The following is a 127928-nucleotide window of genomic DNA, read 5'->3' on the forward strand; positions in this document are numbered from 1 at the left end:
GCGTGACAAGCGAGTATTCGAATATGCGGGCTGTTGGAGTGGCCGAAATCGAATAGTGCCATGGGTCTTAGCTTGTAGGGCACACACGTGGGCAGATATGAATGAATGTCACCGGCATACTTCAGAGCATGCGCTCGCGAACGCCCATGACGCCCCACATAAAGCCAATAAATCAATATCTGACTCGACTCAACGTCGTTGTGTAGAGAGCGCCTGCGAGGCTTGCTCTGTTACTGGGTCGTCTGTAAACGATTCTGCCAAACCTGATTAAAAGTCCTCAGTGGTATCTGCCCTTCCTCTGAGTTGTGGAAGATGCTACTGTATGCTTCCCTTACCCCGTATCAAGTCCTGCTGGTCTTCGTTCTCTCTCTCTCTTTTCCATCATTTTATCCCTCATTCCCCTTCACCCAGTGCAGGTTAGCAAACCGGACGTCTGGTTGACCTTCACTCCTTTTCTTTTCCGCTTGCCCCCCCCCCCCCCCTCTCTCTCTCTGCTGGTCTAGAGGGCTGGTCGGGCAAACCACCTAATGGCTTCCTGAAATAATACTTGACGAAAGCCAGCAAAAGAACGGGACACCGAGAAAAGGCAGACACACACACCGCTGGATTTCGTCAAGTTCGTTCTTTTGCTGGCTTTCGTCAAGTATCATGAACCAACTGGCCCAGATCTCAACTCTTCCTGAAATGAAGAGCCACCCCATGTGCTAGATCGCTCAATAAATATGTTATGCTGTCTTTACAGCTTGCCGCTGTCATCATTTCTTATTGTTTCTTGTTTCTCGTTGTCGTCGCATGTATGACAGCTTGGTTGTGACGACGATGACATAAGAACGGCTGTGGTGCTGCGTTACTTTTCCCGCACATTTACCCAACAGGGGTCAGCAGATACGCTCCTCGGTCGATGGAACTCAAGGACGTGTGGACGCCTGCTCCGCACGGCGGTTCAAATTTCCTTATTCCTCTCTCACCTTCTATTCTTTTATCCCCCTACTATCTTCCCTGTGGCGCGGAGCTGTGATCTCTATGGCCGCAGAGACAGCGCCACCTTTCCCTTTTTCTATCGTTTCCCTTTCCGGCCATTGTCCTTAATATAGGGCTCAGCAAGCAAAACGAAACGGCGCATGCGCATTGGGATTCGACGATGAGCGTGCCGCAACCGTCAGCTCCCATACTAGGCGGAGAAATGTTATGCAGGACCACCAGCAACCATATAGAAGCCTGTAGACATTATCATAAACTGGCCATCGGTCGAATTATAAATTGAGAAGTGGATGACAATGGCTCAGGGTCCCAATGGTTCAGCGTCCCAAGCAGCGTCCTAATGATGATGGTCACAATCATGACGATGATGATGATCAGTTATCCATGGCGAGTATAACTAAGGGAGACAGTCCAAGAATTGGGCGGCAGGATGTATATACAAGGACACTAAGTTTTCGGACGTATACTCAAGAGTCCATGAAACATGAAAAAGGAAGTCAGTATTAGGTGCCTGGGCTCAGTTATTTTATTTTGGTGTACCCGAATTTTCTCCCAATCTCACTGAACGGGAGAGTCGGCGGGAGAGATATTGGCTAAAGAGGAGAGCATCGCATTCCACAGAGCTCAGGACAGTACATACACCCACGGCATCCTCTTAAATCACATCTACCCGACGCTTTACGCCTACAACTGCCCAATCTGAGACGTACCACACACACTGGCGCACCTACTATATATACTCGAGTGCCCGTGGCGCCAGGAGGACGCCACCAGCAAGTCCGCAATGACCGCAGACGTCAGCCTTCTCGCCGAGACGTGGGAGGCGAGACTCTCCATCCGGGACCTGGACGACTAACGACGGCTCCTCAGCAGAGCCCGGGAAGTGATTGCAGCCAGAGGGCTCCTGGAATAGGGGAACCCTACCACCTAGAGTGACCCTGAGCTTGCACGCTCGGAACACTGTCTCGGAAATAAACGTTCATTTAATTCATTCATGCACAAAGCAGGTGCGCTAATAGTTATCTCAAGTTCTCCATCTACATACGCATATACTACGATTTTTTTTTTTTGATGCTCCCTATTATTTACAAGCTCCCATCACCGGCATAACGATAGAGTTGCGTTATCGTGTGTCAAAGAAGACCCGCTACTACACACGTGGATTCGCCATATCAAGCACTTACAATAATTTCTCTACTGTGACTTTCTCGTAAAGGCTCATGCGCCAGTCATGTCTCAGAGACGAAGACGACGACGAAGCAAAGAGCGCATCGTCTCGGCGGCGGTCGGTGCATCACCGGCAGCGCGAGGCGGCTGCAGCGCAGCGTTGATCGAGAACGCCGTGACCGGCGAAGCGCCCTCCGCGCCGCGACCACATCGGCACACCGAACAACGCGTCGTCATCACCACGTGACCAAAATTGCGCACGGGCTCACCTACCGGCAGGGACCACCACAGCCAGCCAGCTCGGAGCACAGAGCCTTCAGGTATGCTCTCGTGAGCACGACTGCAGCTGCACTGTCCTTCACGCACGACGGTGCACGGACAAGCACTTTCCAGAAACTTGTCGCGAAGACGCAGTGGCGTAACTTGTACGGAGTCTGCGTTCGTGTTAGATCGTGCTCTACCTGTAGGAGTGTCTGCCTCGGTGGTACAATGGTTACGGTGCTCGGCTGCTGGCCCGAAGGCCGCAGGTTATAGCATGGCCGCAGCGGTCGCATTTCGATGGAGGCAAAATGCTAGAGGCCAGTGTACTGTGCGATGTCAGTGTATGTTAAAGAACGTCAGATATTCGATATCTCCGTAGCCCTCCACTATGGCGTGCCTCATAATCATATCGTGGTTCGGTACGCAGAACCTCAGATATCATTGCCTGTAAGTGTGGAGGCCGCGGGGAAAAAAATGGCTGCTATCTTGTCGTAGGACTTTCCGCTCATTTTTGTCTTGAGACTGCACGTCAGCCATCGTTTGCTTCCAATTGAGAGCCAAAACCACGATGACAAAAATATAGTAATCATGCACCGTCATCGGTCGACTTATTTTTGTACAAAGTGTCAAACAAGGGTTCGAAGGCCGAACATTCGTGGAAGCAGCAACAGCAAAGAAAACCCCTGTCCTTGCCAAAACCCAGAAGTCATTGGAATTATTGGAACACACATGCGTACAGAAAGCTTTCTTAAATGCACTATCTGTCAGTTATAGAGAACAGAATGTGTTACGGTGGGTATGCATATGGCAGAAGGAAACGTTTATTAAGGCGAAAGCCCTGGGCGCCTCATCAAAAGCTAAAGAAGACTTCGGCGTAGGCGTAAACACGAGTGATGCAAAAAGTCATCGTCGTGTGGTGACGTAACCCTATGACGTCACAGGTCGCCAAAGTGTGTGACGTCATCACACGACGTCGTCGCTTGGTCAAAGGTGTGCCGATCCCGGAGGCACTGCAAAACCACGTGAGACGCAGAAAGCTTGCATGCCTCCGATCTCGGCGGCAGTGCAAAACCACGCTAGGTGCAGAAAAGTTTCGGGTGCCTTATCAATACAATCCACTGAGTAGAAATAGATGACTTTCGCTTTGAAAAGCAGAAGAGGATCATGTGACTTTTTCTGAACGGGTGTTCTCATGCTAACCTGGCAGGTTCGAGTTACCAATGTGGAGTCTTTCTAGTACGACGTCCCTGTATGCGTGTTATGCAGGACTGCCTCCCGTAGTCCTAGTCCGATGCCGGTTCGCACGAGCGACAGTCGAAGCAACGCGGGGGTCATGTACTTTTGGTGGTAGAGCGCCCTGACCGCCTATCACGATGGTGACCAACAGACGCCACCCGGAGGTCGTCTCCGAATCCTTCAGACCGTCGCTCGAGAGCTCGGACCCCGAGAGGTGGGCTTCCCCTGGATACTTACCCTTTCTACGCACTTTGCCTTCCTGAGTGTAGAAAATTCCAAAAGAGTGTAGACGCATTTAAAGTAACCATAAGTACCAAATGAATGCAAGCAAAGCTGTTAACGGAATTTATAATGACGGTTATTCATTTATTTATTTATTTATTTATTTATTTATTTATTTATTTACAGAACTCAGAGGGAAATTACATTACAGAGGGGAGGGGCTACATAGGGAAAGATAACGCACGAAATTTACGGAAAAGGCACGCTTTAAATAAAAATAGTTATATTAGCTTAGTCATTACATTTCACGGTACACGAGTGGTGCTTGTACTGAGAGGGTCACATAATGAATTTCTAGGGAAGTCTAATCTTTAGGCCTCTTCAAGGTCTAAAGGTGAGACTCTTCCATAGAAACTTCTACACTAATAAAAAGCATCACACGTGAAACACTTTTCCTACTGAAGAGAATGAACATTGTCGCACTGATCCATTGTAATAAACGCAGAGGAAGGGTGCAAGTCCAGCGTTCGTTCTATCCTGTGGAGGAATATTTTGTAGCGTTAGCTACACTGGCCTAGCCGAGCCAGTTTCGCGTGGCTCCTCAAGAGCCGTGCTGCGCCTGTCACACAGCTGGCGCATCGGAGCTGGCACCTCCCGCGCACACCGCCTCTGCCGCGCGCGACTCGCTGCCGCCGGTCTGCGCTTTCCAGAGGAGTGACGCCGTAGCCGTGGCAGACGTATTGGAGCCGGCGCGCGCGCAGCTATTCGCCTTCGCTGTGCAGTCGCCGTCTAACACTGCGCTGGAGCCACTTGATAGCGCCTCTGACTGGCGTTTGTTTAGCCGTGGAGAAGGAGTGCGCATATGCTGCTCAACGGCGCAAAATAGCGGAGCAGCTTAACTAATCGGATCCCGAAGTAGTTGCCTGGCAAAATAAATATACATGTGCTACATATGTATACCATGTGTGTGTCTTTGGAGCAGAAGTAAGCATGATAATCAATCTATTCTTAGACAATCAGGAAAGCTAAGAACAATCAGCTGAACCTTTGCTAACGCTACGCTATCGTGGCATAGCCCAGCTAAGCCACTGCAACATTTTTTCTCTGGCTTCCTGTTAATTCGCAAGCGTGGACCAATACGTTCACCAAGTAGCCCATAAGGATTAGTGTTAGACATGTTGCTGTCAAACGAGCATCTCGTTATATACTGTTCACGATTATAAATCATGATATGACATCACTTCAGAAAACTTACACACAGATTAACCCTATAAAAAGAAGCAGGTACACTCCTATGTGTGAACACAAAGAAATCTATCGAAAGTACACCGTCGCACTAAATGACAAGTGAGCTTGATGACCACTGAGTCAGTGTACAGTTGCTACGATTGGACACCGATATCTCAAAAGCCCTGAATTGAGAGTAGCCTCTTTTGAAAAGAAGATACGATATCGTAAAGAAAACCAGTAATAACTGCGATATTTTTAAAGTATGATTTATGTAACTCGAGGCGCTCTACGCATTTGCTTGCAAAGTACGCATCATCCACTTCCCTTAAGAGTGCTGTGGACGACATAAACGGTGTCAGCTGCCGGCTCCCGCGCTGTTTCTCTTCATTCATTAATTCGTTCATTCAGTAAATTAACCTCTGAATAAGTTACTGTAGCATAAAGTTTTCATATTTCGTTTTTGTTGTATTGACGTGTGAAATTGGAGGATTACTTCACGTAATAAAGGTTGCGTAAACTTTGATGTCGTCAAGGGGTTCGATGTTTGAAAAATCCTTGGACACGGGTTTCGCTGAAGCCGACGTTTTGACAAGTGGTCTTGTCTTCTTCAAGGTAGCAGCAGCTGCAGCCTAGACGAAGAAAAGTCCGCTTGCCGAAACGTTGGCTCCAGCGACACCTTGCGTTCAAGGAGTTTTCATCGCCTCAAGCTTCCATCTTACCCTGAACCTCGGCCTTACTTGGAGTTAGAGGATTGTGATTTCCGTGCTCTACACAATCTGCATTCTAAGAGACGATCCGTCGTGACGTTCTGCGCATGCGCATTGTTTTGGTCCTGTGCAGCAGCGAAGCCTCGACGAACGAGGAGCGAAAGACTCCGTCGGCGTCCTTCATCGGCGGCCTCCTGGTCTGCGTCGTTCTGCTCATCATCCTCGTCCTCGCCTACAGACACGTCACCAAGAAACGTACGTGTCGTTGCCCGCCGACAAGCTTTGGGCGTATACGATCGCGCAGAGGCTGCTAATAATAGCGTGGGAACCACTCAGTAATTGCTCATTTGACAAAGCCGTTGGCGAGAATGCTGCACGGCCGGCAACACTAACAAATGATAAGCAATAAAAAGGAAAACAAAGGAGAGAAGAGGTGGGGGGTGGGAAGGGTTGCAACATGAACGCTTCCTTAACGACCTGCGTTAAATTTTGCTGCTCACGTCACCTTTACGGGCTTGTTCAGCTGTTACATAGGACGAACACGTAAGTGCGTGGCCGTGCTTCTCGCAGCACCAGTGCATCGAGCGCGGCCGCGCATCGAAGCGATGTAGCGTGCATGCAACGACGCTTATAGAGGCGTGGCTTCGTGGCATCCGCTACATTGTTCGGGCGTACCAAGCCGGCAGTTCCGTGTATAGCCGGGGCTTCGCTTTAAGCAGCATATAGTCGTTGCTAGGATGCCAACCTCGCATCTTTGTATACTTATGTATAAGAGGGCTGGCAGTGCTGTTACTTTCAGCCAAATTAAATTGCCCGCCACGTTTTAAATAGTTCCGCAGCTCCAATAGGCACTAGCGCAACATTTCTTCCTCGGTGATTTATGCGGAAAACTCAACGAAATAGCTCGTATACAACATAAGCGCGTTTGCATGTGCCATTGAGTGTGCACTGCGCCAAGGGCAATCACTTCTTTATTTCCTCCCACAACATTCTTTGCCGTCTAGCTCATCAATGCGTATTTATGCGTTTGTAACCCAACGGAGATCTCTGAAACGAACGGTAACAAGTTTTCTGTAGGTATGGCAAGTAGTGAGCTTCCGACCGCATACGGCTATCCCAGCTGCGCAAATCAATCGGAGTGCGCAGGAAAACGTTAAACATGAGCATAGTCGGACATGATTGCTAGCGTTAAGGGGACAGGAACGAGAAAGGGACGCCGGACTAGGCTGGACTTCAACTAAACTTTATTACATTCAACATACAAGCATATCACCTCGTCCCTTTCCCCTTGAACGCTAGTAGTCATATTGTGTCATGTTATGCTCGTTACCAATTAGCCCAACTTTCCGCCTTAACTGTGAAGCATGCGGTCTGGTTCACGCCAGGATTCAGACACTAGCTTCTTTATTTCCGCATTCGCATGTGAAGAAGGAGTACTATAGGCAGAAGCAGTCTAAAAGTTCAAGGGAAGACGAAAGCTTGAAGAGATGAATAATTTGTGAACGCGGGATGTCGCTGGAGCCAATATTTCGACAAGCGGAAAATGTTGGCTTCGGCGACACCCCGTCTTCACGAATTTTTCATCTCTCCAAACTCGAAGAAGGCGATGTCCACTTTTCGAAAGGTCGGCTCCAGCGACATCCCGTATTCACGAATTTATCATGCCTTATAGGCAGAAGGCTTTCACAAAGTTCTCGATGTCCTAGCGAAGGGAAAGCAGTTTCCTTCGGGAAAGTTTACAGGGAAAACAGAGGATACCATACTTACGTCAGGGCTTTTCCAGCGCTAAGCATTATCGTGCCCGTGCAGTAAAGCGTACATGCCGAGCGTTGATCTCAGCCTACATATTCCTCGAACATTTGTCACCGTTAATGTGCGCAGCAAAGCTTAGAATCCTCTGCCGGCTGCCACACCGCGCAGGGGAAAACAATTAGCGGCTTCTTCTCACAGAGACATCGCGCAAAGTTTCCCCACTTTCATTGTGTCGTCTGAGACGCCATATCCAGGCACTTATGCTGGCTATACTTCAGCAAACGTCGACTGTAAAGGCTGCGGAGGGCCTGCGTCACGACAGCGAAACCTGCTGCGTCTGGCATACGCAATTTGGATCCGTCGCGGACAGGCTAGCGCTCTCGGCCAGTTGGCAGGCATAAGTTAAGTATGCCAGGTATGGGCCTCTGAAAGCTGTAGCCAACACATACTCGGCTGCACAACAATTCCCCGCTCGTGCCACTTGGCACGCGAATGGACGTCGTGCAGATGTGATACTTTGTCGCCCTCAACATGGCCTTTGCTAGATAAGCTTCTCAAGGGCCCTGACGTGTCCTGCAGCTTGTAGAGTCACATATTATATACTGAAACGACAAATGGGGACTTAGCTTTATGAGTGACAAATGGAATGTCACGTGTTTTCGTCGCCAATTTCTAAAGCGATGAATCTAATGTTACACAGCTGAAGGAAATGAAACTTGAATATGCGCTGCTGTTGTCAGTGGTTTTTCCCTGCAAACCAGCTGTTCCATTCAGGCTCATAGCGCCGACCTGAGCCGTCCACTACGTCGCACGGTGTTTGATGACGTCATTTTTGTCACAGTACATCGGCCTTGAATTTGGAACACACCTGGCTGAAGTATAAAGCTTCGGTGACGAATGTACCTCAGTGGGGGCGCAACCATATGTAATAAAAATACCGGAGAAAGATCGGTTAACATTAAAAAGATGAAAGCACTGATATCCCCAGTAGAAACAACCATATGATTCCATTAATTACACAGTGTTGTCCACAAAGTAAGTTTCTGTAGTTAACCACTGATGCGTGGCATCCTGTAGCGTCATAGAGAGCTTATTGTCGCCTAGGAATTGTATGGTATAGTTATGAAGTATGTTAACCCCCTTCGCTGAAAGTTTTATTTTGCCGGCGCACAATTACACCAGGCATCTTCGGCATTACACAGGTAGCATCTTCCGAGCACCACAGAAAAAGCGGGACGGTTATTTATTATTATTTTGTAGGATGCCCTAAGCGCTTCTAATTCCGCCGACCATAAACTGGTAAAAGACGCCGCTTTTGGGTTGAGTGCCGCATCTGTGCAAAATGCGCGAAAAAGAGAGAAAAAAGGAAAAGAAACACTTCTAGTTAAAACTTGTTACGACTTCTGGTAAGGCCACACTGGAAAGGCGGATCCAAGGACAGCGTAGCTCCTCGTTGAGCTGAAAAAAATATCAAAAACAAGGAGAAAACAAAATGCGCTTGCGAAAACAGACGCTATGCAGGGGTCCCAAGAACACACAACTGCCCTGAAAGTAAACACTAACTGCACATAAATCTCTCTACCGGCGGCGGCGGCATCGGAGTGGCAAAGACTGACGGTCTAAAAGCATGCGTCTGCGTTCCCTGCCACGCGCGTAATTTACGATATCTGCCCGCTTTCTCGGAAATGACGTCTCGAAAACATATCGACGTTTTGTGTATATACACGACTAAACCGCGAGCTCACGGATGGGCGCACGTCAAATGAACTCGACATTTGCGTGACTTCACGCGTGCTATACGGAACGAAGGCGAAAGAGAAACCACGCATTTTCCTCTGTCGTACTTCAATCCAAAGTGTATAACGACAAATTGGATCGACCGATTCTGAAATTGAGATTGAGTTCCACACGCATGCAGATTTCAGAAATGCGTCCGTCAAAAAGGGTTTCTGGTATACATGCCGAGATGTGGCTTATAAATCTTACGAACACATACAGGAGGCCGAGTGTTAGTTCCTGGTTTGGCGGGTTCACGCGTGCAATGTTTGTAACTCGCCGACGCAAACTGCGAAATGTTCTTGCAAACCTTCGGGCGAAGCTTCAATACTTAAGCTTGGATTAATTTCAAACAGCACTTATTTAAAATAAAGGCCGTGCGACACGGTACTCACAGTAGACATAACCACCATGCCGGAAGGTCTATAATTAGTTAAAACGGGATACTGCAGGCACGTTACAGTCGCATAAAATCGGCGTTTGTATACTCTAGCGCACTAGGAATGTACAACCGTAGATGGTTGAGGCAAGATATTTGACTTGCTTTACGAAATAAATCGCGCGCAATGAGAAATGAAGGAAAATCGCGAAAACCCAAAATTGACATGCCAAAATTCGCGCATTTTCAACACATGGATGTTCCGGCTACATCTCTAGCCATTGAGCAACTTCGACATGAAAGCATATGAAAAATAAATTGCCGGTTTCTCTCGTCTTGCGCAAACTGAGGTAGTTTTTCTCATTACTGCTAATCATTTATTAGCTATCATTAACTACCTAACAAAGATTGCTTTCCTGGTCATGTTTGTTTTCTTGAACACAGTGTTGTAGAGAGTTGAATAAAAAACGCAAAAAAGCGATACATTAATGCTCGCACGCCGGTGCTTGCGGTGCGTACTCAACGTGTTCCGATGCTATTCAAGTTAATAAACTATCTTTACCTGCCCGTCAATGTTCATGGAAGTGAGAAGGCGACGCTGTAATTGTCGCTGCATGCGCGATCGCGCGGGTCGTCACAGCTAATTTAGCGGAGTGTAGGATTAGGCGAGTTGGCGTAGCGTGGTTTTTACGTGAGTTAGTTAGGGACCATCGTGCGTCTTTCATCCGGGTCGCAAAACGGCGCGTACAGTTTTGACACCAAACGTCACTCTAGCTTAGACGTTCGTAAAAATGCCGCTGACGGGAGCGCACTCACTGCCATGTCGCCTCGTTGGTGCCATCACGAGAAGAGCGGAAGTTCGTTCTTTTGTTCGTTCATTAGGGCCAGTGCTGGGATGTTACGCATGTGTGGGCTTTTTCTCTCTCTCTCTCTCTGTGTTGCCGTAGAAAGAGGGGGGGGGGGGGCGGTGCAAGCCGAAGTATAGCTGCGAAATTATGGAGGCAGCCAGGGTATGTCAGTGTTGTGATCGAAAATTGCTGTAATCAAAGGCTTCTGGACTATAGGGAAGTGGGAATCAGCGCACACCTCCCCTTCCCGCCCTCCTTGCGTAACTGATACCGGCACCGGCGCATGTAGGATCACAGGGGTGCTAAGGGTTCTCCATTAGGAGGGGCCAGGTTTCACCACAGCGATTCCCCTTCCCGTTGGTCGAGTCCGAATGAAAACTAGCTCCGCAATGTATGCAGAGATGAAGGTGAAGCGATGACGTGCTTCTTAAAAAAGCATGCCATTGGTCCCCGGCTCTAAAGATGGGAAGTAAACAGATATTTGAATACAACGTTCAGTGTCCGTGGTCGCCATTATCGTCATAAATCGTGCGTAGTCATAACCATGCGCATTAAAATATGGCGTGAAAGGTCTGACTGAGCAAAGGTATAGGGCATAACTGGCTGCCCGCTTTAGATGATTTCGGGAAGTGGCCGCCCCCTCCCCCCTTTCCCCGTGCGCACGCCTATGTAAAGGATAATTTATTCCCACGCACTTTCTTTATGCAATACATGCACATGCGCACACACGAAAGTTCCCGCGAAACGAATCGCCGCGAAAATTTAATAATTGTATTTAACCACTGCCTCGCCATCCTTCATTTCAACGTCATCTTAAACGCGGATGTTCGAGAGATTAAAGAGCGGGGTAATCGAGATTCATCGTATTTTTGTTTTTTGTTTTCTTCAGCGAGTGAAGCCGGAGTACTTCCGCACGATCCGCTCCAAAAGAACCTCGAACAGAAGCCGGAGACCGGTGAGTCGAACATGGCGCGCTCGCAGCCTCTAATTATTAACTCGATTCGAGATTTACCCACCGAACAGGAACGAAGCTCCTAATTATGTTGAGCCGGATTGTGTAGCGTCGCGAACGAAGGAGATTAGGTTATACGCAGTTGTTCGTTGGCGGATTAGTTCTCACACGAAGCCTCGCTTTGTTTCAGAATTAAAGCGATCGTCAGCGAGGGAAGCAGCGTCGACTACAACACCGAGAACCTTCGGCTTCGTATACAACGGTGAGTCACGAAAAAAAAAAAAAACTCCTCGCTTTCTGCGTTTTCGTGCATTTATCGCGTTTGACGGTTCAGTCGGGGCCTCCGAGATGGGCTCCGGCAGCTCGCTGGCCGGAGCCAATCTCGGAAGCCACGGTTCAGTGAACCGAGACACGATGACCGTGCATACGTCACTGCACACTCGCGAACTTTTGCCTCTCTCCGCTCTCTTCTCCTCCAAAGAAAAAAAGAATTTGTCCAAAAATTCGAAAGAGACGGCAGGAGATAAGTACTCTGGGTGCTGCCACCCCTAGATTTCTGAGCCGATAATTGCGAGTAATTAAGCCTTTCTTTAGCAGATAATTACTTTATAATTAATTAGTAGTTGCTACGATTCTTAAGGAGATAATTACACGTAATGGAAGAAAGCGAAGGATACTCAACGATTGTATCGTGCAACCTTTAAATTAGGCAGCGCAAATATTTGTTCGAGAGGAAGCTAGTGGGAATCAGCGATTGCATATGGTGTAATCTTCGTATTAGGCAAGAATTATTCCGTATAGAGGCCGCCATGTTAGCGTTCTGGAAGACAGACTATCAGATACAGAATGTTTCGCCATTACGCAGCTTCGGCTTGCAGTGTTTTCTCGCAATAGGGGCTCTAGTAGTGGTAAGTACACCCTGGGAATATTTTTTTCCAAACTTCGAGCGTCTCTCCACATGCTCTCGGTTGCAGCAATCTAGCGAGGTTTCGTAACACTGCGTCACGTGATAGTTTAGAATCGATCGATAAATGTGTGTTCAGAGCTTTGAGTGGCTGGAGACGCGCATCACCGTAAAAGAACGCTAAAGAGCGGCGTGCGCTAAGTAAGTTCTCGCGAAGTGTTTGCTGAAGATTCGTCTGGCAATAATTTTGTAGAAATGGACTGGTTGTTTACGAAAGAGATGAAGAGAAATGTTAAGATTTCTGTAAGTCGTGTTCGTGGAACCTCATCGTCAGTGTAGAATGACGCTTTTGTGTAGCCAAAATATTTTCGCGCGCAGAGCCCGTTCCTGTTCAGAAGAATGGTAATCAAATCTCTAAGGGCTGATTATTTTTGTCTTTAGACTGCAATGAGACTTTGCGTAAAGTTAAACTACACACCCGCAAAGACTGTGACAATGACGTCATTCTTAAAGAAAGCCTAAATACTCAAAGCTGTGTTTTCCGTTTGAGTCATTCCTGGGCTTGCCTGTAGACACAACCTACCGCGAGGTTAACGTTTCTGTTATTTCAGATATTGTGTAACTATTTTGGTGTCCCTTTAAAGAGAAACTGTACAGAGGAAAAGACCGCGTTCTTCAGGTCGCTGGGAGGTATACAACTTTAAGAGCTTGTATTTAACAGATCTTGACGACACGATAATGTGCGTCGCCATGTTGGGCTGACAAACGAATGTTTTCTCAGTTTTATGTGTCGTGACAGGAAGTAAAAACGAGGTCATAAAACGTCGAATGCATCTTCCCACCCCTTTTCATGCGTGTAAGCTTACCTTATCACTCTTCCTTTAGTTGATACGGATAAGGAGAAAGTTATTAGCCTAAAATGGCTTTGGTAAAATCCGTATAAGGAACATCTGACATAAACATGCCCAATGCGCCATTTAATTTCCTTGGGCGCGCTCACAAGAGGCATCGCGAGGACGACAGGCGTTAAACTTAAGCAGTTAAAATGTTTTCTGAATACGCGGGTAAATCTACCTGTAGTACTGCGTTGATGTTTCTGCGATGGACAAAACACGCATAAGAAAAACTTGAAGATTGTAACTTGACTTGACCCCGGGCCCCGACACAGAGTTAGACACTGAATCGCGGCGCACTTCTAAATGCAGTACGTGTGCGAAAAGCAACGCAGGGTAAATGCGTGCCATTACGAAACACCTAACTTACGCCCGGCTGTCGAAGGGGACGGCAGCCGTAAGTCGTGTACGTGTCACGTCCCTTTCGTGTCAGATCAATATTTTTTACTCACTTTATCGCGCACATATTGCTCGCCTCATTTACGCCAGCGAGCGCACGGTGTCGTTTAGATGTCACGCACTTCGCCGCAAATGCGCTCCACCGGGCTGAGGAGGAATCGCGATCGATGACGGGCCGGGAATGTGCCGTGCTTTTTAACGCAGGAAGCTATCCCGTAACTGTCCAGGTCAACAGCGTAAGTATAGGCGTGGGCAGGGTTCCCTGGTGGAGGGGGGGAGGGGGGTGCCAAGTTTCACCGCAGACTCCCCACCCCCTTCATTGGTCGAGTCCAAAAGAGAAACGAGCTCCGCCATGGATGGAAAAATGAAAATGAAGCGATGACGTGCCTCTCACAACGGCCTGCCATTGGTCCCCGCCTTTCCGGGATAGAGGCGGGAAGTGAACATATCTTCGAATGCAACATCATAGGTTCTTGGTCATCATTATAATCAAATAACATGCGTAGCCGTAACCCTGCGCATTAAAAAAATGACGTGAAAGGTCTGACTGAGTAAAGGGGGGGGGGGGATGCCCCCTTCTCTCTCACCCACGCATATGAGCGTCGGATGTTCCTTTGACACTTAAATCTTCGTTGTTTTGCTGCGTTCGTGGGCTCCGCAGAAGAAAAGTAACGCAGCTTCGTCCAATTTTTTTTCAATTTTATGTTCTCCTGCATTGTATGGTCCTCTTCACTGTGGTGGGCATGTCCCAGCACTACGCGATGTCCGACTGTTGTGAATCTCGCTGTTTCTGTTCGATTAGGGCTTCGCCCTACTGCGTTCTCTAAAATTCCTCGAAATAGGAGCGCTTTGATTGTCTATCGAGGACACGACCACGTCCCAACATTACGCATGGATGACCGGTTGTGACCTTTGTGCATGATTTATTCTGGCGGGGTTTTCTTTCATTCGAAATACTTTACAAAGATGGTCGCTGGACCTCGAAGAATATAACTGCGATGCTTGTTCCAGTGCCGACTGCCAGGCCGGCTCCTCCGGCTCCAGTTCCAACCGACGACCGGCCAGTTTCCGCAAAAGAAACAACGAAAGGTGTGTATATGCGGGGAAATGTCTGTGGGGAGACGAGAAGGCGAGGGGTTAATGATTCAGGTGTTTCCATGGCAACGAACGCGGTTTTCTCTTGAAAACTACGTACACTGCGAAAAATGACCCACGTCTCGTCAGCGCTTCGTGCAAAGAGTCAGATGAGCGTGGCGCTTGTGCGTCTCAGCTTTCACTGTCATTGCTGTTTCGATTGGGAACATTCGGCGTGTAACAGTATAGCACTCCGCAAAGAATTGGGGCGCCTGTGCCGCCTAGTTACTGGGGTCATTGGCTTTTATAGTTGAAGGTGTGTGTGGGTTATAGTATAGGCAGTACCGCGAGAAAGCCGTTGCCGGAAATTTGAAATCGTGACGGTGCAAAAAAAAGAAGGAAAGAAAGAAAAGACATTGAGCAAGGAAAAGAAATGCACGCAGGAATTCGTTATCTGCAGGATAATCTAAGCTACGCCATTTTCATGCTAATTAAAACTCAAAAGTAAAAATAAAATTAAAACTATAACATGGGAGAAACACATTTATATCGGTTTGCCGGCGGTTTTTTGCTGCGATGGTAATATGACTTAGTAATAATTAGTTGAAGGACAAAGAATGAATTATCTTTTATCCCCTTCCTTCTACACACTGTCACCCTCGCCCCCTTCATCGTGTTTCTTCATCGGTCCGAAAAGAAAAGAAAAAATCACAGCATATCCACGGAGTGAATGATGATGAGTGGGCGAAGCTGCGGAGGTTCATCGGTAAACCGTGAATCTTCCGTGAATTCTGCCCAGTACATCATCACCGACGTGAGATCGGGCGCGTTTATACTGAAGGTTCGATGAGTTATGACGACTTGCAGCTCACTTTAATTTTACATGTACGCTGTGAATTTTCATTCTTTAGAAAACCATTGCTTTAGAAAACATCTGGCGTCTTTCGTTAAGTAGCTGGCGTCTTTTCGTTTTGCTTTAGAAACATCTGGCGTTCTTTCGTTTTGCTTTTAGAAAACATCTGGCGTTGGCGTTCTTTCGTTTTGCTTTTAGAAAACATCTGGCGTCTTTCGTTGGTTTATTTCATCAATCAACGGCGTTTTGAACAAAATTTTTATTGTTTAATCACGCACAGGAGAAATCTCACCAGGCACTACCTTGGAGGTAAACAATGGCTGCTAATGGGAATGAGAGACAGAAGAAGTCGGCTTTTAGCTAACACTTACACTTCTACTTCTACTAACGTTTCCTACTGGAACATGCCAATGGCTGCTAATGGTGAGTGAGAGACAGAAGAATTCGGCTTTTAGTTAACGCGCACGCTGCGAATTTTTTATTGTTCAACAACGCACAGGAAAAATCTCCCACCGGCACCACCTTGGAGGTCAAAGCGTAAGACTGGTTACGTGCTACGACTACTACGACTACGAGGGACGAACGTGTGCCGCCTTAAGGAGCTTCGCTCCTAAAAAATGCCTACGCTGCGTCAAATGCTGCCTCCGGTGCCTTATGGCACATGCCCCTGGCTGCCGCTTTTTCTACGAAGAACTTTTTTTTATGATAACGGTGCGCCCATTTTGTCACTTAACCTCCATCCCAGTCATCGACAACCTATTCAATCGACTCTGTGCGCGGAACAGCCTTGGATGTTCCGTTTAACTTATATTTGAGGGCACTAAAAGTGCCGCGCATCAGGCGGCAGTCACGTGGTATTTTTTAACTTTCGTACACTTTAAAGGAAGGCTAGGAAAAAGTGAAAGCGGGCAGTTATCTTAGCAGAAATGGAAAAAATCTGATTGTTTCTCAACAAGCGCTACAACTTTTATATTGAAGGTTTTTCGCTAGAGTTACTATTGAAGAATTTCATTAAGCAATCTATGGTAATTATCGTGCTTGGTGGATTGGAAGAAATATCATGACGTGCTCTATGTGGCTCAGAACAATACTGCGCCAATTCGAGGCGCGTAGCGCCTACGTTTTTTTTATTCCTTAATACTTGGCGCAGGTTAGCTGAAAGGCCATATATATATATGTATATATGTCATGAGAAAGAGATTATTGGTGTTCTGTGCATTTCTTATTCAAGCACCTTCCATGTGTTTTTGCATAAGCTGGCACAAGACACCTGCTCGCTATGATGTACGATTGTGCTCACCTTCCCTTAATCATGTTTTTTTTTTATTCGCACAGGTGGATGGGCATTTCTTGGCAACCTGCTTACGACAGCGAAAATTCCTGGGGATGGTGGCACTCAAAGTTCAAGGCCAAACTCGCGTACGTACAGTTAAGTAAGCTGTCTAGAAATAACTGATGATTAATGAATGTAAACGAATAGCCGCACGATTTTTAAAGGGTACTGATCGCACGCCCTTTTCCAGTTTTAATAAATTAATGACGCGTTTAAGGGCGTATATTTGTTACAATGCGGACATTTAAGTAGAGTGTTTTATCGGAACAGAGTCATTAATCTGTATACCTGAAGTGTCACTTGAGTAATCTCGCTAAGTCGGCGTTAGAAAATGAGGGATATTCTTTTCGGCTGGCCCCACCTCAGCACAGACAATCTCGTTGAATAATAAGGCATATGGCGTCGAGAACGTGATTGCAGGGAGAAAAATGACATAAAAACAGAAAGAACGCCTTTCTTTTTTTTTAAATAGGTAATATAACGTTCTAGCAGGTTTAAGGAATGATTCGCATGCACGACTACAAAATCTTCGACCTCGGCAATCCCATGCTTGTCACAACAGGTACTTTTTTTAACTTTTGAAGGTTGCCTTTAGGCATTATAACTTACATCACTGCACGAAAGGCAACCCATAGATATACGAACAAATTCGTTTCAAGCTTAAAACCACGTAAGGGTCGGTGGAATAATCTTTGGAGCCAACTTTGCAAATCAGGTTGGCGAACTGGAGGATGTCCTCTTGATTTGAGGTAGTGCATACGCGCTTGCTGTAGCCCCGGACACGACAACGTCATGTATGTAAGGATCACTGTAGTGATGCAGTTGTCGCGAAACGGACATTAGGACCCAGATGATGCGCGGTACTGCTGTGGCCAGTGGTACGCCAGTGCCCTCTTGTAAGCTCAGCGTTTCACTGATTGAAACAAGTCATCACGTGGCACAGAATAAAAATTCTCAAGCGTTCGTCCTGTCTTTACGCCCTCTCCTCTCTATCACTGTGTTACCTGTCCTTAATTTGTTATTCGACATGCATCATTAGCAAGTATACTACCGAAACTGCTGATTTTACTTCTCTAACGTGTTCATTTAATTAAAAAAGTCTACGGACAGTCGGGCGTACAACTTGGGGTTAAGTTAAGAAGGCAGAACGAAACTAGCACACACAATACAAGGACAATGGCAAAGGCAACACAGCGCTGAAAGACAAGATATTTTTATTGTGAAGGCTATCATCTATGCACACAGCCTCCTCGTGACAACAGCTTCTCTTGCGCATGTCAGCATCTTAACACCTAAACATTCGCATCTAAAGCCTCATCTGAGGAAGATCAATTTTTCTGGTCGGGGTGGAGGATATGAAGAGATTGAAGTGGCAGACTGATCGACTTATTTATGAAGCTTCTCGGCTTATGTAATTTCTCACACTGATGCATAGATTAAGCTGTCAGTAAGTCAGTTCAACCTCCGTAGCATTAACGCCCCCCCCCCCCCCCCCCCCCGACCGCTCCTCCTATTAAATCTTTCTGAGATCAACAATCCCGAATCAGTACTCTTCTTAAGTTCACACAGCCATTGTGCGCCTTTTTGGTTGCTTATCGGCGTTTGTGTTGCCCTGACTTGTGTCCGTGTTTGCGTGCGTACCGTCTTTTATCATGAACCTCTACCACAGTGGTTCTCAGCAATGGGTGTTTCAGGCCGGTAGAAGTAATGAGGGACCCCTTGCAGTGAGAAAGAGAAAAAGAAAAAAAAAGGGGGGGGGGGGTGAGTGAGTCATAAATTAACACAACATGCAGCGTGAAATAGGTGCCTTTTATTTCTCCCTGACAAAGAATGATCAAACTAAAGTGCCACGCCAATTCGATCACTACTGCTTGTCAATAAGTTGTGCAGTCTGAAGCAACGTTTAACCCGCTTCTAGCTATGTTTGCTCTTCAAATATGCAAGCCTAGAAAAAGTATGCTTGCGGGCGTGTGTCAAAAACTGCAACAAAATCTTTACAGCCATCTCATGCAGAAGGGGAAACATAAGTCAGCTCCGCCGCAAGTCAGTATTGTTATGCGGTGAAGCATATCAAAAATTAGAAGGGGCTGCTGTCACGGAACATAGTGTGCCTCAAAAAAAAAGTTTTTTTTTTCTTTTTTTTTCGAGGATAGCTTTTGCGGACCCCCCTTGTGTCTGCCGGCCCCCATATGAGAACCCCTGCTCTATCAACTAGCTCAACTTTCTGTCATTCGATGCCAAGGTTTTGCACGAACTGCCATGGCACTTGCCGTTGGACTGCAGGTTGCCTCGTGGGCTGGCTACCGTGCGGCGACGGGATGACCTGCGTGCAGAAGGAGAACGTGTGCGACGGCGAGCCGCAGTGCCCGGATGCGTCGGACGAGCGCGACTGCATTCGGCTGGGCTGCCAGAAGGACATGTATGCCTGCTCGGTGGACGGCGTGACGCGCTGCCTCAAGAGATCTCTGGTGTGCGACGGCGTGGCCGACTGCGACGACCACGAGGACGAGATGCACTGCAGTGAGTAGGAAAACACTCTCGCGCCCTGTACGTTGCTTTACTAATTCTTGAGCACGGGCTGTTGCTGAAGCCAACGTTTCGACAAGTGAACTTGTCTTCTTCATGTTGCCTTGAAGAATGCAAGACCGCGCAACGGGTAGCGAATAACTCAATGCAACGGCGCTTTGTGACTCGAGGAAAACTTAACTCCGTATCTGTGTCACAGCCTGGCAAGGCTTACTGGCTCTTGCATGGTGCAAAAACGCTCAGGCCACGCTACAGTGATTGCAATAGATAACCGTAAGTGATTGGAATTGATAACTCTATATTAAAGAACTTCTTTAATAATCCGCAGGTGTTGCTTTTGCACGGCAAGTTCAATTAATCAACTGTATCAATGATAAGGAATGATGTTCTTTTATAAAAGCACCTCGGTTTGGAGTTTATATTCTCCGTATATCGTTAGGAAGCATTGACAGCGTGAATTCGTCGGTACTTCTTTTAATATGCTATCACTCCGAACTTCGAGCCTTTGGGTTAGCTTGTACATGCGACATAATCGCTCTCGAGGAACGCAGTAGCCTCACCCGAATCGTAATGTATGGCGAGCAGGAAATGGAGGATGGTTATTCGTGATAAGTAACATTTAACATGAAATAAAAAAAAAACGCAGATCGAGTTGTAAAATATAGAGGGGCTGCTTTCTTGCGTAGTATACGCGATAGCGGCGAATTTGACAAGGACAAGGCAGCACTTGCCGCCAATGGAAAATGTGGACGCGTTGAAACGTAAGCGTGTTCCTCGATGTTTAAAACTTGCAGATCAGACTGTTCTCAACGCGAGGCCTGGCTTCTTCGATGACAGCCCCTTGGACCTAGGTACGGAATACATTCGTTTGTGCAGCTTCTTTGATTCTATCAGCATATGAATCATAAAAAAATATATAGCAGCTCCAGCCTTTCAATGAGTTTTATACGTAAACGCCGTTTACTTGAATCGAACTTTTTAGTACTTATTTCGAAACCACTGCTGTTGTTCGTAACTCTCGTTATGCCTAATTTCGGGTATGCTTCGGACATCTTTGTTGTTTTGTTGTTCGTAAGATTTCACTGCGCTATATATTGCGCTTAATGAAAAAACTGCGCTAAGATGTGTGCCACATGTGGTCTAAGATGCCATTCCATGACTGCACGTTTCACTTACGTGGGCGTGAAGTGATTTTGCACGACTGAGAGGCATTACGCCCGAATAAACGTGTTTGGCATAGCGTAAGGTATCAACAAAAGCTTCCTCAGATATTATTTTGTCTGTACGGTATTGCGACACAAATACGCAGTTTAAAGGTGCCAAATTATTGAATTGCGAGTTTTCCTAATTCTACGTTGGCTGCGTTTAAAAATCATGTATACATTACTGTGTAAAGTTGTAGTGCACACAATTGCGATGATCTCATTGTGTGGCATTGGGCGCTATTACGCGTAGTTTCTTTGTCTGGGGGTAACAATCTTTTTTTCTGCGCAGACGACAAGAACGACGTTCCAGCCATCAGGGACGTCGGTGGGCGGGGTGACTCCACTCTTCCCCCGCTGAGAAATGGGACAGAGGCTCTGCCTCTGCCCGGTGTCGGCTATCCGGGGAACTCCACGAAAGGTGAGGTTTCAAGGCAGAGTTATTTACCTGGCGTACTGGACTGCTGATGGGTGTGTCATTCTGCCGTTGAACACAAAGTTTTTAATGCGCACGTGCACATACGCTAGCAATCAGTCCGTAGCTCCCAATTACGACGTTCCCCATTGTCAGATTGGGGTAGAAAGCTTATTTACTCCATCTCTTGATAATTGCTGGTCAGTCGCGCGAGCGGTGATGAAACCTTGCTGGTTATACTCGATAGCACGCCAACAATCGTACGTGCGCAATCGCCGTTGTGTCTAATCTCTTAATTACTACGTCTCGGAGAAGCCGCCTTCAAAGTCATGCCATCTGATCGTTTTCCCGAGCCAGTGTTCCGAGCCGTGGTACAAGGGCCCTAGCTGCGACTTAGCGCACGTGCTGCTCCTTGCGCCACCAATGTTTCCTGTAAGATTGAATTCGTTATCTCATTAAGTTAAAGAACACTCGGTCATTGTGTATATTTACAGTGTGTCATTTTCGAGAACATGATGCGATGATGGTTTGTAGTCAGTCAGGGCTCAGTAGTACGTATTCGTAGGTTGCGTTGTCGTTGTCCTCAACGTGTTTTGGGGAAAGCATACCGCGCGTACTTTAGAGCAAGAACAACTTGGCAAACAACTCTATTTCGAAAGAAATTCAGGGACTCACCGTCGTAGCTTAGCGGACAGGGTAGCGCACTGCTAAGCTCGAGGGCATGTGTTCAATTCACGGCCACAGCGGCCGCATTTCGATAGGGGCGAAATTCAAGGACACCCGTGAACTTAGAAGGATAGAAAATTGGGCGAGTTGGATTACGTTCATGGTTAACGGCGCAAAAGGCCACGGACGTAACGTGCCGTGTGGTCTCATCTTTTGCCAGTGTGCTTTTGCCATGTTGCCATGAACTTAAACGGAACTTAAATTTAGGTGCACATTAAACAATCCTTGGCGGCGAACATTACGCGGAATTTCTCGCCACGGCGTGCCTCGTAAACACATCGTGGGTTTTGCACGTAAAACACGACTGCATAAAATTCAGGGCATAAAAAAATTGGATAAATTTTTATCCCCACATGAAGAGAAAAGTTGGATAACTATTTATAATCACGTGTTCTTCATGTGTTTTTGTGCCAATATTGTTTTACCGTTGATGTGCGCTACAATATTATTCAAAAATGTCATACCAAAAAGCCCACATTGCAACACTACGTAAGAGTTAACCGGTGATTGCCGGTGTTTTCTCGCAGAGACTCGTCCCCCGCCACCGGTTCCTGTGGACGGAAAGTGCCGGCCGACCGAGTTCTCATGCTTAGCGACCAAGACCTGCGTGCCGTCTCAGTGGCGCTGCGACGGTACCGCTGACTGCGAGGATGGTTCGGACGAGGTCAACTGCAGTGAGTAGTCATGCGGTTCCTGCTCAGTGTGCGCGCTGCTGCCACCATTCCTCAACCAAGTTAAAATAAAGGCTGTTCGCATGCATGCCAATGCCACGACCGCTACATAAAAAAAAAAGGTGTAGAGGCCGTGCCAGCGGTGTTAAAGTACAGCTGAGCCCCGTTATAATAAACGCTAATGTAACATACCATTGGGTTTAATAGGCACGTACCAGTGTGCGTACATCGTTCAGCACACCTTATGTATGTGTGTGCTTTTGTATGTGTGCGTGTATATATGCAAATTTCGGGCGTAGGCAAATTCCTATAATGTACTTCACTGGTAGCTTCGCGTCGCGCTGTTCCTTTGTATTTATTAAAAAAGTGTATAGAATGCATGTCTGCTCTTAACGCCGACTATTCCATGTCTCACAGTACTATTCACACAACAGTAATCTTCATGCCACCGTTGCTAACTTCTTTTTTATTTGTGTTGTTGAAAACTGCTTATCCTGTCTGTCTCTCAGTAAATCATGGAGTTGTTCATTTACGTGAAAAAGAGTACGGTATAAACGTGGAATAGTGAGGAGCGATACCACAACGCAAACTGAAGCAGGGGCACATTAACGCAGGGGCACTTTAACGTGTGGCAAGCAGGGGTTCTACCATGGAGCCACGCCCGTGCTAGAAATTGCTTAAAAAACACTATATGAATTAATGTAGTGGAAGGAGTCCCTTCAACCATGTAATATTGCGTGGCAGAAGCGTAGAATCACGCCAGGCGTCAAAACATTTGAATTGCGCAACGAGTGGTTGGTTTAAAGGCCCACAACTTACACAGCACACAGACATAATTAGTCATCATCGTTAGCAGCAACAGCATCAACAACGTGTGCAACTGCGCAGGTGCGCGTGTTGGCTTACGGACGCGTAGTAAGTGCATCGCCAACTCACAAAATGAAGAATTATGTCGTCGTGAGCACTTCACAACTTCACTTGGAGTAGGCATTCTATACGATAGTTTGAAAGGTCCAGTTCCTTTCCTTACAGACGTTCCTTTCCTTGCGGCACGCTTTGGGTGTCCAACAAGAGGCGAAGTCGTGCTAGCGATTGAGAAGGCGATGCGAACATGGTCTGATTAAGCTATCACGTTCTACTCTTGAAGGCGGAGCTCAAGCGTCCTCCAACTTTTTAAAACCGTTTTTGCAACTTTGTGGTATTTAGGCGAAATATAAAGTTAGTAAGCTCATGAGAAATAGCTTTTGCCCAGTTCCGAAAACGTCAATAACGTTGGAGCGAAAAAAAGCACAAAGTCGTAGGCGGCTAGATAGATAGATAGATAGATAGATAGATAGATAGATAGATAGATAGATAGATAGATAGATAGATAGATAGATAGATAGATAGATAGATAGATAGATAGATAGATAGATAGATAGATAGATAGATAGATAGATAGATAGATAGATAGATAGATAGATAGATAGATAGATAGATAGATAGATAGATAGATAGATAGATAGATAGATAGATAGATAGATAGATAGATAGATAGATAGATAGATAGATAGATAGATAGATAGATAGATACGCTCAAAGTCGCAGAAGTTCGCTAAGAAATGCTTCGCATTTAATAAACATCGCAGCTTCGCGCGCTATATTTGAGAAATACTGGTGACGCACTTAGCGTAGTTTCAGGTAAATTCATCTAATGAACAAGTCCAACTGAACTAAGAGCTATTGACGGATACGGCGATATTTTGTTCACTCTATGCTTGTTTCGACACTACAGTAAATTCTTTTGAGTTGCGTCTGCTTTTTCCAAGGCTCCCGCAAAAGCCCGTCTCTGGTTATCGCGCTAGTCGGCCAGTGGCCATGCAGCTTAGGTCGGTATTTGAGCGAGAACGCGCTAGATGACGCTAGGAGTCTGCCCACGCCTGTGTTTCGCAATAACCAACAAAAGTCTAGGTTTCGCTCTTCGCGAAGTAAAAAGAAAAGCGTAGCCAGAGCGAGAGACAGAGAAAGCGAGCGTGTTGTTGGTAAGTTATTCTGTATGCAATTACGAGAATTGCACTAAGCTGAGTGGAAGCGTCCACCATACCCAACGTGCCACTGCTGTCTCTCTTATAATTAAGAGTGTATACCTTTTCAAAATTTTAACTTTACTCGACAGCGGCACTAGGAGCCAGAAGCTATATTCCCTTTCGTTCACTGTTTATTTGTTATTTTTTCTCGCAAAAAAAAAAGAAATCGTACACCGCTTCATTAGCGGGGTTAGATAACAACTCTTTGTTTCCATTTTTAAGGTTGCTTGGTTTCATTTTTTTCCCAGAAATTCTCTGCTTCTATGTTCTTATCTATCACGGGCTTTTCCACCTCTTTCGCCCTCTTCTTAGCTGGGGGCGGCGCAGCGCTCTGCTCCTCCAACACTTCTACATTTGGCTTCTGTGGCACTTGCGGTTGGGAAACCAGTGCTGTGTTAGACGACTTAACTGGAGGCTAACTTTGAGGCCAAATCTACCCAGGACGATGAATGGCGTAAGGCCTTCGAGAAACGGATGTTGGGTATGTTCCAAAATCTCACACAGCAGTTGCATCAGCGAGATAACAATCTCACGGAGCGGCTACATCAGCGCGATAATAAACTCACTGAAGAACTTAAAACGGAATTCGCGAAAAGGGACCGTGCGTATGAACAGCTCACCCAACAAGTATTAGGCAGGCCGATGAATAACCTTAATGACAATCATGGCTCACAGATCCAGTAAAACTACCGTTTGGCAATGGAACTGCAGAGGCTTCACGCGCAAGCGTGCGGTCCTGCAGGAATTCCTGAGGAAAGGGGATCGACCGGAGGTAATAGCACTACAGGAATGCGGGAAAAAGGCGACATTGCCGGGCTATAAATCCTACGTAAGCGAAGGCGCAAGCACGCAGGTGGCCACCCTGGTCAGGCGAAATGTTACGGCGGTGCAGCATGACATCGGGAATGCACACGTCGATCACGTTCTCATAGAACTGATACCACGAAAAAAGAAAGACGGTAGCTTGTTCATATTAAATATATACAGCTCTCCCAGACAAAGGCGATGCGACTTTGGGGATCTCTTTGCGACAACGCGACGTAAGACTAGGAACAACCCGTTGCTGATCGTCGGGGACTTTAACGCTCACCACACGGCATGGGGATATAAGCAGGCTTCAATTAAGGGGAGAAAATTGTGGGACGACATACAGACTCATAATCTGGATCTAATAACCGACCCGATGCAGCCCACGAGGAAGGGAAATAGTGTCGCGGTTGACACATCTCCCGACCTCACTTTGACGGGTAGCGGCACTAGTGCCACATGGTGCAACACGAACGAGGACCTAGGCAGCGACCACAAGATCATAGAAGTGGTGGTAGAGGGAGGCCCGGCAACACCTCGGAAACAGAGGGTAGAGGCCGTAAATTGGGACTCTTTCAGGGACCTTAGGGACGACCCGACTCCTATCTGTCACATTGCCGAGTGGTGCGATGGGGTGCTGCGGACTGTTAAGGCAGCCACCGAAGTGGTGGAAACCGAAGGGGACAACGAAGTGGTAGACAGGAGATTAGTAAATCTCTGGAGGAAAAAGAAAGGGTTAGAGAACCGACTTCAACGGAGGAGATGGGATCGGAATATCCGGAAACAAATAGCGGCTTTAAACAGGCAAATTGAAGAGCACGCCATCACGCTCACGAAGCAAAATTGGGGGAACGTCTGTCAGGAGATGGATAGGAATATGAGCACCGCCGGAACGTGGCGACTTCTTCGCCACCTCTTAGATCCGGATAGCACAAAGGCAGCGTCTAAACAGCAATTGGAAAGGATGGCGCACCAATTTGACGGCTCTAAGAAGGAACTCCTAGAAGAAGTTCGGAAGCGTTACATCAACCCCGCCGGATCTGAACCACTCCCGGATTACGGAGGGAGAGAAAGCTCCGCCCTAGACGCCCCTATCTCCCTGGCTGAGGTGAGAGCGGAGATTAATCGGCTCAGGACTAAATCAGCGGCAGGGCCGGACAGAGTGACCAACAAAATGCTCCGTAATTTAGACGATAGGTCCATCGCTAACCTCGCAACGTACATGCAGGAGTGTTGGGAAAAGGGGACGATACCGCAGGAGTGGAAACTCGCAAACGTCATTTTCATTCCCAAGCCGGGTAAAAAACTGAGTTTCGAGAACCTCAGACCGATATCGCTAACGTCTTGCGTGGGTAAGCTTATGGAGCATGTCGTTCAGACGCGGCTCAATAGGTACATGGAAGAAAATGGTTTGTATCCTGACACCATGATCGGTTTTCGACCAAAACTATCGGCATGTGACGTCATGCTACAGCTCAAGGACCAAATTATAGAGAAGCCAACGCGAGACACAAAAGTGATCGTGGGGTTAGATGTGGCAAAGGCATTTGACAACGTGAGGCACGTGTCGATCTTAGAGAATCTGACCTCACTGAACGTCGGGAAGAGAGTTTACCACTACATCAAGGACTTCCTTTCGAACAGGAAAGCCACCTTAAAGATAGGGGAAGAAGCCATCGAGGACATTAAATTAGGTAATAGGGGGACGCCGCAGGGCTCGGTGTTATCACCAACCCTTTTCAACATTGTGATGTTGAAACTGCCTGAACAGTTAAGAGATATTGAGAATCTAAATCACACCATTTATGCGGACGACTTAACATTATGGATTAACAAGGGCAGTGACGGGCAAATTGAAAGTTCCCTGCAAAACGCCATTGATAAAATCGTAGAGTACCTGAAACCCAAAGGACTTAAATGTTCAGCCGAAAAGTCCGAAGCACTGTTCCTCATGCCCCCCGGACAACGGCGGCTCCACATGCAGCCTGAAGTGGGCATCCACTTGTATATTAATGGCGCAGAGATCCCCGCGGTCGACAGTATCCGCGTTCTCGGGCTGAGGATTCAGGCGAACCGGAAGAATCATGAAATGCTTGCCAGGTTAGAAGCCAGTTCAAATCAGACATGTCGTCTCATCAGACGAATAGCGAACAGGCACGCTGGGATGAAGGAGGCGAACCTTCTTAGGCTCGTGCAAACCTTCATAATAAGTAGGATAGTGTACGTGGCACCTTACCTCAAATTAAACCAAGCGGAGCGGAACAAGCTCGATACCATTATCAGAAAAAGTGTGAAAGTCGCGCTCGGACTTCCCCCGAACACGTCCACTGACAGATTCATGAAACTAGGCGTATCGAACACACTCGATGAGCTGATTGAGGCTACCGTTACCGCACAGCATCAAAGGCTACTCGGATCTAAAACGGGGAGAGCAATATTAGAGAGATTGGGTTACGAGCCTAAGCGTGAGCAAGTGCGCTCAAAAGACATACCGGGACAGATCAGGGACAGAATAAACATACCTCCGCTACCCAGAAACATGAACCCTGCCTTTCACGAAGGCAGACGTAAAGCCAGGGCAGAGGCATTACAAGCCAAGTACACCGGTCGACAGGACGTCCTGTATACAGACGCAGCGGAATATGAGAACAAAGCGGCACACACGGCAGTGGCAGTCAGGGATAACGGCGCCCTGATGGCGTGCTGCACAGTCAGTGGTGTTGAGACTGTAGAGGCCGAGGAAGTGGCCATAGCCTTGGCCATCAGCCAAAAGGGGGTCAGGGTGGTCATCAGCGACTCCAAGAACGCCGTGAGGAATTATGAATCGGGAAGGGTGACGGAGACTGCCGTCCGTATATTAAACACGTTAGGAAGACCCAGAGAGATTATTCTGCTCGTCTGGGCACCAGCTCACCAGGGACTTAGAGGGAACGAGGAGGCTCATTCGGTCGCCCGAGGTCTCACTTACCGGTCGACCCCCGGAACCTCACCAGTTACCGAACTTCGAAAAAGAAGTGAGGATATGCTCGCATATCATGAAATCGTAACACAGTACAGGCTGAATCGGCAAGTATACCCAGGTGCGGATAGATCGCTCAATAAGAAAGACGAGGTTATGTGGCGAAAGTTGCAGACGGGGGTTTTTCCAAACCCCGTACTTTACAGCAAGTGGCACCCAGAAGTTTTCCGGTCCCAGTGCAAATTTTGTGATGAGGCAGCGAATTTGGTCCACATGGTGTGGACATGTCCGAGTCAGAACGATGGTTCCCACACACTAGAATCCTGGGAGGCCCTGCTCCGCAACCCAGACCCCAACGTCCAGCGGGACCTCATCAGTCAAGCCCTTGCTGCTGCCGTGTCTCAAGGGATTCCGGCCGACGGCTAGGGGCGACGGGCAATGCCTGACGTAATTGACTGATTTTAAAAATAAAGTTTTCTCTCTCTCTCTCCAGAAATTCTCGATCTATGATGCACAGTATTATACGAATGTCCTAATATTTTAGTACCACATTGAAAATTCCGAGCCTTAGCCTGTTCCTTAGGGCATATTCTGTAAGCTCATTCGGACAATTAAGAGAGAAGAGAGAAGAGAAGGAACTTTAATGAAAAGGATGGCTCAGTGGCTTACGCAGGGGCAAAGTACGTAGATGGTGGGCATAGTAAGATAAACAAATAAGCAAATATAAAAGGAACCAGACATTTATAACCTGCCGGTCGAGCCGGCCTCGCGCACAAACTCCCATGACGAGGGGATAGTTCGCCGGGCCTCAGCCTGAGGGGCGGCGTGGTCAACTCGGAGAGGTTTCCCGCAGAATCGGCACGCGACTGTATTGAAGTAAGCTCCATTGTGACGAAGCTATACGTGTCTCACTGAGATGTTGCATTATGTTTTTTCGAGAATGCGGATCTGGCCTCGTGGCCATGACAGGGTGAATGTCCTGCGTCAACCTGGCAGAACAGGTTATAGAATTCAGAGGACTCGGAAGTACTTGCCGTATCTGCATCGGGTGCGAACGTGCCAGCAACGAAGGAAGGCACACAATACCGAGAGGTCCGAGCGCATGGTACCTGGACAGCTGAGGTTTCAAAAATGAAGATATAAAACAAAATATAACAAGCGCAGAGAAGAGTTCATTGAATCCCGACGCAAGCCACGGCGCCCTCTTTCAAATGCGCGATACAATGATGCTGAACGGCTTCGTCCACAGAAGCGGCGCACTTGTTGGCGAGACGATTGATAAAGCAACGTTGGTGCTACATCGCGATGTTTTCAAAGTAACCTTAGGTCATTGCCCTCAGCACTACTACAGATTTTCTCACTCGGTTTGATCTGCTTCACTCGAATACCGTCTGTTTCTTTTTCTGGGAATATCACCACATTGTATCTAGCTGCAGGGCAAACAATGTTGACTTTTAACGGCGTTCAAAGAGGACATACCTAATCACTGCGTAAAGCGCAAGTGTGGTTTACTTGACCTGCAAGATGGCAGGTTCAGTGCGCACATACCGGACCTACACTCCAAGAAAAAAAGAAGAGTACGTGTTACTTTTTTCGGGGATCCCGGTCTTGCTACGTGTATGGCTCTATTGAAATATACATGTGAACCCTCTTTGGAGATCATTATTTTATTCGGAGAGTCGCGGGACCCAAAAAAGAGTTAACGTGTCTCCTTAAAGAGAGTCATATACGTGGCAAGTCGGGGATCGTAACAAAGGTCATACGACTCTTTTTTTTTCTTATAGCGTACCATCCTTTACACAGGCAACTTGGAAAGTTTATATCAGAAAGTTTGAGTACCGGAGCTTCCTAGCGGCTTGCGTACTCAAGTCCTTGCTTACTTTTGCACTCTGCAGGGTTCTCAACGTCTGAGGATCCACACTACTAAAGCTCTGTTATCTCGCAAATTCATCGCGTCAGGTGTGATGAATGAGTGGGCACTATATAATCGTCAGAAATTGGTTTCTTATAGTTGCCACGTAACATGTCAACGACCTTAATCGCAGTATTTTCAATATGTAGACCTGATATGTTCCTTTCGTTCCAATACTCCTTCGCGACACTGCGCTAATCCACTCCACTAACTTACTTTGTTCCTGTCTTCAGCACAAGCATAAGAAAAACAACTCAAAATAAATCGGAGCTCGCAAAAGCATTACGCAAACATGCCCTTACAAAGAAAATGCATATGTATACAGAAGAAACGGGTGAGACATTGTACTTGAAGGCTGTAAGAGTGGGCTTGCTGGTGGTGATACATGGCGAAACTTGTAGCCACCTTTGAAGGACGCGGACAAAGAAGGAAATACAGTAAGTTGCAAGTAAGACATTGTACATTCGTTCGATGCGAGAACAAATAATGACTCAATCCCTTCGCCCAGACAGAAGGGTACGCGTACGATAGGAATTGCCGTAGACGCGCTATTTATGCCAGCATACGCGATGGGGTGTCCGAGCACGTGCGCATAGGCGTGACAGCGTAACGAAATGCACTCGCGTCACTGTGGGCAGAATACTCAGTAGAACAGCTTTGTAAACAGCGAGTAAATAGCCGAGGCAAACACATGAAAGGTATTGCTGATTCTACTCGCAAATATATACGTGGAGTAACTGTACTCGCCCTTGCTTGGGCATGACCTTAGGCTGTCCGCACTTGTAGCGCGCGAACAGCCTCTAGTGCTGACACGCCTAGGCACCTGATGGCCTCGTTTTGTAATCCTTTTTGCACGTGGGAAAATTGCAGCAAGTGGGCAGGACGCCATCGTAAAGGCGCTCGATGGTGCTTACTTGTGACAGTTCATCTGATAGAGTGAATACGGCAGCGTAACACACGCAGTAGTATATGGGACCGTGTACAGAATGTTAGACTTTTACACATGTTTGCTTACACCAGTTATTAATCCGTTCTTCTCGTCCTTTGGAGTATCCAAACTGGGCCTTTAGCTTAAAAAAATGAAGATGAAAAAAGATTTTTTCCTGTTATTCTGGTCACTTAGGATATTTTAACAGCACTAACCAATTACAGTGCTAACTAGACATATTCTTCATTGAAAGAGCCTTTTGGAATCGCGAATCAGTGCTGCTGTTAGATTGGGCTAACGAACAGGCGCTGGCGTAAACTTGCTAATGTCGATAATGTAAACTGGTGGCCATGGCGGCAAGCGGCTGGTTATTCTAATCCAGTGATTACTGCGAAACACTGCTCGTTATACTAATTGGCCAATTTCTCAATTTAAAACGCTGTTTATTTATTAACTTTATTAACTGGCGCCTGTTAATCCTGGTAAAGCATCGCATCACATTATTTCACGGATTCGCGAAGTGCGCTGTTCAGTTTTACCGTGGTTCAGTTCATTATTACTTTGCCGTAAGCTTCCTATCTGTTTTCGCGAGTGTATCGTTGCAATTCAATGTTGATCTGTTATCGAACGTAAAGATTTGAAAAAATTCTAGCTGCTCAATGCTTCTTTTGTCCTCATGAGGTCGTTTCCCACGTTGTTGCATTATTTGTTTGCACACCGCGATGGGACACCGATAGAACGGAGGTGCTCATATGGCATAGAATACGGGATACGTCGTTTAAAGTCAATCATTCAAGGTTTATTTGAGTTATAACACTTTACGCACTCGTGCTCGCGCCTAACAGCATGAATCTGACGCGAAAGTGTTATTGTTGTTCTTTTTTGCTTAGCTCTTACGCGTCTTTATCCAACATATCTCACACTTCCATATTTCTGCACTGCCGTTGCATATCACGCGTGGATGCCGACTGATACGCGTGATACGAAGACGCGTTAAAGGGTATGTAATGCATGATGTCAAGTGGGTTTGTGATATCGCGACTAGGAAATCATAAAAGCAGGCAGCGCATTAGGGGGGGGGGGGCTCATGCGCTTAAAACGATCCATGTTGGAACTTATAGCAGAAAAAGAAAAGAGATGGGAGAAGTATAACTGAAAATTACTACCGCTGAAATTTTTTTAAGAGTACGATACGAAAATGAGGCACTGAAAGTCAGAAAAAGAAAGCTATATAAAATAAAAATAGAGGAAAAAAAGGAAGAGTTGTTTGTCTTTAGGCGCGTAGAAATATGCTTCTGTTCCTTTTTGTATAACAATAATCGAGCGCAAAACTCACACACTCACACACGCGCACATTCACGCAACTAAAACACGTGCAGTGATCTGTGTGCTCGATTAATTTTATAGCAAAATGAACTACCAACTAGCCCAACAAGGAGTTATTTTACAGTATGCTTCTGCTTAAGTACAGTAGCGCTCAATGTGAGTTGCAACACGGTGGTCATGACTGAAGGGGCCCTACGCCTGTACTGTAACACCGGTAAACGTGACATTGGTTTTGGAAATACCAGCAGTTAAGACAGTTTGCTGAACATATCGTAACTGGCACGAAGCTATAAACATGAAAAAGGGCCGGAGGAAAGAGACAGAAGAGCGCCAAACTACCAACTGTTTACTGCCAGCGCAGGCTGAAAAACAGGTAAACTTCCACACATGCGCAGTGGCGTGGAAAAGTTACCCCAAACGTGACATCACGTGAACAATTCATTAAAGAAGGACAACTCGGATTGAAAGAGAACAATGGATGTGTCACTGACACAAGCGGACCCGTTGCGTCTAATATGATATGCCTCTAGTAATTCCCTTGCTGTTTGATCTCTGCTTTTGCCGATAATCCTAGCTTGCGCAAAACGTGGCACACACGAGCATGACCTGACATGCGCGGGAAGGTGCTCACCATCACTCTTACCAATGCTGTTGGCATGTTCCCTGAGGCGGTCGTTGATACACCGACCCGTTTGACCGATGTAGGTCTTGCCACAGCTCAGGGGACCTCCGGCCCTTTTTCATGTTTCTAGCTTCGCGCCATTTACGATATGTTCAGCAAACTAAGGCACCAACTCGCCCAAAAACAAGTTCTTCTAGAGTTGAGACAGTGTTTGCGTCAATGAATGTTTTCTATGTCGCCCCCGCCGTGCAGCGTTGGCGCCGCTTTGACCACGGGCAGCAGGTTGCAACTCAGTGGGAACGGCTGTACATCTTAGTGCAATGCACCTACAGCTTTCCATGCTGCACTGAATAACGACCTAGCTGTCAAGAGAAGAAAAACGAAAATTGAAGAAGAAATAAGCACGTGCGAGATAAAGCGAATATGGGGGAGAGTAGCTGGCAGAAAGAGGGGAGAAGCTTTTATAAGACCGCTTCTCGCTGAATGCTTCCGTGCTCTCTTCTCTGAGAGAGAAAAAAGAAAGCGAATAGAGGAAAGCGCGCGCTTCATGTTTGTCGCAGCGCGGCGAGTGTGCCTGGAGCCGTTCGTGAGCTGCGCCGACCAGAGCAGCTGCGTTCTCAAGAAAAAGTTCTGCGACGGCAAGTTCGACTGCAAGGACCACTCGGACGAGCTCGGCTGTACGAAGTGCGCACCGCCGCTCATCAAGTGCGCCACGGTGAACCGCTGCATCGACAAGGCGGCCGTGTGTAACGGCATCAACGAGTGCGAAGACCGCTCCGACGAGCAGAACTGCCGTGAGTGCGACCACCATGAGGGGGGCTCGCGGGCATTTTTGTTTGTCGATTGGACGCGAACGTGTAAACATTAAAGCTCGTTCACACCTGCGACTAGCACCGGTCGCGCGACCAAGTTAGTCGCAAAGCGATTGGTCGCAAACGGCCGTTTTCGTCACAAAGCGACGTCGCTTGCTGCTCGATTTTTCAGTCGCACGACTGCAGTCGCAAACCTCTGAACGAATCAGATGCGTAGGAACCGGACGTCAGCTTATTTTACGGGGCATTGTCAATGCAAGCAGACGTGAATTCTGTGTGGCGAAGGGTGAACGTAGGTGTGAACGCACGTAAGTGTGAACGTCGGTCGCCTTCAGTCGCTTTTTGGTCGCTAGTCGCAAACGGTCGCACGACCGGTGCTAGTCGCAAGTGTGAATGAGGCTTTATAACTGCAAACGGGGCGTAGGACAATTAGATTGCACGTAGACATCGATTTCATGGGTATATGGGCTCTTACGTATCCATGGATGTGTAGGAAACATGGACTTATATGCACTTGTTGTTAAGGCTCATTCACACTTGCGACTATACCGGTTGCGCGACCATATGAGAATAACGACCAAAAATCGATTCAAAAGTCGACTGATGTTCACACCACTGAATGCGACCTACCCGCCGCCACACAGAAATCACCTTTGCTCGCATCGTGGCTCGCGTTGTCTTTGCCCCGCATACATATATAGAATAAGATGACGTCCTCTTCCGATGCATCTGATTGGTGCAGAGGTTTGCGACTGCAGTCGCGCGACTGAAAAATCGAGCAGCAAGCGACTGAGCCAAAGCAGCTTTGCGACTAATGCGGCCACTTGCGACCATTTGCGACCAGTCGCTTTGCCTCTAACTCGGTCGCGTGACCGGTGCTAGTCGCATGTGGGAAGGAGCCTTTACTACTGCACCGGAACTTAATTAAGCGCTTATTATGCGTTCTATCGGAATGCGTTGCAGATGGGTTTGAACTTTCATTACGCGATACCTGGAGTGATAGTGCGCGCCTTGCATAGCCCTTCAATTCCGTCGAGGTCCGCTCGTGTTGCGAATCCTTGTTCTCATTTGGTGACCCAACAAATTGCATGGTTTCTCTCTCTATGCTGAATTAGTGTGCAGTGTATTTCAAATAACGTTTAACATGTCATAAAATGCAAAAATTTCTTTCTAGGAACTCACAATTGGCGACAGCGGGCCACACGAATTGCGCGGTAACGCAGGAAAGCACTGCGCTTACTGTAATGAACTACAGGCGTTGTTGTATAGTTTCCACAACCAAAACGTGCTTTTATGGGCTTTGTTGGAACTCCAGTCTCAGCCTCGTGCTTTTCTTATTAGTCATGCACCTCGTTTTAATTTTTTTTGGCAAGTAGAAAGAGAGACGTGTGTTGTACCGCTCTTCACCGTAAAGTTGAAAATGGAAAGAGAAAGGTGCGTGTGACTTCATGATAACACAAAGGAAGCGAAATGATTGTTCCCTACGCACCCATCTCTCTCCGGCTCCAATGTTACCGGCAGTCTGGAACACTCCTCTGGGGAATTTCTAGGCCACTTTACTGTTCACAGAGTAATGAGTTTCGGTCCCCAAACGCCAGAGGGATCATTTATGCCCGGGTTGCGCGTGAAAGTAGGTTATGCTGGCCCGGTTACGTTGGTTGTAGTCAGCGTTGACTTCCAGAGCTGTACGACTAAGGTATCTCAGAGATAAAAAAGAAGTAAAAGCGCCAAGCTTTCTGGAATCCCGAGTTGATTAAACAGTTATGCTCACAGTTCTCCAAAAAAGAGTTAGGAGCGTAATAGAATGTTTGATGAAATTACCTTCCCGAACAGTTGGTCAACTTTTCAATCGGTGAATTGCTTAGTACTAGCACATTGATGCGCCAAATCATATTTTTTATCTTGATCTGTATCATCAGCCGAGTATATCAGCCGAGTTAAGAGGAAGGTGTTGCCGCTAATTTTATTCGGATGTTTTTTTTCTGCTCAAGAGAAGATGCAATTACCTGTTACGATCAGCGCAGTAACAGAGTTTTCCAGAGAAATTCTTTTCACAAGAATTCCCCATCGCCTACTGAGGAAATTGTCTGCGGAACATTGTTACCTAGTCCGCCTACCGCATTGACTGATATATTTTTATTTTAACAATATGAGAAACATTGTTCAGCTAAAGCTTTTTTATTCCGTCGCTGCCACAGGGCCACGGAAGTCGGTTCTGGCCGGAAGAGATGCAAAAACAGGTAAGGTGGCTTTTGTTCTCGAAGGTTGCGGTTGCTCTAACTGCGAGTGGAACATAGAGCAGGCTGCTGCTGTTGGCAGTTGTCATCACTCGCGTGCATCATTTCTCTCGAATTAATGAGAAGACAGAACAGCGTGTGGTACTCACCGCGCGCGTTTGCGGTTCTATACCAAGATTATATACTCGATACCCTAAATTAACAGCCGGCAAATAGTACACCTGACAAACTGGAATGTGTTTAAATGACCGGATAGGGGAGCGTATACTCTAACATTTAAAAAACGAAAAGACAAGTATGCCCACCTGGTTGTGTGGGTTGCATATTAAAGGTTGGGCCACATTTTAATGAGACGCAAATTGTTGGTAAAAGCGCAAGAAGAACAACGCATGAGACATTCGAACCTTTTTTTAAATACAATAAAATAAACACCTCAACGTAAGTTAACCATCGGTATCTCTTTCCTGCGAAACTATGCTTCACGACTTCCAAGTTGCGACAAAACGTATGTCCAGTGTTGCTTCCCCATCCCCCTCCCCTCGGCAATCATGATGTACGCGCATGCGTCACATGACTCACATGTATAAATGTGGGTATGAATATAATGAATAAACATTTGATAGTGAGCGCCTATGAATGTTTTCAATGTTTGCATGTGTGGATGTGTGAGTGTATGCTAGGGTGCCGAATGACACAATACAGTAAAACCTCGGTGATACGAATCTCACGGGACCACCAAAAATATTCGTATCATCCGAAATTCGTATAACCAGAAAGCATGGAAAATTAGCATGCGACCAAAGAAAGCTGGCATACATTTTCATTTGTTGTTTTTCAGGGCCGCGGCAACGTCAGGAAGAACCTTGAATGATTGTCAGTTAAGTTTTTAGATGTCGGCAATCATACCAGCACTCGCAAATATACGGTCCGTACGCGCGTATTTAATTAATGAACACGGTACGTTGTGACCCGCGACAGCTGTAGCCCCTTCCAAATTTTAGTATGCTTTTTTGCATGACACCGGAGTACTACAGCGCAAGTAACAAAAGAAGTGCTTTGACGCGATGGATCAAGGCCACAAAATTACAGAACCAAGGTCCTGCGTTCTTATTTTGTTATCGCGTAGGTGTTGGAGATGTTTTTTGGGAGATTTACGACCGTGCCCGCACAAGTGCGACGTCAACGGTCATGCATGTTGACGTTGTGAGGCCTGACTCCTTCGTCAAGACCGTCCTCGCCTTCTTTCGATCCTCGTCCACTTTTAGAAAAATGTTTTTCTTGCACCGTAATTCTGACGATTTGGTGGTGCGGCGCGCATGCCCACGCTCGCGTTCCCGCGCTCGCACGTGTTTGGTGCGTCTTCCGCGACAGCGCGGACAGCACCTCTTCGTGCCTGGGCGGTAGCGTACGTTCGTATCAAACGTCGCTGGATGAAAATCGGTTCGCAGGAACCGTCCTCCATTACATTGCAGGCAATGGGCCTTGGCCGGGACCAGCGAAAAATTCGTATCACCCTGAAATTCGTATGAGCTGTGATCGTATCACCGAGGTTTCACTGTAATTCTTTTATCGGCGGTTTGTGTATGTCTCGTTCTTAAATAAGAAAGGATCGAGCTTTATTAGGATTCCGAGATTTTTTGCGCGCAGAAGGAATCTTATAATCGGCATTCTATACTACACGACAGGTGGAATTAATGTACGCCCCAGGCGCACTAAAATTACAAAAAACATTTCTTAATTTGTGATGTAGTAGGTGTTGACCAAATGAAATTTTGTGGCGGTTCCTTTCTGCCTATGATTAAACTGATGACAACGTATATTTATGGAGCTGATTCAGCTATCCAAGCCTTCTACGCTACATATAAACCCAAGTGCAACAGACTCATCTTTTGCAGCGCATTTATGCCCACACGCGGCTCATTCATTTTGTATCGCAACAAACGGAGACACTGCTGCGCTCCGAAAAGTTCGGCCTTCGAAAGTATCACAATGCGCTCTTCAGTAGGATGCAGTGATGTCGGAGGTTATGATGAACAGTAAAGGAGTTGCTCACAGTGGTTATCCAGTTGGACATCATTAACAAAGATGTAATGGCTAAACGGCACTTCTAGGGATAGTTTACCACCGAAAACAAACCACGGCTACTATATTTTTTTCTCGTATTTTTGGTGAAACGTTCACTTTTTCCACCGTTACAGAGTGTAACCTCCGTCAGAAGGTGACGTGCGCGTTTCAACGTGGAGCGTGCCCTTTAGCCGCCGAATTTTATACCGCTCACTGTACGATATCGTAAATTGCTGGAAAAGTAGCAGTCAGTTTCTAACAGCTAGGCAAGTCAAGAACAGTGCGCATGCTTTTGGCTGTCTCCCTATTGATAGGCCTGACTATAACAGCTTTCTGAGACCTGGTTTTAAATAACTTACTAGCGGAGCATGGCTGCTACACCTCTGTTATATGTGTTGCGTATTATATGAAGCGTAAGCCTTCTTCAAGGAAGTCTTTTCGACTGAGCAGCAATGTAGATGACATCAAGAAAATACTACTAATTCGGTATTGATGTCGTACAAGCGCTCTAGCAAGGAGGGTTTGCGGGCATAGCATCTCCGATAGAAACGTTAGCAACAATTGGCTGATGCTTCGCAGCGGACTCGAGCGACTGTCGCAGTCGCGAGTTCACGTGCAAGTCGGGCCACGAGTGCATCCCGATGCGTTGGGTCTGTGACGGCAGCGAAGACTGCGAGGACGGATCGGACGAGGAAATGTGCCGTGAGTGGTGGTCGCGCTTTTACTCCTCGCTGCTACGGTGAGAGCTTGCTATTACATGACCTATAGGCAACGAGGAGCGATGTCTTAAAAGAGCGATGGCGTAACCACGTGTGGATATCTCCTACAGCTGCGTTCACCTTACTCTCCGAACTTGTTTCGGTGACAAGAATGGACGACCGGCTGTAGATGTCTCATGGTTACACGCTCGCAGCTTCCGAAGAAACAATGGGTGGAGACACCACACACACTAATGCACTGTATGACCGACAGAGGAACTTTTTTGCTTAGTAGAACAGACTGTTGGGCGAGCTGGTCAGAGTATTATAAACATCCATATTGTAAACAGCGCCGCAACACAAGGACAATCAATGTATAACAGTTTCGAAGTGCACGTAACGTGATCGTGTATAAAAATATATGTTTTTTTTAATAAACTTCTTAGTTGAGCGCTATAGCACCTGACCCGTTTTGCCTCCCTTTGTTCATGCGTTGCTGTGCTGTTTTTAGAAAAATTTTCTTGCTTGCCAACTTTATTTATTTATTTATTTATTTATTTATTTATTTATTTATTTATTTATTTATTTATTTATTCCCTTGATTTCTTCCCCCTCACTTCGTTCATTCATGCAACCGGCCGTGGTGGTCTAGTGGCTATGATGCTCGACTGCTGACCCGAAGGTCGCGGGATCGAATCCCGACCGCGGCGGCTGCATTTTCGATGGAGGCGAAAATTCTTGAGACCCGTGTGCTTAGATTTAGGCGCACATTAAAGAACCCCAGGTAGTGGAAATTTCCGGAGCTCTCCATGGCGTCCCTTATAATAATATCGTGGTTTGGAACGTTAAAGCCCAAAAATTCATTCATTCGTTCGTTCGTTCGTTCATTCTGAATACCTTGCAGGCCTGAAAAATGGGCATTGGATAAAGGTACCTTCAAAGAATTCTCCATGGTGCAGAGAACGAACATTTAAATGTATCGTCGTAGCAAAATACTGTTAATAATTGTGCCGCGCAGAATCAAGCGTAGGCGAGTATTGACAAGCGAGGAAAAACACTGCATTACAAACTGACCACAAAAGTAAATATAAGTTCTAAGTAAATGCGTAAATAAGAATTGCTCTAGGCACGAGAAATGTTATATCGTGTAGACAGCATACAGTTATAGACATCTAAGGAACCATTGTATATAATTATGAAGGGAAGAACCAAGTACGTGCAAGAATTACATGTAAGACGATCACTATATCTAAGAAACATTACTAAATATAAATGTTGGTTGTAAAGAAATGCGGCATATAATTTGCCGAAGATAGTGCCAAAAGGTCACAAGAAGCAAACGCAGACACAAAGTTAAGGTTAATAAAGGTAACTAAATGTTCATGCAGCCGCTGAAAATTTTAAAGTTGTGTATTCACTAAACTTTGAGCGCGAATACGACGCGTGGCTGACATTTAATACACAGAGAGTTGGAACTGAAAGTGAACTTTGCTTCGATATTAAAATACCTTTGTGTTGTCTCGAAATTTAAACCCTGGCCAGGGCAAGAAGTAACAGTTTGGGTTATTCGGTGTCTTAACCTTAATTAGAAGGTCGCGCTACAAAAGCCAGTTTTACGAAGCCGTGGTCAGGAGCAGTGCTGCAACGGAACTATGTTGTCGCACCGAGTAGTCCAACTACCAATCCATTAGCATTTCATTTAGCGCTATATCTCAACGGGAGATCAGAACCTCTTATCCCCCCCTCCCTTTCATCTTTTCTATAAGCCCAGTTGCGATCCTACTGGGGACGAGCACGCTTAGAACACCTAACCATCTGTAACTTCACCATAACTGAAAGAATTGATCAGCTTAATAAATATACTGAATGCTGTAATACCAATTAACAATGATGAACGAAATAACTCTAGCGGCGTCTTTACTTAACAGTGGACGAAGCTGTACACAGAGCGGCGTTAGGAAGCGTAATGGTTTAGAAGAATATCGAACATTTCGAGGTCTTTGTTGGGGGAAAAATATTAAGAAAACGGAAATTGGAACCGACCAAAGAGAATTTCTTGATCACCTTGATCGGGCCTGCAGGGCGGTGCAAAAGGAGCACTTGCACCCCTCAAGCCACTCCAGCACCTGCCCCCCACGCAAGCTACATCAGCGTTCCCCCGCCCCCTCCCCCAGCCGCGATGCAACATGGGTTTCCAGCCCCCAAGACCAAATCCTGCCGACGCCCATGAATAGAGCACTGACAAGAATTGGTTTCCTATAACTCATTACAGTACTAAGCAAATGAGATTTATCCTCGAAAGAGACTTGTGAAAGGGCTGCTAGCGTAATTAATATTGCATAACCTTCAATTTACTTGGTTAGTTTGAGGGCATGGCTGTGCAACAACGTACACATTATTGCAATCTTTAAGTAATATCGCGCGCGCGCCCACCGTACTACCTATCATCGCCTTATTACCGCGAGATAGGGAACAGTTGCGCAATCAGACAAAGCAGTCTCCGGTGCGAATATCGTCTGCTACGCTTTTCGCATCGAGAAGACATCGCACACAGGTAATGTACGTAGCGCTGTTGGTCGCTTTTCACTCTTTCTTCGCCTTCCGCGTGTACCAGGGAACGTACATTAAATAGAAAGAAAATATCTGGGCTCGCACGAGGAATTGTAATGAAAGAAGCGCAAGCGATGATTGGAAATGCATTTACCTTAATATTTGTGCCTCAATATATTAATACCTTAATATTTCCAAGGGCAGGGTGTCCGCAGTCCCGAGGCGAGCAGCGTAGCAGACAGCATTCAAATAGGAAATTAATTTTCCCCTCTTCGTACTGCCGCCGATCTCTTGAATAGCGGCCGCTATAAGACGTCGACATGCCGTACTAGACTGGCGCGGTGTTGCTAAGTGATTGCATAAGTATTCATATACATTAAGAGTAGACAATAGCGACATAGGCCTGGATTGTCAGGTGGAGTACCATAGAAAGTCTACAAGCAACTTTAATGAATTAAGTAAACAATTATTAGCTAATTAACGCGATCGTGTGTTTCTGAAATGGCCTATATAAGCAGCTCTAGGCCTTAGTAATGCTGCCTTTTTGCTACACAAGAACAGAAAAAAAAGAAAACAAGGAATGGAGAACGAAAGGAGGAGGAACAACGATTGTATTCGTCCAGGAATCGGACTCCCCCCCCTCCTCCCCACTAGTTTTTTCATTTTGAATGCGCATAGATACATGAAGTTGAAAAAATCCGTAAACAGGGGGTGGGTGCTCGAACCAACGTTTCGACAAGTGGACTTGTCTTCTTCAAGGCTGGAACTGATTTCCTTAGCTATCGTGTGTATATGCTTCGTGCCTTCTCCAAAAAAGAGGAGAACGGGTGGGGAGAGGTCACCGCGACGACTGGGTGAGTCATAAGGAACGAGAGAAAAAAAAAGCGGGGGCCGGGGGTAGACGGGAGGGTGTACGTTTCACTGAATGATTGTCAATGGAAGCACGTGGCATTTTAACAATAGTAGGTTCGAAATGCCTAGAAGAAGGGATTAACTGATTACGCAGTGACTATTCTGTGGTCCAGACCACAGAATAGAGCGCAGCTTTATTCTGTGGATCAGACCACAGAATAGAGTGCGGCTTTATTCTGTGGACCACACAACAAACTTGCGCGCTGTGGGCTTTGCAGAAATGTTCTGTAGCCCAAGCAGCCCACCTCTCTTGACGACGGTTTTCTGTCACAAATTGCGAGGGTTCATTCTGTGGTCTGGTCCACAGAACAGGCGCTGTTAATGCCCTCAGAAGGAATTGAACCCACCCCATGAAGACTTCGATTTGCCAACGCTCGAGCTCCCTTTACGACAGCTTCTCTCGCGAATCTCAATATGTGCTCGCCGTTTTGTGAATCGCTATTGAAGACGCGTATGCGTGAAAGATTCAATGTTTTGACATATGCCAGTATTGATGTCAGCCGCAGATAGTTATTGTGAACGGAAGCAGCAAAACGAAGGCGTATAATGATAACAAATGACAGCGGTTCTAAAATTTCGTGAACCTGATCTATCGCGTGCGGAACACTAAAGTCACTTTCACCACAGTACGTTTGTGTCATGTGAAAAAGTGCACTAACATTTGCACGGGAGACTGGAATTTTGAGCAATCCTTCTGAATGGGCGCGGTCATAAATCACCCGTAAAAGAACGCTAACGCCACCGCGAAAGAAAACAACAATAACAAATGACAGCGTGTATAAAATTTTCTGGCCTTGAGCCATCGAGTACGCAACGCTTAAGCCACTTTCGCCGCAGTACACCTGTGTCAAGCAAAAAAAAAAGCGCAATAAGATTGGCGAGAAACTACTTTTGTCACTGGACACAGCACACTTTGTCACTTAATTAGATAAACTTGCACGCGCCGTATAATTACGAGCACTAAAAAGTTGTATGATCGTCAACGTCTGAGAACTTTACAGAAACAGCTAAAGTAGCCCCTTGCCAATCTCAGTGCACTTTTTTGCACGACATTAGTGCACTGCGGTGAAAGTGACTGAAGTGTGTCCTGACGCGAGAGATCAGGGCCAGAGTATTTTAGTAGTGTCGCCCTTTGTCGTTATGATACCCATCTCGCGATGGTGTTGACGCTGTTCTTAAGGAGATCTGTGGCCGTGTTCGCACAATTGGGGGGATCGCTCAAAATTTGAGTCTCCCGTGCAGATCTTAGTGCACATTTTCTTTTTGCATGACACAAATGTACTGTGGTGAAACTGACTTAAGTGTTCTGCACTAGATAGATCAGGTCCAGAAATTTTTAGAACCTCTGTCATTTGTTATTATACGCCTTCTTTTTGCTGCTTCAATTCACGACAAGTTTACCTGCTTTGGCATGTCAGACCAGCAAGCATGCCAAAGGTGGGCTTCGCCTTCGTATTTCGAACCTTTCACGCATAAGCGTTTTCCATCTCGCGTACTATACCCGGAAATGGCCTCCTTGGTCCGGACCAATTGTCCGGACTTATTCACAAAGCAGCGAGCGAATATTGCGATTCGCGAGAGAAACTGTCGTCAAGAGAGGAGGGCGCAGTGCTTATTCTGTGAGTTAGACCACAGAATAAACCCTACCAATTTGTGAGAGAAACCCGTCGTCAAGAGAGGTGGGCTGTTTGGGCTACAGCGATGTCTGGTGCGCACGGTCCACAGTAGGGTCCAGGGGCGTAGCCAAGGGGGGGGGGGGGGGGTCCCGAAATTTTTCAATTTTGCTTGCGCATATATACACGCACACATACAAACGCACGCACGAGCATACATAAAGTATGGTTGAACCCCCCCCCCCCCCCCGAAAAAAATTTCTGGCTACGCCCCTGGTAGGGTCCCTAGTCCACAGCACAAGTGGCACAAGCTGGCACAAGTCTATTTGGTGTGGCCCACAAAATAAAGCTGCACTTTATTTTGTGGTCTAGTTCACAGAACAAAGCTGCAGTTTACCCTGTGGTCTGGTCCATAGAATAGATTGGGACTCTATTCTGTGGTCTGGTGCGCAGAAAGCGTCGTCAAGAGAGGTGGGCTGCTTGGGCTACAGAACATTTCTGCACAGCCCACAGCGCGAAAGTTTATTGCGTGGCCCACAGAATAAAGTTGCACTCTATTCTGTGGTCTGGTCCACAGAATAAAGCTGCACTCTATTCTGTGGTCTAGACCACAGAATAGAAACTGCGAACTGATTAACTCTCATTCGCTTTCGTTGTGTATGTACCATACCGAATAGATTCAAGAGCCCCCTTAGAAACGTTAATGCCTGCTGGCTGGAGTGTATTGAACTTGTGAATAAGGTATGACTCTGTATATTTTCTGTCTCTTGGGCACCGGAAGTTTGACAGAAGTATGTAAAGTTTGAGATCTTCGAAGTTGTGACCTGCTACATTAAAATGCCGTGCCACTGCTTTGGGTAACTTTTTCGCTGTGTCCGCGCGATGCCCGTCTAATCTAACATTAACAGGTTGTCCCGTTTCGCCAATGTACCGTTTTTGACAATATGAACATTCGATCATGTAGATAACGTTTGAACTAGTGCAGGTAAAACTAGATTTTATATGATGGACGTAATCACTTCCGGTGCTTTTAACTATAACGTCATCTTGAAGGTGCTTACAAGTCTTACATCTTGGACGAGAACAAGGTGTTATGTCGGCAGTAGAATGAGGGTTTACTTTTGCGTGCACTAACAGGTCCTTAAAATTTTTATTGCGGCGATACACGACCTTTGGTACTCCTGGAAACACTCTTCTAAGGCGCTCGTTGCTTGCCAGTATTGGGTAATACTTACGGAGGATATTATTTATGTTTGGTAGCGCATTTGAGTATTTGGTTATAAATGCTGGCGGCTGGTTAGGCTGTGCTACGGGGGCCCTTTGAGCTAGTGATGATTTCCTATCTAGTTGACATGCTTCGTTGATGACCTTGTTTAGAGCATCATGCGGGTAATTTCTTTTAACATAAATAATATCCTCCGTAAGTATTACCCAATACTGGCAAGCAACGAGCGCCTTAGAAAAGCGTTTCCCGGAGTACCAAAGGTCGTGTATCGCCGCAATAAAAATTTTAAGGACATGTTAGTGCACGCAAAAGTAAACCCTCATTCTACTGCCGACATAACACCTTGTTCTCGTCCAAGATGCAAGACTTGTAAGCACCTTCAAGATGACGTTATAGTTAAAAGCACCGGAAGTGATTACGTCCATCATATAAAATCTAGTTTTACCTGCACTAGTTCAAACGTTATCTACATGATCGAATGTTCACATTGTCAAAAACGGTACATTGGCGAAACGGGACAACCTGTTAATGTTAGATTAGACGGGCATCGCGCGGACACAGCGAAAAAGTTACCCAAAGCAGTGGCACGGCATTTTAATGTAGCAGGTCACAACTTCGAAGATCTCAAACTTTACATACTTCAGTCAAACTTCCGGTCCCCAAGAGACAGAAAATATACAGAGTCATACCTTATTCACAAGTTCAATACACTCCAGCCAGCAGGCATTAACGTTTCTTAGGGGGCTCTTGAATCTATTCGGTATGGTACATACACAACGAAAACGAATGAGAGTTAATCCCTTCTTCTAGGCATTTCGAACGTACTATTGTTAAAATGCCACGTGCTTCCATTGACAATCATTCAGTGAAACGTACACCCTCCCGTCACCCCCCGCCCCCCGCTTTTTTTTTTCTCTTGTTCCTTATGACTCACCCAGTCGTCGCGGTGGCCTCTCCCCACCCCTTCTCCTCTTTTTTGGAGAGGGCACGAAGCATATACACACGATAGCTAAGGAAATCAGTTCCAGCCTTGAAGAAGACACGTCCACTTGTCGAAACGTTGGCTCGAGCACCCATCCCCTGTTTTACGGATTTTTCATCGCAGCTTCCATCTTCCACTTCCTGCCGTTTCATAGATACATGAAGACACACAAACGCGCTCACGAACTTAAAGCATGGTTGAATGCCTCTCCCCCTCCCTGAAAAAAATATCTGGCTACGCCCCTGCTTTCGTGTGTTCACCAGGTAAAGAATATGCCAATATTTTTGCACAGGACTTTAATGACCGAATGATAAGAAAAAGCGATATTAATGTTTTTATTTAATTGTGCCATTTTTTGAGAATTTCCTTGTAGCACGAACCTACAAAGAAATTCACTCGAATTTCTCCCATTTGACGTTGACAAAAAATTCATCCTGGCCCTGGAAATCTGATGCGTGCTACGAGCATGTAGTGAGAAATGTTTTCCGCCCAATATTTGAGAAGATGGACATTGCCTGGGCGCGGAATAACTGAAGTGTGAACACAGCTACTCAAGCAAAGCTGTATTTAAATGAAGCTTGTGCAAAAGTCGATGAACTTTTTCGGATAATAAATACGTGTTCTTTCTTGTTTTTGAAGCAAATGTAAAACAATACGCAGAATTTTAATGCGGCAGCGAGTAATAGAACGGTTGCAGAATACTGCTACGTTTTACTCCCACCTTTCTAGTTCGACGACCTTTGAAAGATAGCATCCTTACTTGATCACATACAGGCTGGCTTTCGGGGAACGTTTCTAATGTTCCCTGAGGAGGGTTGCGCAGTATAGTCACATACAAGAGAAACAGTGTCTTGTAAACTTTTCGTTAGTGGTTGTGTCATTGCGACAAAAGAGCGGCCTCCACTTGAACGTTCCAGGCGTCTTGAATCTCGGAGGGGAACTGTAAAGCATTTCTTGCATCTTCCAGGCGTTATCTACGCTGGCTGAAGCACCTAAGTGCCAGTCCTTTCTTTGCGTATTTGCGTATAAAGCCTAAGGCTTCTCAAGGCACGAACTTCTGAGAAAAAATCCGGCAGATCCCACGCATTGTGGGAATTGATGTAATGCGAAGCAGCCAGCAAAGAGCTGTATATATCGCCTTGTTTGTCTTTGAGCCAAATTAAATCATTCATGCCATGGCATCTAGTCCACCACATATCGCATGTTTGTCATGCACGCATGCATGCGCAATCGAGTATACACCACGCCAATGAAACGCATATTCTGGTATATACAATGACCTGTCGTTTATGTTCATCACTCGTGTAATGCCATACCAATTTTGGTATATATCCAGTTAACAAAACGGCCGGAAGCGCACCATGACAATGGCATGTAAAGCATACCGTACATGACATGCATATAACATGATTCGAATGTTACGACCTCTCATTTATGTTTGTCATACAGTCACATCGCGCAATACCAATTTTGGTGTATATCAAACGAGCGAAATGGCCGCGAGTGCAACATGAGTATAGCATGTAAATCATGCCATACATGACATGCATATCATGGTTTTTCATGTTAGCACCTGTCACTAATGTTCATCATACAGTCACATCGCGCAATACCAGTTTTGGTGCATATCAAGCTAGTGAAACGGCTGCGAATGCATCATGAGCGTGGCATGTAAATCATGACATACATAGCATGCATGTCATGGTTTTCATGTTACCACCTGTTATTCATGTTCTTCATACAGTCACATCGCGCAATACCAATTTTGGTGCATATCAATCTAGCGAAACGGCTACGAGTGCGCCATGAGCATGGCATGTAAATCATGTCGTACATGTCATGCATGTCATGATTTCATGTTACCACCTTTCATTTACGTTTGTCATACAGTCGCGTCGCGCAATACCAATTTTTGTGTATATCAAGCTAGCGAAACAGCCGCGAATGCACCATGAGCGCGGCATGTAAATCATGACATCATGTCACGGTTTTCATGTTACCCCCTTTCACTAATGTTCGTCATACAGTCGCGTCGCGCAATACCAATTTTGGTATATATCAAGCTAGGAAAGCGGCCGCGAATGTATCATGAGTGTGGCTTGTAAGTCATGTCATACATGACCTGCATGTCATGATTTCCATGTTACCACCTCTCATTTACGTTCTTCACGCAGGCGCGTCGCGCAATACCACTTTTGGTGTATATCAAGCAAGCGAAACGGCCACGAGTGCGTCATGAGCATAGCGTGTAAATCATGTCGTGCATGTCATGCACGTCATGATTTTCATGTTACCACGTCGCATTTATGTTCGTCATACAGTCGCTTCGCGCAATACCAATTTTGGTGTACATCAAGCTAGCGAAGCGGCCGCGAATGCATCATGAGCATGGCATGTAAATCATGACATACATGACATGCATGTCATGGTTTTCATCTTACCAACTGTTATTCATGTTCTTCATGCAGTCACATCGCGCAATACCAATTTTGGTGTATATCAATCTACTGAAACGACCGCTAGCGCACCTTGAGCGTGGCATGTAAATCAGGTCGTACATGACTTGCATGTCATGATTTTCGTGTTACCACCTCTCACTTACGTTCGTCATACGGCCGTGTCGCGCAATACCAATTTTGGTGTATATCATGGAAGCGAAACAGCCGCGAATGCACCATGATTGTGGCGTGTAAATCATGATATACATGTCATGGATGTCATGGTTTTCGTGCTACCACCTGGTATTCATGTTCTTCATACAGTCACATCGCACAATACTAATTTTGGTGTATATCAATCTAGCGAAACGACCGCGAGTGCGCCATGAGCGTATCATGTAAATCATGTCGTACATGACATGCATATCATGATGTTCATGTTACCACCTCTCACTTACGTTCGTCATACGGTCGTGTCGCGCAATACCAATTTTGGTGTATATCATGCAAGCGAAACGGCCGCGAATGCACCATGAGCATGGCATGTAAATCATGACATACATGTCATGGATATCACGGTTTTCATGCTACCACCTGTTATTTATGTTCTTCATACAGTCACATCGCACAATACCAATTTTGGTGTATATCAATTTAGCGAAACGACCGCGAGTGTGCCATGAGCGTGGCATGTAAATCATGGCGTACATGACATGCATGTCATGATTTTCGTGTTACCACGTGTCAGTTATGTTCGTCGTACAGAAATGTCTCATCATACCAGTTTTCGTATATATCCCTTCATTTAAACGGCCGCGAGTGCCCCGAGACCATGCCATGTAAATCATACTGCACATGACATGCGCCTCATGATTTGAATGTTAGGACCTGCCATTTTGTTCGTCATGAACTCTTGTCACGCCGTACCAATTTTAGTATATATGAAATTAACGGAACGGCCGCAAGAGCCCAAAGGCCGTGGAATGTAAATCATGCTGTTCATGACATGCGTGTCATGATTTTCATGATATGACCTGTAATTTATGTTCGTAATAAGGCCATGTTATGACACACCAATTTTGGTATACATCCGATTAACGAAATGGCCAGGAGAGCACAAAGTCGTAGGCGGCTAGATAGATAGATAGATAGATAGATAGATAGATAGATAGATAGATAGATAGATAGATAGATAGATAGATAGATAGATAGATAGATAGATAGATAGATAGATAGATAGATAGATAGATAGATAGATAGATAGATAGATAGATAGATAGATAGATAGATAGATAGATACGCTCAAAGTCGCAGAAGTTCGCTAAGAAATGCTTCGCATTAAAAAAAAACAGCACAACGCTGCTTCAAATAAATTCCTATTACTGGCTGGTATAATACGAACCTTAAAAGATTTTTTTTTTTACTGAAGTTTTAAGACATCCAGCTGGGTGAATTGGTAGGATAACGTCTGTGAAGTAACAGCGCGAAGCAACCAAGGAACGTGGCTCGTGTCGTCATAATCATCTTCATCATCAGCCTGTCTACGCCCACTGCAGGGCAAAGGCCTCTCCCATGTTCCGCCAATCAACCCGGTCCTGTGCTTTCTGCTGCCACGTAATACCTGCAAACTTCTTAATCTCATCTACCCACCTAATTTTCTGTCTCCCCCTCACGCGTTTGCCATCTCTTGGAATCCAGTCAGTCGTCATAATCTATACGTCGTCGTCATAATCTATACGTCCCTTATTCTTCGCTTTGTGGATTCAATGGTTTATCTCAAGTACAGTTATATGCACTAAACAACATCTAAAGCAGACGGATATAACGAGTCCTTTGCATCAAATTGAATCTGGCGAAGGCGCGTTAGCTTAGCTGTGAATAGAGGTGCAGCATCCTACTTCAGCTGTGATGTGCTGGATCAGTGATTGCAGTGTCATCTCTCGACACTAGAAACATAGTTTACGTGTGCCTTCAATTGTCGGTGATGCTAAAATGGGCTTACAGAAAGCTGGAAAAATGGCGAAGCTGGCAGCTTTGATATGGTGCCCACTTGTATCATTTGCCTTTTAAGTGACTGCCAGTAGTTGAACTTTCAAAATGAAGGAGCGATATCGCATAGGAAGCACAGGGCTTCTGATGAGGACAAGTATGGGGCTCTCATCAATTCGTTTCCTGCCGGTCGACCGCAATGTGTAATACATACAAGGGGACCCTATAGTCGGTTACAACCTACGAACAAATACGAACTCTACCCACAGCCATAGTGTTCCTACCTAAGGAGAATTTGCACAGACGTTCCATCCAATCACATTTGCCCGTTTCCGTGACGTCAAGCACACTTCGCGTGTTTCAGAGAGTTGATGTCCCCATACAGACGTATGTTCGTGTCACTGGTTTTAAGTGAATGTCCTGACAAATTTCATCAGTCATTCTGACGTCACTGCTTAGCCAAAGATCATATTTTAGGTAGGAACGACGAAGCTTTAGTTTTCGAGATGCGTGGTGTTTACGTTAGTGCAGAAAAAAATTGAAAGCAAACCGGCTTGCATGACTCCCTTACATAGGTGACTGACAGGCGCGCCGCAGTTTTGAGGGTGGAGCTTGTATTTATTCTTAGGTTGTCATCGAGTGCGGGTGTAATTGACTCGCCGAAATCGCGAATCCACAGTGCCCAGGCTGTCAGCTAACCCTCTACCCTTTATTCTTTTACCGCAGCCAGTTCGTCGCGCACCAACCAACTGGCCGGCCTTCGCCGTCGAAGTAAGTTCTGTTCGCCTCTACCTCGTTATTGATGCGCGTATGCTCGCAGCTCGGCAGAACCCTTATCGCGAGCTGCCAACGCTGGCGTCTATAGGACCGCCGCTCTGTTGCCTGTCTTTCTTTTTCCCACGCGCACGGGCGAGGAATTTCTAAGGAGAAAAGTAGGCTTAGGAGTGCTAATATACTCGGTTCGCATTGCGCTGCTTATCTCGAACAATTTCGTTCCAAAAATGTTCAAGGAACACAGTCGCGTTAATACGCACACGAGGCATAACCCGGCAACTTCCTACGCCTCTGCGCCGCGTTCATGTATTTGTTGTTGTCTGTTGCGCAGTCTGCTGTGCAAAGAAGTTACTCGACGACTCGGAAACATGAAATTGAGCGTAGAGCTGGGGTGCATGTGTGAATACATATATGAGCAACGGAGATGGCAGCTTAAGTCCTGTGACGTTGTATTCTTGACTGAGCTGCTGGACCGAGCCTGCCTGTGCTCATAAATCTGGGCATAGAAAGTGCGTAGCAAGCATCCAGATGACTCGATTGTGCGATTAGTGTTGTATTCTATCCCCCCTTCTCAAGTTCCACGGAAGCTTAATATAGATTAGTCATTTTTACGACTATGGCTGAGGCATTGGTGATATGATAAGCGCGTCTGTGTTTGATGCAGTATGCGACACCTCCTAGCATTGACGCTTTTATTACATGACATACGGTAACTGTAACGCTCCTGCGTTTGCCTTTAAGATGTACGAACTTCCTGCGTGAGGTCAGAACTTCAAGTGCTCTGCTGGCTTTGATATCAAATACCAAGTAAATCTGCCGGAAAAACGACTTGGCTACGGGTAGACGATACGCATTATGTACATATATCATGTTTAGGCTTTCCCTTTGAGTGTAAAACTGCGCATGAGATTCCAAGTAATTCCGGACATTGTATTGTCGATTTCTCAAGCGTGATGTTAAAGGTGAGATCAACGTTTGCTGTTATTGACGCGATAGTATCGGTACTTTCAGATGGAAAAGCTCACCGAAGGCGATATTTCATTATCGGTAAGAATGCACGATAAATAATGCTGATAGTTATTTCCTTACTGTTGTACTTCGCTGCCTTGAATGCATTTCACAATTTATTTCCTAAAAGTATAGTTATTGGGGTGTGTCGTGGCCGAGTGCAGCGTTTTACAATTTTGATATACTAAGCAGTGTTAATATGCATAACATCTATCTCCCCTCCACAGACGACAAGGGAAACAACCTGCCCTTCCGTAGTGCTGGCAGTTTCATACCTGGTAAGTCATTTTCACTTATATCGCAAAGCTCGTTCTCACTCTTCTCAGTACAATCAACAGTCTTCTACGTGGGTATAACTTTTATTGGTCTGTGCTAAAAGTCAGTTAAACTCCCTCAGCTAATGTCTTGCACTGTATGATTACTGCTAGTGATCACAGCACTCGGATAACAATGGTTACCAAGTCATATTTGATTTGATTGATTTCATTTATGTGTTTATCACAACACCTGTTATGGGAGGCAAAGGGAAGGTCCATTCAAGGATGGCTTGAAAGAGTCCGTCGCCCCGTGTTGGCAAATACAGCAGCTAAGGCACAGACATTTTGTTTACATTGTCGTACACATTGACAAGCCATCACTTTAAACACAACATTGTCGCGCACTTGACGAAACCACAACGTTAATAAAACACGTCATTAGTTGCTTCCCTACTCAGAATTTCATACATTACCACTCATCACATTTGCACGGTACACCAGCACAGCACTCCATATCAGCGTTGCAATAGTGTCATCTTAAGAATTAAACGGAAAGCAAAGACAGCTTTAGAGGTCAATTTTCAGCCAGAAAGAACCCGTACAGGTCAGACAAATTGGAGAGCGTGTATGTGCTTAGTTATCTTAACCATTACTAATATGCATATCGTTTATTTCCAGAGGATAAAGGAAGCCTGCCTTTACAGAATGCGGACAATTCCATACCTGGTAATGTATTTAACGGCACGCAAATATTCTATTAGACTTTAGATGATCAAATGTTACATAATGTGCGAGCACGACGTTATCGTATAACGTTTTTCTTTTACGTTTTCTGACTTCTAACGACAGAAAGCACTATATCTAATGAGAAATACTCGGTGATCTCGCTCTCAATGAGCCTTCGGCTAATTACTCGTAACGATACTTTGAAACTTGGTGTCCTACGGAATAGTTTAATGTTTGTGATGACCGTGCTTCCAACACCACCAGTTGTCGATATATTTGCAGTACAAAACTCGCCGGTGTTTATTCCGGTAAACAAAGGACCCAGCTCAGGTTAGTACATCAAAAGACGCATGCGAGCACTTGACCTCCATGCGGCTGATGACCATCTGACCTTTACGCGCTCTGCTTGCAGGAAAGACTGGCGAGCCATCCGAACCGGTGGAATACGAGGACGGTGAGCGTCGGATTGCGTACTTGTTTCAATGAGCCATCTTTCGTAGCCCCTTATTGCGTGCACTAACCATTAGCCTGCTACACTTGCAGTGCAGGCTGGGGCATTTGTGTTTGCTTATTTCTACTTGCCCACCATAATTACTGTGTGTACTAATAAAGCCCACTAGACACAGAGGCAGGGGCTGGGGTAAATTATTGCCCTTTTCCCCCATAACCCACCATAATATATACGTACACTAATGGCTGTATGTCGAGGGACGCAATTAAGGCAGGCGAGCTTTTGCTGCTTCTCTGCTAAATAGAGAGGGGGCTGTTAGGTATACTTGGGAAGGATTGGGTTATGGTAAAAAACCTCGTGCTTGTGTACACAGTAACCCTGTGAACACAGTAACCTTGTTCAACACCTTCGCGCCTACCGGTACGTCGCAGCTAAATAAACCCTCTCGTAGACGTAACAATATGTATGGCGCGGCTGGCGTGCCAATTATTTATTTATTCATGTATTTGTTTAATCAGCCAATTAATTAATAATTAACCAATTATTTACTAATTAATTCGCTTGGAGCTAAAGACTTTTGATAATGTTATAGTTAACTACAAGCCGATACCTTGACATTGGCATAGTATGTTGGTGGCACGAGCAATAAGAAAAATTAGATGAGTTTTATTATTTTTTTACGCAATGAAACGTGCACGCACAACAGTGTGAAGTCTTTTTTATAGATGAGCCAAAGTCAGGGAACTTCGAGTACTTTTAGTTAGCTACGATGGGGCCCAAGTAAAGTTCCGCTACAGTGTTCGTTTAATATGCTCGAATATCGCTCAATTACCCACCTATCTGGAGGGGCGTTATCAGCGATACCAACACGACATCCGACTAGTGACCCAGAGTGATAGCATTCATGAGGCGGCGTGGCATTAGTTGTTATAATGTAGATGGTAGGCACGCATCATTGGCTCAATCAAGCGAGATGTTAATACCGCCAAAACTATTCGTCGTCGCCAGTTTCGCGTCTAAACCGTGGTTCGTTTTCTGCGTTTCCGTTCATGCAGTGGACGACGAGAAGTTTCACGAAGAGGAGGCAGGTGAGTGTTTGCCGGCGGTGTCGCCATTGGCGCATTCGCCCCTTTCACCACATAGTTTCGTAATAGAACACTAAAGGGAAGTCTGGCGCTAGTGTCTATGGGGGCTGCAATGCATGACGCTTCAGCCAGCATGACAATGATGGGTAGGGTGGTACGTGGATTTGCCTAAGCTTCGTTCTTTCGTCCCCGTGCGGTTCCGTGTGGCCTGCAGCCGCATTGTCGCAGGATGAAGTTCTGCACAAGTTCGGACGTCCCACTTCATCACCTTGACAATTTTAGGCTGACCAATACAAATCAGCTCGCAATGTTCACAACTAGCCACTCTTTTATCCGAAACGACAGCCAAAATACAACAATAAACGAAACCACAAGTGCGTTCGAAGCCGCAAGCGCGATGATGATGACGAAAACATTTATTTATTAAAGTGCAAAGAAAACGGGGAGGGTCCCTATTCCGTGGCTCCTATAACAACCCTAGCGATAGCCCGGGCCCACCGGACTAACGCCTGACAGACCTCGGGGGCGCCATCGCGAAGGGTGCCTTCCCACTGCTCTGGGGTACGGGTGGACCGAAGGATTGGTGGGAGGGGAGGGGAGGGAAGTAGGCAGCGGTGCACTCTATGGTGACGTGAAAGGTTGTGAGGATGGCGCCACATCCTGGACAGGCGTCGGTATAGCGAGTCGGATATAATTTAGTCAGGAAGTGCAGATTTGGAAAAGTTAGGGTCTGTAGCCGGCGAAGAAGACTAGGCAAATTCATCTACTATACCCATCATTCCCATGGCGGCTGGACGATCGCAGCGCCGCAGTTCCCTCTACTAAATGTTGCATGAAACTGTTTCACCGTTTCACCACGCTTGTTGCGTTGCCTTGCGTCTTTCGACAGATAGCGCGCTGCACACCGACGGCAAGAAGGGTAAGTAGCAGGATAGCGCGACGGATTGGTTTCACTCAGCCTGGAACAAGCTGGCCCACGCACGCTATCCGTCATTTGGCGGCTCTGTCTTTACGGGGTCCGAGGGAATCGTATTTATCTCCTCAAACCGAGCACGCCCTTCGTCTTTCAACGTCCACTCATTTCGAGCTTTGCCTGTTCTTTTTTTTGTTTTTTTTCAGGCCAGCACCGCGTAGTTGAGGGCAACGCCGAAGAAGACGACATCTCGGGTAATGTGGGACATCTGTCGTTAGCGGGATCGTTGTTATAGTTTGTGTCGCAGACGTCCAAAGGAACGCTGTCGTTGCCTTTCTGTTTCAGATTACCACGTGAGCGAGAAGGAAAAGAAACAAGGCAAGCCTACACTGATTGCTTTTGAGTGTCCGCAGTATAATCAAAAGGCAAACAAAACAAATAAAACAAACGGGGAAACAAAAACGAGTCATTCGCGTTAGCAAACCTTGCTCCCAGTTTTCCATGTACACGCTACCACTCTGCTCCTGCGTAAGTCTTTTAATAATTCTTTGTTGTAACGAAGTATTGTGTTCTGTCCATTGTTTGTCTTACAGATCCGCCCAAATTCAAGACTGCCACATGTAAGTTCTTCGAGCTTTCAAGTCACGGATTCCTAGTTTTCTATTTCTTGGTTGAAATGTCTGCACTGAACCGTTACCGTGCAAATTGCGGGCTTTAGCTCGTCAGTTGCGTGTCTTCTGGCTAGCCTTTATTTGTTTGCGTTCTGAAATGTAAAATATTGATATCTACTGTAGATTGTAGGACAGACGCTCAACTTACAACTGTAGTTTATTGGAAACCTTTCTCCCATGAGAGCACGGAATCGCGCACGTGCAGCCACCTTATCACCTAACAAAATCCTTTACTCAAGAAGATAAAAGTACCAGCTTTCCATCGTCTGCGTAAATTTTTTACTTTCAAGACAAGTGAAATATGTTTAGATGCGTCCTTGCTTGATATCCTGTTCTCTCGCGCAGTTACCAAGCGTGTAATCATGTTGCTAAGAATTTCGGTTCTGTACCAATAGGCGACGTATTTATGGTCATGACCGTACTGGTCTCGAAGCGACTGTTCGAACTCTGCCGATCGGAAAATCGATCACTCCACATGTTCCAGGAAATACCTTCGAGAAGCAGGAGGGAATCGCTTAGTATACCCATGTACCATCACCACGTACAGAAACGCGCAGCTTTCGCGTATACCTAGAAAGGAAAGGAAAAATAACGCCGAGCTCTGTACTCCGCATGTGCAGCCCAGACCTAATACATATGCAATTCCTGGATGTGATTCTCAGGACCGCATCGTTACGTACCTCTTCCTAATCGAGAGACATCACGTGGAAGTGGCTCGGTCGGTCGACCCAGCTGATGCAAAAGTTGGCTGGCGAGCAGCGCCCCCCGATAAGTTTTGAAACAGTTGCGTCATGTACGCGATATCACTGACCTGGGCACAAGAAGTCTGCGTGCTTCTGCTAAGTGCGTTCGTGCCATCGCCAGACGAGAATAAATAGCGGCTTGTCTATGCGGTCGACCCTGGCTGCATCTTTCTTTCTTTCTTATCTAAACGACGGTGGGGGTGCGTGTCGAAGCGTGCAAGCAAATGGGCCACGAGTAACGCCGTGCTGTGTGTGTTCTGTCGCCGCTGGTGACGACGCAGACCGGCCCGAGCCGTGCAAGGCGGATCAATTTCGCTGCATGGACAACGGCGAGTGCATCCCCATGAAGTGGAAGTGCGACGGCAACGAGGATTGCACCGACGGCTCGGACGAGAAGAAATGCAGTAAGCGTTATCGACCGTGGGTCACGGCTCTCGGCCGTGCCTATTGCTCTTACATCCGATCTGAGTGCCTGCGCGTGTAGTACTCTCATAATGTTGCGTGTCTAGATGGTTTCACGCTTACGTCTTCTCTCGCGAATAAGAGTGGTGTGCACGTGCTTCTCTTGCGGTAACGCGTTGTCCGCAGGTGGGCGCTACTGGCAGTTACGTGTCCGCAACGTTGGCAGAAACGTTGGGGATGCAGGAGCTCCGAATTGATAACGTGGAAATGCTCGGGCTCTCCAAAAGGGTAGTGCGGTCTAACCCCTCAATAACGACATCACTATAGGGAATCGATTTTTGTTCGTTCTCGTGAGAATTTCGTTGTCGCGGAAATAGAAAAATACGCGCACCAATTACTTCGCACAACCAAAATTATTTAAAGAAGTCGCTGATCTCGCTCTGTTTCACGTTGCTTTGAAGGAGCTTGAGGGGCTCGAGCATCACAGCCTTTAATAAGCTTTGCATAGCTTCGTCGTCGTCGTGGGCGCCGAGGAAAGTGCGAATGATGTCACGGCCAAACACTCCACATAAGCAAAGCGCAGGAGTTCCCGGCGTGCACACGGAGAGACGCGGGGCAGCAAACAGACAGCTATACAGAATGTCTGTCTGCAAGACGTCATTTTCGTAGTTGTCGTCACTAGAAACACCATGTGCCGACGTTGTTGCCAATAAAGGCGTCAGCAAAAAACTGTTCTCCGCGAAAAAAAAAAGTCGTTTTGCTATTAACAGCATCCGACCGAATGTAAACAGCAATGGGCGCACCAATGCTTGTTGGCGGAAACATATGTGCCCGACTTGTCGAATAAGCGGTGTGGCAATTTCCCAGCTTCTGGGTTCCCAACTAGCTCGTGCGTTGAAAAAAAAAATGTTCCGTATCACTACCTCAAACCTTCGTTATTGCGTGAGGGCTTTTTAAATCTCCTCGATATCGAAAGGGTGCAAATGCATTGAATTCTATGTACATTCGCCAGGGGTGCCAGATTTTGTCGTTGCCGCGGGAATTTCGTCCTCGAGGGCTGTCATTATTGAGGGGTTGAACTGTCAAACAACGTGACAATATGGCCACCGCAATCGGATTGATGTCCACGCGCAAAACACACGCGTATCGTACTTTCTGGGCACGCAAAATAAACAAAGAAAAACAAACGATGTAATGTTGTAAAAGTACAGAAAACTGAACGAATTGGTAGGAATTCAATATGGAAAGTTTTCAGCGCACACGCCACAGACTTAAATGGACACAAAAGTGAAACAATGAACAGGTTTAGATTGATAAATTGTACTCTGAGAACACTAATGTAATTAATTTCACAATTATAGGTTTAATAATAGGGGAGAAAATCAAGGTCCAAATTGAACGATAAATTTCGCGCCGAAATCTCCTCGCATGACGTCACAGATTTCAGAGTGTATTTTTAGTATTTTAGCGACATTTGCTCGACAAAACTTTCCGAAACTTGGTATGTAAAGTCTATGGCCCCGTCAGAGGACAATTTACATAATTTGTTACCGATTAGGAACTACCTAGGACCTAGTCGACGCCGTGAAAATCTATGACGTCATGGCGATTGGTGCGAGAACATCAAGGGGTGCTATCGCGGAACGATTCTATTTTTTATTCCAATGCTTTTCGTGCTTTTCGCGCTTGGCCATTGGTCAGAATGACGGTCCGTCCGCGTTATCAACGCGATCAGCCAGCCGCGAGTGGTGGATGATAAGAATAGCATAGAATATGGCATTGGAATCGGAAATAGCATCGTTCCGCGATTGCACCCAAGGTGGCGCCGCCACCGGCATTATTTTTTTTTTTGCGCGTTTTCTCGTTTACCAAGCGTCTTCTCGCGGCAAACGTGATAATTTTGGTATTGGGAAAAAGTAATTTACTAATATGAAAAAACCGTTTCTCTCTTTAGTGTTTAAGTGAAGTGCTTGTTTGTCTTCTTTCCGGGCGCGCTGGAAGCTACGCACTATGAGTTGCTTAGGCACACAAGTTTGCTGCGATATCATACATAAGCTGCAGGGGCGTAGCCAGAAATTTTTTTCGGGGGGGAGGGGGGGTCAGCCATACATTATGTATGTTCGTGCGTGCGTTTGTATGTGTGCGTGTATATAATATACCCAAGCAAAATTGAAAAATTTCGGGAAGGGTTTGAACCCCCCCCCTCCCTTGGCTACGCTCCTGATAAGGTTCTTGGTATTAGTGGCATTGAAGACATGTTAATTAACCTTCGTAACACTGCAATTAGTTGGAGACTAAAATAGGGTATTTATTTGCAAGTTTTCAGGTCTTCGAAACCTCGGAAGAGGATAAGATCTAAGGCAGCTCCTGTTCCTGCGATAGGCGTTAAATTAAATTATAAAAAGGTGTACTTGACGTCCGGTTTGTCTCTGCAGTTTTAAAATTACTCTGTAGCTTCGGACCGCAATTTTTTCTACAACGCTTTTGATTCGTTAATATTGTTTGTCATTGGTCGGGTATAACTTCACTAATGTCTGCAGTGTAATTTCTTCTTTCTTTCTTTCTTCTTTCTTTCTTTCTTTCTTTCTTTCTTTTTCTTTCTTTCTTTCTTTCTTTCTTTCTTTCTTTCTTTCTTTCTTTCTAATACTGGCCCAAATACTATAGGCGTGACGTTTCTTGGCTCCATGGGAGCATTGCACGAAAATTGCTGAGGTACAGTAGCTGCTGCAGCGGATGAAGGAGACCAGCAGCGTTATCTTTGCAAGTCGGCGTACTGTTCGCGCCTTTTACAATGCCCGAAAAGTACCTTCAAAAGAAGTTGAGCCCAAACGTCGCCGATGAGATAGTCGCGGACTCCTGGCTGACAAAGCCGTACCGACCAACGTTCAAAGCGGTCGAGTGTGCGAAAAGAAGTGGGTGTCTAAAGGAACCAGCGTGACCATGAAAAAATAAAGGCTATTCGTCTTTCTGAGCTTAACGGCTTGGTGTTTTTTCTTCTTCTAAGCAACTACACAATTGATATTCACCGTCAACAAGAAAGAAAGAGAGAGAGAAAAAAAAAGCTTACTTGTGCAAATGCAGTCTGTAATCTTTTCAGTGACCGCTGGTCGGAGGAATTGATCGGCTTGCTGTTCGCGGAATATTCCGTTGTGGCTGTGGCAAAGTTTAAAAGAGAGGTCTTAGTACTGCGAACAGACGTAACAGAGAGAAGAAGCAAACGAAATGGAACGACTTTGTAATGCGGGGGGGCCTAGACATGAATCACTTTCCTCGGCATAGATCGAAACTCTTAAAGTTGGTGCTCCTACATATGCGCCCGATTTTGCATCTCCAGGAAAAGTTCCCCGGCTAAGGTCGATTCGTTTTTGACCTATTTCGCCAGCCCAGCTTGGTCGTACTTTGCTGTACGTTACTTTTATGCGTTCTTCCTGCCTCGACACAAAACTTTCCAAGATCGTAAGTCAACTTTGACATGTACTTCACGTCCGCAGTCGCAGCTTCGAATCGGAATAAAAAAATAACTTCGCCTAAACTTTTATTCGAGTATATGTCAATCTTTTTTACGCCATGCCGATTTCTGGTCACGTTACTGCGGAAGACCACCGTTTCCTGTACCGTGAAGTTGCCTTGCAATAGCAAAATCAAAGATATCTACTTATGTCCGTACCTCGCGTAGTTGCATAGGAAGTAGTAGCAATGCGGGCCAGTGCTTGTTCGTAACGATGGTCATTGTATACGCTTGAAAGCTTGTTGAGCCGTCGTGTTTCATGGTCGCCTTTTCCAGATTTCAAACTTCGCGTATGCGAAATGCTCAAGAGTACTTCAAAGAACTTGTCTGACCTAAGATAATGATAAAAAATATATACTAGCTTCCTGAAATTTCATGCAGATTTCACCGAAAGCAGCGAAAGAATTTCTAGTCTTGTTTCGCACTATAAATCGGGTATGATGAATCATTAATTGCTAGCACTATTTTCTGTTCTACTGTAACAAAACAGTATGATGGCAAACGATGTACATGTGAAATATGTGTGGTGACACTACGCTGAAACATGCGAACTGGTTTTATAAAAGACGCGAACGTCTATAATAAGTTTTTCCTGTGGGCTTTCCAGTGACTCCATATGTTTTGAGCATCCACTAGCGATACAGGACGCATAACGCATTCAATGGCAGCAGCATAAAAGCTGTATGGCAACAGATATCTGTGGGCATTCGTGGTAGGGCTACGCGCCGCTAGCAAGTCACCGTTTTCGAAAAAATTGTGACAATGTGCTCACAGACGAAATACCAACATAGTAAGTCCGCGAAAAGATCGTCCTTTGCTGCCGCGTAATGATGTTGTAGGTGGCGATGCTTAAAATATATACAAGCTAAAATAATTTGATTACTAATGCTCACTATCTGTCGTTTTCTGCCCCATCAAAAAAATAAAAATAAAAAAGTAAATATAAAAAGTTCTGATGCAGTAATATACCGGGTCATATTATTTGGGTATATGAATAGTCACATTGTAAAAAATCTTTGTAAGCATTGTTTACCACAGTATTTTTCTAGCCTCGTGCACGGCAAGATAATGACTATTTACAAATAGATTAAGTTTCGAACCGATTCTAGAAGTGAATAACAAACACCGCGAAATCGTCGCGCACTTCCACGTTGCATTAATGCAACCAGTGTTAGCTCTTTCGCCGAACTTGACATGACGCAAAATAAAACGTGAAACGGCCGCCGCACGCCATCTTACTGAGTAAATCCTAGCGCTCTGTACTCGCGGCCCACCTTGTTTGCCCACTAAATAATTACCCACTTTCCGGCGGGCCGAGCGAATGTCGCCACGCGATATTTATGGCTTTCCTCGAGAGAGTTGAACGCTTCAATAAATCACCGGACTTTCCTGGCGCAATACATCCTTTCGGTCAGCTGCTGGAGAGGGCGAGGGAATGCGTTTGGCGGACAAGCGTGTTAACGAGCGCGCAGACGCATTCACGGTCAGCCCCGTGAACTCGTTTCCCCTCCTAATCAACAAACTCTTCCTCATCTATATTTGCGCAGAGAAAGTGTGCGAGCCCGCGGAGTTTTACGCGACCTGCGGGGACGGCGTGACGTGCATTCCGAAGACGTCGGTCTGCGACGGTGTGGCCGATTGTCCCGACAGATTCGACGAGTCCAACTGTTGTGAGTACACGAAGCGTACCCACGTCACTGTACAACACTAACGAGATTCGTGGTTTCTTTCACAATCCTCTAAGCGATGCTAACACTCCTTGATGGTCAGGTTCGTTACGTAGTAGAAAACAACCGCGACCGAATTCACGAAACTTCTAGTTCGTAAGTGCGATATCCTAATGTAGTTGAACGGAACAAAAGACACGAAAATAATCATGTTTGTTTTAAGGCGCGAGAGAACACAACAACAAGCAAGGACACGGTGTAGAGCGCGCCTAACAACTTCTTTACTTGCAGAAAAACACGTATACGTATCTCTCTCAGCGCCTGCGCAGAAAGCATGTTGGCATCGATTGTGATAAGGTAACGCATGGTCAATGAACTGTTTCTTAGGTTTATACAATACTAAGGCATTGTCACTAACGCACATGTCACCTTTTTTTTGCCGATACAGAATGCTTCCATCAATTCTCTGACGGTAATTGCCTGACGGTAAACACTTGCAATAATTAGATCAAAATATAGAGTTCTGTACTGATCGCGTATGCTTGGGCTATGCCCGGCGTACAAGAAAAGGCGCTTCTGCCATTCAAAGCTATTAAAACGGGGTATTGCGCCACTATGTCTTGAATCCGCACTCATGAGGTCGTGTATCCATGAGATGCAATCCAGCTTCGATAAATAATTGGTCAGGCTTGCTTCAGCTGGGTTCCCTTGTTCGCTTGTGACTGGCGTCACCGAAAACCTCTTAAAAATGTAGAAATGGGCTCCTCCTAGTGCTGTAGCTGAGGTCCCTCGTAAAGAGGCCAGACCGGTGGCCGTGCCTTATATATGTGGCACAAGTTGGCTCATAGCCTGAAGAAGGTTGCGAGCAGACATGGCGTTCCGCTCATCTTTTCAGCTCCTAGGAAGCTAGGAGGGCTTTGCTGTCAAATAGAAAAAGAAACAGGTAAAGTTAGAGGATGTGGAACTCAGCATTGGCTATCGTACAAGAGATGTGCCGAAAGGGTAGTCTGAGATTCTTCTAACACGAGGCTGTTCCTACATAGTACATGGAAAATGAGCGATCAGGGAGGATGAACGAAACGTTGAGCAAAATAAAGAGGGCCCTAATTTGTCTAAGCATATTAGGAATTGCGCTTCAGACTCCTGTGGACCACGCTTTTCGGACGTGCGGGTTCTCGTCAGAAGTAAAGATAAAACAGCTAGAGAATTCGTGGAAGCATGCCGTATCGGCAAAAAAAGGTGACATGCGCCTTAGTGACACTTCCATAGTCTTGTATAAATCTGAGGAACAGTTTACTGAGCATGTGTCACCTTATCACAATTGATGCAAACGTGTTTTCTGTGCAGGTGCTGAGAAAGATAAGTATGCACGTGTTTTTCTGCAAGTAAAGCAGTTGTTAGTGGCGCTTTGACCCGTGTTCTTTCTCGTGATTTTTCTCTTGCTCCTTAAAGCAAATACGAGCGTGCATCAACTCGCCCAACAAAAAGTTCTCTTAAACGAAAATGATCTGCGTTACTCTAGCAAGAAGGGGCGTAGCCAGACATTTTTTTTTCGGAAAGGGAAGGGGGTTCAACTAACCTTTATGCATCATCGTTCGTGTGTTTATATGTGTTCATGTATATATACACATTCAAAACTGAAAAATATCGCTGGGAGAAGACTAAGCCCCCCTCCCCACCCCCTCCCTCTGGCTATGCCAGTGCTAGTGAGTACTGACTATATGTTAATGCCCGTTTCGTTTTTTTCTCTCTCCTGTTTTTCAGCTAAAGGGGTCACCGCTAAAATCAATGCCTTGAGTAAGCATTACAGCAAACGTCTTGTATTGCTAGAAACACGAAATACGAGCTCATTTGTAGAATAATAAATCCTTTGACTCGGGAGAAACGTTCCCAGCTGATAGCGTTTGTTCATGTGAATAATGTAATGCGATCAATTTGCCTGTCCAGGAACTGAGCTTAGCAGTTGGCTTTTCTCAGTTGCAGGTTTATATCTTCCTTTGAGACTGAAGATGTTCTCATTGAAATCGTCACTTTTTCTGATCTGGCTCACTTATTTGCTGCTTGCGTGCGTTAAACGCATTTTCAATATTTCTAAGGCCTCTTTGCCGCTTTTGCGGATGAAGACAACTTCTTGGATGTCACGTGTTCGCCAAGTCTTATTATTTTTGTCCACGAGATGAGATACATGTAATTTCTTCACGTAGTCTTCTGAAGCCTGTAAGTTTATTACTGGTATAATTGAAACAAAGAAAAAAAACTGCAGAAGAACGTTAGTGTAATTTGGCATGCTTTCTTTTTGCTGTACATGCTAGCCTCCGCGCACGAAATTCAGATCATGAGGAGGGGACAGAAAAGAGGCAGACAGTTCAAGAGGTTGCTATGAGACAGCCAGATTGCATTGATCGGCCAAGCCAATAGACGACAACTTGTTATTTCACTGTCTGTCGCAGTCTATCTCGTTTTCACTGTCTGAATTTCGCGCCACAAACAAGTATGCACAGCAAACAAGCAATCCTTCTTTCGATGCAGCAGTTTCAGCAGTATATACTACACCTCGGCCATCTTGACTGACTTGCTTGGTGTAACAACAAGACAAAGAGAAAGAAAAACGCGACTACACCTTAAGTTTCGAAAAAAAAAAGTAACGCGATTACATCTAAAGAATTCCGGCGCAAACACCGAGAGACTTGCTTTGATTTCGTGCAGGGAGCGAACTGAAAAAAAAAAAAACCGCTAGACCAACCAAACAAACAAAAAAGCCACGTAATATAGCGGACATGCTGAGCGGATCAGCTTCGCGGCGTTTTTGTGACCGACTCTAAAAGCCTTCCGCATTCCGACCCTAGAACGCGACACATAGCCTTCATACGAGTGACGCAAGCTTTTATTTGGACTTAAAGCGTGTTTTTCTCGGCCAGAAAAGGGTTTCTGATCTGTGCATTCCTATGCCAATGGTGAAAAAAGACTGGAGGGGTAACTCTCGGAACTTGTGCGAGGAAATCTAAAGTGCGCCAACGGACTGGTGTTTACTTCAATGCTAATATCGGCGCGCGCGCGTGTCGGAAATCGGCTTATGTGTTCGTGCATCGACTCTTGTTGCGGTAAGCCCGTTTGTAGCGAGTCTTTCGCGTTTGTTACACTGATACTTCACAGTCACTCCGTGTGGAAGTTTTTTTTTTTTTACTTTGCTTTAAATATGGGGCTAGGTGATACGAATCGTAATGGAGGATTAGATACGACACAGACGCTTGTAACAGACGTTCTGTTGCGACTGCTTCTATGGTACTATCTCTTACTGCCAACGAATTGACACATTAGCCGTCACGGCGGTGCAGTGGTTACGGTGCTCGGCTGGTGACTCGAAGGTCACAGGTTCGATCCCGTCCGCGGTGGTGATATTTTTGATGGAGGCGAGAATGCTAGAGACCCGTGTACTTGGATTTAAGTGCGCGTTAAAGGACCCCAGGTGACGAAAATTTCCGGAGCCCTGCACTACGGCGCGCCTCGTGATCATATAGTGTTTTGGCACGTAAAACCCCAGCAGTTATTATTAACGAATTTACACACATTATAGCTAACATGCACCGTTGACGAACATAGTGACATTTTAAGCGTTTGTAGCAAACCCCACGTCTTATGAGCCTAGTTTCTTTTCCGCTGCACTTTGAGTTGCTTGTTTATCAACTATTTGCCGACCACAAAGTAGGTTTGTAATAATAATTGTTGGCGTTTAACGTCCCAAAACCACGATATAATTATGGGAGACGCCGTAGTGAAGGGCTCCGGAAATTTTGACCACCTGGGGCTCTTTAACGTGCACCTAAATCTAAGTACACGGGCCTCAAGCATTTTCGCCAAAGTAGGATTGTCAGGATATACATATATTTCAATGAGCGTGATTTTGCAGAAGTGCCTGGCAATGTCAGTTCGTTCACGTGGTCGCCTGACACCCAGTGTAATATTAAATGACTCGAAGGCGGCCTGGTAGCTAACCTATAGTGACGTCCTCACTGCAACTCGGCGCCGCCTTATGTGAAACGGGTGCATGAAAGAGCGACTGCGAAGGAAGTTACTTAGAGATACGCGCGTTCATCGAAAATTATGAATGGACATCGTAGCGGAAGGTCACGGCATGTCTTTGCAGAAATAGTTTTGTTGCTCGCAATTTAAAGGACCCCTAAACCACTCCGAGTTCAAAGACGAGAGAGTGGTTTCTTTCTAGCATTCACTACCCTTTCTAGGGGCGCTATCTCCTCCTCGCCACTCATTTCTTTATGAGACATGTGGACAACGTCAGCACCAAGCGTTGAGCCTGTCAAGATTTCGTTCTTTTCGTCTACGCGCTGTTATCTCCTCTTGCGCAGTCAAAAGCGCATAAAATTAAGTGAAATCGGTTGATGTCCCACGATAGTCATGCGAGACGAGGCAGAAAGGACGTGCGACTGCTTGGCAAAGTATGTCAGGAGACAATTCATAACTGATATCCCTAGTATATGGACCAACCGAGAGCTTACGCGCACATACGTCACGTGAACAGACTGCTGGCGACACGAATTCTGCCGTAAAGACGGGAGCGAATAACGCATTCGTTCTTTGTAATATGTTCAGAGGTTGTTCAAGGGCCCTTTCAGGAGGCTCGGCATGATTTGTGACCACTAATGTCCCCTTCGTCCTTTCCTGCATGTTTACCGCTCTTCTGAAACATAATAAATAAAAAAATACCTATATAAGTAAAAAATAAAGAGAAAAAGAAGTGGTGTGGGAAAACGGGCTTCCACACATTTAATCTTATTCTCTTTTTAACTCCAGAGGGCCTATCTGTTCCCGAAGAGGACCGCCTGAGTAAGCACTACCCTTTGTAATTTGCAGTGGCTCATAGAAGCGTTACAAAAGAAGCCTTACGGTTAGGCAAATCGAGGCTTTCGTATTCATCTCTATTTTGTGTGGTCATAGTAGTCCACCGTAAAACTGTTTGTTTAATAGCCGAAACAAGTTCAAGTCGCACACAGCTGACAGAACACCACGTCTATGTATGCGCACTCATCTACACGGCGCAAAGTGCAAAAAAAGATAACACACGCGGCCAATGAAGAAAGTATGCACTGGAATGTATTGTAAAGGTGAAAGCTCCAATCGAAATGTTAAAGGTAAATGCACGCGAAACCCATAAAAACTGCAAGAAAATGGGTAATTTGAAAAATTGGCAGCACAAGGACTTATCATTTCATAACTCTGTACCCAAATTGACCTATTGTTATTCCGTGAAATTTATTTCTTAGAACATTTGAAGAAATGACCTCAAAATGACCTCCTATATTAGTTCTAAATGACAAAAAATGTTATTTGTTCGTTCTAGCGGATGTCTATCTGTAGATTTAATGGCACACTTCAGAAGGGCGTAATATATTTTCTGCCTGTTTTTAATGTTTGTTATACAAAACTATTTCAGTATCAGTATACTTGAAGAAATAGACGACATAAATAAAAAAAAAATGAATTGCCCCAGGCGGTTTATTTATTGAGTTATTTAAGGCACTGCGTAAAGGGGGTAATACGAGAAGTTGTTTAAACATGTAGAATAATAACAAAACAAACGGAAAGAATATACATATCTAAAGAAATAACAGGAAAACAAAAAGGTTACAGTAACGTATTAGGGAATGTAAGGTAATATTGCGTTAGATGATATAGGTACAACAAAACAAACCGAAGATTCAAGAAAAAAATACACTTTGGACCGCGACAGCTTTATATACAAGAAAATTTGACACAGTGAAATACGAAGAATATAATTAAAAACGAAGAAGTTTCAAGCTGCAATACTGGTGGCGCTGTGTTTATGAATAATGTGTTTATGAAACAATGATAGCAGGGCGATATCCCGATGATCGCGCTTTGTCTGCAACGCATCTTTAAGAAATCGTTGGATCGGTTAAAAGGAAAAGAAAATTACCTCTTATCATAGCGATGAGGGTTGTGACGTGAAGTACTTCCTTAGTGGCATTTATATTTGGCGTCGTCGTGTTGCAGAATTCCCAGACTGCCCCGCGGACTACTTCAAATGCAAAACAAACGGGAAGTGCATCATGAACATCTTAGTGTGCGACGACGAGGACGACTGCAACGATGGCTCGGACGAAAAAAATTGCGGTAAGATCCTTGCGGTACTTTTACGAACGCAAAAAAATTAACGAATCGTCAATTTGTTACGTAATCTACACAGAGCTAAACGGCAAACCTTAAAGGAGCACTGACACAAAATTTCGAAGGCGAGATAATGAGTGAAATAGATGTATGTGGAGCCGTACACAACGTCTACGAAATATCGAGGGCCAATATAGCCTAGAACATATTTAAATGTTTAAGCTAGGATGCTGCCTAGCTCGGTGCTCTTTGAAACCGAAACTGCGACTGGGCGCTCTAAAAACGTCTCTAAATAACCGTCGCGCACTCGCGCAAACGAGGTTTGCAGCCATGATAAGTGGATCATAAGCTATCTATTGCAAAAAAAAAAAAAAAACAAGGTGCAAAATTTTTGTGTCAGTGCTCCTTTAAGGCGGAATCTCGAATGTTTCAAGAACAATTTGGCGTTGTCTGGCCGCTTCCGCTAACGATATCGTCACATTGTAGCAGCAGTTACGAAATAAACACTGTCAGTGATTCCAGTTCTGAATCGAAATTTTTATCGCGCGTACTCGTGCCCAAGAAACAGCTAGAAACGCTCAAAGAGCGATATCGGCGACGCAGCCTTCAAGAATAGGGATGACCGTTACCTGTATGAACAGGTAAAGTTCATTCCTATTTATACGCCTTCAAATGTCATTATTAACCGATATTTGACACTTGCTCACAGTTTCCGATTTAGTACCATTTGCGCCATGCACGAACTCTGATTAGACAAGACGCTCTTTGATTTAAGACTGGCAACGAGAATCGCTGAACACGTTGTGCGTGGATGAAAGGGATCACTGACAACCGCACGTTTGTAGCACGAAGCCACAAGGAAATCCGTACGCATTTCTCAGGAAGGAAAGCTTCTTAGTTGAATAAAAATTCTATCTGTTCCGGCGATCGAACCCACGTTCAACGACCTTGCGGGGCGGTCGCTCCGGAAAGGCGTTGGTCCCGGGTTCGATTCGCGGACCAGGACGAACTTCTTAATCAACTCGGATCACATAAAGTGCATCATCACGCAAGAAAACCATGTAATGTAGATTCGTACGTATCGTTATCATTATCATGAAGATAGTCGGTCATTGGCAGTCAACAGTGACGAACGGAATTAGTGATTTAGGCCTATGTGGTTTATTTAGATTTTGTACATAATTGGAAATTTTAATTTCCCGCGCAGAAATTTGCGATTGTAGAAGTTCCTTTGGAACTAGATGAGCTTTACTGAGCTATTGTAGATTGTGTTATGTGAAGGCCATGCCGATACCATCGCAGAGAAGCAATGAGACATTGCCTTTAATCTGGTTTACCAATCGTTCCTTAGTGTCCCTTTGGACGTGTGGTCTAAAGAAGTCGCTACCTTCCTCATGCTCCATGTGTCTTCCCTTTTTCCTGTCTCTCTGCGTGCCTTGCACTGTCGCAGTGAAGCAGTGCCCGCCGACCCACTTCCAGTGTGAGTCGGACAAGACGTGCATCAAGCGAATATTTCGTTGCGATGGCGACGTCGACTGCGAGGACGCGTCGGACGAGAAGAACTGTCCCGTCGGTGGCCCTGGCGGAGGAGGCCACTAAGGGACCTCCCGCCACGAATATGGCGCAGCGGAGAACCACGACTCGAGTACGTGTTGAACGCTGCCCGATTTGTGTGGAAAGAAGGCGTCGCCATAAACAAGGTGTTTCGGCTAACTTGCGTGTGTTTCTTTTTATTTCCGCGCCTCTAAAGAAAATCTGAAAAAAAATTATACAGGGCAAGCAGTTATCTTAGCATAGATGAAATGCTATAAAATGCTGCTGAACAAGCGGTAAAACTTTTCTATTGAATAGTTTTCTTTCGAGTTACTATTTTAAAGGTTAATTAAGTAATATCTTTGCATAATTACCTAGCTTGGTGGATTGACAGTTGTTTGAGCATAGATGAAACATTGCGACGTTTCAGAACAAAATATACAACTTTTGTATTGACGATGTTTTGCGAGAATTGTGAGTTAAAAGTTAATTAAGCAATCTTTTAAATACCAGTCTCGCGGAATCGATAAAATATCCTGACGTGCTGCATACGGCACAGAACACTGGGCCAATATGACTCGCGAAGCGCGTATATTTGTTTTTATTTTTTAATAGTAGGCGCAAGTTAGCTGAAACACCCCGTAGATCCTTACTTGAATTTGAATGCTCAACGCAGAAATTTGGGCTAGTTAAGGGTAACTGAACTTTTGCTTATCTTAACAAGCGCAACGCAACAATCGCATTAGGAAGGGACGCGTAAACAGGACAGGCGCTGGACATCAACTGAAAGTTTACTGTCGCAAAACGATGGCAATGCTCATACATACGCACAACCTACAAAGAAGTGCAGACGGCGCTGCTAACACAGATATCTGCATAAGCTTTTTCCTCGGCATGCAAAGCCGGGGAAGGTGTGTTCACACATTTATCTGAAAATGATATAAATGTATGACCGTTTATCTCATTTTCTCATTCTGTAACGATAGATAAATGTGTGAGCATTTATCTCTTCTCTAACCATAGCCTTGCATAATATAGTTTAGCAAGGGGATGGGAAAGGGAAGCGAGGATGCGGAAGACTGATGTTAGGGTGCGGAGGAGGGAAAGTAGGAGGAAAATGAGGTGAGAGGGTAACCCCCATATCATAACCATGTACAGGCGCTTTCACACTTAGGGCAAAACTCGGAGCACGTTGCAAAGCGCTCCGAGTTTTCCCCTAAGTGTGAAACAGCCTGTACATTATAGCGTAGCAAGTGGTGGGAAAGAGAAGCTTGTGCCAAGCAGCTCCTAGCATAGTATAGTATACCAAAGGGGTGGGAAGGGGAAGTGAGGATGGGAGAGGTGGTGTGAAGGAGGGAAAGGGTAAAGCATAGCATAGCCTTGTATAGTAGTAGCTAGAGTACAGCAAGAGGTATGAAAGGGAAGTGAGGGTTAGGAGCGGGGATGTGAGGGAGAGGAGGGGAGAGAATAAAGATAGCATTGTATAGTATAGAAAAATGATGGCAAAGAGAAGTGAGGGAAAGGAGGAGGCGACGGCCACCAGCTCCGCTGTCTCCTCGGTCTTGGCACCACTAGTGCGTGTCTGCCCCAGTTGTTTTAAGATACAAAAAATGGTGTCTGGGTTTTGTGGGATGAAAGTTCACTCAAACCAAGATTTAGATACAAGAGCATGTTGTGGTTGAGATATGTGAAGTGGCATTAGATTTCGACTTCAGATGCTAACTTAAGGGCATAAAAGTGCGATAAGTTTGTAGCTGAGAAACGCGAAACATTTCAGAGTTCTTACGAAAGTGTGTTTCTTCGAAGCTCACCACGGCGGTATTTCACAGAAACCGCTTTTGCCCTCCAGTCATCCTCCAAAAATGCTCAAAAGATGTTCCCAATTTTTTTCTCGCATTTTAGGAGGAGTCTACAAATACAGCCTTCTTTATTATAATCCTGCTAGCGCCTCGTCCTTGGTGCGAGGAGATGATAGTCTACGGTTGGGAATACAGCGATGATCGACTTGCGCGCGATTTCAGCCTCGTTTCTATCGGAAGGCGAGAAGAGCAAACAATACACAAGACGAAAAACAAACAAAACAGAGAGAACTCGTGAAAACAGCAGTCGTGTTTCGAAACGAAATCTCTTTCGGCGATCCGTTTCGGGCAGCATAGCATTCCTCTTGACGCGAAAAGACATTTCTTAAAGTCGCGATGTTCCCGTCATCCGTGCTTTCGATGCACAAAGCGATATCACAAAGTGCACCCATCCACATATATCTTTTCGTAACACCAATTTTCGACGGCTAAGGCTACGAGAGCACCCTTTAACGGTCGTATGCTCGGGGGACCTAATACTTTCTGAAGATAGGCTCCCAAAATGAAGTTCTGGTCGAGTCACCCGAGCGCGAGAGATGCTACCTCTTCAATTGCAAGTTTGCATGCCGAAGCATGCTTGACGAAACTGCGTCACTAAAAGCCTGCCTCTCTACCTGCTCCCTCAAATCCATATAAGGTTTGCGTGAGTGCCTACTTGCGTCACAAGTGTACAAAGTCAACAGATCACAAAGGCAAGGCGAGCATACAGGAAAGTATACATTTGTTTTAAGCGCAGTACATAAATGATATAAAATAACGCGAGAGTGGACAAAAAAAGCTTAACGCCTGTGAGAGTCTTGCTCGCATTGTCTGTATTGAAGAGGCACTGCAACACTTTACCAAGTAACCGTCGAATGGCTTCAATAAAGGAGTTTATTGCCTAGTGATTTGGCCGCCGCAAGTAGTTTTAGAATCCGTCAAGTACGAGAGGAATTACAGAGATTTCTCGCACGCTGTAATTGCGTTCTCTATTCTCTCGTCCCGATGAGTGCGCCGGAAGCTGAGCAGGGAGGGACGGTACGGGCGAAAGAAGTCACGCGCGCTTCGTGACCTTGAGCACTTTTTATTTATTTTAACGCGATAGCGTTAGAGAGCTCGGTTCGCAGAAATGCCGCCGTCAGTGTCGGCGTCGCTACGTAGCAATTGTGAGCGAAAAATCGTCCGTGACCGAAAAATCTAGAAAGGTGCAAATAAAATAAACAATAAAAATCTTCGGTCCCATTGAGGATCGAACCCGGGCCGTTTGCGTGGCAAGCAGGTGTTCTACTACAAAGCCACGATGTTACTTGCAACTGCTTCGGGAAAAAACACTACATAAATGTCATGTAGTGGAAGGAGTCTCCTTAACGCATTTTGTTCGATAGGTGTCACGACGAAAATGAGCCCATTCAGCGATCTGTAGGCGCATTGGCGAGACCGCCAAACTACGTTTCTTGCGCGACGCCATGCTTCGAAAAAAAAAAAAACGGGATAGTGCAACCATCGCTGCCATCGCCCCTAAAAACACACACGAACTTTCAAACAGCTCCAAAAATGGACAACTATGTCCATCTAGCGGAAAACATATCAAGCCAATGCCTCCTTTCGTGCTCCTTTCTCGAGGAGGCGTTGATCAAGCAAACATTAGAGAATGTGCTGCCATCTGTGAGTTATTGTGAGAAATATGTCTAGCACAGGGAAGTGCTTTAGATCGAAAACCTGTACCGTTACTATAGTTACATAGCGCGTGCGCGCGCGTGTGTCTGTCTGTGTGCGTGTGTGTGTAACAACACACGTTAATAAGTATGCACTTAGTGGTTGAAGTGCGCACTAGGGGCCGGATTTCGCTATCGCGTTCAACTCTTAAAGGCGAAGCTTAAGATCCCTCAATTTTTTCTTCGAACGCCCGGCTTACCTTCAGTGTGATCGCGCACGGGCACCTGACGGCCTCCCGCGGCGGCCGCCGTGACTATGTAGCTCACGATGCTCAAGGCGGCCAATAGTCGTGAATTTGGGTATAATGTGGCACGGTAACTTGGGTATATGATTTGTAGAAAGACGAGGGAACGATCTCTAACGGACTTTGAGAATTAATTGTAAGTTCCAGGCCACGTGCTGCGCTATATATAATGCTTGGCTCGTGTGTTGTCCGGAGCCTCGACTACCGATCGGCAGCGTTTTATGACCATGCTGAAAAAGTGCTGCATGGCCCATTTAGGCTGCTCCTAACCTGTAGGGCTACGGCGACTTCTGTTTCTAGGTCAGCGTCCTTAGGTATATTATGTATTTGTACACGATCTGCCAGCGGAACACTGGCATCATCATCATCATTACGCTCACTGCAGAGCAAAGGCCTCTCCCATGTTTAGCCTACTAATCCGGTCCTGTGCTTGCTGCGGGCATGTCATCTCCGCAAACTTCTTTATCTCGTCTGTCCACCTAACTTTCTGCCTCCCCCTCACGTGCTTGCCTTCTTTTGGAATCCAGCCTTACTCTTAATGACCAGCGGTGGTCTTGCCTTCGAGCTACATGCCCTGCCCATGCCCATTTCTTCTTGATTTCTACCAAGATGTCCTTGGCACCCGTTTGCTCCTCGACCCGCTCTGCGCTCTGGATGTATTAGACGGCGGATATGGCACATCCTGTTCACCGCTGACGTCACATAGTAGGTGAACTTAAACGGCAAGCAGCACACTTTGAACTGCGCTTCCTGCCATTAAACTTGCCTTATGGAAAGCTAGCAGCTCTCAAGTGTGCTAGCAGCTCTCAAGACTCTCACGCTTGAGAGTTGCTAGTAGCTCTCAAGTGTGTGGTGTGTGGCAGGTTGAATGCTCGTGATTATGGTTTTAACTTAACGCAGGTCTTTCGAACTGTTTCAGACACTGGCTCCGGATACATCACCATCGCTTGACACTCCGACTCTACATGCTGCAGGAAGCGGACACACTCACTGGTCATCCGAACAGTTGCGCATGCAACGAACTGAAAACGCGTGACAGACGGTGAAAACGAGAACTTTCCCGTCGTTGAAGTTGTTGGCTATTGTCATCAATATAATGTTTCGTTGAATCATACTTCCACTGAGTGCCTGCGCATGATTTCGACATATTTTCTTGCTGTAGGTGCATATATTAAACGATGTTGCATGGTTACAAGTAATCTTAGGTTTGCATTTCTTTAAATTCTATTTACTGCGAGAATGATCCATGAAACACCATTTCGCGACTAAATAAACTACGACAAATAATAGGACATGTTTTATTGTCTCTTTTCTTTCGCCGCTGATTCATCGATAATTCGCAACCAACTAAGCAGAAAATGTATCCTATGCCGTGGGAACCGGATCTTTCCATGTGAAAGGTGATAAGACACCACAGCACTGTAAATAAAAGTTGTACACTCTTAGCCTTGAGTGAAGTTTACGTGTGCTCCACGGGAAACTTCTTCAGTCTAAATACCCTGAAACTCTCACGAACGAGTACACGCCTTTGAGTAGGAGAGTTCCTGCGTGCTTGAGTGTATATTTGCGATCTCTTGTCTCTACCTCATTAGCTTTAGAACAGGAAAGCAAAGTGCTTCTAGTGCGCGTGCATGAAAAAATGTCGTAAGCTCAGAGCTCCTTCTTTGTTCGGACATATGCAAGGTCCCTTATTTAATCTCTTCTGGTATGTTTATCCGTTTGTTTGTCGGGGTCAAGCTTTCTCGCTCTGCTTCAGAGAGCGAAAAAGCTTCTATATGCTTTGTGTACCTTTAGATTTTTTTATTAATAATTCATCTAAAAACTTTCATCGGACAAATATAGTGCAACAATGTCAACGAAGCAGCGCTCCCTGCCACTAAGCAAGCAAGCGCTGTCCTAAGAAAGATGTGTTATAAAAGAATTTGATAAAAATCAACCGAAATTATGAAGCAGTTAACGTGATGTGCGTTGCCGCTCATCCTTCTGCAAGAAAACTGCGCCTGTATATAATTGTAGAGGTGTTGCTAGCAGGGAATGATTTTCCCGATTTTGGAAGCCATGAATGAGCAGGTTTGCGCTTACAGACGTAAAATTTGTATTTCGAATTGCGCGGGCATTCTTTCCAAGCTGAATGCCACCCTATAGACCATGAATAAGCAGCACCGTAAAATATGGAGAACCAAAGAGAGGCCTCGTGTTCAAGAATTGCTCAAAATATGGAGAAAGTTGTTGAAGGCGTGTCAATAACATGGACGCAGCAGCCTCCTTTTGCTAATGCGAAACGTTTTTGGTACGTACTAGACGTTGTTTTTTCTGACTTCCTCAAGAAAGTATTTGGATATAGCTTCTATAATGACGGAACGGACACAATGACAGGGGGCTCAACGATCGTCATCACGAGCGGAGGCACCACGAGATCTGCGTTCGAACACCACCATCTTCTTCGCCCTGTGTTCTGCCGCCTGTTTCTTAGGCTTGTCCAATAAACCTCATTACACTTCCGATTTCAATCTCAGCAGCCCGATGCCCCAGCCGATAGGCCATGGTCGTTTCCTTTCCCTTTTGGTGTTGGCACATTACTACAGCCAATTTGGTGACTGTCTATTACATATTCTGTAAGTCTAACAAAGTTAAGTATATCTTTCCATGTTATCTTTAATTTCCTCATCTGTGTTCATGTTCCCCCTTACGTAGTGAGCTCATTCCCTTAAGACGAACTAAATGAAATGAAATTATTCAAATACTCGGGCCTGTCTTGGAGTTAGCACTGACATTTTTTTTGCAAAATAAGAAAGCTGTAAAGATGGCGATCTTTGCCTAGTATGGCAGCGCAATAAAGCTTTATGAATGTTATCAGTAATTAGACTATGTTCAACCAATCTGGCACATATTTAAGCGTATGCCAAACAGGTTGGAAAGCGTCTAACCACTGACAACCTTAACGGAGCTTTACACGGTGTCGTCCGAGGCTAGGATGGCGATGTAGATCTAATTTTATACATCTCACCGGTTCTTTTATTTTGTGTAAACGGTACGTGAATGCAGACATGGTGATCCTTGCCTCGTTTCGGCACCGCAATAAAGCTTCATTAATGTTGTCACTGATTAGTCAATGTTCAACCAGCTCCGCGCACGTGTCAGCGCATGGCAAACCGATTCGAAATCGTCTAACTACTGACAGTATTAATGTAGGTTTCTATATGTCACAATTTAAAAAAAAAATATCTGAAGGGTACCTAACCATTCGGCTATCCAGGCACGCTAGCAGAGCACAGCGTAGCCTTGTACATACAGTACAGTATAGCAAGGTGGTGGTGGGAGAGGGAAGTGAGGGTGATGAGCGAAAAGAGGAACGTAGAACGAGCACAGAGAGAGAGAAAGATGGAGACGGAAATAATGAGAACCAGAGTAAGAAAAAGGGAAGAAAGAGAGAAAGAAATACAGATAAATAAAGAGCGAAACAGACACAAACAAGACCGAAGAAAGAAACTGAGCATAGCAATGTATAGTATAGCATAGCATAGTATAGTATAGTATAGTCCCTCAATACTTTTTTGGTATAGTATAGTATAGTATAGCAAGGGGTGGGAAAGAGAGTGAGAGGGGGGAAAGCCTAGCCACGCCAGGACCAGCTAGGTGCCCACCAGCTCTGCTGTGACCCAGCGCCTTGCGCGACTTAGTGAAAGTTGCGCTACCTTTTTTGTATATTTCGATAGCAATTACATAGGCGCTCTTGGCGGGTTTTAAATGCGAAGCATTTCTTAGCGAACCTCTGGCACTTTGAGCGTTTCTATCTACGTATCTATCTATCTATCTATCTAGCCGCCTACGTCTGGGTGCTCTCATGATCGCCTCCTTAAGTTGGTGTAGACCAAAATTTGCATGAGAGGGTAAGAGGATTTGACGAATATGATTGCCGGGTCATGACATGAATAACGTTAAAATCCTGTCTCGTACGTCGTCAAACCCTTTCCACTAGACACGTGTGGCACATACCCGTTTACCACGGGCCGCGGTGTACGGGTATGCGCCACAGGTGATTGACAGTTTGTATCTACCCAGGACCGGCGAGAACAGACGTTGGTATATGCTAGAGCGTTAAGGAAACCCAACATCGGCAGCGTTGACTCAGCGATTGGAAATAATAAAATTTAGGATCCTAGCAGGAATCGAACCCAAGCATTCTGCGTAGCAATCAGGTATTCTACCACTGAGCCACGCCAGGTCTATAAACTGGCTTGGAAAAACAGCCTACGCAGGCGTACTATCGGTGCAACGTTAATTGTGGTTGTGGTGCTGGCTATCTAATTTTACAAGACAGCAATAAACACTACATGATACTCCTACGATGTGTACTCCTACGATACAGGCGTCATATCAGATGAACGTCTGTAGTTGCAGTGTTGGCTACTCTTTTATAGCAGTCTAATAAACATTACATTTGTATTCCTATGACTCAGGAAGCTATATTGGAGCACTGCTCGACCCCGGAGGAATACATTAACGAATGTTACATATGATATGCACATCACAGCACCGTAAAGTGCACTTCGTCCACCAGAACGACGCAGTGTCCTCTTTATTTCTTACGAGGCTGGGCGATGGCCTCATGCAGACCGAGGATGATGCCAGATTAATTTACAGCCGCTTTGTAGACTAGGCTACGTAGGCCACATACGCCCAGGTAGTCTACGAATACGACAAACACCATCCACTGAAGTTGGTCTACGTAGCACTATCCAGGCCTACCAGCCTCGACGGCCTATACCTCACCAACACGAAGGGTGGCTTCAGGTTCGGACATGTCGCTGGCTCTGTCGACAGATAATTTGTCGACGAAATGACCGAGGCATCCACGAATTCCAACAGCTCTACTATACCACATACTTCACTACACATGGACCCCTCGTCACCACGATCACGACCGGATCCTATAACCAGTCAAGACCAGCTGTTGGTGCTCACTGATCATGGTGATGATGCCCTTGTTCAAGAACTGTCAAGAACTTCTTGCACACATGCACACGGGTTCGTGAAACGTGCGTGCGTTTTCGGGACACGTATAAGCACTACATATCAGCTTACCACTTCTGGTTTTCGTAATACCCACGTTGCCATTGGCTGCGTTACCCAACCGTAAACAACTGGTTATATAACACATATGCGTCTTTTCAACATATATATGTGTGCGTGTAAAATATATACAAATCTTTAGCGTCATTTTGTAAGGTGTCGCCCAGTAAAAAAAGTTACGCCACAGTCACCTACCCGCCACATGCTTCGCATAACATCGACTCCCACGGTACGTGGGATCTGCCGAATTTTTTCATCGCCATCGGCACCGCCGTGCCGTTCAGTATATGTACTTTATTAAGGTTTTGTTGGCCTGTGCTGCGATAAATTGAACCGTTAGACCACTGTATAAAATTCAACCGTTAGAACATTGTATGCTGTGATTAAGACTATGCTAAATGAGAAAAACTTCACACTAGAAAAAAAAAAAGCCAGGCCTGCGCGGAAAGCACAGCACAGTCACAGCGAAAGCTGGAAGAGCAGCATTTCTAGAGCCCGTTATTAACTCTCTTGTGGCTACTAATACAAGTTCATTAGCAATGTACCCACTACGCCACAAATCATAATTTTTGGGAAGTTGGGAAGCACCCACCACGACATTATTTGTTATTCCGCGGAGAAGCGAGGTACCATCTGCGGGGCATTATGTGCACTTCGTTATTGTGGTGGTTGATGACGATGAAGAATTATGGCTGAACCCTTTGTAATGGGTTGGGAGCTTTAAACGACCCACTAGTTACGTAATTCATATTGTGTGACGCCCGGTTGTTGTTCAACTGTCCTACCACGCTTTTTAACATACGTTAACCGGAGACACGGAGAGCGAGAGAGAGAAGGAATTAACTTTATTGAGAGCCTGAGGAAATGGATCATGGGAGCCTTATGGGCTTCCTTGGCAACCAATAGAAGTGCACTTGCCAGGAACCCACTACGCTATAAATCACCATAATTTTTGTGAAGTGGGGAAGCAGCCACTATGAAAATTTTCGTCATTCTGCGGAGAACCGTGGTACTCGCTAAACACCTGTAAGGCATTATGTGCACTTTGTTGGTGCTCTGCCCGATGACGATGAAGAATTATCGTAGAGGCCTCTGTAATGGGTTGGAAGCACTGAACAACCCACTCGTTGCGCAATTTGCATTGTGTGACACCCGCTTACAGAATTCGCGTTTGTGTGACGCCTGGTTGTTATTTTACTCTTCGACCACACTACATTACATATGTTAATGTGGTTCCTTCCCGACATAAAGCCTGTATAGGGTCTTTTTGCAACGCAGTTTCAAGCGCTGGCATGGCCCTGAGGTAGAACACTGGGCTCCCACGCAGAGGACCCAGGTTCGAACCTCGTTCCATCCTGGAAATGTTTTCTTATTTCCTTTTTTTCTTACTTCGTGCGATAGTGGTTATGGACACCGGCGGCGGTGGCGGCGGCGGACAACTACGGCACCAAAAACGGCCGTTGAAATGATCTCATAACAGCTTTCGCTGTAATAAGGGTACGGAGTCAATTTGCTGCCTCATCAGGACTATTGCTAGTAAAGGTAAAAACATCGCGACGGCTTGACTTCGAGCCTTTATTTCTAGAAAACAATGGAAACAAAGTGTAAACTGTTTTCTACATTCGTCTAGTAGTAGAGCACAACCTACTATAATTATTTCAGAAATAGCCAGTTCACCGCCAACAGCAAGCCAGCTTGCTCTTGGCGGAAATATTGCGAAGCTTTAACGCAATAACAGTGATGTATACGTCACAAAAGAAGGAATGCAAATAAAATGGAAAGATATTTAATAATCGCTTATGGGAATCGTTCCCATTTCACCGTCGTCACAAGTGCTCAGGTCTCGCATTCTTTGATTCTCCACCATGGAGAACACGGGTGGGCATAAATGGAGGGACTTGATCTCCGTATTCGTCGCCGTATTGCGACTTCGTCACTGGTTCTTCATCTGCGGATGGTGAAGAGGAACCAGATGTCAGAAGGAGATTAAAGTGCCGGTGACTGTATAGTGTATAGTACGCGAAGTTGTCACCACCATCAACCAGTCGTGGATTATGCCTGTAAAGACAGGATCTCCTGTTGCTTGGCAAGTTGTTCGAACTTCGAATGTTATTAGTGCGGAACAAGGCCTAACAAAAGACAATACAACGAAGAGGACGGAGAGAGGTGCTGGCTCAATTTAAAGCTTTAGGATATTGTGAATGCTTGTACAACAACCGACTCATTGCTTCGACCATTGGGTGAAAAAGAGGCGTCAACGTTCTTGTTACTTTTGTGACGATGAAGTTGTTTTTTTTTTTTTGCGCAAATATATTTTTAACTATGATATAAGCAAGCTCACGTACTTTGACAAGTTCCGGACACATGTTCCGACGGTGGCTGAAGGACGCCCCTTAGTATCTTTATGCTGCACTTCGCAGCCAGTTCAACACTGAAAGCGCTGCCCAGTCATCAAGGTTTTGTGTCTATACGGTGACGTCACGACATTGGCTGTGCTCGTCGCGCTCGTTGCACTCAAGCGGTTTCAAGTCAGACAGACGGTGGAAGAAGGTCACTTTCTCACGTCTTTATCCTACTATCTGCAGGCTACTTCCACGAATCACTATAATTGATTGTTTTTCCGATGAAATGCCTTTCTCCAACTACCAAGTGTTGCGAAGCTGGCTCTCAGCGCGAGACACGACTTCATGTATGGGAGCCTTCTGGATTTCTATCGAAGCTTAAGCAGTCTTAAGTTCCCATCAGGTTGCATGCGCGACCTGAATAGTTGTGTGCAGCACCGTCCACTGCTGTGTAGAGCACACGAGCTGCCCGCTTCGCTCCATGGGGCGACGCCATGCAGCGATTGCCGAGTATGGGATAATGTGCATTGGAAGACGCGTGGCCTAACAAATGTTTATACCTGCACGCATTGCTTTGAGGTGCCGGTGATGATTGTAAGGTCTCTTGCATTGCCGTGTGTGCGCATGCTCTGAGGTGAGTAGAAATAGGCATGTGCGTTCATAATGCGTTGGAGTTGTAACACCAGTACGTACGATACAGGTACATATGTTTTGAGCGACTACAGGTAAAGCCAGAATTCAATGAAGTAGATGAGGTAAGTGTACAAATGCCGAGTACCTTCGACAATTTCAAGGTATGTCTAATGACGACGGTAAAGAAACGGCATCACGAACACTCCATAAACGCGCTGCATTTCTAGTGAAAGGATCAAGCGTGCGTTACGAACTCATACACGAGTCAATCTGTGGCATCGTCGTGTACCCAGAGCACCAAAAGGTTTAATGCATCTGCGGTGGAAAGAAGCTATATACTTATCATCGTCGCTAAACGCAGTTATGTATTTCGGTTAGGCTGCGCATGCCCATAGATACACAGTCTCGGATCCAGCAGCCACCTTAAGGTGTCCCCGCGCAGTGCGGGGCAATAGAGTGTCTCGATGCGCGCGTGTGCATCGAGGCATCCTACGGAGCGGGCCGCTCTCGCACTCTACACAGAAGTAGACGGTACTGCACGTTTAGAACTTTAACGAGCACCAGCGATTGCGCTGGAATATGCGATGACTCCACATTTTGGTGTCGAATGTTTCGCATTGAGTACATTGTGTTCAAGTGTAGCCATGAATTAGACGGTGCCTTTCCTCCAGGGACTCCTCCCGAAAGATCGACACTTCATGAAATTCTGCGAATGTGAGTACGGTTACCACATTTTTGGTTTTTACGGTTGTTGCGAGTAAACATGGAGAAGCAATGGCGGCAGGTAGCGGGATCAAATCCCGGCTGCGGCAGCCACATTTGCGATGGAGGCGAAAATGCTTGAGACCCGTGTGCTTATTGTATTTAGGTGCACGTTAAAGAACCCCAGGTGGTCGAAATTTCCGGAGCTCTCCACTACGGCGTCTCCCATAATCATATCGCGGTTTTTGGGACGTTAAACCCCAATTATTATTATTAGAAGCAAATGGTCGGGCGCAAAGAGAGGCAATGTTCAGCGTGCACAGAGCCAGAAGATTAAACGGCAAACGGGCACGCTATGAATCCATGACCTTTGTGCATATTTTTGGTAGATATGAATCGCAAAGCAGATAAGTTTGCTGCTATAAGTAGAAGTGAATGCCTCTGTTCAAGTGATGTCTACAAAATATGGTTAAATACCGACCCTTGGGGGGTGTCTTAATGAACGAATATAGCCAGCTTTAAGGATAGTGCCTCTGAAATCGAGGACACGAGCTATCCGGCAACTCAAAGCTCTAGCAGAGGGCCTTTAGTGACATTGCAAGAATTTAAATTAGTTGAATGTTGAAGTGGTATGAAATCTTGGTTTACGTTAACGAAAACCTCTTTACGGAGCTAAGCGTGGTAGCGATGTCGGCAAACGCGTCAAGATTGACTGCGATCTTGGTCAGGCCATATGCAGAGTGCTCGTAATTATCGTGTGGTTTTCAGCCGAGAAAAGTCGATCGGTAAGTGCAAAGGTGGAAGAGGCACGAGCCCGACCGTTTGCATCTGTGAATGCATGGCCGTACAGTACAGACGCCCCACGAAGGAATGGGGGAGGGCTACTGGTCACGTGGAAAGCGAACGAAAAGATTTTTTGCTCGGAAATACTGTAAGGAAGCCGCCGCTATCGTCCGTAGTGTAACTCAATTTGATAAACTGTGCAGCTGCTAAATTATTGCCATGGCATTCTGGCTGATTGTCTTGATTTTTATTTATTGAATCGAGTGACACCTTTGTACAAGCTGCCTCACCGCTCTTGCGTTGAAGCGATGCAGCGTTTTGCTGACTTATGCAAGATCGAATCCAAAAGAGATCTGCTAGCCTTACTTCGTGTGACTTTCCAATTTGCTGCTATCATATTCGCTGCTTCGCCCTTGCGGCTGTTTCTTATGACCGTCGTTGCGTGGAGCGAAGGTTTACAGCTCTTTTAACCACTACCCCAGCGTTGGCAAGACTAGGAGACATGCGTTTCGCCTACCCCCCTCCTCCTCTTACATGGTGCTCTATACTCCAGCCTCCGCTACAGAGCACGCGGCCGGGAGTCGAACCCACGCCCTCGAGATTAGCAGCGCGAGCCCTTACGCTGCCACGTCGGGTAGCTACCACGTCGTCATTATTACTCCTCCGCAATTGGTATTGCAGTAACGATGGTACAGGCAAGGAGACAAGGGAAATGCAGTAACTCACCGGGCCTGGGGATGAGCCAATATATTGCGACCAACAGAATCGCGATGGTGCCGACAATTTCGAATATTAAGCACAAAGTTCCGACAAGTTGGCTGTATTGCCACAACCTGCAAAAAGGATAAACGTAATGCTTGAACTTCCGGAATAACTGTTCCTCGGAAGTTGCGTAATTGAAACACTTTGATGCAGTTACACAGTAACTTTTAAGCATACTCACGATAACAAAATCGCGCAGAATCTCCTTTGACTGTTTTCTGATGCATAGGCGACGAGTTTGAAGTGTGCAGCTTAAATACGGGCTTTGAAATTAATTAATGAATACTCGTTTTCTTCAGCGTTAGTACGCGGCATGTAATTGGTCTTTCCTTGAATCCAACGTGAACAGTGTTAGACAAATTGTTTAGTTCATTGAGGTATAGAAAGCGTGTCGTGAGTGATCAGCTACACATATTTATTTCGTGTAAGGGTTTTGCACGCTTTGAAAAACATCGATTATTCAAGCGCTACAGTATGCGATGCTGTTCTACGAGCGATCTTTCTCGGAGTTCTAAGACCAACGTACAAGACAATGTTCAGTTTTAGTAACGAAGGAACATTCCTGTATTCAGGGGCGTAGCCAGAAATTTTTTTCGGGGGGGGGGGGGGGGGTTCAACCATACTTTATGTTTGTTCGTGCGTGCGTTTGTATGTGTGCGTGTATATATACGCAAGCAAAATTGAAAAATTTCGAGGGGGGGTTTGAACCCCCCCAACCCCCCCCTTGGCTACGCCCCTGCCTGTATTGTTTCATAGTGTTGCAAACTATCACCGAACCCTCGTTCTTTTCTATACTTTTATGGTTTTAAGAGGCACCAGTTTGCCTGGTGTCGTCGGTGATCCGTACAAATCACTTCGTCTATATTTGACGAAAATGAGGGGCAGTCTTCACTTCTCTCTTGTGTCCGTGTCTGCACACTTTGTCTTTTAACATGAGCACGTTATGAGTAATTTTCAGACGAAGTTCAAAGCAGTTTTATTACTGTACTTGCAGTAAATTGCGTTTAAATATGCTTCGGAGAGTTATGATAGTGCATATCACGAGCGGGAGCAAGCCTAACGCACTGCAGAATTATTGGGGCTAGTATTCCAGCCAAATAAAATGGGTAGATATGAATTACTGCCTTTATAGAATAATGCTCCGTAACAATTGTTGGTAAACCTTATAGGCGAACAGGGTTGTAATAGGACGAGTAACACGCTGACACTTTTAATGTATGGAGTTAAATTACAGGCGACTTAATAGTTCATAAAACCACTCAAAAGAAACAGCTCTGATAAAAATTAGCTTGAGATTTAGTAAGGTCGCGAAAACCTGCTTTCTTTGTCATTCTGTTATTGATGCTCACAATTTTCTGGATGTCAAGAAAGAAAAACTGAAATAAAAGGATTTGCAGAGATATAGGTGTTTCTGAAGGTAAAAATGTAACAGTAACGTGAGAAATCCTATCTGGATCTTTGGAGATATGACGGACTCCTCTCATGTTCACCTCGCTAATGCGCTCAAGGCGAATGACGGCGTAAGTCCTATTTTAGAAATTTTACGAAGCTTTCTGAAAACTAGAAAGCAGTCACGTTTCTACATTTCAGTAGCGAATGACAAAAGACGGATTACTCCCGCGACGTTCGTATTGTATGTAGGATATCCTATGTTCAGATAACGTTAAAATGTGAGATGACGTGAGCGACGCCAGAGATTAGATAGATAGATAGATAGATAGATAGATAGATAGATAGATAGATAGATAGATAGATAGATAGATAGATAGATAGATAGATAGATAGATAGATAGATAGATAGATAGATAGATAGATAGATAGATAGATAGATAGATAGATAGATAGATAGATAGATAGATAGATAGATAGATAGATAGATAGATAGATAGATAGATAGAACTATAAGTAAGGCTTTTAGCTTAGAAACATGATGCATCTATGCTCTCCAGCTGTCTTAGTCACTTTTATACCGGTTCCTACAGTGACGCCTTTCCTTTCATTTGTACAATTCCTGTTTTTGCTCCACCACGCTGTTATGCTGATGCGTTCATATCTACATGAACACACGAATGATACTTTTACATGAAAGTTCATGTATTTGGCAAGAGAGCAAGACTTCGGCTGCCCTGCCGAATACCGAAAATGAAACGTAACGCCCGCCGATCGATATACTTACTCCTGGGCCTTCTTCAGAGCTTTCTGGGACTTCTTCACGGCCTTGGTTCCCGGCGAGAACGGGCCGGTTGGCGTGGAGACGACGATCGCGCCTTCCTTGTGTTTCTTTTTCTGTTTGTGCTTCTTTGTGCTTCTTCCCGTGCGAATCTGGGAACTATTGGAGCGCTCGGGATTCAAGTACGATGCTCGCGCCTTGCGGTTCTTCTCGATTGCGGGCTCATCGTCGGCAGATGTTTTTTTCCGGTGCTCTGCCTGCACTGGTTTGGCGCGCTCTTGCACTTGATTGGCGGCTGGTACAGACGGTAGCCGCGCGCGAGGCAGGGTCGCTCCAGATGGATTCGCACGGAGTGGAGCACGGGCTTGGTGCTTCGGCGATGTCGGTGCCAGCACCGGTTGGTCCTTGTACGTTGGCTTTGAGGCCGAACCGTTGGCATGTACCGGTGGTTGCCGAGGTAGGGCGGGGTGGTTTTGTTGTAACTCACCGCGATTCCCCCGAACATGAGTCCCAGGCTGGCGTGGCGAAGGTGCCGACGGGCGACGCGCCGAAGTTCCCGCCTTTTCCTTACTGGTCGCCGCCTGTGGTCCAGCGAAGGTCGGTAGAGACGCCCGCGCCGCGCCAACCGATTTCGGAGGCTGCTGAACGCGGGTCGTTCCGGAGGGCTCGCGGGCGACGCCGTGCTCGAGGTTCCACTGGTCTCGGAGCCGACGCTCTTGGATGTGCGAGTCGTACAGCTTTCCGTACTTCGACTTTCTGGTATGATGTTGCTTCGCTCGTTCTTCGGGACTACGTACAATCACGCGTCGTCGAGGGTCGAAGAAGAGCGGGTCGTGGTCGTATTCGCCGTTATCGTGGCAGTCGCTCCCGCTACTGGTGACGTCATGCACGGGGCACGGTACGCGGTCCCTGTGCGCGGCTGGGCTGCCAGCATAAAATGGGCTGCATGGATGTTGCGGACACGGAGCTCGTCGGGGAGGGTCTGGACACGAGAGGAGGGCAAGTAATTAAGGGAGCATTATAGTCAGGTTTCGCTCGATGGTCTAATAAAGATCTTTCTTGTGTTTACAATGCAGTGCTCACAATGACTGATACACAGCTTCCTCCAAGTGGTGGTGGAAACTGTGCCTTCTTAAGACATAAGCATGGGCGTGCGCACGGGGAGGAAGGGGGGCGCCAATTCGGCCCCATACTCAGGCGGACCTTTCATGTCATTTTTTTAATCTGCATGATTATGGCTACGCGTGTTTTTTGACGATAATGGCGTCCAAGGACCCCTGATGTTGCATTCAAGGAACTGTTGACTCCCCCCCTTTATCCCGGAAAGCCGGGGACCAATGACAGGCCTTTGTGAGAAGCACGCCATCGCTTCATTGTCATTTTTTCATCCATTTCGGAGCTCGTTTTCCTTCGGACACGATCCAACGGAGGGGGGTGCTGGGGTGGAGATTGGCTCCCTCTAATGGAGAACACTGTGCACGCTTATGGCAGACAAAATAGAGCTGGCGGAGCTTTCGAAGTTAATCAATAGGCGTAAAGTAGCCGACATAAGAAAGTATAATATGGAGAGAATTGAGCATGCTCTAAAGAACGGAAGAAGCGTCAAAGCTATGAAGACAAAACTGTGCATAGGCAAAAATCAGATGTATGCATTAAGGGACAAGGAAGGCAAGGTCACAAACAATATGGATAGAATAGTTGAGGTAGCGGAAGAGTTCTACAGAGATCTGTACAGCAGCCGAGGCATTCAGGATGATAACGTAAGAAGGAGTAATAGCGTAGAGGAATCTGACATCCCACCAGTATTGACAGGAGAAGTAAAGAAAGCCCTAAAAGGAATGCAAAGAGGCAAAGCAGCTGGTGAGGATCAGGTAACATCAGACCTGTTGAACGACGGTGGAGAGATTATGTTAGAGAAACTGGCCACTCTGTATACGAAGTGCCTCTCGACGGGGAGGATACCAGAATCTTGGAAGAATGCCAACATCATCTTGATCCATAAGAAAGGGGACGTTAAGGACGTGAAAAATTACAGGCCCATAAGCTTACTGTCCGTTGTCTACAAGCTATTTACAAAAGTAATTGCTAACAGAATTAATACGACATTAGAGTTCAATCAACCAAGGGACCAGGCAGGATTTCGTACAGGATTCTCAACAATAGACCATATTCATACTATCAATCAGGTGATAGAGAAATGCGCGGAATACAACAAACCCTTATACATAGCCTTCATAGATTACGAGAAGGCATTTTATTCAGTGGAGACATCAGCAGTCATGCAGGCACTGCGGAATCAAGGCATCGACGAGGCCTATATAAATATAATGGAAGAAATCTACAGCGGATCCACAGCCACTATAGTCCTCCATAAAGAAAGCGACAGAATCCCAATAAAGAAGGGCGTACGGCAGGGAGACACGATCTCTCCAATGTTATTCACCGCGTGTTTACAGGAGGTTTTCAGGGCCCTAGATTGGGAAGAGTTAGGGATAAGAGTTAATGGAGAGTATCTCAGTAACTTACGATTCGCCGATGACATTGCATTGATGAGTAACGCGGGAGACGAATTGCAGCTCATGATTACTGAACTGGATACGGAAAGTAGAAGAGTAGGTCTGAAAATTAATATGCATAAAACTAAAGTAATGTGGAACAATCTTGGCAGAGAACAGCGCTTTGCGATAGGTGGCGAGACACTGGAAGTTGTAAAGGAGTACGTCTACTTAGGACAGGTAGTAACCGCGGAGCCGAACCATGAGAGTGAAATAACTAGAAGAATAAGGATGGCTTGGGGCTCATTCGGCAAGCATTATCAAATCATGAATGGTAATCTACCACTATCCCTCAAGAGGAAGGTATATAACAGCTGCATCTTACCGGTACTTACCTACGGAGCAGAAACCTGGAGACCTACAAAGAGGGTTCAACTTAAATTGAGGACGACGCAGCGAGCGATGGAAAGGAAAATGATAGGTGTAACCTTAAGAGACAGGAAGAGAGCAGAGTGGGTCAGGGAACAAACGGGGGTTAAGGACATCATAGTTGAAATCAAGAAGAAGAAATGGATATGAGCCGGGCACGTAGCACGTCGGCAGGATAACCGGTGGTCATTAAGGGTAACTGACTGGATTCCAAGAGATGACAAACGCGTGAGGGGGAGACAGAAAATTAGGTGGGTAGATGAGATTAAGAAGTTTGCAGGTATTACGTGGCAGCAGAAAGCACAGGACCGGGTTGATTGGCGGAACATGGGAGAGGCCTTTGCCCTGCAGTGGGCGTAGACAGGCTGATGATGATGATGATGATGTTGATGATGGACACAACTGTTTTGAAAAGTCGAGGACACGTGCGAAAGACCTATGACGATGAAGAATCGGAAGAATTATACATTTCCTAAATTTTAAGAAAAGTCCGCCGAGGCAATTCCCCTGATACAACTACGGTTATATACAGGGTTTGTCAGAAAGGTAATGTCCGTAATTATGTTGTGAAGGTAATGTATGCCGCAGCGTGCCAAGGCCGGTTGGGATTGGTGGAGGGCGAAGTTCACTTATGCAGGCACCGTCGCTCAGCAGTCTGTGACCATCTGGCGAGTAAAGACAGGCTTTACCGTGAAACTCGTTTTCATTTGCCGTGCAAGCTGTAATACTGCGCTGGTTGGAACAAAGACGAAAGGATTGGCCCCAACTTTTGCGTGGAACTTGGCAACTCCACAGCGCAAACGTTTTCTATCTCAAAGACGGCCTATGGTGATGATGGGTTGTCAGAGTGTCAAATATCCCATGAAAAAACGTCATTTTGAGACAGACAGTTGACAAAGCCAAAGGTGCTTGCACCAATGCTCAAAAGGACATTCCTCTGAGGAGGCCTGCAGTGACACCATCAACGCCCAAAAATCCTGCTGGAAGCGATGTATCGATGCAGGGAGGAGCTCATTTCAAAGTTTTTTAATGCGTTGTAGCGATCTGATGAATATTCTTTTTTTTTTCAATTGACTCACTGAGATTACTTTTCGGACGTACCACGTATATTTCATTCTGTTTAAAAGCAAATATGGTCAAGCTTAAACGGTGTTTGATGTCTTTAGGTAGACAAAAGGCTGCCCGTTGGAGGAGGAAAATTGATCATTACGGCAGTCTTTACTCTAAAGGCAGAGGTCCAAGTCATCTCTAAGCCGTAATGGGGATATTACGCGAAACTAAATGTCATGTTTTATTTTTGTGGAACTGCTCAGACCTGTTTTGTTAGTGACAATGAAGTCAGTTACTGCTTCGGTGCTTGGCACAATTATTTCCAAAGGGCACACGCTGCGCAGTGATCGATTCATTTTTGTGAACGCTGCGAACGATGGCTGTGGGAGGGAGACGTTCTGTTTTAATGTCAGCGTTGGATTACAAGGCAGTCCCGAACCTTGTTAATCTAGCTTTATACTTGAGTAGAAATTCTGGCCCGTTGCAGATGCATAATTGGTAAAGCTCCCGTCCCGTCTGCCTCGCCTTTCTGTCCCATTTATTGCGCTTCACTTTACCAACTAGCTCTATACGACTACGTTGTAAAAAAATAAGAGCGCTTGAAATTTTCGGGTTAGGCTCACCTCTCATTTCTGCGGCCAGCGGCTTTCAACGGGCACGAGACCGGGGTCTGTTTCTTCTCCTTTTGTTGTTGCTGCTGTTTGTCTCGTGATGTACACAGCCTCACGCGTGTTCAGACATTGCTAAGATAACAAATGAAGACGATGAGTACTATAACTGTGGTGATGATGATAATGAGACGAGACAACATCGAGGAATAGCCACGAAACGGGGCGGTTGAGCATTTAGAAAAGAGAGAAGTAGTAGTACCGTTTTGTAGGATATTAATCCAATGCTATTCACCGCGTGTTTACAGGAGGTTTTCAGGGCCCTAGGTTGGAAAGAATTAGGGATTAATCCAAGTAAGTGGTGCTAAACAGAATAGCAATGTGTTACATGAACAATTAGGAATAAAAAAGGAAGTAATTCATGTTTAACAGTCAGTGCAGCACAGGAAGATGAGATGGAATGCAAAGTTGAAAGAAGTACAAAAATGCGACGGGAATAAACAAAATGCATGCAAGATTAAATAAAACGTAACAGCCGTATGGAAATAACTGTCCTAATAATTAGTTTAACATGATTTTTGTGTATCGAATGAAGTCGTTCGTGACAGGGCGGGCACTCATGTGGTTGACATCTATAGAGCTTACGCTAAGATGTGCCATCAACAACAGCATCAATGCTATAAGATCACCGAAGGGTAGTAATACAACAATATTTCTTTTGCTCAACGTTTCGAATATTAAGACACCAAAAATAACTTTGACAGAAAAAAATGTAAGCGTATATTGCAGTCGGTCTCCCGGATATTAAGGTAAGGAAGTTGCAGAAAAGCTCCATGTCTTCAAGTGTCTTTCCTCCGGATGCCTGGAGGCCGCCTCCTATTGATTTTCGCGAAATCATCGGGAGAGATTTCGAGAGAGATATTGCTTGGAGCTCGACTGTCCAGCTTGCGCTTAGATGTGCCATCAACAGCAGCATCCGGCAGAACGAAAGCAAGACGTTGATGCTCCGAATGTGCCTGTGCTGGAGAGATTGAGGAAACTCAGGATTGAGCGCTGGGTGCGTTAGTAATCCATACTAGCGACAAACTGCGGGAAAAAATAAATAAAACAACAGGCACGAGAAGAGAACACCTCATGCATGGGCGCCTTATTTATTATTTTCTTATTTTTTTTGCGCAGTCTGTAGTCAGTGAGGAAACTCTTCCAACGTTTTCTCGTCGTGAAAAGTCAGTGTCCCTTCCTCCAGGAAAACATGGGATGTGTATAAAGGCAGCCGACCGCCCTTGTTGTCAAGGCTGTTCAAGAAACTGGAAGTCTTACGTAGACAATACAATATTTAAAAACAGTGGTATTCTAAGTATATTACACATCAAATAAGAGGGCCAAATGCTGTGGTCTTCAATTAGCTCCTGTCTCCGACACAACGACTGTCATAATAATCGGCTGAAATGTGCCATTACGAACAGGCCTAGCGCAAGATCATTGAATTCACGTAACGCTTCTTTAGCTACGGCCAAGCCATTTGGGCAGACCTATCTATTATACAGTCGCTAGTGACGCACGCACGCACTCACGCACGCACGCACGCACACAGACACACACACACACGAAAGTGACGTCAACGCAGAGCATACATACACCGTATCAACATAAAAAGTCACAGGATCCCTTATGCACCTGCCTAAGACGACTCGAAGGCAAACGCGTACAATTTTTTCTTCTTCTAAGTAGATTGTATTGATCTTTCGCCCCCCCCCCCCCACCCAGGGCTTAAAGTCAGGGGGCAGGGGGAGCCGGAAGGGCCCGGCCCTACCTCCATGCTCTAAGGAGGGGCCCGGGCCCTCTCTTGGTAGTCCGACGGTGGCACCCATTTGACAAGTACTTGAGTCAAATTTTTTTGGCAGTAGTGCTTTGTGCGGGGAAATTAAACATTGCAATTTTCCGAATAATGATTTAATCGCAAATTTTGGTTGACGAGGTGTCAGCAAAAAAAAAAAGAAATGCGGGTGTCGTCGTACTGCTGAATGCAATTCATTGAGAACTGAACACCACGGGCAGCGCCTCCTGAAGCCACGGGTCACCACCCTGTTCGACAGAGCGTCTTTGCACAGCATACTGTTTCACGAGGCACCTGAGTGTGAAGCTACCTGCTCGTGAATCAGTAATGGTTCACCTTGGTCTGTTTAGCTTGCCACTCACTCTTCATTCTTTTAGTTGTGCATCACAAGTCTACTGTAATTGCAAAGACGCATGTATTTTGCCTACTTTATTAGGCAAGTGGTAGTGAAAATAAAATTTAACATTGTCGTGCCTGAGGTTCTGAATCCAGTGAGTCAACTAATGTTACTTACTTTGAGCTCACATATCTTCAAGCCTTTACATATCCCGAGTTATTTTTGAAAAATCGCTCCCAAAATAACTTATTTATTGCTTGATTGGATTGACACGTTGAATAAATGCCCGAAATAAATTCGAAATAATATTGTGGGCACTAGTTATGTGCTTCTTTATCATCTGTGCATTATCATAATCATCATCATCCGTTTGTCTCTCTGTCCTCATCATCACCGTGTGTCATTGTCATCATCGTCGGGTTTGTGCGCGCTGTGTCCGTTCTTCTCCGAGGCCTTGGGCTGAATAAACGTCGTTTCAACCAAGACGTCATACGTGGTGGAGGTGCTGGGTATGTATTTGTACAGCATTCATAAGCATTTGTTCAGTTATAGAGACAGTTGGCTTCACTAATACGGGTCATAATACGGGCGGCTGGACTGGTTGGTGACGGCTGATCCGACTCGAGGCGGCTGCACGCGGTTGCAATCGCGGGCGACGTGACCGGCGCAAACGCACGCAAAGCAGATCGGGCGGTTGTCGGAAGTGCGCCATCGGTTTGCCGGGCTAGGTCCCATCCACGTGGCAGGACGCGAGGGACGGGGCGGCTGCTGATATGACGACTGCATGGTGGGCTGCAGTCGGGGCGTATGGATGATGTCGGCGTACGCAGCCGGCACGCTCGCTTCGAAGGCCTGAGGCCTGGCGACGGCTCCAGCGTACGTTAGCGGGGGCACCACAGGGAGCGCTGGGGGCGGCCTGGCTGCAACTTGTGCGTAACTGAGCGGCGCAGACGCCGGAGGGGGCTGGTGGTATTCCGGCATAACCTCCGCGATTTCCTGCTCAATAGCCCGGCGTAGGGGAGGCAGCAGTGTGGTCGACGACTGTACAACATCCTGCGGGTGAGAGAAGGCCAGTAAGGAGAACTGACGGGCAATTTCCTCCCGCACGAATGACTTGATTTCGGCGAGTAAGACGGAGTGGTCCGACACGGCCGACAAGCCAGCAAGATCGGCGTCGCGTGATGGAGGTCGACGCGTCATCAGCCGCTGCCGGCGTAGCTCCTCGTAGCTTTGGCACAGCGTGATGACCTCTGCCACAAGGCGAGGGTTTTTGGCGAGTAGCATGGTGAAGGCATCGTCGTCGATGCCTTTCATGACGTTCCGGATCTTGTCGGCTTCAGACATGGTTGCGTTGGCTTTCTTGCACAAGTCGAGCACGTCTTCAATGTAGCTCGTGAAAGACTCGCCGGACTGCTGGGCTCGTTCACGTAAACGCTGTTCGGCTTGCAGCTTGCGAACGGCAGGGCGGCCAAACACGTCGATGATGGCGGTCTTGAAAGCGGACCACGTAGCGAAATCGGATGCGTGGTTGTTGTACCATAGACTTGCCACACCCGCGAGGTAGAAAACGAGGTTGCTCAGTTTTCCTGCCTCGTCCCATTTATTGGGGACGCTCACACGCTCGTAGATCGCGAGCCAGTCCTCGACGTCGGTGCCATCCGCGCCGGTGAAGATAGGAGGGTCGCGGATGCGGGGGACACCCGGACATGGCGTCGGTGCGAGAGGAGGCGTTTGCTGGGTGGCGTCTTGAGTCATGGTAGCAGGCACGGTGCGGGATCGAAGCTCCAAGGGCATGGAATGCGGACCGTAGTTGTTTAAAGGGCTCAGCACCTCCACCAAATTGTCAAGACGTTTATTAACGGGAACTCAGCGACGGCGCACGGCAGCGACAGTCAAAGCGGGGCCGACTCTCTGCACGAGGGAAAGGCGCTCGAGAGGACGACCCATTACTCAGTAGGAACGCTTCGCTACAATATATATATATATATATATATATATATATATATATATATATATATATATATATATAGTGGAATCTCGTCGATACGATTCTGCATAATACGTTTTTGTTTCATTCCCGGCCAACATCCCCTGGAAAATAATGCATTTTCATGCGTTTATTACGCCCAAAATTGAATAACACGACCGCGAAAGCGGATCATGGCCGATATATCTAGAAATCCTGCGTTTATTCTTCTGTATGCCAGCTCGCACCGCGTTCCAACAACCCACGATCTGCGCGTTTCTGAGCAGCTGAGGCAGTCTCCCTTCACTCCAATGAAGGGAGACTTTAAGCCCTGCGCCCCCCCCCCCCCCCCGAAGCTTCTTGCACCTCATATGGTGTCGCACTTCCTCCAGGATCAGTGCATCCTCGACCGAGGAACGACGTCCTGTGATGACGTCATCATGTGACGTCATGACAACGTAACATATCTTGGCTATCGTGACGTCGCAGATGACGTCATCTGTGAGCACGTCAATTTTCGGACGACTTCGTGTTGACGCCGACGCCGCCGACGGTCACTTTGCGCGTTTCATGAGGCAAAATGTTAATATGGATACGGCTGAATTCGAGCTCTGGTCCCCTGGTACCGAAGGCACGGTGCCCTAATGGCTGCTCCACGGGCACATGCCTTATCAGGCGCTTTCAGACGCGTCGACACGTTTTGCACAATGCTGATGGCTTCTTCAAGAATTTCCCTCGTGCAAGCAGGAGCTCGACGCGTTTACACAACGCTGATGGTGTGTCGTTGAATCGCCGTTCAATAAAATGTGGGTGCAGATGAGCATTTCAAGAAACACTTCATCGCGTTGACTGTTACAACGATCGTTAGATACTTCCTGCTGAATCTACTTTGGTGTGTATTTGTTATGTGTGTGTGGGAATACGGGAGATGTTATCGCTTCCTTGCGTTGGCATTTTCTGTGAATAGATTGAAGCAAGCCTACTATACAAACTAAGCGACCTTCATGTGAGGAGACAATGTACAGCGAAAAGAAGTGCAATATCAGCATCGTGGAAGGCAATTAGTTGAGCCATTTCCTCGCCGTTAGAGGAGCTTACGAAGCTTCATCTGCTTATGATCGAAGGGAAAAAAAAACATCTCGCTAAGTGCGATGACCTGCTTGAGTACGCAGGCACTCGAGGTGTGTCCCGGCGGCCTGCGAGAACGACAGAAGTTAGAACGACAGGAAGCTGGGCTAGTTGGAAGGGATTCGCGTTTTAAGGCGGGCAGCCACGGACAGAGGTGAAGACAATGGGGCTTCTGACGCCCCTGCCTGTGCTTAATACCAGACCTCGGTCTCGCCATTGGCTGTATCTGTCGCTACCTCACCGCTTCAACCCTGTGGCGCAAATACGGACCCGTAAGACACGTGCGTTTGGTGGGTATGACACTTGGTGAAAAAGAAAAAGATAATTGAAAAGGCACCAGCTCTCTGGGGCAAAAGCTGAAAACAGCGAGGTTTTTTGCCAAGCAGCGCTTACAAATTTAAATAAGTTCTGCAGCTTTATGCGGCAAAATCACGTTGTGATGTTAACACTCATCATAGTGTGAGGCTCGGCATTAATTTTCACCACCGGGGTTCCTTTAACACGCACCTATATCTAAGTAGGTGGGCATTTTCGAATTTTGTCCACATTGAATCAAATGCGGTCACAATGACCCAGAATCAAACCCGTGACCTTGTGCTTAGCTGCGAAATGCCAAGGTGCTAAGCCACCAGTTCCGATTCGGCAAGCGACAGTTTCAAGTTAGTTTTCTACTCTGCATCAACTGGAACATACTCAAGAACTGTAGAGGGAGGCGGTGATCATTGCTTCATATATACTTCCATGTGATGCTACACAAGCGACAGCTTCTAACATAATTAAACAAGTTGTCTAATGTTCCGCAATGTATTAAATTATCCCGGGTGTCAACCTTTGTCACGAAGCATGCAGCGCTTGCCTTCCTTTGTCCCACCTCGGAAACATGTTGTTGTACTCATTTCTTAAATAAATGAAACAAATTGAAATAATTAACCAAGTTTAGGAGGGCGCAAAGAGGGTAAGCTGCTTGCACAAATCAAACACCTCATGCAGAAAAGTCGTGATAGATGAACAACGTAAAAGCTGCAAAAGAGCATTTTAATGTCTTGAAAAAAAAACTTTTGCCGACTTTATAGCGGATTACATCAAAAGTTAGGCACAGTAGTTTGCGTAGGTTACACAATGTTAACTACGTGTTTAAGAGGCTCAATTAAGCAGATCGGCATTTGCCAGTATTGATACGCCGTTGTGTGCTTCCACATTCCATCAATGCCAACACTTCTGTAAAAAAGGGAAATACGCTGTTTGTTCCCGTCTTAAGGAAAACACAATCAATCATTGTTATTTCGGTATAAAAGATAATTGTTATAGCGAGGTAACGTTTATTGAATGAAGGTTTTAATTATAAGAGAGCCACTTTACAGTCATGTCCCTATTTCTATAGTGCCTGCTTAAGCGCTGTGCTTGGCTATGCATGGAAGTTAGTCAAATTACAGGTTGTGCTGAAGTTCGGAAGCAAGTACAGACTCCCGCTGCTGCTGAGGCCGTAAGCGCGGGACTCTGTGAATTTACACAGACTTCTTTTTAGGACATGAAAAACGATAAGAACAAGTCATACAGGTCTACCTTGTCTGTAAAAATAGTTTGCGAGAAAGTTTACAGCAATGAGAACAGTTAAGTCATGCAGTAAAAGTGTGCAGCCCAACGGGAGCTTCGAGGAAATCTTTGTGAACTAGTCGGTTCATACTTATAATAGCAGCGGCGCTGCTCAAATGCAAGTAAGCCAAGGCAAAGAAGCACAAAAGATGGAGCTCCATGTAGCAGTTTCTTTAACGATGCTTCTTATGTTTAATGGCGCTTCCTGTGCTATGCGAGCTAATCTGTTTAATGGTACTTCCTACGGTTCTTGACTCGATGGTTCTCGCCTCAATGCCAGGACGTCCTCCGTTATTGTGGCGTTAGTGCGAGTCTTGTCGAGCAGCCAGCATAAAGCCAGCAGACAAGCGCTTTACACAGCAGGAGCATAAGCACATGCACACGTGTTGTATAGATACAGAGGCTTTAATATAAAGTGGTTGTATAGTCAAAGAGCTAACTTGGAATAGATGTAATGTAGACTTAATAACTCGAGTATAAGCTAAGCGAGTATTCACCGCCACGCTGTTTGGAAGAGATTGACAATAAAAATTGTGAATCATCGTTATCATATTCATTATTCACTGCAGTGAATATGTGCGAATAGATCCAAGGAGTGCGCGCGGGCCTGTGTGTGTGTGTGTGTGTGTGTGTGTGTGTGTGTGTGTGTGTGTGTGTGTGTGTGTGTGTGTGTGTGTGTGTGTGTGTGTGTGTGTGTGTGTGTGTGTGTGTGTGTGTGTGTGTGTGTGTGTGTGTGTGTGTGTGTGTGTGCGTGCGTGCGTGCGTGCGTGCGTGCGTGCGTGCGCGGGTACGTGTTTATGTGGGTGCGTGAGTGTGTGTGTGCGTGTTTGTGTGCGTGCGTGCTCACGTGCGCGCGTGTGTGTGTCAGCTGCATGTAACCAAACATGTTCTCTTCTTGCAAGACAGGAACCTGATATTACTATGTGCGCTGCGCGGTCTTCCGTTTTCTTTAGTTATAGATTTTTTTTTCTACGCATAAGACGCCTGATTCAGGAAGATAGCGACACCAAACGAGCGTTGTGCTTGATGCTTAATGTACGAGCAGAAGCGGCAGCTCATTCATTATGCATACTTACATACTACGCATTATTGATGAAAGCACTTACGTGTATGCCGGAATGTTTTAAAAGCTGAACTTTCCATGTCCGCTTTCAGCATGGCATAATACTGATCGGGAAGCACACACTGTCTGCGATGCTTCTTCAAGGTTAAGTAATGGAAGAAAAATTAAAGATGCCATGTATTTTGTTGCTACTGTTTCCTCGTGATTTAACACAAACCCGACATGTACGTGGTTCAGAATAGCTCTTTCTCATTCAAACTTAAATATCGTAAAATTACACGTAGTTTTCGTGCTTTGTCCAGCCTCTGTTGTGGGAAAGAATTCAGTTTTTTGCTTTCTTTTGGTTGTGTTCTTCACATTTAGATAAATAATTCATAGATATGTAAATATGCCCCCACCTCCAACGTGGCGTAATAACTTGAACGTAAAGTTTTGAGGGTTGCACATACCTTTCGTCTTTTCATGACATCAACGTGAGCGATAACTTGAAAATTGCGGACAGCAGAATATTCTTCACGTTAATTATTACTATCAAGCAATTTAAAAAAAAAACAGCATCACAGTTTCACGTTCGGAAGCGCGAACATTGGAGAGCGTTTGCAATGTGTGTTTTATAAAAAGATTAGTATTGGTTAGTTGAAGTTATTAACCGAGAGCCTTGTTGTGACAGCTCACAAAAGTTCAGCCGATGTGGATGAAGCTAACGTTGTTTTTACTTATGAATGGCTGATAGCCAGAGAAGATTGGACAAAGATCGAGTGGCTTAAGATAAATATTTAAGTATGATATGCAGCACTAATAAAAGGTCGCGCACTTCCTTATGCATCTGCACAAGACGACCGCTTCGGCGAAAGCTTTCTTCTTCATCTTCAGTCGATGTAGGCAAGGAAAACCGGTTTTTTGAGAAGAAGGAATACTTTCACCGTAAATCACTAACTGGACGCAAGTTCGTAGATGGGCAGTTGCCTCTTCGGGCGACAAGAGGAAGAAACGACGGAAGCCAGAAGACCGCTATAGCGGGCTTTAAAGGTCAGGTATGCCCTCTTAAGTTTCCCACTAAGGTTTCGCTATCGTGTTTACTGTACCCTAACGATGCGTACATCACGAACTCAAGGACTAACACGTACAACGCAAGTGCGTCTATCTTCTGATATTTTATTACTTTGGCGTAAATGTCGAACGGTTTATAGCGTGCCGAACAGTTAATATATGGAAACGTTACTTCCACTTTGGCTTGACAGCGGCGGGTGTCATGTGGCATCGCTGTGGTCTTGATGGTGGGCAGGAAAAGAGAGAGAGAGAGCAAAAAGGAAAGGTGAAGGGTTAAACCAGTAGATCTTCAGCTCACAAGGGGTAAATTATTGTAGAGTTTTCAGGTTAACTCCACAAAGCTCAACGAACTACACTTGCTGCGGCAAGTTTTAAAACACTCATTAAAATACGATGCACTTAACCAAAATTTCATAACAGCGTTTTTCGTATGCTCGTTCCGGTTATCAGTAGTGAATAGCTGGGCGAACTAATCACAAGCTGAATGATTGATGTAGCAAATAATTTTGCGTAAATAACGTAGCAAAGTTCTTTGTGCGAATGTACTTCCATTTTCCTCCTTGTGTGGTATGTTTGCACACCTAGTTTTAGAAAATTCATGTGAGCGTAATAGGCGATATGTTTACGTGCTATTCATATATACATCTAATTATACAATATTTTGTAAATGCACTCTTATGCTTGCTTCTGTAGATTTAGATATAACTTTTTATGACTGCTATCTACAGGGGATCCCAATTTCATCTTCGCTATGGGATCCTCCTTCTGCATATGGTGATCTCTACAATGTATTATAAATTAATAAATATACGGTTAGACAGATTTGTGGATTTGTGGACATAGGTAGATACAGGCTCACTAGTTCTGCTCAAAGTAAGGGCTATGATTGCATTCCCTTTCGCAATGCACTTTTTTTTTAGAAGTGCTAGCTATTTCCTCTTAACGATTATAAGTAGTAAAGTTATTGTCAGTTATTTTAAATTTCCTTCAATTCATGAGGCACATGCGAATGTAATGTGTTTGGCACTGTGGATTATTCAATATATTTATGGAAACCTAATTGGAGAATACACACGTATATAGTTGTGATGATAACTTACCGTTGCTTTCATCGTTTCCGGTATCGGAAAGAGTGACCTTTTCATTTGATGGGCTGGGTTGGTCCCCGGCTAAACGACAAACACAGAGATGTAAATGAACGCAAACGTTTTTTAAAGTTTAGGATACGTTGCAACTCCTCAAATATAGGTAGGCAAAACAACCAAGACACTTACGCCTGCCAAACAAGTTGTAGATTAGAGCTGAAAAAAAAACACAGAATAAGTTATCACGCATAGATCTTGAACTTTGTAGTGCTACGACAATGACCCTTACGTTGGCGTGAAGTTCATTTGATAATAGATTCAGCCTAGAAATTACAGAAACTAAAGGGTGTTTAGCATGAACAACGACCGCTTACAGAAGGTTATCTTGAGTATCCGTAAAAAAGAAAAAGTAAGCATTCACTCGGCTTTTTTCTTTTTTAACTTCGTTCCTGGTCACAGGCAAACTAGGATCTTGCTCTTGTGAAATTGGCATGCTGGGCGTTTATTTTGCCGAGATAGTCTATGTAGCAAAGAAAGGGAGCCTATAAGAAATGTATACTAAAGAATTTAAGAAAGTTGCGTTTCGTTGTATGTTACTCATTATCACAGGGGGAAAATCTAGCGTTGTCGGTGTTGTGAGTAAAGACTGTAGATGGCAGATGAATGTTCTTGAGCGCGTGGATACTTGATGTTGCACATATGCCTTCCAGGCTTACTTTGCTTGCCAAACAAACAAAGACAGAGAAAGAAAAAAGAAAGAAAGAAAGAAAGAAAGGGAAAGCGAGAAAGGAGGAAAGAGAGAGAGAGAAACAAAGAAACAAAACAGACAAAGAGGCACAAAGCGATAAAGATACGTAATGAGACAGGCAACCAAGGAAATATGAGACATTGGCAGGGAGCTCTAAGATGTTAAATTCATAGCTGCAAGCTTTTTTTTTTTAATTACAAGTTAGGTTGTCCTCCTACAGGTCCGTTCAATTATTGCCTTGTTGGTTCACACGTAACAACAAGAGCGACAGACGGAATCACTGAATGGAAAGAGAAGCTCCCCTGTGTTGCAATGCGCATCAAATGTCGAGGTGCGCACTATACCGTGCAAGAAGTAATGTCGACAACACGATTCCCCCCGTTTCCAGTTTACTTATATATCGTGTGTACGAGTACGTAGCTGTGTGAAGCCAGTGAAGTACAGCCTTCATCGCTCCGTAAGGTCGTGAGCAAGGCACAATCAACAACTCGGCTGCGAATAAGTTGGTGGCCACTGCTTTCTTTACAACGCAGCCATGCGACAGGCTGCTGGCTGTGGCAGAACGACAAGCAGCAAATAAGTTAGTCGATGCAGGTCGGAGATCACGCACTCGTCCAATAGCTGTCTCTTAGCGTTGCTTTGATGTGGCGGGGTTCATGTGCATCAGCGGTAGTCCGACTGACGACAAGGTCACGCAAAGTCTCCTCTTCCCGTTGCTGTATCTTGCGGCAGAACTTTCGAATTTGCTCCTTCTGTATGTACAGCTACTTTCCTTTTTTTTTACCACAGTTGGCGTTGCTTCAATGGAAATACGACGCGCGGTGACATTACGATGACACAACGACGTGTACGTCGATTGCGACACGAAACCAATTTGCTGGCTGCCAACCTTGTCGACAGAGTTGGTGACTTCACCGTGTGGCTGACGGCAACCCCAAAGCGCGGAAAGACACTCCGACAGCTTTCTTTTTACAGTGCGACAGCATCGCTCGCTAACGCCGCTGGAACAATCTGCTGGCTCGCCTTGCCTTCTTTTGGATTCGCCGATGAGCTTAACACACGAAAGAAGACCGACTAGGTCTTCCTTCTTTCAGAGGCTCGGTGACGCAGAAAGAACGAAAGTAAAGAAGTTGCACGCGACGCTGCTTCCGACCCACAGAAATCTTAAGCGACGTTTATTCGTTACGGTTGGGACTTTCGTCTCTGTGAAGCGAACGATTTCGAGTCAGTCAGTAGCATGTTTTAGCAGTGACAGTAGTACCGTACTGTTTATAACAATAGATTCTTTTAGCAAGTTAAGGAAATACTGTTCGCAAACACGGTAAGGCCGTGCGGTAGCGCTCCTCTTTTCCCTCTCGTTGTGCTTTTGCCGGTGCAGGCACCACAAAAGCTTTTTCATAAATTACTGTGGGGTTGTCACGCCTCGTTGTTGCCTGTCAGCCTACGCATTGTTAACGAGGAACCGGTTGTTCGGTGGGCGCACTGTCACTGGAACTGGGAGCGGGTTAAGCACAACGAGAGGGAAAGGAGGAGAGTTCCCGTATTGCCTTAGCGTATTTGCGTACCGTATTTCCGTAACTTGTTAAAAGAGTATAATAAAAATTGAGGCTTAACGTCCCAAAACCACGGTATGATTATGAGAGACGCCGTAGTGGAGGGCTCCGGGAATTTCGACCACCTGGGGTTCTTTAAAGGGACACTAAAGGCAAATAACAATTTATGTCAGAGTGAAAGCTCAGTGTATGACAACGTCTAAAACGGCAATATCATCAACAGCAGTGCCCTACTTACCGAGAAATTAAGCTAAATGTATTACACGATGAGCCCCACGAGCGGGACATTTTGTAAATGATCCCGATGACGTGAGAGAGTCAGACTACAACTAATCACTCGTAATCAAACTAGCTGCAATAAAAAAAAAGAACCTTCTGTGCACCAAAAAACGTAATAAAATGCTGTTTGTTCGTTTCTGTTTGATTCATGGAAAAAAGAACCTCTTTGGCGTTGCCATGGGGACCGGCGTGCGTGGTTCAAAGGTTCCGTTTTCGCCGAACAGCGCTTCGCTCGGCGCCCTACTTCGCTCACGCGGTCGCGTCTCAGTGGTAGTTTCGGTATCGCGTACTGCCGCGTGTGTTTTGCGCGCTCGTGAAAGTCCCTCTGTCAGAAAGTTCGACAAAATGCCGCATGCATGTGATCTTGCCGGATGCTCGAATGGTGCTCGCCGCCGCGCAGTAAAGGCGGGCAACGTTGGGCACGGCAACAGTGACGTGAGAAAGGCTGCTTTCAGGAAGGTGATTTGAAGTGCGCTAACGCGACGCGGACCACTAAACGTGATATTATTTGAAAATAAGCACTTCCTTAGCACAAAAGTAGCACCAGGGGAGTGAAACTTCCTATACCATCCATGGAACGCGATATTCGCTCGCAGCGCCGGACGAACACCTGGTGTTTGGGGGCGGTACTAAAACATGGCGGCGCATTGCAGACGCGCACTGGGGGGCGCCATCTTGATGAGGACTGAGGATCCGAATGGCGGAGGAGGGGCGTCCAATTTAGCGCCAAATTCAGTTGGGATGCACCAGCAAGCCAAATTGAGCGAATGGAAGGTATTCAAATGGCGAGCGCGCGCCCTTCTTCCTGTTGCGCAACCCGCCACATGATAAAGCGGCAATCATTGCGTCTGATTGATGAAGGTTTGCCCATCCACCTGTCTTTGCATCACTTATTCTAAGTAAGACTTTGTTTTTGTTTACGTGTACACATAAATTAGACAAGAAAGAAGAGCAGAGTTTCTTTGAATGTTTTATTGCCTAAACGTACCCTTCATACAGTAAATTCAAGCATACAGTATAATTCAAGCCGCAGAGCAGACAATCAGAATGTAATAAATAAATAATGCACGTGTATGCTCAATTAAATTACACAGCTACTGCTGCAACCGCATCCTGATATGCCGTGCAAGCGTAGAAAAACAAAACGAGCACCATGCACATCGTACCTTTCGTCCACCGGGATCCGAAAGAATTTTATGCCGGTGTGGCGTGAAGAATTTCGACACCACTCAGCACAGCACGATTTGTTATAACGGCGCGAATCCATTGATGCGTCTGTTTCGCTGAACCTTGCAAAGGTTTCGCCAGTTTCACTTAAACAAACTTTACGGTGGTAAAAGCGGCCTTTGGGACACCGCAGGCCGTAGCATACATAGGCGCGCGACAAGATACGCCCCTTTTTGTCCGTGAGAGATAGGACGGCGCAGTTCTCGTTTTCCACTCCGGGTGGCGCTCGTATTTTCGCAACCTCGAACTGCAACCTCTAGGTTCACTTGAGTACAAAAAAACTCCGGAGTTAATAAGTAACCTGGTAATAAATATAAAATGAAACAACAACGTTCATTTATGCTCATAGGTAGTACAGCCCCCAAACATTAGGATCGCTGCGGTCACGGGACAGAAAAACCGCGAAGTTCAGCCCCCTGGTAGCACTACGAGGTTTCTGGACGGCTATTTGAACAATCAACGTCGACTTAATATTTGCCTTTAGTGTCCCTTTAACGTGCCCGTAAATTTAAGTACACGGGCCTCAAGCATCCTTGCCTCCATCGAAAATGCGGACACCACCGCCGGGATTTGAGCCCGCGAACTGCGGGTCAACACTCGAGCACCATAACCACTAGACCACCGTGGCGGGTACTGTAATGTTTATGCTATTACCGTTACATGGTAAATGTACCACGATCCGAAAACGCTTTAGCTGCGCGAGTTTCTCGATGCGCATAGTAACGTTGTACAGTACGGCACGCTACGGTTGTACGGTAATATAGGAGACTAAAATAGCCACGTGCCGATCACGATGGTATACGGTATTGCTGTACTTACCGTACCGTAAACCAGCACTTCTAAAGGACCCTATTGCGATCCTTTTAAGGCATCATGCACATTCCTATCACTTCTTTTTTTTTCGGTCTATATTTATATATGACGAGGTTATTTGTCATACAGAGTCTTTATTCTTTAAGAAGTGTAGGGAGCCTGAACGCGACCAAAAGACGTGTTAGCAACCAGCAGTCATTATCAGTTGGGTTCGCAAGTCGAGCAGCCAAAGCTACCACGTCGTATGCGATGCAAACTTTGTCGTGCACGTTATGCGCAACCGTCGAGTCGACTTTTAATGGAAGCAGCTTCTGCAACTACAGTGCACTGACTCTGTGGAGGATTACAATTTTACATGTACAGGGTCGTCGACATCTGAGGTGAACACCTAGTTAGTATCCAAGACCTCATAGAAGCTGATGTTCAGCACATAATTCGGGAATTTATTATTGTGCTCATCGACACCATGATTAGACGTCATATAAGGGGCGTTTCTCTCGTGAAGTAGAATAAGCGTTATACTTTTACCAGCTTGAATACTAATGAGGCGTTCAACTTAGATGTGGTCGACCCTGTGCATACGTTACGGTGCATAATCAGTCTTGATGAAAACGGTTGGTCTTTTCGGAGAATGGGTAGATTGAGGCGCGAAGTATAAGGAACATTAGTTATGACAAGGTCTATACCTTGCGCTGCTCGACTGCTACTTGGTCTTTTTTTTTTCACAGTCGACGTGTCTGTTGGTAAAATCTGTCGCTCTTGTGCGGAGAAGAGCGTTTCGCAACGAGTTCGCGCAGGTTGGAGTTGTCTCTACCAGTCCTAGAAAAGTAAGTTTAACTGTAATAATCCTCTGTAGTTTAACTGTAATAAAAATGTACATAATATTCTGCTGAAAATTATGTTCATTGTACTTAATATTTAACGGAATACACGAGGAACTGTCACCAGATGAACTTAAATACGAGACAGTATTGTCGTTTGAAGGCGGTTCAGTTTTGGGTGCTACATGGATGGAGACGTTTGAAAGATCGGATTATCAAACACCTTAAAAACCACAAAACGCGAATTTAACCAGCAACGCTTCTCGTGGGTGCATAAGCTTCAGTGATGACCGCCAGTCTATTCCTAATAATACCCGTTGAGAAGGTTCATGATGAAACTGAGTTTATCTAGCCGCTGACTACCAAAGTAGGCACAAGCACATGCCCATCAGATGCCGTGTCCAATAATACAGCTTCGTCCGCCTCGGTGGTACAGTGGTTACAGTGCTCGGCTGTTGACCCGAAAGTCGCGGGTTCGATCCCGGCCGCGTCGGTCGCATTTCGATGGCGGCTAAATGCTAGAGCCCCGTGTACTGTGCGATGTCAGTACACGTTAAAGAACTCCAGGTGGTCGAAATTTCCGGAGCCCTCCACTACTGTGGGCCACATAATCATATCGTGGTTTTGGCACATAAAATCCCAGATATTATTAATAATACAGCCTCGAGCTCTAGTATTTCTACGATACGCATCGATAATATCACTTTCGCTGTATACATGAAGTCTCTTAATAAGATATTCAAAATTCTACAAATCTAATAAATAAGTAAATAAATAAATAAATAAATAAGCAAGTACGTTTGCAATACACTCACTAGACCACTGTGGAAAGGTTATACTTCGCAGAGCAAGAAAACTGACATCTGCGAGACTCCATGCATCAGAACGCCCATTGAGTAACAAAAAAGAAAAGAAACAAAATGAAAAACCAGCCTCCTTCCTGGGTTATACAGCCGCCATAAAAGTCACATTTTGTCCATTGCTCGGGATAGATGGGCCGCTTTTAGGAGGCAGGAAAGCCCCGTTCATATAGCTCTCGCAGTTCGCCCATACAATTCCAGCGATACAAAGAGTCCTCGTGTTCGGAGAATATTTCAATGAACAGCTGCAACGTATGTGGGCGAAGAGAGATTCGCATTCCTGTTCTGCCCGGCTAAAAGAGTGCAGTGGAGTGGTTGCAAGAAATGTTTCAGCTTACGAATGCAGCGCCTGGGAGCTGTTAGTGTGCATATAAACTATTGTTACCGTATAACCCCTGTACACTCTATATTACCTTTTTGTAGCCCTTCCACCTGAAGTCAGAGCACTTTAATATAATTTTGGAAGTTTTCTTCATACACAGTCGACTAAAAAGGTTCCGGCGAATGGAATTATTTGTTTGCACGCAACTAATAAATTCCAGACGCACAAGTATGCAATACCATGCAGATTTTAGGAGAAGCTAGGACGGCAGTTCAGGTAGGGTATAGGGTGGTCTGACTACCTCCGTGAACTCCTTCCGTTCTGCAAACTTAACTGCTCTTATGTGCTTCAATAAAAAAGCACATAAGAGCAGTTGTAACCTAAAGATATGCACGCTACCTCATAGGGTAATTTCTATTCTCGGCAGTTTTGAACTGAAAGAGTGATTCAAGTAGCAAAGAGAGAGAGAGAGAGAGAGAGAGAGAGAGGAATGATATCACCAAATTGGGAATTCAGTTACTATAGGTCACTGCTGAGAAGATTAAGGAGCGGTAAGGCTCAATTTGATCATATGGCAGATTGATTGTAGGTTGGCGTACCAGTTTGCTAAAAATAAGTTAAAGTCAGTACTCCCCCTGTGCAACCAGCGGATCTGGCAAGCAAGCGCCATCGCCTGGAGAAAGCTGATTGAGTTTTTCCTTCATCTTCGTGTACCTTGTACTTCTTCTTTCTGTGCAGTTACTTTCTTTATTTACCTCTCTCTATATTGCCCTCTCTCATCCCTTCCCTCCTCCTAATCCTCACACCACACCTCCTAACCCTCTCTTCTCTTTCCCACCCCTTGCTATGCTATACTGCACATGGTTATGCCATGCTTTACCCTCTCACCTCCTCCCTTTTCTCCTCATTTTCCTCCTCCTCACGATAATATCAGTCCCCGCCCTCACTTCCCTTTCACATTCCCTTACTAATCTATACTGTACAAGGCTATGACATGCTTTACCCTCTTCCCTCCTCCTTTGCTTCGTACTCACCCTCACATCACTCCTCCTCACCCGCGCCCTTGCTATACTATACTATGTATCTCTTTCTTTCTCTTTCTGTCTTGCTCTCTGTTTTCCTGTCTTCTTTTTGTGCCTATTTCGTTCTATCTATTTATCTGTTTCTTTCTCTGTCTTTCTCCCTTGTTTTCTCTCTCTCTGCGCTCGCTCTCTCGCCCCTCCCAGTTATCGCATCCCACGCCTGATAAATCGGCGCAGCGGGAGAGCGCTCGCAGGGCGCACGTGTTCGTAGAGCGAACCAGAAGATGAAGAAGAGGAGGAAGAGAGCGTGCGTCGGCCGAGTTATTGCGTTGCACGAGCCAGGTGCAGCTGTGCGTTATAGGCAGAGGCCGTTCACGATGACGACAGTTTTCTGTCGATGCAGCAGGGAGTTATGCCAAGCTTAAACAGCTCTGCTGTTAAAAGCAAAACAGTAAAATTGGTACCTCCCACCAGCCTTCAGACTACAACAAACCCGTTCAAACGCACGTTGATTTCTTACGTTCTCCAGCTACCGGTAACGTACTGCAATGGCTTCCTGGAGGAGGCCCGAGCACATTAGCAGTATGTAGCTTGATTTATCAACGCTGTCGATATTACAAATCCCTATGTCCACAGCACACAATACCACAAAGCAACTCCAGGTTTTCTAACCAAGTGAAGTGATAGGATGGTGCGCATTCATTTATCGCGTTTGGTTCATAAATAAGGATGTGCGACATGCAGACAACGGAAGGGTGTTGTTCTTGCTTTTTTTTTCTTTATGATAGGCTTTTCACAGATGACCTAATAAGTTTTTGTCTCATGATATGCATTTTTTATTTATTTCTTACCGAGAGTTGCTACTATTACCATGTTGTAGTTTCTACACAGCTGCGTTGCTTGCTGCCAAGCGTGATGGTAAGTGGATGGCGTATTTTGTCCACTCAGCCCAACACGTCTATTTTGTATATGTAGGTGTAGAAAACAGTTTGAATGAATGAATGAATGAATGAATGAATGAATGAATGAATGAATGAATGAATGAATGAATGAATGAATGAAGCAAGCAGTACCAATCCTGTCTTGATCACGCACGCGACGAAATCGGTTTGCGGCAGCTAAAGCATTCCCAACGTTGCACTGTAGTAAGGGTGGCCACTGCTTAACATCACGTGCCCACGAAATCTTCATTCAAGTTGTGCTATTCTCTGGGAGGACACGCGCGACCAGTCTGGGCGAAATGCAGGATTCCTGTCCGCCTCAGGGCAGAATCTCAATGGCAGCACGTTTTGCCGAGCTGGCTGAGCCGTTTGGACAACAAATCGCCGCCACAATGCCGGATGGTGCGCGTGCGATTGGACCGTTCGCAGAAACGATAGCCTTGTTGTGTTGAGCAATGCGGGCGCAATGCGGTTTCGGGATGACCAGTGTGTTCTGTATGCGAGTAAATGTATATTCAGTGTGTGCCTATAGATACACAGCGTTTGTTGCGAGAAAAAAAAAAAACAAAGGAAAATTCGGTACACAGCTCAGTCGTTGAACAGATAGATTGAAAGAGACTAATGCTATTGTTATGACAGCGGATGACCAACGTTATCCCTCAATTAACTTATATTAGCGAGCAGTTAGTATTCAGCACCCTCAATTGAAGAGAGAGAGAGAGAGAGAGAGAGAGAAAGAAGCAATACGCGATGGTGCTGCAAGCACGCTTCACCTGCACCATCTGCATTGCGTTTGCACTACAGCGACATCATCTGAACTTTTGCAGCACCGGCTCCGTGCACCACAGCGGAATCGAACACACCTATTAGCTGGTGCTTGTGGTGTGCCAGTAAATACCGGTAGCTATGTAAATGAGACCCCTGCTGGAGAAAACGTTAATTTGGCCATAAATTATGACCGAAATGACTGCGAACATTCTGTACGTCATCGCGGTTATAGGAAGTGCATGGACGAGGCTTAGGAGATTATGTATTGTTTTCTATGCATTTTGCGTAAGAGTTTTGGCCACATTGAGACCTTGAATGAAGGATATCGACGAAATTATTTGTTGTCGTTCGTCTACAGTCGTAGGTTTGCATGTCTTAACACGCAATGTTGGACTTAGGGCTCACCCAATGAATATTGAAGCATATTAGCTTATGTATATGCTGCTGGCATAAAGTGATACAGCTTAAATGATTGATTGATTGATTGATTGATTGATTGATTGATTGATTGATTGACACCAATTAATTCTTACAGGTATATCAGAACCGGAGTGTTTTGTTCATTAGAGTGTTTCGTAATTTTAACGGAGTGATTAATTTATTGACTCGTTACTTGATTGATTGATTGTCTGCGTTGAAAATCGCAAGTGAGCCTACGAGTTTCGGGACGTGTGCAGTGGAGAGCGAGTGCTGCAGATCAGTCCGGGTTCACCTGAGGTTCTTGAACCTCGCACTGAGACAAACGGCGGGCATTGTGGCGCGTTCACAGTCGTTTGGCGAGAATAAGCGGCCCTTTGGTTAGGTACGAGGCAGCATATTCAGCGTAACACATACCTTGGTGGTAGGCGTAGATGTAGAGCAGGAGCAGCAGGAGGACAGTGGCCGCTCCGAGCATGTAGTAAGGCCTCGGGTCGCACTTGAGCCGCTTCTCCTTCCACTCTCTGCGAGAACGAACGTGATGACAGGGGCGTTGGATACGGATAATGCCATTCGCCGAAGCCTACATATGAGCCTCCATGTAAGGAGCGAGGTTCGTTGAATCAGGATAGAGTGCGTAGGACAATACATGGTTAATCTTACGTCTGACATATCAATCTTTGCTGAAGGTATGTATAGGCAGGCCGCTTATATAAAACCCTCAGCCCTAGTGGACCATGTATTAAGGACCAATATACGAGGGAGTTTATTTAAAAGATCTGGGGTGCAGGGTTGCGTGAAAGTTGGTCTAAGAGCGCAGCGCTCGCCGGGCCGCCAGTCTGTTTTCTTATGCGCCTATTACATGCTGTCTCTCTTACCCACTATACAATTATTTTTTACATTGTTGCGGAACTTATCTAGAGCACAACTGTCACTTTCGATTTCTTGAGCATTAATTTACACTGTGATGTCACACCATTTTGGTTTTGCACTCAAGGCAAGAACAAACACAAAGCCACACCACAAGCGCATTTTTTTTGTGTGTGATCCGGATATCTTTGCGATGTTTGTAACTGTTTTGTTACGCTTTTTCTTTTTTTGTGATAAGTGCTTGTGATACGGCTTTGTTTTTTCTTTGTCGGAGTAGCGCTGTTGTTTTTACTAGGCGTGAGCCAACTCGTCATATCTCGAAGTATTGCACTAAACCCGCGCCAATATGTTTGACGATATCCCCATAGTTCGAAAGTTTCCCGTGTGGCAACCGGGCGGCATTTACTGTAGTAGTAAAACGGGATAGCCAAATGGCTTGTTCAGAACTGTTACGGTCGTGACATCCCATTTGATGTCACCGGCCAAAATCTGATTCTTCGTTTTACACGTATTGCGCAGCTTTGTGTAGGTATACGTTTCTAAAGCATCGGCACGTGTCAAAAAACTAAAGCTGCCGCTGTGGAAGCTGCTGATTGCGGGTCACCTTTGGATTTTGCAATAGCCAGCGCAATGCTTATTGCCAGCAATGAATGCAGTTCATTGAGTCTCGATGCAATTGGAGGAACGTGCCTGAAGTTCGAGATCGGGAACGGTCACTGGCGCCACCGTTAGCTGAATTGCCACATACGCGACATCTTGACGACTAAGCCTTGTGTCGCAATGACCGCATACATGTTTTTATAAGCCTCCATACTCTGTATTTGCACGTACATTCCATTTTGCCTGTGTTTTTCTTTTCGCAAATGCAAGGAGAGACATTTCCGCTAGCCAACCATATCCATTCACGGTAACGTCGCTTTCTGATGTCGATTTGTAAAACCAACACTGGCCGGCAAATGATACCAGCCTTTTTTATTATTATCATTATTTTTTTTTTGTTGCATGAAAGTTACTCTCGAATTGCCGATATTGGCCGAGCGTTTCTTTTTGTGATGGTGTTTGGAACGATACGACTGAATTCATAACGATCTCTACTGGGAATTCGTGTGGCGAGTGCGCCATATGGTATACTGTATACATAAAAAAGAGAAATGCATTTAGGCTCGGCACTGTACGCAACCGGAAAGTGCTACAAAGCATCAGATGCGGGAAATGAATAAGTGGTAGGACCATACGTCGCCAAAAATGTGGAGCTCACTCAGACTCACTCATGAAATATATTTTGCCCTTGGGGCTCACTCACACTCAGACTCACCAAAATGTTCTTCAACCGGACTCATTCGAGCTCACTACTGAAATTTCGCTCAGCTGGACTTACTCGGACTCAAATTCACAAAAATATTACTCACTCAGACTCAGACTCACGGCTCTATCTGAGTCTGAGGGAGTCTCAGCGAGTCGACTCACGAGTCCGGTAGCGTATAATTGGCTTTTACGAACATGGTGTAAATGGTGTTTAACACCAATATTTCGCATAATCGGTGCTGACTTGGCTCCTTTTGATCTCGTACCTTCAAATACGAGTTATCAGTGGTTGCAATCCAGTGAGGACATTTTCATTGAAACAGATGACTCAGACGAGATATTTTATCAAGAAATTCCCGTGAAAGAGTTTGCGAGGGGAGAAAGGTCATGGCATTCCCCCCCCCCCCCCTCCCCTCCTTAACTGACGCCTCTGATCAATAAATAATGAACTGGCGTATGAACGCTAGTGCGTTGAAGTATGTGTTAGTCGGCGTGAGTGTAAACATGAGCCGATATAAGGCTGATAGCAATGCTAAAATCTAGCAGATTTTAGCATTGCTATTAGCATAGTGCTAGAATCTTAGTAGCTCACTCAGACTCCCTCAAGAAATATATTTGGCGCTTAGGGCTCACTCGGACTCAGACTCCCGAAAAATTTGCCTCAACTAGACTCACTCGGACTCAGACTCACTAAAATTTTTCTCAACCGGACTCACTCGGACTCAAACTCCCCAAAATATCACTCATCCGGACTCACTCAGACTCACGGCTCGATCTGAATCTGAGTGGCATATGCAGCTTTTCTGGACACCAGAGGCCTAGTTCGCGTGAACGACACCACGTGGCGTATCGACCTTAAAGAATTCAAAAGTCCCGCCATGACGTATGCAGTGACGCGGCACTAAATAAAAGAAAATCAAAAGAAACAGTACACACGCCCCCAGACTGTCGCTTCACCTCAGTGCGCAGAAAAGAGAGCGCTGTGTGTCGGCGTTATCTCGACGGCGACGACTGGCAATGAATCGGCAGTTTTTCTAGACGTGTCATGCCAAATGTCTGGCCGTTATAGACGCGCCCCCGATGCATCAAGAGAATCGTGTTTTTGTTTGTTTGTTTAGTCACCTGCGCTGCCGCACCGGTGGGATATTGGAGCAGCATGCTCCTTTCCGAGTTTCTTTTTTCAGCTAGCGGGAACCATTATGTTTGGGTACGAACAGGATATTGTGGTAGCATAATAACCAAATTTCCTTTGGTATACCACTTAGGTGATGTTCGTTTGCTCCTTGCATTACCTCAAATTAGAACTGAATAGGTTTGAGAACGCTAGGAATGAGAGTAAAAAAAGGAAGTTAAAGATAGCTTTCATTTGTTTTCATTTAGTTCTTATTGAAAGGTGGCTGCCACCGCAAGCTTAGCGCCGTCTAAGCGGGTCTGCAAAAATGATGCAGTCGTTGAAAGATGATATTGTACACCAGAAAATGTGAACTTGGTTAGTTTTTTGTTAGGAATGAACGTATAGTAGAACATATACGACCGACGTGTTGTGTAATAATCTCTAGATCTGCCGTCTATCCCGCCTAAAAAGGCACTTGTCTATCCTAATTGCATTTCTTCTTTTTCTTTCTTTTTTTTGTCTTTTTTTTCCCACAGTAGACTGACTCATATGTTGGAAGTGATTGTCTTGAATCCTGTTGGCGCAGATACACCAATAGGTTACTCTGATGGGCTGAAGCTCTCCTGAAGCTCTCCTTTCATGTTCTGTAGGCGCAGTCTCGTTCAACTTTGCACTTCAGCAAGCACAAATTCGATCATGAATCACCTACTGGCCCAATCGTCCACTTTGATCAGCACAATGAAATTCAGAAGAGCGAATTTTGGCGTTTCTGCGCTGACAACAACGATTGTTATTGCAACATAATATAGTAACTATTCCTACAATCTCCCAAAATCACTTCTTTATTCTGTATCACTCCTGATGTAGAATACAAAATGCATTTGACTTGCTCAACAACGGGTCACAAGACACACCAGAGAAAAGCGAACCCTTTAATTTCCCCTTCTTTCGTTCACTCAGCATATGAAAATTTCTTCGGTTGTGAGTGGAGCTCCTTCTGTTTCCACGAAGATGTGCAGGCGTTCCAAAGGAAATCTTAAACCTTTCTTTTCAGGAGGTTCCCTTAAGAGAACGATGGCGTTTATGCGCACAGGAATTTTGATTAGTAGTTTTTCGCTCGTAGCAATGACTGAAAAATACCAGTCTTCAGCCAGATAAAGCCTAGCGAAATCTGCTTTTTCCTATATTATCTGCTGCTTTTCAAGCAGTAGTCTTCTTCCTCTGAAAGCCCAACGGAAAATGACCCATGTCGAATAGAATGATTACAGCTCCGCTCGAGGGTCTTCAAAACCGGAGCTTTTTTGTACTTCATGACGCAAAATATCAGCCACGTATTGAATCTTGGAATCTTCTGGCTTGATAGGAATGTCAAAGCTGCGAAGACATTCCTGGTTGGGATTCTTTTTTGGCTCAAACGTGTAGGCCCACCTTGAAAGTCCCTTCCACTGTATCGGGTAGTTTTGTCTCTATTGTAGATAAGGAACGCATAGTAAAATACATTGTAAGAAATATATAATTCAATATTAAATTTTACTGCAAAATAAAAGTTGCGATAGAAATGCGCGCTAAAGCGACTAAGAAAAATTAATAATAATGCAGAAGACACCCTAAATGGCATGTAGCCTCGACTTTAATAATAGGGATATCTGCACACAGGTGTGAAGTCTGGTTAATGCGCATCGATAGCACAGTGCTATCATAGATGCATGCGTTTTAGAAAACACCCTCTAGACATGGTATTCCCTCTCAGCTTTGTCTGAGTGGAAATAGCTCAAAGAATTGAATTCCTGTCAATCTGAGAAGGTGTTGTGGGATGCGGAGTCGGTGAAGGACGGATCCCAACATAAAACAAAACGATGTTTATTAACGTAGTAGCAGCAGCAGGGCAAGCATGCCGATGCTGCGCTTCGGAAGGTTAGAGAAACAAACATGAAACCAAGCTTGGTAGCTTGGGTTATATAACCAGTAGTGGTGACGTAAGCCTCCGACGAAACTGCGTGGCGCTGTCTTTTATCGGAAGCGTGTTGCAGCAAGTAGCAGTGTCACGCCGGGCTAATCAGTGACGAGACGGAGGCTGCGTAGGTCTGTGCGCAGTGGTCGCCACAGTGTTATTTTTTTTCTTAGATTAGGCCCTAAATCTGCCCTAAATGGTGGCTCTGCGCTGTACAGCACACACGTGTGCTGTACAGCGTAGGGCTACCATTTAGGGCAGATTTTGTAGTGACACGGAAACTACCTCCTCGATAGTGAGAAAGTTCAAATATGTATACACAATAGCCTTCTCAATATTTACTTGTGGACTAATATTTGGGATCGCGGAACATGAGGTGAGCATGAGTGAGGTCACGCCTTTTTAGAGTAAATACTTACTCTGTCACTATTTATATATGCGATGTGCTTTCTTAAAGGGACTGACAACCGACCGAAATGTGTCACAAGACCCTGGCTGTGAATGACAGTGACATAAACGAGCTTTTTTTTTCACCATATGATTAGGATTTGTATTGCTAAATTGCGCTTCGAAAGTCACAACGGCATGTCGCGTTGCCTGACGCGCAAGCCTTCATAGTGCACGAATGAGATGTGCAGAATGCTGTACGCAGTCCGCTGCTACTTACTAAAGAAGAAAATGCGTTTAAAATTAATCCGCACGTTATTAGGCATTCTCGCTTTATTCTGTGCTTTTAAAAGAGTAAAAGGAGTTGACGTTGAGAGGCGGCGTTGCCTTCGCGACTACTAGTGGACGCATGTCGAGCAACGGCGCATGCGCGCGGCGCTTTCTACATTGAATGAACTTCCAGGTAGCACATATTAAAAACCGGAAAAAATGCATTCCATAACGTTTGGGCTGTGGCACGGGCTTCGCAAGACACTGACGTAGGCGGTGTCACGGCTGAAACGTTAGTAAAGGCACCTTTTCTTTTTTTAGTGAGTGCTACCCGCAAGGCATTCTCTACACACACCCACACACACATACAGATATATATATATATATATATATATATATATATATATATATATATATATATATATATATATATATATATATATATATATATATATATATATATATATATTATTGTTACGCGCACAGCAAATGTTAAAATGGGGTGTTTAACAGTTTAACGGGCACAGAGGCACAAAAGACCGTGATGATCGCAGGGGCAGCGTATATATATATATATATATATATATATATATATATATATATATATATATATATATATATGTATATATAGTGCATCACCGACACGTTAGTCATAAACGTGAGGCGAACAAGCAAGGCGAGCTTGATCTGTTCATTATTTTGATGAACCGTGATTAGGCTTGGCTCGGGAACACAGTGCGGAGGGCAATCTAGTGAGCGTGGAATACATGGCTCATTGAATCGGTAAGCAGAACTGTAAAGTGAAAAGCGCTTGCTAGTTTTGAAGTCTTCTTCCTCGCTTGTTTCATTCACTCTGTTGTACATTGCTGCTAACATGGGTACCTGTTAATGGAAAGTCAGCAGTAAAGACAACATTCATGTGTCCATGCCTGGACTTCCCTCTTAGTGATTACTCTTTCAACGGTGTGAAGTGGCGTTGCGGCAACAAAGGCAGTGTGTAAGCGGCTAATATTCCCTATGAAATTACCTATGCTGATCAGGAAAGCAGCGTACACTAAAGAACGTGTTGAAAGGGTGCCGTTTCGCCTCACAAAAACAGTCCTGATATCGTGCATGCCTCTCGATTGCATAATCGCCGCGCGCCCGGCACTTCCAGGTCACGAATGGCATGCACGTTATGAGCGTGAGACAGCATTCTTCATAGGAAAGTGGCGAGTGTCGGGAATTCAAGAAAGGAAACGCGAGCCAGCAGCAAAGCAGCAAGCAACCGGTTGAAGATCTCTCCGTCGTTGCTATGGCGACGGCTCGCGGCCGCGCTCTGTCGCGTTTCCGCGTCTGCTTGCCTACCGTTTCGCCGTCTGTTCCGCGCACACCCGCCCCGCCGCCGTCGCCGGCGGCCTGCGCACTCAGCAGAAGGGGGTGGGGGGGTGCACTTGCTGAAGGCCTTGACAGTTTGAGAAAAACACCTATGCTCATTATTCATGTCGGTAAAACACCCCCTCCACCAAACTTTTGGGAGGGGAGCTAGTGGGTATGCCCCTGCGGCATACCCCTTAGATTCAGGCCTGGTCTCTGGACTCCTAGGTGGCCCCGGTCGGTCTACGAAACTTCTTCCGAAGTACCACGGCCCGTACCGTGTGGTCTAGCAAGCCTCGTACTTCATATACGCCGTCAAGTCGCTTGAGACTTATTGTAATCAAACAATGTCGAGGCATGAGATTGTGCATATGGACCTGCTAATGCCTCACTGTCACTGTGCAGCTGTCCGTAATTAGCCAGGGACGGCTCTTTTTCGGAGGGGAAGTATTAAATGTAATGCAAAAGAGCGGTACTACTTGCAGAAGCAGAGAACGCTGCTCCCGTAGAAAAAAGGCGACGATTCGACAATACAAGCTTTGCGTTGGTTCTACTATTACTGGTTACGTTTCTGCGTCGTCTCTAATAGTAGAGCACTTCTTTAAAACGCTTCATTGTATTATAAATGGCTGCCCTCATGCTTGCCTTGGTTTCGTTTTGTATTGCCTTCTTATGGTTGAGGTTAACTAAAATCTGGGTTCCTTTTCTTCGTTGTTAAGTAATAGGTTGCGAGGTAATAAATAATAAAACATTAGACGTTTACTAGCTCTATTTCCAGAAGCGAAACCGAAACTGCAGCAAATATCTTGGGTGCAATGCTCCAGCGAAAAAACAAGCATCTAAATCTTCAGCAGCGTTGTACTAGTAATAACAATTGCTGGAGTTCTACGTGCCCAAACCATCATATGTTTACGAGGCGTGCCGTAGAGGAGGGCTGCGGAAATTTCGACCACTTCAGGTTCCTAACGTGCATCTAAAACCAAGCACACGAGCCTCTAGCATTTTCGCCTCGTTCAAAAGTGCTGGAGCCGCCGTCAAACCTGTGCCCTTTGGGTCAGCAGCCGAGCACCGTAACCGCTGTACCACCGCGGCAAACATAAGCAATTCTGAGAGAGACAAAAAAAGAAGAAAAAACCACATTGGAATTCGATTCAAGGACCCAGCGATTGCGCGCAAACAGCCAGCACGGATGATCAACCCATTCGGCCACAGCGCGCGGCGGCTAGCCCGTGATACGATAGCTATTATAAAGATACTACAGTCAAACTCTCCTTGCAACGCTCCTTGCAAGTGTCCCCACTTTCCAAAGAGCAGGAACTGAATGCAAAAGTGAAAACAGCTGCTTTCTGTTTGCAAAAATGCGCTGTAGACCATAATTCGATGTTTCACAGCGTAAGGAACGAGGACGACATTGGAAAACACACACAGCGCTGAAGTTACAACTGGCTATATTTTGAAACTTACAGCAATATATATGCGCTCTTCTCCAGGAAAGAAAAACGAATAGAGCAAATGAAGCATACAAAAAAATTCCAGAAAAATCGTAGAAGCCCCAAAAATTTTGAAACGTGATAAAAAGTGCACGAGTGCAGCTTCGCTTGGTCTTTCGAGCAACGAAAGTGAATTTCTCGTGATCGTAAAATATATGTGATAGCGATGATGGGTTGTTGTTTCCTGTGACTACAATTTTTTGTACACCAGGCCTGCAATTGTCGCGTGACCAAAATCACGTAACATCGCACAACATCTACTTATGTGACTACAATCACGTAACAACTAGGCACGTAACTAAAAATCACGTAAAATCACGTAATTAGTCTCGCGCCTAAAATCCCGTAACGTCACGTAACTATTAACGTGACGTGTTGGCGCCAAAAACTTCGGAATAACCGGATGGCGCGGAGAAACCTCAGCGTCTGCACTGGACTCTAATAAAGATGTACTTTCTCTCTCACGTGACTAAAATCCCATCACGTAACTTCTAGTGACGCGACATTTCCCCTTCAGAACCACGCAACAAGTGCGTAGTGTGGGGAACCGACCGAAACCTGAGAAGAATAGAATATCCAAGCCTAGCCATATCCTATACTAGCAAAAACTTTGCACCTCTAGCAATAGCTTGGTATAACTAGCAAAACTTTAGAAGAAGCTAGGTCGAACGCTAGCTCCGCTTTCGGTTCCAGCCTTGCGCAACCAGTACACGCTGCGCACATCTTCATTTACAGATGCTTAAAATGGCATCTTATTTCGGTACGTTGAAGCGGGCTGCGAGTGCGTGCGAAAAGCTGCTGAATCACAGGATTTTCGTTTTGTAACTGGGAGCACCAGTCCCTGGACTTCCCCAAAGCTTTGATCCACACACGTCATATCACACGGACCTATCCGATGCAGCGCACAGTGCTTTGTGATGTTAAAGGAGAAGGCATGCTGGTCTTTTTCTGTTCACGTAGGACGATAGATATGACAAGAGATGAATAAAAATCCCAGTTTCACCGCAAGGGCGATGCAATGAGTGCGATAGCAAGAAATGAAGTAAAGCTGGCAGCTAACTCTTCTAGATCCAGTCTCGCGTAACTCTACAAAATGGTGCTGTAAGAGAACACAGCGACTCCAGGTAGGAAAAGGGATTTCGCACAGCCTCTTCGAGTTGAGAGCGCAGCATGTAGAAGGGTATATGAGCCGTCCGCTGATGCTTGTCGACATAGCGATTTTTAAGTTAGAACAAAATCATTGCACTGCTGTTTGAAAAAGAACAAATAATTTTTCCTATTTCTTGATTGGCTTAATTATCTGTTGGTTTCATAAGTAGTGTCTAACAAAAAAAGAACCCCTCGAAAAATTCCCCTTCTTTCGTTAAGATTACGACAGACACTTGCGTTAGCCCTAAAGTAAAAAGCAACCGCAAAAACGCCTTTGTCATTTATTTACTATGCCTCGCTTGTCTAAGCTTAGTTCGCTTCCTTTACGTGTCTGAATTGTAGGTACCTGAGAAGATCGTAACGACACCATGAGAAGGGAGAAATAAGTTTCACCACAATACGCGTACGAAAGTTCGAAAGAGCTTTGTTCACCATAACTTGATGGGGCGTTCTGTTCCTTAGGACGTTTATAAAAGAATAAAGTAAGAATTAAAAATGTAGATCTGAACGATCTGATACGCGTGGAGTGTTCAAATATACACTAAAAAAGTCATTTAATAAAGAGAAAAAGAAACGGCAGCTCAAGATTGCAGTCAAGAACCGAAACCGAAACGAAAGCTCTTCTTTGTTTCGGCGGCGACATCCTGTGCGAAGCTGTGGAACTAAGTCACGGGCTGAAAAAAAAATGCTGATCCGTCGCCAGGAATCGAACCGATGACGGCGCGGTGATGCCGCGCTTCGAACTTGAGCGATTAGCTCACTCGGCTACGGACGACGCGTTGACGCCCGAGGTAACCAACGGTTTATCAATTTACCATAAACATTTGAACGACCGGGCTTCAAAAAACGCGTTAGGGAACAATGTTATGCCAATTGCGGCAAGTTAAGATTGGCTTCAAAGGAAAGCTGAGTGTCAGGACTACATGTGATTTCCTGACCATTAACATACCTTCCTTAGTTTTACGACAGTGACCGTTTTTGTCTCGAAAAACAGGCCACATTTTTCGTCGTTTCCATAGGCTCCCATTGTACAATCTTTAGCTGCTCTGGGAACAAAATTGAAGCTTACTGCAACATGATCGCTGCAGTCCTGTCATGCGTTTAGGTTCCCAGAAGCGCTCTGTGATCTGCGTTTTTTAACATTCATCCTCTACACTTAATTATTCGGGAAAAACTCGCCAGTTCCATTGAAAACGCGCTAGCTTCGCGCCGGCGCCGCCAGGGGCGCTGGCTCTTATGTGTCCACAAAAGCTGGATATGTTCGACTCATGAATGAGTTTGCTGACCTATGGGTAGGGCTTTCATGTATAGTGGTTGACGGGGTGCAGGAAACTGTTGTTTTCAGTTTTTTTTAAAAAGCGTTGTTAATACTAAAGTCATTGCTAGGGGCAATTCTTTCTCTTGTCATATAGGGAGCTCAGACGGAAAGATTCTTCGCTTTGATCAGATTCGTGCTACTCTGGTACTATCCGAATGAACCATTTGAGGTGTAGCGCACAAGATTTCTCAGTAAGAATAATCTTCTTATTCGGTATCATTACCGGCATCAGGAAGAAATAATGCTTATTTTTCTATTTCATTGCAGAAAATCGAGTACAGTTAAAAGCCGCGAGACCAGACGCGTCTTCGCCACAATAAAGATTATACACGTCAGCATAAGAAACATGGTAATGTTGCAAAAATTCCTATTCGTTTAACATCATAGTTCGTCCATGCTTTTTGAATTTACGTTCAGACAGTTCGAAGCTAGCACAAATAAAAAATTTGTTTGGCATCGTTGGTATCTGACACTCAAAAGGATATTTTCCATAGCTTGCGCGAGTTCCTATCCAATATTCTTAAAACGATGATAAAGTAAAGCCATGAACCTGTTTAGACTGATAAATTATATTCTGAAAACTCTACTGTGGTTAATTTCATTGTGATAGGTTTATTAATAGTGAATAAAATCAAGGTTGGAGTTTAATGTTTAAATTTAGCGCCACAATCTCAGCACGTGACGTCTCAGTTTCAAAGTGTCTTTTCGTATTTCGGCCCCATTGGCTCCACTAAAGTTTCCAAAGCTTGGCATGTTAAGTCCCTGGCCCCATCAGAGGACAATGTACTTCGTTTTTACCTATTAGGAACCATGTAGGCCCCAGTAGACACTGTCAGAATCTATGACGTCACGGCGACTGGTGCGGGCACTCGAAGGTGGCGTCGCCATTCGCATTTCCTATTTGCATGCTTTCTCGCTTACCAAGTGCCTTCTCGCGGCAAGCATGATTTATCGTGGAACAGTAATTTAGTAATACGAGAAAAATCGTTCGCATCTTTAGTGCGCCCTTGAGGTTCCTACCTAATGAACTGGTTCCTCTTGGTGATGTCGACGGTTTCTCCGCTGGGCAGCATCAACTTCCGGTAGTAGGACACGCGCGAACGCCGCTCATCGGCATTGCTCTCGTCTTCGTCCTCACTCTCGGACTTGGAGTGAACACGCGCGGCCCGTGGCGGCTGTTCCTTTGGTGCGGTCCCTTTGGAGGTATCCGCCGCAGCCTTGTTCGTATTTGTGGCGTTTGTGGTGGAATTCATCGCGAGCTTCCGTGGACGGGCGAGACGTTCGGTCGCTCCCCAGCTGTTCAGCACGCCGGGACGTTCTGCCCGAACGAAAATCTCGCTGCGAGGGACGTTGCGCGTGCAGTCGTCATGCGTGCTGTACGTTGCAAATTACGATGCTCTCCGATTATCTTCCACTCTGTTAAAGTGAATAACTCATTAATTCGAAAGTTTTATAGAGGACTAAATTGGGATTTTTAGATTCAGTTGTCGCGTTTACTTAACAAACAATTTTGTGGGCTGAAATTGTGGCCCGCCACGGTGGTATAGTCGTTATGGCGCTCGAGTACTGACACGGAGGTCGCGGGATCGAATACCGGCGGCATCGGCCACATTTCGATGGAGGAAAAATGCTAGAGGCGTGTGTGCTTAGATTTAAGTGCACTTTAAGGAGCACCAGGTGGTCGAAATATCAGGAGCCCTCTTCTTCGGCGTCTCTCATAATTATATCGGGGTTTTGGGACGTAAAACCGCAACAAGCATCAAGACGAAAGCCTTAGATGCCTCATCAAAGGCGACAATTGACCGTCGGGGTCGGCGGCGTCCCGCGGCGTCGGCGTCAACACGAGTGATGCAAAAAATCATCACGTGAGGACGTCACTACGTGATGCCAGCATGACGTCACAGATCGCGAGATTTGTGACGCCATCATGACGTCACATCACGTGACGTCACATGATGACGTCCTCACAGGACATCGTCGCTTGGTCAAACGTGGGCCTATCACGGAGGCAGCGCCAAAGAAGGTGAGGTGCAGAAAGCTTGCAATGCCTCTGATCTTGGAGGCAGTGCAAAACCACGTTATGTGCAGAAAGCTTTCGGAGGGGGCCGTGGGGGGATCAATACATCGACTGAGAAAAAAAAGATGGCCTTCGCCTTGGAGTCGTCTTAGGCGATTGCATAAGGGATTCTGTAAGTTTTAACAGCGACGTTGTTTAAGGTATGGACAACTTGTGCTCCTTCGTGCAAAACTCCGCAGGTGGGTATGCGCCACAGGAATTGGGCAAGCCTTACTACGGAGTACAGTAGGTGCAGGCTTTAAACGAAGACTCTGCTCGGCGAAGTGGAGCACGTGAAACACGTGAAAGGGAGAGAGAGAGAGAGAGAGAGAGAGAGAGAAAACAGAGAGAGAAACAAAGAAAGAGGGAAGGGGGGGGAGAGAGAGAGATAAAGAAAGCGATATAGAGAAAGAGAAAGAGAAAAATAGAGAGAAATAAAGGGATAGAAGAACATAAAAAGATAGAAGGACAGAGAAGGACATAGAAAGAGATAGAAAAAACAGACACGTAAAATATGTAGAAAAAAACAGAGAGCAAGACAGCGAGAGAAAAAAAAAGAGGGAAAGAAGCAGAAACAAAGAGAGAGAGAGAGAGAGAGAAAAGAAAGAGAAATAAAGATAGAAAGAGCGAGAAAGAAGTAGATAGAGAGAGAAAGAAACAGATACAAAAAAGAGATACAATAAACAGAGAGAAAGAGAAAGAGAAGAAAAAATAAACAGAAAGAAAAAGTGTGGCCACCCAGCTCCGCTCTTCCTTCAGGCTTGGCACCACTAGTGCGATGCTGCCATAATTTTTTTATATTATTATGGCTGAAATTGACATACATATCTTGTCAAGCAACGTATTACAAAGAAACTATCATATAAAAACTATTCTCTAGATAAGTATAGATTAGAAGACTGATTAACATTGAAAATGAAAGTAGTAGTGTTTATTGTGGAAATGACGCTTGATTCTGCAGCCCAATAGGGAGCACGGCGCAGCGGCAGGGGAAGGGGAAGTGGGAAATAAAAGAGAATAGCAGAAGAGAGAAGCATAAACAGCCGGTGTCTCGTTCATTCATGGGGGAGGCCGATGGTGAAGGGGAGTGTCCGGCAAGTTGCGGGCGCTTAACGGTAGGCGGCGATTCCGGTCGCCTCCACAAACTTCAAGAGGTGGAAAAGAAACTTCATTATTTAGGGGTTATGGACATTGAAGGTGTGAGGCTGTTCAGGACAAATAAAACAAGCATTTACTATGGTTCGTTGTCAGTAGCCAAACGTTGGCTAGCGCTGCCTAACTGTTGGTTGTGTTGACTAGCGTTTATTGTTATCTATTTATTTTTTGTTTACTGTACGCTTAAGTCATTCTCTTTTTTTTTGAACAATGAGTAAGAAAGAACGCTGGGGAATTTAATGACGTGAACTTTACAGGAAACAGAAAAAATTACAGGAAAAGAAGGATAGGCAGAATCGAAAAGAAGGCTACTGCTAGAGTGTTGGCTAGAGTTTCAGTGATTGCTGTTTGATCCTTACATCCGGCCGATGAATATTTTGCCAGTTTACCGATGAATACACGAGCATACATATTGAAGAATACGTCTTCACGGCTCGTACATTGACAGGTACAACATGTTGAGCTTTTCGTTAAGCTCGTTCGCGTCGCCAGAAAAACGTGGAGGACGCTTGAGCTTCGCCTTCAAGAGTACGGCACAATAGCGTAATCGGGCCCCGTCCGTATCGCCTTCTCAATTGCTAGCCTCGCTTCTGTTCTCGGTGCATGCCTCAACCGTGCCGTAAGAAAACGAACGACTGTGCGCGTAACATTGGCCGTTTCAAAAGATCCTGGAATACCTACTGCAAGTACAGTTGTTAAGTGCCCACTACACCATAATTCTTCCTTTTGAAAATTAAATTGACCATGTAGCCACTACGCGGCCGTAAGGTGCCGCGCGCACCCTCGCAGCTGCACACATTGTAATGGGTGGGCAAGTTTAAACCACCCACTCGTTGCACAATTCACAAGTTTTGACGCCTGGCGCGATTCTACGCCTCTGCCACGCAATACTACATGCGTTAAGGAGACTCTTTCTACTACACGACATTCATATATTCTTTCTTTCCGAAGCAGTTTCAAGCAATAGCGCGGCTCCGTGGTCGAACACCCGCTTGCCACGCAGATGGCCTGGGTTCGATGCTCACTTGAACCTAAAGTATTTGTTATTTATTTTATTTGCACCTTTCTCGATTTTTCCGTCGCGGAACTGACGCCGTCAAAGACAACGGAATTCCTGTGAAACGAGCTCTTTAACGCTTTCGCGTTAAAACTCAAGCAGCTTCTAGCATAGCATAAAGAAATCTTCGTTTGGAGCGGGAATCGAACCCATCTGCGTAGGTGTTCTACCACAGGGCCACGCCAGTGCTTGACACGGCATCGAAAAAAAAACCCTATTCATGCGTCATGTTGTGCGACGTGGGAAAGGGAAGTGAGGGTGAGGAGGAGTGATGTGGGGATTTGAAGGAAAGGAAGGAGGAGGTGAGAGAGGCTGGAACGGGTATGCAACACAGAAAGTGGGTATGTGCCAAGCAGCTCATATCATATAGCCTAGCCATGCGTAGTATAGCATAGCAAGGGGGTGGGAAAGGTATGTGAGGATGAGGAGGAATAATGTGAAGAGGACTAAAGGAGAGAGCGGGTACGTGCCACAGAAAGAAAGATATAAAGACGAAAGGTGAAGAAAGAAGTCAATATGCGTTCGCCAGGTGGTGCCGCTCGCTTGTCAGTCCAAGTGAAGCCTACATTTCCTAAGGAAGGCCGCCCAGCTGCGCTGTTCCTTCAGGGTTGGCCCGGTTAGTGCGAAGCTTCCCGAATTTTTTAAACAAAATCTTTGCTTATATTGGTGGACTGACGACGCAAATCACGCGCTTGAGCTTCTGGATCTACATCAAGTGATGCGGAACACGGGATAGTCTAAATTGACAGACTGCAAGACGTGCAACAAAGCAAATGTCATGTTTCCATGAAAATTAGCGCCTTTATTTAACAGTGAGCTGCGTTTAAAAATGACGTTACTTCTTGCCTGGACACGCTCGTTAAGATATGTCAAGCACTCCCTAGAGCAGGCGCAGGAACCTTTTTACGGACAAGCCGTATGCCTACAACGTCATTCCTAATCGGGCTTTGTGTTTTCTAACTACCAAGCGACACGCATCCAGAATTTGCGTTAAACTCCTGAGCGCCGTTAGCGCCGCTTTAACTGGCCTGTCAGGCGTGGCTAAATTCCGTTACTCACACGAGGCACCAAGCGCAAATACTCGAGAAAAGCTGTCTCGAACGGCCTTCGCTTTCTTCAGCGAAGCCTTTCGCGTAAGTACCACTGAAGGCTCCGCCAATTAGGAGGACAAACGGCGGCCGGCCACTTGCGCCTTCTGTATGCATGGTCAAGTTTCCAGCCCATGCCTTCTCCACCCCTGTTTCCT

The 127928-nt window shown here is 45.6% G+C and overlaps 2 protein-coding genes across 2 annotated transcripts; both read left to right on the forward strand.

Annotated features, from left to right (window-relative positions):
- The first annotated feature begins 3678 nt into the window (after nucleotides 1-3678).
- Nucleotides 3679-56340, forward strand: LOC119382621 (low-density lipoprotein receptor-related protein 2). The gene is made up of 23 exons (XM_037650407.2): nucleotides 3679-3859; nucleotides 5938-6059; nucleotides 11449-11514; nucleotides 11702-11773; nucleotides 14719-14796; nucleotides 16970-17053; nucleotides 19251-19487; nucleotides 20288-20344; nucleotides 20988-21116; nucleotides 22364-22510; nucleotides 33688-33921; nucleotides 36138-36179; nucleotides 38820-38942; nucleotides 51374-51418; nucleotides 52433-52468; nucleotides 52657-52707; nucleotides 53365-53412; nucleotides 53695-53742; nucleotides 53825-53866; nucleotides 54919-54951; nucleotides 55838-55867; nucleotides 56068-56115; nucleotides 56207-56340. Exons 1-23 carry the CDS (start codon nucleotides 3783-3785, stop codon nucleotides 56338-56340), a joined length of 1983 nt encoding a protein of 660 aa, XP_037506335.2. The 5' UTR covers nucleotides 3679-3782.
- A 118-nt stretch (nucleotides 56341-56458) lies between these two features.
- On the forward strand, nucleotides 56459-75514 carry LOC125757480 (very low-density lipoprotein receptor-like). Its single transcript, XM_049413080.1, has 8 exons — nucleotides 56459-56481; nucleotides 57557-57679; nucleotides 62733-62855; nucleotides 64617-64649; nucleotides 67662-67694; nucleotides 68883-69002; nucleotides 70447-70641; nucleotides 75247-75514. Exons 2-7 carry the CDS (start codon nucleotides 57595-57597, stop codon nucleotides 70593-70595), a joined length of 543 nt encoding a protein of 180 aa, XP_049269037.1. The 5' UTR covers nucleotides 56459-56481; nucleotides 57557-57594; the 3' UTR covers nucleotides 70596-70641; nucleotides 75247-75514.
- The last annotated feature ends 52414 nt before the right edge of the window (nucleotides 75515-127928 follow it).

The sequence above is a fragment of the Rhipicephalus sanguineus genome, chromosome 2, assembly GCF_013339695.2.
Source record: "Rhipicephalus sanguineus isolate Rsan-2018 chromosome 2, BIME_Rsan_1.4, whole genome shotgun sequence".
NCBI classification, from domain to species: Eukaryota; Metazoa; Arthropoda; class Arachnida; order Ixodida; family Ixodidae; genus Rhipicephalus; species Rhipicephalus sanguineus.

Coding starts and splice junctions, on each gene's coding strand:
- LOC119382621 (XM_037650407.2), top strand. CDS start 3,783: ATGGTGACCAACAGACGCCACCCGGAGGTCGTCTCCGAATCCTTCAGA. Junction 51,419..52,432: donor GGCCGGCCTTCGCCGTCGAA/GTAAGTTCTGTT, acceptor CGGTACTTTCAG/ATGGAAAAGCTCACCGAAGG. Junction 53,743..53,824: donor AAACAAAGGACCCAGCTCAG/GTTAGTACATCA, acceptor CTCTGCTTGCAG/GAAAGACTGGCGAGCCATCC.
- LOC125757480 (XM_049413080.1), top strand. CDS start 57,595: ATGGACAACGGCGAGTGCATCCCCATGAAGTGGAAGTGCGACGGCAAC. Junction 64,650..67,661: donor CGCTAAAATCAATGCCTTGA/GTAAGCATTACA, acceptor TTTTAACTCCAG/AGGGCCTATCTGTTCCCGAA. Junction 67,695..68,882: donor TCCCGAAGAGGACCGCCTGA/GTAAGCACTACC, acceptor GTCGTGTTGCAG/AATTCCCAGACTGCCCCGCG.